The 144,179-nt window shown below is 40.0% G+C and overlaps 2 protein-coding genes across 4 annotated transcripts; both read left to right on the forward strand.

Moving 5' to 3' along the window:
- The first annotated feature begins 5,388 nt into the window (after positions 1–5,388).
- Positions 5,389–21,203, forward strand: FUNDC1 (FUN14 domain containing 1). 3 transcript variants are annotated; one of them, XM_042810604.1, is made up of 5 exons: positions 5,389–5,469; positions 7,372–7,528; positions 9,294–9,438; positions 17,556–17,684; positions 19,347–21,203. In XM_042810604.1, exons 1-5 carry the CDS (start codon positions 5,439–5,441, stop codon positions 19,422–19,424), a joined length of 540 nt encoding a protein of 179 aa, XP_042666538.1. In that variant the 5' UTR covers positions 5,389–5,438; the 3' UTR covers positions 19,425–21,203. The 3 variants fall into 3 exon arrangements, with proteins under 3 accessions (XP_042666538.1, XP_042666540.1, XP_042666539.1); XM_042810606.1 differs by having other exon boundaries at positions 9,363–9,438; XM_042810605.1 differs by lacking the exon at positions 5,389–5,469 and adding an exon at positions 5,734–5,842.
- A 23,917-nt stretch (positions 21,204–45,120) lies between these two features.
- Positions 45,121–104,585, forward strand: EFHC2 (EF-hand domain containing 2). Its single transcript, XM_042810760.1, has 15 exons — positions 45,121–45,162; positions 53,358–53,546; positions 56,951–57,101; positions 65,191–65,414; positions 67,207–67,458; positions 69,153–69,263; positions 69,586–69,724; positions 78,542–78,707; positions 79,704–79,846; positions 84,224–84,420; positions 88,276–88,409; positions 93,269–93,466; positions 94,037–94,129; positions 102,344–102,449; positions 104,490–104,585. Exons 1-15 carry the CDS (start codon positions 45,121–45,123, stop codon positions 104,583–104,585), a joined length of 2,241 nt encoding a protein of 746 aa, XP_042666694.1.
- Positions 104,586–144,179: the final 39,594 nt, after the last annotated feature.

Below are 144,179 nucleotides of genomic sequence, written 5' to 3' on the forward strand. Positions count from 1 at the left end.
GAAGCCTCAAATTAGCTCAGGACTCCAATCTTTGTGAAGCATTTTGACTGTGTAAGATTAACCCCTCTTGAGTCATAGCAGACATCTATTTCTGCAGCTTGCTCCCACCACTTCAGTATTAGCTACCTGCCAGAGATACCCTAAGGCAGTAATGAGTGCAGTTTCACCAGATGCATGCTCCACTGCATAACCTAGCTCCCCTCTAGCCACATGCATATCAGATAAATAGTCCAAATACTTGGATGGGATTTACATAGTAGCAATGAAGTCATGGTCTCTGTGTTAAGAATGTAAGCCTGATAGCAGAGATGAGATCAAAAGCTTAATGGATAATCAGCTTGCCTTGTTAACAGTGTTGTAAGTAAAACAAAAGTGGAAAGATCAATCTTCTCCCTTAACTTTCTATTTTTTCTTCCTTCCTTTTCTGGGTTAGGGTTATGGGAATGCATCTTGCTGCTGACCTACTTGCCACTTAGCATTGACTTTGTTTAATAACTAAATCACAGGTGCTGTGCACCCAGCACACGTTGCTTTGGAGATGCCTTTGGTTTTTACCTGTTTAAAAACTTCTCACTGCACATTCTTTATGAGGTTTTATCTTTTCATACGTTTCTGTTTATCCTTCACCAAGACACAATTTAAGCTACTACTACTTAATCTGCATGACAGCCATCACCTCTCCACCCTTTTCTCATTCCCTTCAACATGGTTTGTGGTGGGAACCCTAATTTCATTAAGATAACAAATTAAAATGAAAGAAAATGTTATAGAATTAGAGAATACAAAATGGAAATGTAGAATTTATATGATGATCCTAATACTGAAAAAAAAAATCATAAGTAAATAACATTTTTCAAAGTTAAGAAAACTGACAAAGGAAGGTTGAAGACACTCAACACACGAAAAAACATCATAAGTCTCGCATGAGACGGCACTAGACAGAAGGATAGGTATTTCTTACTGTAATACCTACAGAGAAGAGGATTGCCATTTTAACATCTTCCTAGAGCATCACAGATTGGATTATGGCACTGCTCTGCCAAGTCATCAAGAGCTGGGATAACTCCTCATGGAAGCATTTACTTCTGCTCCAAAAACCACCTGGTTGCAGAAGAGTCATCATCCCCTCCTCCAGTGCCTGGAGCCACTGAAGTGTCTGAAGGTTAGGGGCTCTCCACTGTCTTTTACTCCTTGAGTTGGTTGTTGTGTTGTGGGGTTTTTTATTATTTGCAAGCTCAGTATCTCATGTATGTTCTCTCACAAGCTGTGACAGTGAAGTTACCTGTTACAGGTGCTTGGTCAAACGATGAATACACAGGTTGAACTTGCAGCCAGGAAGTATAGAGCAATGAAGGATTTTTTTTTTCTTTTGATCCTCCTTATGCTCCGAGGAAACGCTTTGCTTCTGAAGAGACTTTAAAGGTGAACTCAAAATGTGGCCAGAGTTTAAACTGCTTAACTTTCTTTGAAAAATTGTTCCCTGCAGTTAGCTTGAAGAATGCACCTATGAGCATTTAATTTGACTGGATTTCAGGGGGAAAGGGGATTATACAGCTTCTGAGCATGAATAATATGTGATCTCAGGAAGGTCTAAGATGATTACAGAAACATCGCATGGGTGCTGGCCAGAAGCCCTCCAAAGCACACTGAATTGCTGGAACCATGAGATTTGCCTGTCTTTGCACAGATTGTGACGTTTGCAGGAGGCAAGAGTAACCCTGATGGCATTGTCCATACTGGCATCAAGCTGATCCCACAGGCAGTGCCAGCAGACTCTGTGCCGCCATATGGCAGGCTCAGCAGCCACCCTACATCGTCTCACTGTCTGAGGACTTGGCAGAACCAAGCACCCTGCTCATTGCTGCAGGAGGCCTCTAGCACCTTCCACAGTTGACACCTTCCCACCACAGCTGTCAATTTCCTGTGATGGGAATTGGGTGCATCCTGTCCCCAGAAAAGAGGTACCAGAATACCCAACCTGCTGAAAAGTCTTATTCTGGCTGCTTTCCCAAATCCTTCCTTTCGTCTTGTTACCTGGCCATGACACAGCAAGAATAGGCAAAAGGATGTGAAGCTGCCTGGTGTGCTTGTGTGGTACATGCAAGTGGGATACAAAACAAATGCAAGGAAGGTCATGCAAAAAGTGCTGCAAAGGCTTGTGAAACAGGCAGCATGAATGCACCTGGTATGATGTGTGGGTATCCTAAAGTACAGTAGTAAGGGGCATGGCCAAGAGAAGCATGCAGATGTGGCTGTTGTTACGAAGAAGCAGGGTGAGCATCATGGTCAGAGGGACCTCGTGATGGTGGCATTAGGTTTGATGTTGTAGTTGGGCAGCTAACTTAAAATCATAGAAACATTAATTCTGGAAACAACCTGGAAGATCTAGCCCAATAATCAACCCACCAGCACCACATCCACTAACCATGTCCCTCAGTGCCACATCTCCTCATTTTCTGAACAGTTCTGGGTGCAGTGACTCCACCACCTCCCAGGGCAGGCAGCATGAGATGAATACACAGATAACAGATACATAACAAGATGACACCTAAGCTTCACACCAAATTCAGCTGTTTGTCAAGGTACACTGATGTGTTTAATAAGACAAACTCAACAAGCGGACAGTGCTTCTAGACTAGTTTCAGTCTCCAAGCTCATGCAAACAAAAGTTGCATGCGGAATACAATGCAGTTGCTAATACTAATCTTTAAAAAAGTATTGATCATATAACTCTCTTAACTCTGATGGGAAAATAGCAAAATCGTACAAACATAAGGAAAGTTATTTGAGAACTGCTCCTGCATGTTTATTTAAAAAGTGTGAAAACAAATATTAAGAATTTGAACAACAGAAATTAGAAAAAAAGCCAGCATGCTCATGCAATCCCAGATTAATCTTCTGCTTTCCTCCTTTGCCAGAAAGGCATCTGACATTCTTTGTAATTCTTGCACAGGCTTAAGATTGTCTGTCAGGCACTGGACAAGAAATGTCAAAGCATGGGATGAGACACAAAAGGTTTAAAGCTGGTTATGACAACCATACTGAAAATTTCTTCTACAGCCCTGTTTACATAAGGAACAAGGGAAACAGAAGGTTGCAGGAGCTACATAGGGCGCACTGAGGTAGAAGAGTAAATACTCGTAAAAATCTTATGGGATCTCCCTGAAAGCCAGACATACAAACTGCTGTAGGGTTTGCAACTGCATCAACACTTGTGAAAGTGAAAACAGCCAATAAGTCTGTGTTAGTCCAAGTGCCTTCTCTGTTCTCGTTCAGATCATCTGCAATGGGAATCAGCATCATGAATGCATAGACTCAGGGATGAACTCAGAACAAGAGTGAGGAAGACTCAAAATATCTAGGTAAAGAAAACATTTCTGCCATGTCCAGTCTTGGCTTCATGAAAGGAGAAAAAAGGCAGCGTTTTTTTACTTTTGTTAGCATGCAGCTTTTCATTGCTAATTATAAGAACTGCACAACAGCACAACATACTCCAAACTCTTCTTTCAACAGCCTGCTAATGTTAGAAAAAAAAAAAAAAGAAAAAAAAGATTTTAATTCATTTAGGAATAAAAGCCAAAAAGCTTTTCATTATTGATCAGGAATTCAATCAAATAACATCATCAACAACAAAAAAAAGTGTGTGCTTAAACCTGAACAGTACAAAGATGTTAGTTGTCTGTCAAAACAAATTGTCAGACATGTTTGTGTTCTACACAGAAATAGATTTATTGAAAATCTTAAGTGGAATGTTTGTTTCCACCATCTACCAAATAATATTCAGTGGGGCTTTGTTCTGAGTACTGAGCAGCTGCATCAGAAACTTTTTAATTCAGGGAAAAGTGACAGTTCCTTTTCTACTTCTGTGTATTCGCTCTTACGAATTCCAGGAAAATTGTATAATCCCCAGCTCTCTCTGGCACACCATTACCTGGTCATCACAATGGCAAACATTTGTAATAAAAATCAGTTAATATGCAAGCCACTATTTTATATGCTATCTTCAGTCCCAGTGATGGTTTAAGAAGTACCTTCATGTAGAATTTGTTTTTCTATTCTTTTTGTGTCTGTTAAGGCTGGTATAATCAAGAAGTTAATTAGAATCTCAAGTGTTTCGTTCACATGTTAAGAGATTTGTCTCCATTAAAAAAAAAAAAACAAACTTTACAACAAGGGAAAATGTAGGGTTTTTTAATTATAATTGGCAGTTATACAGTTTTGAAGAAAATGTGTATTGGAAGCACAAGAACCCAAATCAGAGCCTATAACCATCTTTAAATAGGAAGTTTCCAATGTTATTATTTATAACACTTGAACTCCTTTACTTTCTAGATGTTTATATTACCACAAAGTTCCTGAAACCATACTTACCAGGCCATCTACTTCTATATTATTAGTATAAAGATTGTACAGAACTGCACAGAATAAAAAAATAATAAAAAGCAATAAAATAACATTGTGTGGCTTCTCACTCAGCAAACATCATTAGCACCCAACTTTGCACTGAAGGAAGGAGTAAATTGAGGTTCAAATGATTCTCAATTTCACTTCTTTCTCAGCCCACATTTACTTAATCTTTGTTATTTAAGGAGATGGCATTTTGTGTTCTTTTTGCAGTTGTTAATTTTTATGGGATGTCTAATACCTATGACAATAAGATGTGTATTTTAGGAAGTCTGTGTTGCGTACAGAAAGCCAGAGCTGCTTCTTGTGCCAGCTGCAAAGACTATTGCCACTGCTTCACAATGAGAACTCTTCTGAGATTTCTTTCTGCCCAGGGAGGTGGTGCAATCACTGTTCCTGGCAGTGTTCAAGAGGCACCTGGATGAGGAGCCACGAGACATGGTGTAGTGCTTGTGGTAGCAATGGTGATGGGAGGGCGGCTGGACTAGAAGTAGGTCGTTTCCAACCTTGTGATTCTATGATTCTATGACTACTTACCATAGAATCATAAAATCATTAAGGTTGAAAAGACCACCACAGAGGCCTTGCCCAAGCAGCAGACCTGGTACAAAGAGGGACTGCTATGGGGGGTGGAACCATTTTGACCACACAATGCCAAAGGGACCTGCCAAGGGACGCAGGCCTCCAGCTGCAATGTGCCATCGGAAGGCTCCTGTACTAGGCCCCCTCACTTTAACTCCTGACTGGAGAGGAAGGATACGGGCAGCTGAGAACCCCACGCCGAGAGACCCCTAGGCCCAAATGGCCGCCCTCCTGGCAGAACTACATCCCCCACAATCCCTCGGGCCGCGGAGACCCTCGCTGCCTGTGACGTCATCTCACGCCCCGCTGCCCGCTCGGGTGCCAAGGACGGCGGGCGCATGCGCGCTACCACCGCGCGGCCGCATAGGGGACGGCCGCCAGCAGCGCAGAGCGGCCGCGGGGGGTGGAGCGGCGCGGCTTCGGGCCCAGCTCCGCCGTCAACAGCAGCCAACATGGCGGCGCGGAGGCCGCGCAGTGCCCCAGGTCAGTCCGCTCCCGGGGACCCGGCCACTCGCGGGGAAGGGGCGGAGGCCCGGCAGCCGGCCTTGCGCTGGGGGCCGAGAGCGGCCTTTGCCCCTCTGTGCCGGGAGCCGGCGAGGATCGCTGGTGCTTCGGCCCGCACACGTTCCTCCCGTCCCCGGGTTATCGCCGGCCCTGTGGGCGGGGCGAAGGGCGGCCCGAAAGCGGGATGTCGGGGGGAATTCCTCGATGCGCGGCCGTGGGGTCCGCGCGGGATAGTCTCGGCGCGCTGTGGGAACGGGAGCGGCGTCCTCGGCATCCCCGTCACCTGCTGTGTTCGTGCGCCGGTGCTGAGGCGCGTGGGTTTGAACTGCTAACAGTTGTATGGCTGCGAAGGGTGAGCTTAATGTCACGTACAGAGAAGGTCGTGTATCAGCGGGGCATCATCAGGCAGCGCTGTTGGCCATAGAACGCGTTATTCGTGTGAGCTGTGGCTTAATGCTGCCCCTACGTTATTAATATCGTGTTACCTGCTCGTGAACCATCAGCACTTGAAAGCTGGAAAGAACCTTCCGTAGCAACTTTTAACATTATGGCTCCAATTATTTGTGTTTCAGTAACTGGGAGCAGGGAGGGAAAGAATTCATACCTGCGTGTGTATTGCCTGCGTTCTTAGCACTTCAGTCACAATTAGTAGCATTAAAAATAGACTGCCAGCATCCTGACAGAATGCTTACATCCCCAGTTATTAAGATTCCAGGTAGTAATGTGGCTTCTCTTACTGATGTCTCAGCATTGTTGCCGAGCTGAGTTTCACCTTAGGTATTCATAACTGAACCAGATTTTAATTCCTGTATATATCCATAGAGAACTATGATACGTTTTTAAAACGTTCCTTTAAGAAAGTAGACCATCTATTCCCTTTGATGTTTGAATGGAAGTGGTGTTTACGATGTTTAATTTGAAGTTGTAGGAGGCCTAGTTTGGAAACGTTGACAGAATTATACAGAAATTGCAGAACTTAATTGAATTCCTAGCTTCATTTATTTCATCTGTTACAGAACAGGAACTCAAGTGCCTGTTCTTGGCTAATTAGTCAAGCTGCTGTGAATTCCCACAAGGTTGGGAATTCTCGGTCTTTCAGAACTTTGGACTATGGAAAAGAAAAGCCTGTGCTTTCTCTTATGTTAGATGTGTTGCAAATGGCATAAGATTATCACTGCAATTGTACTGTGTCATATAAAAGCCGTACACGTGAAAGCCATTAGCTCCAAAATGAAGTAAGAAAGAATAACAGGGTAGGCTTGTTGAGATGGTTTCTCAAAGTGTTTCTTTTGATCTTCTACTCAGGACCTCATCAGCTTTGGTTGTTGCCTTTGTCTGATAGCCCTTGATGACTTTATTTTTTTTTTTTTTTTTTTAAAAAAAAAAACCTTTAATTTATTCTGTTGTTACTTGGAGTCCACAGTCAGCTTTTGGTACCTGCAGCATCCTGCAGCAAGGTGTTCTGCAGGTCAGCCAGACCTGGAGGAGGAGCAGGGAGGACTTCCTCTTTTTTTTTTTTTTTTTTTTTTGTGTTTTAATTCAACCAGCTGCCTGCTAGCTTCATGTGGTGCCTTAGTTCCTCCACTTGAACAGAGGGATTCCTGTTCTTCTGTGCCAGGCATGGATTTTAGGGATTATACCTTTGCTGTCGTCTTGTATTGAAGCTTAATGACATAAAATCTTAAAGTAATTTGCTCTGTTAGCCTCTGGACCTTATATGGCATTTAAAGCTATTCTGTTAGCTTTAAATGCCATATATGGTTCTGCTAATGTTTGCTTCTTTGTTGGTGGGTTGGTTTGGTTTGGTTTTTTTGATAGAACATTAGTGCACTGTGTAATTAAGAAAATAACTTATTTCCTTTCTTCTTCATTCTTTTTTAGAACACGAAAGCGATGATGATTCCTATGAAGTGTTGGATCTAACAGAATATGCAAGGCGTCACCATTGGTGGAATCGTTTGTTTGGCCGGAATTCAGGACCAATTGTAGAAAAATACTCTGTAGCTACGCAGATTGTGATGGGTGGAGTGACTGGCTGGTGAGGGAACGTTACTTTCATAACTGCACTGGGCCTCTTAACTGTATTTTGAAGAGCTATTTCCAAGGCTGTTTGAAGCATATACATGTATTTTGTCTTAACAGACTTCCCTTTATCACTCTCTCCTCATTCTAAGGTCATTCTGTAGTAAAACACACCAGTTACTTAAGGGAACTCATACCAGCTATTGCAAAAAGGATTTGAAGAAATAGCAGAACTCTAGAAGTTTTTAGGAGTAAATGGAAATCTACTGCATGCAATTTTTACTTCTGTGGAAAAGCAGATTTACTTACTAGTGTAGATTTAGAGGCTTAGTTGTGATACTATGGCTAAGGTGTATTTTATTGGTGACAGAAATGAAGACAGGAATGTGTGTCGGAACATATCTTTGTGGGCCTCATTTTAAAGCGATGTCTTTGTTGCCCTAAATTTAACTGGAGCCATTTTGAACAGCTTAATGGTGTCTCTTCTCTTAACATGAGAGCAGCTACTACAACATAGCTATGCTAAAATAATTTATGGTGACAGGCAGACAGTGTATATGAGAATAGAAATTGCAGAATGGGGCCACAGTCTTTAAGTCAAGGTATGTGTTATTAGTGAAAGGTACTTGACTAGTTTTTGTTTTCTGCAGTAGTGTTCAGTAGCACGCAACGTTATGGTTGCACAGAAAGCGAGCTTTGGAAAGTGAAATAGGTTAAAAATGAAATGATTATGTATATGTTTAGTACTGCATAGGGAATGTAGGCTGAGCTTTGAATCTAGTGTTTGATTTACCTCTAAAATAACTTCTGCAGATGTATATACACAAACTCTGAAATTTCTAGGAAATTTCTAGTTAATGGGGTCTGGCATCCATAAAAATGGCTAATTGAAAGATGTGGAAACTGTATTTCAGTATCTGTGTATGTGTATATACGTATGTGTGTGTTTTGTATGCAAATAGTCATATACAGAGTTAAAATATATATATATATTATAATAATAATCCAGTGTGTGAGATTAGGAGGAGCAGAACATACCCCAGAGGATGTGCCTGCTGAGGTCATGGACTGTCAGCCTTGGAAATATCCTACACCTCATGGAGTAGGATGTGGGACCCCAAGCAACCACATTCTGCTTGGAGCTTGAGTTTCGCTTTGGCTTTGCAGTTGGCCCAGTTTGGGAACTAGAGGGGATAACCTCCATAGGCACCTTTCTCCCAAAACTGTTCTCTTATACTGGTATCTCTGCTGGTCCCCATTTAATGGGGGCACATTTAGAATGAATTTCTGAATTGCTAGTTGCCTTGATCCATTAAAAATAGACCATTAAAAATGCCATCTCTCAAGAGAGCACCCTTCCCTGTCTCATCCTCCTGTTTTTCCACCAGCTTTTAGCTCTTGTTGTAGGTTTGTAACTTCTTTTTAGCTGGGATGTAAGCTATAGATTGTGTAGCTGAATAAACAATAGTAAAATATATTAACCTAACACTTGGGAATAGTTATAATGGCACATTTATATTACTATATTGTGCTTTATTAAAGTGTTGTATTCAGTAGCAGCGTGCAGCTTTTATGTATACACGAAGCCTGGAGATCTCAAGCTTAGCTTAAAGGGGCCACTGGGCAGCCATAAACTAGCAACCATTGCTCATGTTGTTTTGCCTTGGGCATTAGTCATTAAACATTGCTTGTATTAAATATTCTGATCTGAAGTTTTATAAATGTGAAATGATACGCTTGCTTTGTTAAACGAAAAACGTAATGGTAATTGTCGCCGTCAGGAATTTTGGACTGCAGCATTGTTCAGCAGACAACTTCATTGGACTGGCTTTTTGTTTTGTTCTCCTAAGGTGTGCGGGATTTTTGTTCCAGAAAGTCGGAAAGCTTGCAGCAACTGCAGTAGGTGGTGGCTTTCTTCTGCTTCAAGTATGTAGAATTTCATGCTTTATAAGTTGGCAAACATTATTTACTTAATCAGTAGGAAAAAAACTCAGCTGCTGGGTAAAATTTAATTAGGAAGGCTTCTTATCTACTTCATCTTTTTCGTGTTACCAATCCACAACTTGATTTCAGATGGGAAACTGTGTGCAAAAGAAACAAAGAAAAAAAAAGTGCTAAACCAGAATTTATTCCATCCTGTACCATAATTTGTGTTAAGCCAGAAGAAACCTCTGTAGAGAAATTGATGCTGTATGTGATTCAACATTTTCAGATTAGAGGTATTTCCTTTAAACCTATGCTTAGAGAGATAGGGTATGTAAGCTGTATTTATTTAAAATAGATCTTTAAATTCTATCAGTGCTTTGAGAAAACTGGGCTGCATTGGCAGTCACTTGGAAGATGTACTCTGGTCCAGTTATAAAGCCGTGCTTTTCCTTTTTCTCCCTAAGATTTCTTCACTAGCTTTTTCACTAAACCTCTGAAAGTCTGATAGCTTCATTGCATTCCTCTGTTCAACTAAATTTCAAGTCTAAAAATCTTATGGTGTCATCTAGTGTAACCATTTACATTTTTCATCAGATACTGTATTAGGGGAGGATTGCCCTAATATGTATTGCCCAAAAACCTTCAAATAAATGAAAAGGCTTTAAGTGAAGGAGAATTTCACATGTCCTTCTGTGAGATGCCTAGTAGTAACTTTTAACTTTACTAGCATTTTTCACATCTTTGTGGGCTTGTCTTTTTTCTTTAAATGAGGAAATAGACTGGTGCCTGCTTGGGTTCATTCAAATAATACACTATTTTTATATTTTTTATTTTTTAGACAGAGCATTAAAAATAGTTTCTTTTTATTCTTGCCAACACAGCCCTGGAATGTTACTGAAAAAGCCATCCCACTTTTATTTGCTGCCTTGGTGGCAATGGCTGTTAGATCTGGCTGTTATATCCAGCTGTTGATCGGGACAGTCTGTGTAGGACTTGTCATTCCTACTGTGTAATGCAACAAGATGTCATGGTTGCATGAGTTCCTTCTTTCATGACCATCCTTTTTTTTTCTTCTTCTTTTTTTTTTTTCCTTGTTAAACATAAACACTGCATCCCATTCCATATGAGTATGTATGCTTTTCAAACTGTTTGGTTTAGCTTGTTTTCAGTAAGTACAGAACATACGTAGTTTTCAATTACTCAGTTACTTTCAGTTATCTTCAATTTACTTGACTTTGAATTATTCAAAGCAAGCATCAACAACAATGTAAGGAGTCAAAGAGAAACACTTCTGATATGAAGCTTCATGGTATTATTTGTTCTCTTTCATCATGGTGCATGACTGACCTGTTTAAATATCCTGGAAAGCCTTGGTTATTGGGCTTGTACCTAAACACAGGGAATGAATTTAACAAGTGTATTGAATCAGAAGGGGTTTAGGAGCACACAGGTGTACATCTATTGGCAAAACATGCAATGGCAGCAAATGAACCAATCTGAAAACCCCTCAGTTGTTCAGCCCACAACGTGTAGTTCTGCGTCATGAGAGAATATTTAAATTTTATATAATTTATATATAGTCAGTGAATCTTGAAAGCACTCATTGTTCTTTTCCACCAAGTTAAATATCAGAATCTCTCTTCCCATACAGCGTGCTGTTGGTCTTAACTCGTTAAATATCAGTATTTATCTAAATATGACTGTAGAGTCTGCTGAACAGAGAGGCCTGGAAGCCAGGAGCAGTAGGCAGAACATTGCCTGCAGGTCCCTGCGTTAGTGCTTCTTGCTACAGGAAGCTGGGAAGTTAAAACCTGTAGATAGAATAGAAATTGCTTGAAACTTATTACTTATGCAGTGTTCTGCTTGTTGAACTGCGAAGCTTAGGGAGCTGTCTGTACACTAAATTGGTTTGCCATTTGTTTGAGTGTCTGATTTCATAGTTGATCTCATTTACGGTGTATCTGAAAAGGAATATTAGCCAAGGGGAAAAAATAAGCTGCATATTTTGAATCTAGTCTATATCTTTAATTAAGGAAGATCAGATTTTCTTGGAAGGATTCAAAATAAATGCCTTGCTTTTTCATTTCAGTTCAAAGCATTTTGCATTTTGAAAGCTGAGTCATAAATTCCATGGTATAATTACATTTCTGTAGTCTTTAATTTTTTCATTTAAAGATCACACATTGTGATGTTAATTTCGTTTTGAATGTATGTTCAGCACTTCCCCTGACTGGGCAGAGGAACACTTCAGCACGTGACTAGAAACTTCCTTTTTATCTCTGCACTTTTCTGAAGCTGCAGATTTCAGTTAAGCTTCTGATTGCAATATTGACATTGTAATTACCTGCTCAAACAAGAACTACAGAAGGCAACATTCTTGGGTAAAGCCCATTCACTAAAATGTCTCAGTCCTGAAATTTAAAAAGGGTGGTTCTTTTTTTTCCAGCACGTGATGTTATCTGAACAAATCTAGTATGAAACTAAAAGCAGTGAAAGTGTCAGTTTATACAAGAAGCAAAAAGGCTTCTCAGTTTTTTGTATATGATCCATACGTTTTTTTCAGTCTTAATTAAGATTTAAAATTAGTTTGTGGAGAATAAAAATGAGATTAAGGAATTTGCCTTTGTTTTTGTAATTAAGACCTGTTATCACATCTTTTTGCTGATTCTTTTAACAGCTTAATTTGATCATTTAACTATTTATTTTTTAAGAGATGTGATTCTTCATGTATGCTGGTTATGAATCAATGTCTGTGCACTGTACTAAGGAAAACATAATTTCTCAACTCAAATACTAACCTAAGGGATTTGCCTTCTCCAACTTTTGGTTATGTAGTGTACAGTTCAGTGAGATCCTACAGAGCAGAGAAGTATGAACTCCATGTCGTTCTGCTCTAATAAATTACTTAAAACTATAATTCTTAACAAGTGCCTGATCTATGTTTTTAAATTCCTGCATCCTTAGTAATGCTTTTTGCTCTGCACTCAACACATTAACTGCCACCTCTTCCATTTTGCGTTGACTGACTTAATCATAAAATGATGTATTTGTCTGTGTTTTCAGTGATATATTTTGTGTCATTCCATTAATATGATAAATTGACTTCAAATATTTGTTAAATAATTTTTTAACTTAGGAAAAATAAGAAACAGAATAATAACACAACAAAACAAACCATAAGCTACCCTTGGCTATACTTTGTGCAGAGAGAAGTTGATGCCACGCTCTGATGATGCTGTGGGGCTGCAGTGAAGCGAGGAGAGGGCAGTGTGCTTTTGAATTGGAGACTTGATAACAGAGCTGCATTCAGTTTTGCATTTGTTGTGCCAGTTGGATGGTGGCTGAAAATGCAGCATCTGGAATATCATTTCTCAGTCCCTCCTTATCTTTGTGTATCAAAGCTAGAGGTTCATCAGGTCTATTCTGGAAACTTGTCAAGAGCAGTGAGGGTTGCTTGCCTGTATAAATACAGCAAGAAGCTGAGAACATGCAGCTTGCAGGGAGCTTCTGGGCTTGGCTAGGCTTCTTTAGTATGAGGAAAATTGTGCTTTTGAGGAAATCAAATCTTCCCATCCTGCTGTCCCATCTTACTATACACATTTTTTTGCTCTTGCACATCATTTTCTCATTACTCTTAATGATGGTTCATGGTAACAGATTACTTGCATACCTATCCAGTATCATCCCCAAAATGAGATCTTCCCTTTAGATTCTCTGCTCCCTTCAATTAGTCTAGAGATACGGGTAGTTTTAATAATCTTGCACTGATGTATTTTTAATCATCTTTTTAGAAAATACTTTTTTTTTTTTCCAGTAGTTTCTGGAAGATCTTTTAAAAAAATAATCTATTAGTATGAGTTACATATGCATGTACATACGTTCTTAGTCACATAGGTATGTATGTGTGAAGATGATGATAATAGAACATTAATACTTTATCTCCATTATCTTAGGGACTGGCTTTGAAAATAGTAGAGAACTGTAAGAATTTGTATTTATATGCGTATTGTAGGAACCTTGCCTGTAAGATAGTATCTTCTTCTATGATGAATTAGGATTTAAAAATAAAAGTCAATTTCACCAACATTTGGCTTTACTGAGGTTGTTTCTGTGGTTATATACAAATTATTATATACAAATACAGGGATTTATATACAAATTTAGGGATTAGTAGGACTGCAGCCAAAGTAGATGTGACGCAGGCTCTGACTATCACTGCAATGAAGTACAGAGCTTTTTCCTCACATCTATACATTTTGTATTCAAAACACATATTTATACATTTTATATTTAAAGCATTATCTTCTATTACTTATTTCATAGAATCGTGGAAGAGCTTGGGTTAGAAGAGACCTCAAGGATCATCAAGATCCAACCCCCTTGCCATGGGCAAGGTTGACAGCTGCTAGGTCAAGCACTAGATTGTTGTCCAGGGCTCCACCCACCTTGGCTTTAAACACGTCCAGGGATGGGGCATCCATGGTCTGTCTGGCCAGCCTGTGCCAGCACCTCACCACTCTCTCAGTAAAGAACTTCCCCTTGACATCTAATCTAAATCTCCCTTCTTTTAGTTTAAAACCATCTCCCCTTGCCCTATTACTGTCTGCCAGTTTAAAAAGTTGATTTCCCTCATATTTATAAATTCCCTTTAGTTGGAAGGCCATGATTTCCCTGCAGCCTTCTCTTCAAGCTTAACAAGTTCAGTTCCTTCAGCCTGTCTTAATGGGAGAGGTGCTCCAGCCTTTGGATCATCTTAGTGGCCCTCCTCTGCACCCACTGCAACAGCTCCACATCTTTTCTGTTTTGGGAGCCCCAGACCTAGACACAGTACTCTAGATGGGGCCTCACAAATGCAGAGTAGAGGGGCAACCACTTCCCTCATCCTGCTGGCCACTCCTCTTACGATGGAACCCAGGATACCATTGGTTTTACAGACTGTAAGCACAGACTTGCTCATTTAAAGTTTTTCATCAGCAGGGATCCCTAAGTCCTTCTCCACAGGGCTACTCTCAAGCAGTTCTTCTCCCAGTCTGTGTGCATAACTGGGATTACCTCAACCCAAGTGCAAGACCTTGTACTTTGTTTTGTTGAACCCCGTTAGGTTCACGTGGGTCCACATTTCAAGTTTGTCAAGGTTCGTCAGAGCAGCACCTCTTCCTTCTTCTGTGCCTACCGTGCCACTCAGCTTGGTGTCATCAGCAAACTTTACTGAGGGTGCATTCAGTGCTATGATGTATGTCATAGATGAAGATGTTAAAGAGTACCAATCCCAAGATGAACCCCTGGGGGGGACGCCAATTTGTTACCAGCCTCCACCAAGACATTGAGCTATTGGCTACATAGATACATACAAAGATTCAAAAGCAGAACTTCAAATCTCTGCTCCTGAGTTCAGGGAGAAATAAATATATATATAATATGACTATTGTTGTGTAAACTGGAGTTCTGACAAAAATGTTAGCTCTAATTATTAACTAAAGTAAGCTTAATTAAAAACTTCTGCCTTATGCCTGTACTCTGGATAGCTGAGCTAATTAGACTAGACCTGATGATAGGTTGTTTCCTTTAAGGCCTTGTGTTTATATTCTGCTTCTAATGTATTTGCTTGCATTTCTTGCATGGTGTTGAACTTTATGTAAGTCCATGCTTAGTTTTTTAATTTATGAGTTAGAAGAGCCATTTCAACAATCAGGCCTCCTTCAAATTCTTATGGTAAAAAAAACTAGCCTCCACCTCAGCATTTTCTTGTTGTTGTTATTTGTTTTTTTTCCTTAGTTTGTCTTCCAGTCACTGAATGTGCAACACAGTGCGGTTTAAAACCTCTTTTGTGTCTTCATGCTAAATAGGTAGTCCTTAATTAGCAACACAACACCTGCACCTGTATGCATAAATTGGTTTTCCATTAGACAGGCAAGGCTAATGGATTTTTTATATTCTAAGATATCCCAAGCTTAATATATTGTATACTTAAATACTTGTCCTACATGATTTCATTCTATGTGAATTGTATCATTTGGATAGAATATTTTTACGTAAATTACATGAATTTGATAAACATGGCCTTGGAAAGTGTCTGAGAAATCTCGCTCTCTGTGAACTGGTTTCTGTGTAAGTCATTTATCTTTAAAGGTAGTGGTCTATGTTTATTGGTCTCAGCAGTTAAAATCGTGGAATCATAGAATCATCAGGGTTGAAAAAGACCTCCAATATCATTCAGTCCATCTGTCCACCTGCCACCAGTATTTTGCCATTAAACCATGTGCCTCAGTACAACATCTAAACATTTTGTGGACACCTCCAGAGGTGGGGAATCCACACCTCCCTGGACAGCCTGTGCATTGCCGCACTGCTCTTTCTGCTCTTTCTGTCTCTTTCCTCTGGCACAACTTGAGGCTATTCCCTCTTATCACTGTTTTACATGGGAGAAGAGCCAGCCCCCATCTCATCACAATCTGTGTTCAGGTGATTGTAGAGAGCAATAAGTTCTCCCCTGAGCCTCCTCTCATCTGAACAATCCCAGTTCCTTCAGCTGCTCCCTGTCAGACTTGTGCTCCAGATCCCTCACAGCTTTATTGCCCTTCTCTGGACTCACTCAAGGGCCTCAATGTCTTTCTTGTACTGTGGGGTTCAAAACTGAGCACAGCACTCAAGGTATGGCCTCACCTGACCTGTGTACAGAGGGATGATCACTTCCCTGCTCCTTTTGGCAACACTTTTTCTGGTACAAGCCAGGATGCTGGTGGCCTTTCTGGGCACACTGCTGGCTCGTGTTTAGCTGTCAGCCAATACTCCCAGGTCCATTTCTTTCAAACAGTCTTCCAGCCACTCTGCCCCAAGCCTGTAGCACTGCCTGTTATTGTGGCCAAAGCGCAGGATGTGGCACTGGGTCTTGTTGAACCTCATCCCATTGGCTTCAGCCCTGCAATTCAGTCAGATCCCTCTGTAGGGCCTTCCTTCCCCCAGGCAGGTTGACGCTTCCTCCCAGCTTGGTGCCATCTGCAAACTTACTGAGTGTGCACTCAATCCCCTTGTCCAAGTAATCAGTAAAGGTACTGAACAGGACAGGCCCCAGTGCTGGCCCCCAGGGAACACCACTCATGACCGGTCACCAGCTGGGTTTAGCTCCATTCAGCACCACTCAGCCCAGCCATCCAGCCATTCTTTACCCAGCAAAGTCCTTTTTACCCAGCAAGTTCTTTACCCAGCAAAGAGTGCATCTGTCCAAGCCACAGGTGGCCTGCTCCTCCATGAGAATGCTCTGAGAGTAATCCTTAGTTTTGATTTTCCTCTTTTTCCAGCTGATGAGGTTTTTTTAAAAATTATTTTAACTGTACCTAGAATATGCAGTAATTGCCTGGTTTTTAGGCTATGCTGTTATAAGCATTTAAATATGTATTTTCTGAATTGTTTTGAGAAAACTTGAGAGGACTGACAGCTGAGTAGCAGAACATTTTCCCTTTTTCAGGACTAAATCTGAATAAGAGAAAGTTTGGGATGATGATTGAATGCACTATGGAACCTCACAGCTAACTCATGTCACAGCATTTGCAGTTTTTGTGTTTCATTTTTTCTGCTTACAGTCTCTGTTTGGTAGAATTTTATTTTCAAATACTTATTTGTTAGACAGTTTAAATGATGTAAGATAATAGTTCTCATTATTTCCAAGTGTGATTCTTACTAGCCACAAATATGCTGTCACAAGTTAGAATTCCACAATTTTGAGAGAAGCTAAAATGGAACTTGCTTTTAAAATAATTTTTGTCCTATAAATTTACTTTACTTTCCTATTCTTGCAATTAAAGTTTCATGGAGAGCTGAAGGAAAAAAAAATGAAGGTTTTTATAAGCAAACAATAGAAAATTGGTAAAATTAACTGTCTGTTGAACTTTGCAATTACTTGCTCATTTTCAGTTGCTCTTACGGCAAGAAGATGTTAGTGTTTGGAGTGCCTGTTGTAATTTGAGGAATGTCTTTTCCTTTATCTATAATTCAAAAAAAAAAAAAAAGCAGAAAACAATATTTAAACAATACAAGCAAATTTTGTAAGCACAAAGCTAGCATATTCTGATTCAGAAAATGTGAATTAGAACAGTACTAACTACAGTTTATTTTCCTAGATCGCTAGTCATAGTGGATATGTACAAGTTGACTGGAAGAGAGTTGAGAAAGATGTAAACAAGGCAAAAAAACAGTTAAAAAAGCGTGCAAATAAGGCAGCACCTGAAATCAATACTCTAATTGAAGAGGTAAGTCTGTGGTGATGCACTTTCTTGCCAGCCAGTTTTGTTTTTTTTTTTATCTTCCCCTGCATGTCGTGCTCAGTAGAAAATAGTTCCTTGGTTTTGCACCACGTAGTTCTGATTATCATGGGAAGGCACCAGGGTGTACACCTTATTAAAAGTTTTTGGTGTGTGCTTTCTTATTTAGTTAGGTATTTTGTTCACTTTTACATTATTATCACACAATGATGTGTAGAATAAATTAGCTTAGTATTAACTATTAACTTAGGTGTGATGTAGGGGCTCCTGTTGGCTTTGCCAGTTAGTCTCTGCACGTTCTTGGCTCAAGATACTGTGGAAAGTTGAGGGTGTATGGTTAAAACACGGTAGCTTCAAATACCAAAAAATAATTTAAAAAAAAAAAAAAAAAGGGTTTAGGCTTAATCCACTGATCACAAATTCTTTGTTTAGACAAAACTGACCTCTCTTCCTGGTGACAAACAATAAGTATTTTGCAATGAGTTGTATTTTTTTTCTCAATCTCATTTTCATGTGTGAAGAGTGTCTGTCTTCAAAATCTGTTACATGCTATGTTGAAAAGAGGTGAATTCTTTCTGATCAGTGTCACTGAGGCCATTTTCTCTTGTCCTTCAAAGAGCCTTTATATCTTTCTGTCTTTCACACACACACACACACACACAAAAAAAAATTTGGCATGTTCTAGTACTTTTTCAAATGCCATATAGGTGCTGCAAGTTTTTTTCTCTGCAGCTGTGATTCCTGACCTGGAATGTGCTGCAGACAGCCATGAAACAAGCAGCCACGTTGAGCAATGTAATTAAGGAGCTTTTATGTCTCATATTTAATCTGATGGCATTACAGTTAGGTTGCTAAAAATTATCATCCATTTTAATGTGGGTTTGGAGTGGAAATTCAAGAGAGGTGATTTTCTGGCTTTTTCTGTACCCCAGATAGCTTAGCCTGTTTCCATTTCACAGCAGAAATGGGCAGGACATGGTGGCTTGTTTCCCTTTTTCAAATTACATCACTTTTTTTTTTTTTTTCTAATTGTGTACTAGCTGCTAATTTGAAGTGTTCAAAGTGAAGGGTTTATGAAATGGCATCTGTTCGATATATGCTGTATTCAGTGATTACTTCATGAAATCTTGTAAAAAACATGTGGTTTTTGTAGGATTAATTGCTAAGAAATTAGCTCACATGGAGTGAAGTATATTGTTTTCCAGTGCCTCTGTCTTCCAAAAGAACATTAATTTTATACTAACTTTTTTTGTATGTGTGTGATTTAAATTGAAATGATGATAGTACTCATATATGTTTGGGTTTTTTTGCCAGGTTTGTAAAACAACTCCCTGGTTTTAATAAGAAGAGTGGCATTGACATGGAATTACTATTCCATGAATAGTATTGCTTAGAGAATAGAGAATTGCTTAGTAGTTAAACTCTCCAAATGCTACCTGTATTGTAAACGTATTGTTAAACTCAGTCTGGAGTCAGTTTTCACTCCATTGTTGCCAGAAGTTGCCACCTAACTGTATGTGTTTTCAAACCTGTTAGTAACCACCCTCTCAGTTTCACTATGCTTGTTCCAGGCAGTTGTGATGAAAGTATTAAATGCTACAGTCAGACACAATGGGCTCAGTTCTTGACACATGCTGTTTTTCTTCTCAGTCAACAGAATTTATCAAACAGAACATCGTGGTCTCCAGTGGATTTGTTGGAGGCTTTTTGTTGGGCCTTGCATCGTAAGGATCTGAACCATCTCTTCGTGATGGCATTCGCATCTAAGAACAGTTGTGGTGACACGCTGTCAGAAAGCAGTGTGGATCACTGGGCCCTCCAGAGCAAGATGAGAGGACTAGGTAGACAACTTGGAAGCTTTTACATTTTAGGCTTCTGCCTCTTGAAGCTTGGCAAAACTAGGATTTGCTGAAAAACTGCAGCGTGCTCATTAAAAGCATTTTGGGGCAAAACTGGTTCATCGTCATCATGACTTTTTATCTATGACCTTTCAAGATCTAGCATTTTTAAAATGTTATTCTTGGAATATAGGTATGTAACCATATTGTAAGAAAGAAAGCTCCATTTCTATGTTTGCAAGTAAATACTGTTTATTTTCAAAGTATTTTTCTTCATGCTGTAGTAGATAGTATCAATGACTGCATAATGTATATGATACTGTAGTTCCAGCCTGATGGCTGGCTGTGTTCTTCAAAGTCACTGCAATAATCTTTAAATCTGTAATACTCTTTTTATGGAGTATTAAATAACAAAGAATCATGAGCTCATTAAAGGTGAAAATTAACTTTGACTCTGGCCGTTGTATGCATAGAGAATGTCTCATTTCATAGCCTGTGGGCATCTGGTACGAATATTTGCAAGTTACCTGCGATTCCTGTTCTAAGTGCATGTCTACGTTGTTTTTCCCAGATGTGCAGACATGGATAAACTCATCGATAAAATTGTGGTGCAAATTGTTGCAAATGCAGACTCCGCAATGATCTGATGCTTAATTGTTTCATACTCAGTAAACTGTGGAGGTCATTTCAGACATGAGTAGATGGTGAAATGAAGTGCTGAAGCTTCTGGTATGAGCACTTTGCAGGGTTAGTACTTCTCAGGGCTTGGTATCACGTCATCATGATGTACCTTGAATAAACCCAAGGCTTCTCCTGCAGTCCGTTTTAGCTGGAAGTGAAATTGGAGATGATGCTGACTTTCATATTCACCTCTATTGCCACTATGTTCTGCCCAACATAGACTTTTTTTAAAATCTGACTTCCAGTTCCCAGAGTGTCAGCTATGGAGAAGCTAGGGTACAGATTGGGTTCAGTCAGCCTATTGGAAGAGTGCCTATTTCTTCTGAAGTCTGGCAAAGCAAATGGAACTGCTGGATGTGGTTGTTCTCCATCTTTGACAGATCAAAGCGGGAGGCAGACTCTAAAGGAGATTGGAAGCATAGCTGTAGAAAGGCTGGAAAATTAATTCTGAAGCAGGGTTTTAAAGTGGTTTAGGTAATTTGTTGCAAGATTATCTTCAAGAAGTTGGGAATCCAAACACGTACTTTGTACATGTTTCTGCATTTCAGGCTTGTGAACCTTTTACCCAAGGCCCTGTTTTTTTCTGCTTAAATATTCTACCAACAAGTTAATGTGAAACTGAGCCTGCCTCGTGCAGGTTGTGCTGGGTTCTCAGTTAAATGTTTGAACTGTGGTAGTGATGCATTAGCCATCTGATGGCTGAATGTGAACTTCTGGCATGTAAGACATGTGACGAACATCCATCCAGTGGACTGTACAAGAAAGGCCTTGGCTGTTGTAAGCTAACATATATTTAGATTAGGGCAACTGTGGACTTCAGAGGTCTGTACTGTAGGTTAACTTCACATCTATGCATCTGGCCAGGGTAAGTTCTGAAGCACGTCATGCATGCCTGCCGTGCTTAAGGATTTAGTTAAGCTAAAACCTCTTGAAGACTTTGTGGATATTAAAACACAAAGAAAACAAACAAACAAACCCCACAAGAAAAGGAAAAAAAAAAAAGAAAAGAAACACTAGCGAACACAACCACAAATAATGTTAACATCTGAAGGTTTTTAGTTTTCAGAAGGCAAATTTCTACAGCAATGTACAAATTGTTGCAGTTTATTGGAAGGGAGAAGCCCAGAGAAGGCCAGCTCATCTGGGATTAACGAATGACGAAAATAGCACGGTGTGAAAGTGTCTTTTCCTTAGTATTCAATCCAAGCAATGTTGGGAAGGTGATCACTGTATTGTTTTCTGCTGATGCAGTTAATGGATTTTGGCATCTCAAGAGTTACCTGCAGCCAAGTGGTGCACATCACACAGACTGGCTGGGGGGAGCCTGGATGTTTTGGAGGGATCTGAGACTGAAGTGACTACCCCAATACATAGACCTATAGACGAGCATTTAAAAAGCATTCTATGACACAGAAGGATTTCAAGGGAACGTATTGTAGAGTCCTTTCTGAAAAGGCTGCTGTGACCAAGGAATGTGCTTCATAGTTAAAAGCAGAATTTAAAATAACTTTCATAGCAGTCTGTAAGCCCAATTTCTGCTGAGGAATGTTTTGCTATCCTATTGCTGTTATCTGAGGTTCTCAGTGAATAAAAAACTACATGATTGAACTAGATTTGTATATTTTTTTCTTATTTTTTTCAAAGCCTTTGGAATAAGAAGCATTATACTGTGGTAGATGTGAAATTGGCTGAAAGACAAAATAATGGAGAAATGGTGTAATTGCACATTGGAGGCTGGTGGTTTGTATAAGAATTGGCCTTACGTAATGCATTAATGGCTTGAGGAAAATAATGGCTGCTGGCACTGCAGTATTTGCAAAGTTCTTTGCTGTTCCTCGGGTCTGGATTGGTGATGAGGAGTACCACAAATGCCAGTAGAGCAGGTGATGGAGTAGCAATAAACATGAAGAAATAAAACATAAAAGAAGTGTCTATTGTGTGTCAGCTCAGACTAAGGACTTGTGTGTCCCTGTATACAGCTGAATTCTCTGTAATTTTACAGCCAAAAAAAAAAGGTGATGGCCCCTCAAAAATGGAGTGGAACATAACAGCAGTTTGATGTTCTGGTGGTACAGTCCTCCTTGGAATGATTTCAGAGTTGCTGTTATCCTCTCTGACAAAGCCTCATGGAGGTGAAGAAGATTCAGAAGAGAGTGAAACAAAGACTGAAGAAAAAATATTTTATAAGACCATTTTAGGGGAAAAAGAGATCATTCATTTTAAGAAGCAGACAATCAGGAAGGATTGTTTTAAGAAAAACGTAGATTAGTGAAGGGGTAGACCAGCGTTTTTGTGCTTCTGGTTGTGCAGGTGGAAAACTATAGGAAAACTCAGGGGAATAAACGTGAACCCACCAGAGAGAGATGTGTTCACAAAGGAATGGAAAATGTTTCCACTGTGTGCTGCTGAAACAAAGAAGCAGGCTCCATTCAAAGAAAGATGGAGCAATGTTCACGTACATCACAGGAGTGCTCGGTTACATTTAAAGAGGAAAAAGCAAAATCTTGTTTCTCTGGCCATAGCTAATACTGCTTGATGAAGTTCAAGATAAAATCATTCTAGTGGTTTTTCTGCCTTCGCTTTTGCAGTTTGTATATCTTTTTGCCTCAAGCAGTTGTTATCAGTCACTTCAGAATTGAACATGCAGCTAAATGATTCACCAAGGCATGCCACGTATCCCTCTGCGATGCAGTGAACATCTGTTGAAAGTTTACTGAATAATGAGTTTTGGAAGAGCTTGATTATAAATCATCTATTCATTTTGCATTATCTTAATGACATGATCTAATTTTAAAAATTATTTTAGTTAAAGCAACATCAGGTTTTAATTTAAAGTAATATGACTGCTTGGTCAAAATCATTGCGATTTTATTACTGAACTTTAAGTGGACAGAATTTGGCTAAGGCTTTGAAGGCTGTTTTTGTTTTATCAGCCAGACTGAGACAGCTGCGTTCTATGTTCATTTGTCGTAAGGTCTTAAAAAGGGGGATGTGTACAGAATAAGCTGAAGAAGTCAATTCTGTAATTTAAAATTGGTGCCTGTGCATGCTTCATAACATACATAGCATGTAGTCTGTGAAAAAGCACCAGCTGAGGAATAAACCCTGCAACTGACACAGCCCCTGGACTGCCAGCTGACAGCTCTGGGTTAGAGCTCAAGGAAAGTTCCTCCTTCCTGAGAAACTTCTCCCACTCCCTTGAGCAGTACCCAGCCCACCAAGCCAGGTTCTCTGGCACAAAGACCTGGTCTCCTCTGTTGGTGCATTCAGGGGAGGTTAGGGTTGACTATTAGGAACTGTTTGTTCTCAGAAAGATCAGTGAGGCAGTGGCACAGGGTGCCTGGGGAGGTGGTGAAGTCACCATCCCTGGAGGTGTTCAAGAATCGTGTGGATGTGGCACTGAGGGACGTGGGCAGTGGGAATGGTGGGAATGGGCTGGTGGTTGGACTGTGTGATCTTAGAGATCTTTTCCAACCTTAATGATCCTGTGATTCTGTCCTGTGGATGTTCCTCAGCTTTTGTACAAGTGTGGGAAGACACCGGGTTCTCATCTCAAAGTTTGCTTTAAATTGTTGCTAAGTAGTTAAATATGCTGCTTGTGGAAATGCTCCAGGAGGAAGGAAGGAAGGAAGGAAGGAAGGAAGGAAGGAAGGAAGGAAGGAAGGAAGGAAGGAAGGAAGGAAGGAAGGAAGGAAGGAAGGAAGGAAGGAAGGAAGGAAGGAAGGGAGGAAGGAAGGAAGGATCAGCCTTAAGCTATAAAGGAAAACCTTTCTGCATGTTTTCTCTGCATAGTATAAAAATTCTTCATAAACTATGTCAGTATCCACAAAGGAAATTAATGATTATTGAGCCATACAATTCCTGTTCAACATAAACACTTTGGACTTTCATCACCACAAGAGGTTATCTACATATGCTTGCCCACGTGCACTCATGGCACACAGAGAATTAAGAACTGATATATCTGGTATGACTTTTAGTGGAATGGCTTACTTCCTTGAAGTAAAATGCAGTCTGTTTTCTCATGTATTTGACGATCAACAAACTCACACTGCAGCCCAATCCACATTTTTATTTTCAGACTTCAAACCCTCTCCAATGAACCAATCAAAATGCCATGATAGCTAGATGTTAGTCAAACAGGAATAAAAGCCAGAATGCACCTGAAAAAACTATTAATGTACGAAAGACCCACAGAGACATGAAAGGAATGTATGAAAGCCAAGTGTTAGGATTGTTTGAGAAACAACTTGGGAAAAAAAAAAAAAGAGAACTGAATCTTAGCAGGAATAAGTCCATATTCTTAATGTTCCTTAAGAATTTATGATTGTTAAGATTGAAAAACACTGAGAGAATTTATTTCTAAAACATTGCTTATTTCCTCTATGTAATACCATGTATGCTTGAAAAATGGGCCCTAGTGAGATTCAGCATGGCCAAGTGCAGTATTGTGCTTGGGTCAGCGCAGTTGCAGATAATGTGTACAGACTGAGAGCAGAACTCACTCAGCAGCCCTGTCAGGAAGGACCTGAGGGTCCTGGTGGATTAAAAGCTCAATGTGAGCCAGCAGTGTGCACTTGCAGGCCTGAAGGGCAACTGTATGCTGGGCTGCACCAAAAGAGGGGCAGCCAGCAAAGCGTGACAGGGGATTGTTCCCCTCTGCTCTGCCCTTGTGAGGCCCCATCTGGAATATTGGGGCCCTTATCACGGGAAGGACCTGGAACTGTTGGGGTGGATCAGAGGAGGATGCAAAGATCCTCAGAAGTCTTAAGCACCTTGAAGAGTAAAAGATGGTTCACAGAAAGAAAGGGTAAAAGAGAGTTTACAGAAGCAAATGTGCAGAGGTTGCTGAAAGAATGGGGATTGCAGACACTGGGACTGAGACAATGAGGGGGGTAGAGAAATAAAGAGTTTGAGAACAGCCTGAGGACATCGGGCAGGGAGGTGATAAGATGTCCTCCGGGCAGATTAACTGGGTCGGGGGCTGCCCTTCCCACAGGGTGGGAAGTTTACAGCGAAGAAGACTACAAGCCTTTGTGAGGAAAACGATGGTTCTTCATCCCACGACCACCAGGAGGAGACCCCTACAGCTCACTACCACCGCACGCATCTGCATACTAATGGGTTCTCGGAAATCTGATGAATATGTATGTATGAACTCCTGGAAAAAATCGATTATGTATTAGTTCGGCCTGTATCTGCAGCACTCTTTGTCCTCACAGTGTGCAAGTTAGGTGGAACTATCCCTCTTGCACCGGGGCGTATGCGCATCGCTAATAAAACATACCTGCTCTATATCCTTACAGGCTATAGGGTTTGATTTCCGCGTGTCAACCTCTCCTGTGAAGAAGGGCCAAGGGAACTGGACTTGTTCAGCCTGGAGAAGAGAAGGCTGTGGGGAGACCTCACTGTGGTTTTCCAGTACTTCAGGTGAATTTATTAACAGGAGGGGGGATGACTTTTTGCATGGGTAGATAGTGACAGGACAAGCGGAAATGGCTTTAAACTAAAAGAGATGTGGTTTAGGTTAGGTGTTAGGCAGAAATTCTTCCCCAGAGGGCGGTGAGGTGCTGGCACAGCTGCCCAGGGAAGCTGTGGTTCCCCATCCCTGGAGGTGCTCAAGGCCAGGTTGGATGGGGCCCTGGGCGGCCTGAGCTGGTGGGGGGCAGCCCTGCCCATGGCTGGGGTTGGGGCAGCATTAGATTTGAGGTCCCTTCTAACCCAAACCATTCTGCGATTCCATGATTCTGATTCTATGATTCTATGATACTTGTTTTCTAAACTTTAAAGCTTCTTGTGCCAGATAGATAAAATACATGCTGACTCCTGTAGGAGCTTTGTTTTGAGACTGCTTGTGCAAGTAAAGCCATGCAAATGTTTGACTGCCTGTTTAGGTTATATATGAATGAAATCAAAGGTAGAACAAACACTGGGATTGATAACACCATACCAAGATAGAGCTGGCAGTGGTAAGAGGCAGGTCATCAGGCACTGCTGCAGCATAAATGCTATTCCATGTCTTCAGTGTACCTCTCAATAGAACTGTGAATGATACTGAATTAGGAGAGATATTTGGCACTTAGAATGCCAAATGTAGAGCTGTAAAGCTTAAATTCAAAGGCAGACTTGAGAAATCTGAATGTTGCACCAAGCGAAATCTTGGAGTTCCAGGAGAAGCAGTTACGGATAGTAATGAACTTTCTAGTCTGTACTTAGCATTGGTAACACCACACCTGGAAATAGTGTCCATTTTTTGACTCTCCAGTTCAAGGACGTGAAGAAATAGGTGGCCTATAGAAAAACATCTATGCTGGTCAGGTGTCTAAACGAAAGGACGAGAATCCAGGTTATTTAGCCTGGAGAAGGCCATGGGCACTCCAAAGCTGCCTATAACCACTTGAAGGGAAGTAGCAAGGATGATGCAGCCATGAAGCCAATCCTCAAAGACAAGAAGCCACACATGGTGGCTTGGGAGGCTCACAGCAGATATTAGAAAAAATGCTTTCAAGAGAATGTCGGTGCAGCACTGGACCGGTCACCCAGGGAGAGTGTGAGCTCTCTGTCTTCAGGGATTTGCAGGAGATGGCTGAGCAAAGCTACACATGACCTGGCCTAGTGGTGGTGAATATCTTGGTGCAATCAGAAGGCTCTGGTAGTCCCATCAGTGGGACTTGGCTTAGGATTTAAATGTGGAACAACCAGAAAAGTGCATCACATTTTTTTTCTTTCTGTTAATAGGCACTCCTGCAGTAATATGAAAATAGTTAACTGAAGCAAGGTATCACAGAGCCTGATGTGATAAAACACACTGATTAAAAATAAAGAATGGAATATGTAATGAACACTGACCTAACAAATAAAAAAAAGGAAAATTAAAAAAAAAAAGGAGGGGGGAAATAATGAATGGTGCAAAGCAATGAGGGAGCACTGAGAGCCAGGAATGGGAAGCTGGTGACAGATGAGGCTGATAAGGCAGACGACCTAAAGGAATTCTTTGCCCCAGTAATCACAGAGGCAGCAGAAGGTAATGTCCCAGGAACTGGGATTTGTTTTCCTCAGGGAAGGAAGTAAAATGTCAAAAGGTTTTACTCTTGCATTGGAGTGGATAATAAGGCAATTAGTACTCTTAAAAGTCGTCAGAGCACCCAGACTGCAATGATAAATCACATCCTGGGATGGGAGCAGGAGGCTGTCAGAAAGCTTTTATGGAGCGGTTATGGTCACCTACCACGGGTGGGATTACTGAGGGCACATGAGTGCTCTGTGAAAGTTTGCACTGAAAACTAAGGAGGAGCGCTGGAGTACGGCATCTATAGGTTTGTGAGCTCAGCTTCTCTTCTGCAGGAGAAACCAAACACTGGTGAGTCCTGAATGCGCATCTGTAAGTGTCTACATGAACGTATTATTAAAAATACATTATACTAACACACATGCCACAGGAGAAGTGTAGCTAATATATATGGTTTGGAGTATGGTGCACAAAAGATTTATGTAAATAATCTCTGTTAATAGGATTTATCAGTGTGAATCCTTTCTTGTCCATACGAGAAGAGTTCATGGCAATGTTATGCTTATGGTTTACCTTTTCAAAGAGTTTCAGATGTCTCTCCAGTTTCAAATGCTTTTTTTCCCTATGTTAATGTATTATACAGAAGGTAACTGTTAATCTTTCACAGAGCTCTGTAAATATGTGAACTATGCACAGTTTATCATCTGCAGGTTTAATAAGAAGAGACAAGAAGACAAATTCTCAGGATGTTATATCTCCACACAAGTTCCTGGTCTGATCTCTGCACCTTTGTATTATTTGATTTATTTTAGGCAGGAATGTAACTCCTTAATGAAATAGTTTGACTGATACCAATCCCCATGTGGTTACAGTTGACATTAACACAAAGAAATATTATGGCAGCATGTGGTATTTCTCTTCTCATACGGAAAAAATACTCCAGGATATGCTGAAGTAATGTTCCCTGCAGTCAAGTCTGCACCATTTGTTAGGAAGATCAATGTAATTTAAACCACTATGGCATTAAGTAATTTAAGATCAACCTGTAGAGCAGCTGCATTTTTCCAAAGCTTCATGTGGCATGGGTTTCCACAGTGCCCAGCACCAGCTCTATCTGGGCAGGCTGAGCAAAACAAGCAAGGCAAGAGCTGTGGGAGCAAGGCATGATGTTAGTGTAAGCCACACCACTGGGAAAACAAGGGAAGAGTTTGGAGACACAAGAGTATCCTTTGTGCCCTCCACATCTACAGCATCCACCATGACCAGCACACTTACGTAGCATCTGCCATGAGGGGTTCCTGCTTTCGGTCTTGAGTAAGCCCAAACCCTGCACTGCATTTAGTCCCTGGGACTAAGTGTTGCACAGGAATGTGTCCAGGCAGGTCTAGAATGTCTCCAGGGAAGGCTGCAGCACATCTCTGAGCAGCCTGTTCCAGTGCTCTGTCAGCCTCCACTGGACTCTCCCTATAAATTTCCGCTCTCTTGAACTGAGGAGCCCAGATCTGGACAGCGTACTCCAGATGTGGCCTCACCAGGCTTCACCTCTCTTGGCTTGCTGGCCACACTGTTTTTAATATACTCCTCAGGTCACAGAGCTGATGGACGTTACCCTCAGGTCCTGTGGGTCTGGTTCATTGGCTGAACAGGCAGAGCTGAAGCGGCAGTATTGGTGAGAAGATACTCCACAGAGACTTGTCAAACTGACATACTTGGATTGTGTTGATCATCTACACTGCCTTTCCTAATCTCCAGCTCTGTAAGAAGAGGGAAGTCTGTTGTGTTAATATCCAGATTACCTAATATAGCTTCCCTTGGCTCAGCAACCAGTCGCATAGGCCACCGCAAGTTCACTGAGGAATCAGAGGCACCAGTCAGTTCTCCAAACATTTTTGTTGGAACAGAATTGTAAATGTTTGTCTCGCTAGAAGGATTTACAGATTGCACGTGGCACCAATAAATGGAATATCAGTTTGATGTCTGACAGGTCACTTCTCGGAAGGCTAAAACCTGTGTTTGCAGAGGGACAGTGATGGTTATCAAAGGATCTTGCTTGTCTCTCTCTTTTATGAAAACTACTCGTTTTTTGGCCAAGTGGAATAAAAGCAAAATTATTTGGAAGAGTTATTTTTGAGTTCAAAAACAAGTTCACAGAAAAGCTGTCTGCTAGACTTCCAGTACGTACGAGGTTGTAATAAAGAGGATTATGATCAACCACTCATCATGTCCACCAAAGGAAGGACAAGAAGAAATCAGCTTAAACCGAAGTAAAGAAGATTTAGGCTAGGCAATAGAGAAAACATCTTAATTAATGATAGGAGCCGTACAACACTCGGAGACATAACATAAGGAAGTTGTTTCCTACTTTTCAAGGAGATTAGGCAACCATCTAGCAGTGATGGTTTTGAAATGCTCAGCTCTGTCTCAATGCAAGAGGCAGTAAAGGCTGGGAAGACATATCATAAATCTGAGATGTGCTAATCTAACACAGGTTTTGTAGGTAGCCTATTGCTGCTGAAGGATTCACTGAAGAGTAGCAAAGTACTTCAAGGATTTTGCCCTATTAAGCCTCCTAAGTTTACACCTGTTAGACCTCTTTTGTAAAATTGCCTTCCTTGTATGTATGCAATTATTTGTAGAGGATATTGTAGATCTGGGTGTCATCTAATCTCTGGTGGGGCAACAGAGGAAGCAGATTCAGGTGCCTAAACAGGAGGCCCCCGCCCTTGGGATATCTCAGGCTATCTAAACTATCTGTACAATGTCTTCTATATGGGTGGTTCAGATACTGTAGAGTTTTTTACTTGGGCTTAGGCACCTCTCTTTGTACAACTGAATCACAGCCCTGGGAAATCCAGCTTGCCTCTACAGCTGGGATTCTCACCCTCACCTCTGCACAGCTCCTGTTGAAAGCATTCTACAAACACCCAAACTGTCTTCTTCCCCAAAGCAAAGCTTCTGAGCTGGATCTGATTTTTAAAAAGTGGGTTGGGTTATTTTTCCAAATATCATTATAGTTACTCAAACCTCCCGTAAAAAAATCAGCAGCAAAATAGCACAAACATTGCACCCCAAGGAGTCCCTCAGCTGGGAGAGAAATCATGGCCAGAACCAATGCACTTCAAATGAAACGATGCCACTCCCCCTTCCCAGAACCTTGAATTGATTCGATCTGCTCTGAAGGGCAGAGCTTTCTGTGCCCAGCTTATGTTGGCAGCTTGGCCCTATAGAAATCTTCTTGCTTTAAATTACCAGTGCCACCACAGCAATCCTCACCGTGAAAATGCAGAAAACATAGAAAAACATGGTTAGTGATAGCATAGGACAGAATGCAACGTGCTTTTGTAACGGACAGAAACATGCTTTGTATGATCTGTCACTTGATACACAGGCTGAAAAATTGTCATTGAAGTTATATAAAAATCACCTCCCTTCACCTTCATGCTCTTACTTAGGAGAGAATCATGACAACAGTTACAAAATGTGATCCTATAGCTGTAACATTTAAGCAGAGGGACACCACGATCTGCTAGTTACTGAATTTGTTTAGAATGACTTTTTTAACTGCCTAATTTCGATTTGACGGGCCCCTTTGAGAACTAAGCAGGTCATGTAGCTAAAGTAAATGAGAGCTCATCTTCTTTACAAACTGGTTGTGAGTCATGTTCATCCTCAAAGGGAATAGTGTCATGAAGTAATTGAGTCTCAGTGGTTTAATTTTCGATTGACAAGTAAATAGGTCTGGTTCTTAAAAAATTATGCAATAGAAAAAACTCCCAGTAATACTCTGATGACAGTCTTCCCAGGTACTTTTTTTTTTTTTCCAGATCAGCATAAATTGTAAATGCAGTTGACATTGCATCATTTTGTTTCAATAGCTGTTATTGCAGTTCATTGTACTAATTTGATTATACTGAATTTTGGCTCTTATTTACAGTTAAATTAATTCAACTTATTTAGTACAGCTGCATGTTTAACACTTAATAAAGCTGCTAATCATTTCAGTGAATCTAATTTTGTCCTAAAAGCAAAATAAGAATAGAATAGAACAGCTTCAATTGGAAGGGGCCTACAAAGATCATTAAGTCCAAAATCCGTGAAATCTGTTAAACTGCTGGACCCAAAAAAAGGCAGGAGGGGCATCATTTCAAAGTCAGTCTTTCCTAGTTGTTTACACATGTACAAGAGAATTTAGGACATTAACCAGGGAAGAAGAAAGTGGGAGTTCTTACTTTCATGATTGTAAAAATTACAGAGAAATCCTCTTCTCTTTTAGCTATTTTTGAGGTTGTGCTTGAGTGAAGGAACCCTGATGGGGGAAGAGCGGAGGTAAAAGGGAACTGTGGTTAGGATCACCACAGGTGGAGATGTCAGCCCATCACCCAAGCTGGACGATGCCCAAGATGCTTCTTCCTCAGTTGCTTACTTGCTTCTCAAGAGGAGACTAACCAGCACAGGGGAAAGGCATTAGATGGCAGTATCCTGAAAACGGAATTTTATTAGAAGCCTGGTAAGAAGGGAACTTAAGAAAGAAGGATAAGTACAGAGAGAAGAGATCTTGTTGAGGTGTTCAACTCTGGAGGCATATAGTCTGCCCACCATAGTTGAGAGAAGACCAATTGACAGAGGTGGGCATGTCAGTACCTGGAATTCTTAGGACTCTACACAAATAAACCCCTTGCTAGCAAACGTGAGGTTCTACCCTTTCATATGCCCAGCTGGCTGTTGCTTAATTTCTACAGATCTTCCAAGGCCTTCTCCAAACTGATCTATCCTGTTACTTCAACACTTGCTGTTGGCAATGGATCTCTCACAAGATATGAAAGGGGGAAAACTTGCAACAGGTTAAATCTGAGCTTTACCATTTCAACGCTGCAATTCCCCTTATTAGAGAAACACATAAATCTGGATCCTGTGTGTTATATGCCATGTTATGGTGCACATTTTGTAGGAGGTTATTGCCTGAAGTTGTACTGCCCAGTATATACTGCAATCACTTTTGCAAAAACAGCAAAGTCAGTTAGCAAAGCAAAATGCTTTCGATTAGGGACATTATTAATTTACTTCAGAGTGACAATGGAAGTCTTGATGCCACTTAGTATTACATAACATTCAACTCAAACTGACTATGTTTTCATACTTCGTTTTCCTTGAACAGAAGATGATTGAAAAAAAATCCTTTAATAAGAAAACACACAAAATAGTTGGGGAAGGCAGATTTGAAGGTGACACAAAGTTATTTAGATTAAGCAGAGACAACAAGTAGTTAATAATTCCTAAGCATTCTCTCCAGCCCAGTGCATGGACAGATTGTAAAGCTGTTGCTCACAAATGCAAAATCACATCCAGCGGATGAAGCTCTCTGTACAGTGCTTGGTTCAGAGCAGCCACCAACAAAGTTAAGACAAGAAGCCAGGACAAGTTCATCCAAGGGATGGAACACCTCCCCTATGAGGACAGGCTGAGAAAGTTGGGGCTGTTCAGCCTGGAAAAGAGAAGGCTGTGGGGTGACCTGAGAGTGGCTTGTTGGTACCTACAGGGGGCTGTAAGAAGGAAGGGGAAAGACTCTTTTCCAAGGTCTGTTCTGATAGGACAAGGAGAAATGGTTTTGAGATGAAAGAAGAAAGGAGAAGATGTCCTTGAAAAATAAGATCAGAGAAGAAGAACTAGTTAAACAGACTTGTCTTGCAGGTATATGGCAGAAGATGCTAGCTTAGCACCTGTGTGTAAATCTTGTTTGCTGAACAGAACAAAGAGTGATAGACTTTACAGGTTACAAAACAGCAAACTGAATCCGGATTACAAAGTATGTACAAACAAAGGAAATGAAGGAGTGTATTTACTGGGGATGAGTGCAGCAAACTGAGAAGTATGTGAACCCTGAGTACCTTAAACAATGGGGAAAGTAGGAAGGGCTTACCTAGCATAGGGGTACAGGGATAAAAGAGGGGTTCTGTCCCTCGATACTTTGAGAGATCCTCCAGGGATATGCCCCTAGTTGACTCTCCCTTTATTTGAATAAAGAAAGCCTTTGTCTCTTTTTGGAATAAAGATAACTGGGCAAGCCTATCAGAGCAGAAAATTTCCCAACAGTTTCAAATAAAAAGAGGGGAGATTTAGATTGGATATAAGGAAAAGGGTTTTTACAATAGAGGGGGTGAGGCACTGACACAGGTTGCCCAGAGAGGTGGTGGATGCCCAATCCCTGGAGACACCCAAGGTCAGGTTGGACAGGGCTCTGAGCACCTAATGTAGCTGTAGGTGTCCTTGTTTATGGCTGGAAGGTTGAACTAAATGGCCTTTAAGGATCCCTTACAACTCAAACGATTCTATGATTCTATGATAACAATGGAACACTCACCCAGAAACTCAGTGTACAGCAACAGTCCAACCACAACCAAGATACAGAGGTACGTAAGATATGTATCCAAAATTATGATATTACAGTGCTACTATAATGTCGTGGTGATTCACCCATGATATTGCAATTGTTTCTGGTCAGTGTAACATTGTAAAGATCTATTCAGAAGAGCTAATTTTGTTTAAGGAGCTTACCGTCTCTAGAATACCTCCACAGAAAAAAGTGAGCTTGTGGCTCTTTAGAAGGCATTTCAGGCATCCAATTGACAGCTCCACATCTCAACCATCTGTCAAATAATCTATTTTTCTCCATAAATCAGTGGACAATATTAGTCCTATCTCTGTAAAGATGCATAGAAGAATAAAGCACACTGAATGAAAATTGTTAGGGAAGCTGGTAAAAAAACAAAACAAAACAAAACAAAAAAAGACAACAAAACAAATTAAGTTTGAGGAAGCTGTTTGATTTACATAAGGAACAATCAAAAGTATAGGTGTTAAGGGAGTCAAGAGCAGGTAAGCCTAGCACTTCTGACATTGACTTAGTATGCTGGCAAAGCCCATCAATGGCACTGAAAGCCAGAGGTTGAGAGAGGAAGGCTGCTCCACCCAGCGTGGGGGTGAAGCTTCATTGCCTCGGGATCCTTGCAGATAAGCATCATAGCACTCTGGGTGAAAACCAGTGCTGAAAGAGGTTATTCAAATGCATTCACAACATCCCTCCAAGCTGAGAGTGGGTCAGGTATATCTAAGCCATACCTAGCATAAATCTGTCTAACCTGTTGCTACAAGCTCTGGAATATGAGAGGTGTGTAACACACTTCTTCATTGTCCTCATTACTGGAGCGTTTTTCTAAGGTAACAGGATTACCTCTTGAATTGTCTCATCCACCACGGCTGTAAACATAAGGAATCACAGGTCCAGAGAGGGAACCTTGGGATTTCTTACATGCAGCACTTTTCCCCTGTTTGGTGCTCTCCTTCAGGCACTGCCACAAGCACCCGGTGCACAGAGAGATGCTATCACACCCCTGGGAAGGTTTGACTTCCTGTTATCTGCAAGGCTTTTAGATCTTTTCTTGACATTCAGCTTAGAAGGTGAGGATGCTCAAAGCCACACAACAAATGACCCCCACCAGCCAACAAGTGCTCCTTTCATCCTCCTCTCCTTGCTGTGCACCTTCTTTTTAAAATGTGCCACAGCTGCTCTCAGCTGCAGAGTGCACCCACCATTCACTTCTGTTTCTCCTGGCTCCCTTCAGTTCTGGTGTTCCCAGCTTGTTACAGCTCTTACAGACCATGCAATCTTATGTCTAGGCAGGTTTGTGGTAGAGGGAGCCAGAAGAGATCTCACGTTTTGCCACAAGTGCATTTAGGTTGAGTCTTCCCAGCACCCATAACTAATTCCCTGTCTCCACAGTTCCCTGCCCCTACTTTTAATGGAAGCACTGTATTTGTGTTCTTCTAGTCTTCTTCACAAAAGGTATTGGACACTCTGAGCTTCTCAGCATCATATGCCCATTTTTCTACCCATGCAGAAATTCTCTCCTTACTTTCCTTTATTGTTAATTGTGTTAAAATTACTTACTAGCATAAGCAAAGATTAGGCAAAATATTTTGTTTTGTGCCTCAGACTTTCTGATTTAGTCCCTGTATGCTCAGGCTGAGGTTTTTTTTGACATTCATTTTTAGATATTTGACCTAATTTCTGTGTTCTGTGCACTCCCTCCTTGCACTCGAGATCACTGAAGAGCTTGTGATTTCACAGAAATTTCTTACTGCATTTTCTACCCTTTCTATACACTTTTTTAATGTAGATTTTGTAATTCTGCTCCTAGAGACTTTTTTATTTTTCATTTTTAAAGGAATCATCAACTCTTTCTGTATCTCTTTTTCTCCCATAGGTTTGATTCCCAGTGAATTCACCTGCAAATATACTCTGAGTTCATTGAAGTCTGCTGCCTTCAAGTCCTCTGCCTCCAGCTGTGTGCTTTCCTTCCTTCACTCACTGAGGCATAGGAATCCTTAAGTCTTTCATGGACTCTGTCCTCCCCTCTACACTCCCCTCTCTTGTTTGGAGCCAGCTCTGGAAATGCTGCATGACAAAATGCCAGTGTCACATGCACAGAGCAGGCTGTGCCTTGGTTTTTCATTTTCTTCAAAACTGTTGGAGTAGTTAAAGACCCCAAAACCAGCAAGCCATATTGTTTAAATCATTCTGCTAGTTGCTCACAAAAGAGCATCATCTGTCTGAGTTTCTTTCTTCGGGGAGAGGAGATGAGTGTAATGGATGTGATTTTTACTGTATTATTTCCTGCTGCTATTTAGGGATTGGCATTCTGTAAGAACGCATGTATCTGTTTTTCCCTCGTCAGTTCATATTTCTCCAGTTCACTGCTTCCCATTTCTTTTTCCTGTGCAGAGCATCGTAATAGGAGGGAGAGTAGTGCTTGGGAGGCATTCCACCTTCGCTGCTGTGAGATGTGAGAATCCCCAAGAGAATGAACCTCTTCACATGCACCATGAAGGGAGCTCCCTTCACCCTTCCAAAAACATCAAACTACATATACCAGGCAGTAAGATTTTGCCTAACCAAGCAGCCGTAATCTGACTACCAAGGCTACTTTATTCCCTGTGTCTCTAACAGGCAGCTCTTCTTCTTCATGCAGACAGTTTAAAATGTGGTACCAAGACCATGCTGGATCACAGAGTTTAGTCTGATGATTTGATTTGGTCATCTTCATTATGAATTCGAGAATCTGAAACGGAAACAACATAGCTACATTAAATACCAATAAAATGGCGTGCAAATACAAAGATGAACTCATTCTAACTTGACTTTTCATTGCTTGATCCTGTCCTCTTCATCGACATAAAAACTGTTCAGCTGCAAAGGGCCCTTGAGCATAACATGACATTTACAGCATCTATGAATATTTCTTGTTTATTTCTCATAAATTTCCTTTGGTAATAACTTAGTCACTCGGCAACACTACAGGATACACATATATTACATGATTATCTCATATTTTATACAACACATGTTAAAGTAATTAATTTTCCCAGGCAAATGTCAGACCATTTAGTTCATCGTTACAAGCCAAATATTTGTGCAACGGTTTGTTACAAATATATGCATAACCACAGAACACTTCGGCTCCATAGAATTTAATAACTGTAATTTAAAGGGACACTGTCAGAGGTGTTAAAGTCTCAACTTCTACATTAGTCTTTGTTCCAAGTGCAATTCCCTTTAGGATCCAACTTCAACCCATTTATTTTCTAGAAACCATCCTTGTTACGATACTTAGCTCGCAAAAATAACTGTGGTCTTCCTTTGGTGTGGGACACACCAGCAATCAGATAATTTCATTCCTGAAGATGACCAAAGGCTTTCATCTTTCATTTGAACATTCATTATTCTTTTCATTGTCAAGATCTCTTCATGGTAGAACCAGAGAAAATATACTGCATTTCTTTTTCATGAAAGGAATTGAGTTTAATCAGAATTTGTACACATCGTAACTTCAAATTAAGAAAGGACTCTCTGCTAGCATAGGTTACATCCAAACAAGCAGAGGAAGTCCCAGGACAGATGTCTCCCTGGGACAGCACCTTTAATTTCAAGACACGGAAAAGAAATTAGCCATGTGGCATCAGGGTTGGTCGCCTTGGAAAATAAAACAAAAAGTACGTTAAAGGCTCAAAACCACTTCTAACAGATAGTGAAATCTTCTTCTCCGTTCCCTAAATCAGGTCTTCCCCACACTCAAAGCACAGTGATAAAAAAAAGTCCTTCAGTGCACGTTCAGAGAAAGGAACAGCAGCAATGGAACTGCACAGAAATTGTGCTCAGGGGTCAAAAGACTGAAGCACATGGCTCCATTCAAGCTAACAGACCAATAAATCCTGCTCCCTGCAGACCACTTATTCTTCAGCACGTTCAATCAACAAGTTTGGAAAGGGGAGCCTGACACATTTCTCACTTATTTTGGTCTTCGATGAGAAAAGCAGCAGCGAAGAAAAGAAGCAGAACCAAAAGCAGTACAAGTGGAAATGAGAAGCGGTAGGACGTGCAAAACTAAGAAAACAGAGAGACAGTAGAAAGGCATGCAGAGAAGATAGAACAAAGATAGAGCAGAGATATGAGTGAATAGAGCTGTATGTCACCTTGGTGAGATTTCTTTTAGATTACTGTGAATAGTCAACTTTATTCAAGACAGACACACTCAGGCTGGAAGTGGAAGAGAGAGAAGCATACCAGGTTGTGCAGGAGAAAGATGAACTGTCATGCGAATGGAGTGCCAAAAAGTCTGGTTTGCTAAACTTAGCAAAAAGCTGAAAGGAAATGTGATTGCTGTCTATAATTACATAAGGAGCAGGCATTGAATGGGGAAAAAAAAAGAGGCTGTATTTAAAGGACAGTGTTCATGGAACTAACTAACTTCTTAAGTCTTAATCAGCAAAGGAATTAAGTAAGGCTAAGGTAAAGCTCAATTCCTAACTTACTTCTAATTGAAAAATTTCAATCAGTTTTGAGAAGCTGGTATTGACCAAGACATTTGATCCATACAGAAGACCTCACTATCATTAAGACAGAGCTTGATTAGTTTAAGCAGCAATTTCTGGTATGGTTCCTGCAACCGCCAATGCACTGGGCGCTGTGTCTGAGAGGATCACTGCTGCCCCTGGTCTGTTGTTAACCTGACAGAATTCACTAGCTTTGAGACTGCTGCTTGGAAACCCAAAATGTACTTCTGGCTTTGATATTCCAGGGCCTTCATTTTTCTATGGACAATGTGCTATCATATTTGAAGCAGAATGGATGAGTTCTCAAAGCAGCTTTGATCTCTACTAGATCCTCAAAGCAGCCTGCTAGAATAACTTGAAAGCCTTTTATTTAAAATAAGTTGCATTTCTTCTGCTCTTTTTAATTGGAATGGATGCTGAATGTAGGACAAATTGTATTGTAAGCTTGACTGCAGAAAGCAAGCATGCTTCTGAAACAACCCAGATCAATAGCAGTTTTTCTGTAGTTGACTGTAATCTATTTATTGCAACAGAAAATTTTAAAATGATGGGGTTTTTTTTGTTTGTTTGTTTGTTTGATTTTATCCATCAGCTGAAAAGATTGAGCTGGAAAATGGAGAATGGGAGGAGATGAAGGAATTGGTCAGGCATGCAGCCTCAGCTGATGGCATATCCACAAGGCAACCTGCAAGACTTGGATATGTGCTGACCTGATTTTCCTAAGCAGAAGGAAGCAGACTGGCAAATCTTGCTGAGCAGAGCTAGTACTGCAGCTTGAGAGTGCCTTGCAGTGCCTCAGTCTGAGACCTTTTGCAATAGACACTGATATGCAAGCTGGTGATACCTCTGGTACAATGATGAAAGACTGGATATTAGGAAGAACTTACTCTTATAGGGAGCAGTGATGCAGTGGCACAGGCTGCCCAGGAAGGTGGTGGAGTCACTGTCCCTGGAGGTATTCAAGGACTGTGTGGATGTGGCACTGAGGGACGTGGTTTAGTGAGCATGGTGGGAATGGGCTGGTGAATGGAATAGATGGTCTTAGTGGTCTTTTCCAATCTTAATGATTCTATGATTCTGTGAGAGATATGCATTGGAACTCCTACTGAGACAAACCCCTCATTTTTGTCAGCAAAAAAAGGAAAGCTAGGAAATGGTCATAATGTGAACATCTCCAGTCTCATTCACATCACAAACTGGTCAGAAATTAAAGGAAGGAGAACCAAGGAACATCAGGAGAGAAACAGCTGCTTTTCTTCTTTATCGTGGCCTTGAGTGTGGCCCTCAGTTCTCAGTGCCTGATCCTGTCATCAGATTTCTGGGTGCTGCATTTCCTGGACTCTCGCAGGGCTCTCTGGGGATGGCTGCCTCTTCAGGCTGCTTGTGTTAGAGCCACAGGTCCCCTCTGGCATTTTGGATTTCCAGGTGATTTGTCCTCACTGAGATATCTGTTACCTAGAGGGAAGAAAGCATGCTTGGCTTTTTGTGCAGGTGACACTGTGACAAAGGGTCATGTTGCTGCCAAGTGCCACTCTCCTACATCCCCTGCCAGTCTAGCAGGCCTCTGACACAGTGCTGGGCTTTCTTACCCGTCCTGGCAGTGTCTGCATGCTGCACTAAAAGTGTGTCTGCAGTATAATTGCAAAAATCTGCATTGAACTGCTGAATGTAATTAGAGGCTTTTCTGCCAGATTCATTTTACTAGCATGGCTGCATCTCAAATCGCCCCACGCAATGAGGGTGTAGAGAAATAGAAGAGGTGAAATCTATGACAAATCTCACTGAATGTATGCAGCAGGGGCAGCTGCAACATGTAATTCCAAGGCTCAGAGTTATTTCCGAGTCTCTCTCATCCACTTTTGGCTTCAGAAGTGCGGGGGACTTAAGAAATTCTCCCTGGCTCCAGCAACAAGGAAGTCAGGCAGATAGGAGACAACACAGGGCAGCTCACACCTTAGGTAAAAGAGCTGGATATCAGATGACTAAGAACTTCAAAATGCCATTGACAGGCATGGCCAAGAGAAACATGCCAACTAAACTTATTCTGTGAGACAGCAAACTATTTCCATCAAGTTTTCAGAGGAGAAAGTATTTGTGAGATGGTGTGATGGGGTGGGGAGCGGAGGGGAGGAAGAACTGCCCTTAGCAGGGAGGCTACAGTGGACAGGTATACCAAGGGTACAGTTCCCACCCTTCTCTGCCCTACACTTTTCTTCCCCTCACACATCTGAACAAAGTGAATTGTGTAAATGGGCCTTACTACAAAATGCACAACTGGAGCAATTAGGCATGGATAGCTCATTCCAGATAACGAGAGCTTTCAGTGAGACCACTGGATGAAGTCTTTTGTATTCTTCTATTCCCTGTGGCATGGCTAGGAGAAAGAGGTTATGGGCCATGAGCTGTGGAAATTCTTGCTTAATACATTGCCTTTGTTGGGCTGTAGGCAGCTGCAGCAGTAATGTACCAAGTGACCCTATGGTGCATGGCCAGCACAGTCCTGTGGCCATAGAAATGACAGATTTTTCCTATGTGGGTTGCCTGGAGCACTCCACAGCTGCAGCCAAAAGTTACGGTCAGAGCAATTTTTCCTGACCAATGTGGAGCTATTTTCAAGTGCTACAAGTTCACTGACTGGAGAAAGCAAAATGAATGAGGTCATGAACGATGTAAAGAAATGATCCTTTCGTAAGGATCCGCTATCGACTGTGATGGTGCTGTGTTTCAGTTGTGTACCAGGATGGTACCAATTGGCCCATGCTGCACTACAGTTGCACAGCCAATTCAGAATTGCCTTTTTTTTTCCCTCAGTTATCTACATGCAGGTAAGACTGTTGTTCTCTGCGTATGTGTACTTAAATCTTCTATTCCTTTATGTGATTTCTGTGGTGTCTGTAACAGTATTTGATATTATTTTAAGGCAGCTCTAAGGAAGTCAGTACATAGAAGCAATGATTTTTCAATTTTAATTTTTGTTGACTAATTGTATGTGATAATTCTTAGTGCACTTGTATGATGATGTACTTTAAAACAGGCAGTCTGGGAGCATATCTAATTTTGGACATCCCAGTCTTAACATGGCCTATGAAACCACTCCCAGAAGGAGGACGAAGTAGTGTGTATGACTGAAACACAGACATATCTTTGCAGTGAAGTTACATCAAGTTATGCCAATTTAAGTCATACATTCCCGGTGAATTCTGAACTGACACAAGTTCAGTAAAAGCAAGGCATCCCTCTCACACCCTTGAATGATGTCTGTTTGCTTCTTCTTGTGAGCACAGACAGAAGACAGAACAAACCAGGAGTCAGATTCTGAAATATTATCTGATCCTAGGCTGGAAAACAAAGTGCTGAACACAGCTCCATTCAATACATGACTGGAACAGAGGTTCCAGTTCTCTAAAAGCTTTGCAAAAGAGACAGAGAGAGGGATGAAATGCATGGGTTGGGTGCAGTCTTCTACCCAGAAGGACCCTGGAGTCAATGCTATTTTGTCAGATTTAAATCAATATAAAAAAATGAGGCCTTTTCTGGAAAATTTTGGTTTGTTCATATTACAATATGTTTACTAATTTCAGAGTTACTGGTAAAACTCTGTCCCAATAAAATCAGAATCTCTGTCTTTTTATCACCAGTATAGATCCCATGTTTTCCCCAGCTTTTGCTTCCATCCTGCTTTCTTTCTCCCTTGAACAGTACAACTAATGCTGTCTTATGTGCATACACCACTATTATCCTTAGAGTACAGTCAGAACATAGTTAATTTACTACTGCCTGCTGCTTGCCTTTGTTGTCATTAACAATCTTTGTTTAATAAAAAGCATTTTTTAAAAATGGTTTTCCTGTAGTACTTTTATTTTTCCCAGAAAAGGCGTTAAAATTAATTTGTTTTCACTCAGTCTATATTCCTGAGTGAATACAGCAAGGAGCAAAAAAAAAGATAAACATGTGAGAGAACCCCCAAAGAGAAGGTAATGTAGGAAAAAACAACTCTGATTTAGGTTCAATACACTCCTTTTTTTTTTTTTTTTTTTCAGATTTGAAAGCAAAAAGACTGACAGATTGAAGACTGGCAGAAAACATCACACTGCAATTGTGCTTTCAGTGTACTGGGAAGATGCTTGCTTCCTTTCCCCACTGCTCCCTGCAGCTTCTTTATGGGATGAGGCTGAAGGTAATCCTGTGCAGGCAGATCTGACCTAAAGGTCAGAAAGGCTTCACTGGATTTTCTGTTGAAAATGGATTGTACTCTTTGCTGATGCCATACATTTCACTAACCCTCCTCATGTGCCGCTGTTTCCCGTGCACATTTTTCACATATAGTCTCTGTGCTACCTGGACTTGAAGAGATACATTACTGATACTGAAAGTACAGCACCATTACATATCAATTGCCCCATTTTGTATTGGGCCACAAGAACTGAAGAAGAAAATTAAATTTTCCAGAGGAAAAAAAATGATTTGAAAGAGACTCTAATTCTTCACTGGTTACCATTCCAGAAGAGAAATTGTGCCACTAGTTGCACCGGACTTACGGGAATTTGATACAAAGCAGCAGCAGCTATCCTGGTTCAATCATTTCAGAAGGACATATTGACACATAAGTGTTCTAAAATGCCTTGGATGCCCTTTCTGTAGATCCTCTCTAATGAAAGCTGTGAAAACTGAAAGGTATGCTTTATGAGTACACCAGCTGTCTCCTGCACAGTGTTTGTCAGAGACATAAAGGCTTATTACAGGGAGAGTAGGGGATCACATGCACACACAAAGAACAACAGGCAGTGCTGTAGAGCTGAAATTCAGCAAAGTTTTGCACGGCTGGCAATAACGCAATAACCCTTTCAGATTTGCAGAACTTCCTCCTCCTTCTTAGCCTTTTCAAACTTCTGGAAACAATTAAAAATGTAGCATTTTCCACAATTATTGTGAGTTTTTGAAATGAGAACATTTTGATGAAATGATGCTGAGGGATGTGGTTTAATTGGCATGGTGGTGATGGGTTGGAGGTTGGACTAGATGATCTTAGTGTTCTTTTCCAATTAATGATTCTATGGTTCTATAATTCCATGATAATAACAGTTCTGACAGTGAATGCCACAGAAGTGTTCTATGGGAGCTGTACGGGGAGTGCTTCCTTGTCTCATTTAGACTAGATCCATTGCCATTCAATGAGATTTCTGTTTTAGGGAGGAGAGATGATGTGTGATGGGAATTTCGTGGTCTGATGCATCGCAGAGTATGAAATATGGCAGGGGAGATCCGCTCTATCTATGAGAATTAAGACATGAGGCCATTCAACTGCAGCTCCATCAAGACAGTGGAACAGCATAACAGAATTTAAATATTTGGGTTCCAGATATTTTACTCATAACCTTTTTTTTTTTTTTTTTTTTTTTTTTTTCCATTGTAAGAAAAGTCCTAATAAAAGCAATGCACTGATGAAGATCACAGAATCACAGAATCGTAAGGGTTGGAAGGGACCTCCAGAGATCATGGAGTCCAACCCCCCCGCCAAAGCAGGTTCCCTACAGCAGGTCGCACAGGTAGGCATCCAGGCAGGTCTTGAACATCTCCAGAGAAGGAGACTCCACCACCTCCCTGGGCAGCCTGTTCCAGTGCTCCGTCACCTCACTGTAAAGAAGTTCTTGTGCACATTTGTGCAGAACTTCCTATGCTGCAGTTTCCGGCCGTTTCCCTTTGTCCTGTCTCCACTCACCACTGAAAAGAGTCTGGCCTCGCCACTCTGCCCCCCACACCTCAGATATGTATAGACCTGGATCAGGTCTCCTCTCAGTCTTCTTTTCTCAAGGCTGAACAGACCCAGTTCACTCAGCCTTTCTTCATAGGAGAGATGCTCCAGGCCCTTCACCATCTTTGTGGCCCTCCGCTGGACTCTTTCCAAGAGATCCCTGTCTTTTTTGTACTGGGGAGCCCAGAACTGGACGCAGTACTCCAGATGAGGCCTCACCAGGGCAGAGTAGAGGGGGAGGATCACCTCCCTCGACCTGCTGGCCATGCTCTCTTTAATGCACCCCAGGATGCCATTGGCCTTTTTGGCCACAAGGGCACACTGCTGGCTCATGGCCAACCTGTCGTCCACCAGGACGCCCAGGTCCCTCTCCGCAGAGCTCCCCTCCAGCAGCTCATCCCTCAACCTGTTCTGGTGCATGCAATTATTTCTCCCCAGATGCAAGACTCTACACTTGCTTTTGTTAAACCTCATCTGGTTTCCTACTGCCCAGCTCCCCAGCCTGTCCAGGTTAAGATCCCTATGTAAAATGGAGGAACGCAATGTAGCATGGCTGCTGCTCCCTGGAATGGGCCGTGGAAGCGATCTGGAGGGCATCTTCCCTCATTAACAAGGAAAATGTGAGTTCCATCACACAGAAGGCACAACCCTTCCTCCCAGAGCCACCCGTGAGAAACTCACTCTATCTATCTTCTGTTTGAAATTTAAATCTGAGGCTAATGCCGCCCACCATATGAAACGAATGTGATTAAAACGACGGCTCCTTTTATTTTCAATTAAAATACATGGGAAGCGTTACCTTCCCGCACCACATGCAAACGCGGGCGCATAATGCGGCGCTGGGAAACCGGAACGTGCAAACCCACTGACCCAGTTCCACCCTCACGGTGGATTGAAATGCAAAAAAAAAACAACCAAACCAAACCAACCAACCAACCAAACAAACAAAAAAAGAAAACTTTTCCCCTCGCTTCTTCCTCGCATGCCATCCAGGGCAACAAAGTAAAACGCGCAGTATAAAAAAGTGGCAAAATGAAAAGCGTTAGAAGGTAATTCCTCGGGGCTTTCTACCCCGCCTAGGGGGCGCCGCGTTCGGCTGCGCTCGGCTCCGCTCGGCCTCACTCGGTTCCACTCGGCTCTACTCGGCTCTTTTCGGCCCCTCTGTTCTTCGCCCTGCCCCCTCTTCGACGTCACTCGCCGGTCTCCAGGCAACGGCCCTGGAGCGCCACGAGCCGGGCTGGCGTTGGCGGTCCGGTCATGGCTCTGCCGCTGCTGCCCGGCTTCTCCGTCGGCCGGAACGTGAGTGGTACAGACGGGACGTCCCTTCCTTTCCCTCTAGCCTCGTTGCCCGAGGGCCAGAGGGAAGAAAAGATGAGCTTAAGGCTGTCGGCAGGGCTGGCAGCAGGGGGCGTGGAGAGGGCGTTGCGGAGCTGAGCGCATCACTGCCTGCAGGGATAATTTGCTGAGTACTGTGCCGTGAAGTGATGTGGAAGGGGAGGAAGGATTTGGGAATGGCACTGGAGGTGTTGCCTTTAAGAAGCAGACAGAGCAGTACGGGCTTTCTTAATAAGTGTGAAATATCTGGAGGGGAATCTGGTTTTCACGCTGTGAGCTGAAGGAGAGGGGACAGACTCTTTAGCAGGCACTGTGGTGATGGAACAAGGGAGACGGTTTCAAACTCAAAGAGGGTGGAATTAGGTTGGATATAAAGAAAAAGTATTTTATAGCGAGGGTAGTGATACACTGGAACAGGTTGCCCAGAGATGTGGTGGATGCCCCATCTCTGCAGACTTTCACAAGGCTGAATCACCTGGGCAACCTGACGTAGCTGTGGTGTCCCTGTTCACTGCGGGGGAGTAGGGCCAGGTGGCCTTTAAAGGTCCCTTCCAACTCTAAGTATTCTATGAAATGACCAGCAAAGCCCTGGTTTCTGCAGCCCAACTGCTGGGTGCTTGGCTGGCTTCTGAGCCTAGTTCCTCCTGTGAGGGGTAGTGCCGAAGGTATAGGGAGGAAGAGTTTCCAAATGGTTTGTTAAGATGCATGCACTAATGCCAACGATACCATGAGCCTCAATGCCTCTTAAGATGAGATTGCTCCATGCTGTTAGCATATCTGGGAGCCCACTCTATGAGCAATAAATCAGCCTGCATGAAGTGGAAAATCTCTAAAGAGGAAGGACAGGTAGAAGCAAGTGTAGCTACCTAGGTAGTCATATAAGGAGAATGAAACTGCGTAGAAATATGTGGGCTCCCCAGCCTCATTGGTGTGTGAGCATTGTGGGGTACCTGCCAACACGTCACCTCTTGCAGGACCTCTTACAAGCAGCAAGGATATTCCATGTGACTTCTTCCCCATGGTCAGCAGGCTGGTACCGTTATTTTAGAAGGGAAAGGAGAAAAGGGTTGGTGGTGAACACTGTTTTCTGAATTCAAATTTGTATTGTAAAGAATTGGTTATGTATGTACCACTTCAGATAGCTGCTAAGTGGGCACATCAGAAGCAGTGTAATTGGTGTGTACCATTCTTATCTGCTAGGTGGAGATAGAATAACAAATTGCTATGCAGGAACTAATTGTTCTGTAGTTTTCATTTTAAATCAGTTGATGGAGATTATTGTTTTTGGGGTTGTGATAGAGCTGTCTTCAGAGCCCTACTGCAGCTGGCTTTGGAGAAGCTTTGTAACAGAGATAAGACTCAGTGTTTGACTACACATGGTTGAGGAGAGTTAACATACAGAAAACAGTGAACACGTCATACTGAGTGCATACAGTGCATGTATGTGCAATGAGAACTACAGATGAGAAAACAAGTTAAAATCACCACAAGACGGTGTTGTGATGCCATAGTTACACTGTTGTGAAAACTCCTAATTGCACTTTTTGTACAGTCCTTAGTTTAGTGGGAGTAATAATGATAACTGGCCCTACTTGAAAAGCATTTGATCTCTTCATAGCTGTTGGCTATTCAATTTAATTTCATTTTGTACACTTCCGCAAGTGAGAGGCCAAGAAGAACACATTTAAAAGAGGAAAAAAATTAAAAATGACTGCCATAGATACATTGATAAGGAAACATTTTCTTGCTGGTACTGTGACCACTGCCATCAGTGTTTCTTATCACACAGAAACAGTAGTAGCAAAGCATTTCCTGAAGAGGGATGAGCAGGGGATAGGGAACTGCTGCTGCTGTCAGTCCTTGGTTTATAATTATGGGTATTAATTCCACTCTTGTTCTTGTCACTGTTCAAGTTACTGCTGCAATCCTCTGTTCTCTGCCTTCAATACTACCTGCTGCATATAGAGGCTCTCAAAAGGTGGAAGAGGTATACGTATCCATTTGGATGTTTTTAATGAGAAGGGTGAGCTCCCACAGAAAACCAGGGCTTTAAGGTGGTTACAACACCAATAACTCCAGGGCAGCAAGGAGTGCCGCTGGCAAAGGGGAATTAAGAAATCCTTACACAGCGCTTGCATCTTTGTGTCTAAGGGTCACTGGCTCTTGCAGTACAGCTCCTCTACGATTATTATTACTCTCTAACAGCTCTACCAGGAGTGCTTGCTTCCTATCCAGCCTGCGAGCAGAAAAGCTTCATCTCAAGCTGCGTGCATCTTCCCTTTGCTGCTGAAGGCCAAAGACTGCAAGGCCTGGTGCTGCAAAAAGGCAGCAGCCCCTGTGTGATGTCTATGTTATTGTTCTTCCCCTTAACTGTAACTGACTGGTACCTCTTTCCAATTCATGCCCCAGAGCAATGCTGCCGCTGTGGTTCTGTTTAACTGAGACAAAACCTAACTGCTCGGGCATTGCAGCAAATTAGAGTAGAGGGTAATACACCAAGGTGATAGACACTTTCAAAATAGCTGGAGTTGTTCCTATGGTAACATAACATAGCATTTCCTCAGCTCTGAGAGAAGAGCCGGGCTGAAGGTGCCATGCATGTGAGGACTGGTTTCCCCTGCCCTGACAGCACTGGGGAATGGCCTTACCCTGCCTGGCGGGGCATGGAGATCCCCTGTGGTGCACCACCCTGTTGAGTTAAGGAACATGGTCATTTATTTTTGTAAATACATACTAGCTTTGTTCCTGTCACCAAAGCCAACATAAAATAACCAAAGAAAGACCAAACACTGCTGTATCTTCCACCTGCAAATTCTGGCTGGTATGAAAATTGTGCAGTAGAGAGGTTTTCAGCTTTGCCAATACAAGTTATGTATGTGCCAACACAAAAAAAAAAATCACATGCCTCAATACCCACGTTTCATGCTGCTCATGGCAGAAACACTACGTGTAAGAGGTTTGCTCTGTTACTCCAAGAGTGTGAGTGTGGACTGTGGCAGGAATGTTTCTGGTGACAGTACAGTCATGCTGTGACTTCCTCTGCTAGTGTTACTGATCCACCTCCTGCTGTGAAAGGCACCTTCTGATAGCAGGCTGCTGTTCTTGCCTTGTATCAGCAGCTGATGGAAAGGACTATTCCTGTGGGTTGGATTAAGTGAGTTCTCTCTGACCAGTGCTTTTCTGTGCCTGAGGTTTGGAATCCTCCTCAGAGAGGGAATTCTTTTCAATTCCAATCTCTTGGAGACTCAGACAATGATTTTATAAATCTTGGGGGATAAAAGTGCATACTTGAGAGTATCCATTTCTGCTGCAAACTCTATTGGCATAGAACAAATACCCTCTTTTCCTTGTTTATTGCAGTAGCTTGGAATTGCCCTCACTTGTGCTACCATTGCTGTCCCTGGATTTTTCCTGGTTTAACTATTTGCTGCTGCTCTGTAATCATTGCTGTCAAAATGGGACATTCGTTTTCCTTGTCAGAGTGCTTTCCAAGCTCTTTATGCTGTGCCTTCCCCTGCTCCAGGCTCCGGCCTTCATTCCTGAGCCCCTTCCACTGTTTGCTGCCTCACTCCCCAGGTCTGTCTGCTCACAGCCCTGGCCCAAATCTTTCTTAGCTTTCCATCAGGGCTGCATTTTTGATTGCTTCCTTTATACTAGACTGTTGTCTCCTCTCAGGTTGTCCCAGCTCTGGCAGTAAGAGCAAGCTTGTCATTCTGCTCCAGGCAGAAAGATGGTGCATCACCTTCTGGGACATGTTAGAGGGACACCACTGCAGCTGGGAACAAAGTCTTAGGGCAATCCTCCTTTTACAATACCACTCATCCCTAACCATACTGAAATCTCTGAAGGTGAATGGAGACAATACCTGTGGCTGAAATGTGGCTTTTCAATAGGAAATGGTTTTAAACTGAGACAGGGGAGGTTTAGGTTAGATATTAGGAGGAAGTTTTTCACTCAGGGGGTGGTGACGCACTGGAACAGGTTGCCCAAGGAGGCTGTGGATGCCCCATCCCTGGAGGCATTCAAGGCCAGGCTGGATGTTGCTCTGGGCAGCCTGGTCTGGTGGTTGGCGGCCCTGCACATAACAGGGGGGTTGAAACTGGATGATCATTCTGGTCCTTTTCAACCCAGGCCATTCTATGAAATGAGTGCTTGCTTTGTGAGAGACGCTATTTGTGTTGTGAGAACTGGTGCTACTTGTCTCACTTCTGTTCACTGGCGTGACGTGTTTCAAGAGGGCAGGATTCTGCATGGATTTCAGTGGCATAGCATGCAGCATTTACTTGTATTTCTGTTCTCTAGCTGAAACAACTAGGACACCATATCAGCAGTCCAAAGTAGTTCAGAAATGTCACTGTTCATCCCAATACAGGATTTGAGCTAAGACTCCACAGTGCAGCTGCAATTAAAAATGAACATGGGGAAGAGTAACACAGTGCTGCCAGTGGCTTTTGCCCTAACTCCCCGTGGCATTTGCTTCACAAGATGTGGCCCCTGGGACAGTGGCTGTGGTGACAAATTTCTACCTGTGTTTGGTTCAGCTGAAAAGTGCAGCTTCCTGCTGTGACTGTACCAGAGTATTAAAGAGCAAGATGCTGAGAGCACAGGGCAGTGCACCCCAGTGGCTGAGTCCACAAAACTTCAGAGAATCCCAACCTTCACGTTCGTCATTGTTGAATGTATCCCCAATATTTATTTCAGGCTCACCGCACAGAAAATGGCCAGCTTTGTTCAGCTGATCTACAGCCAGCATTAGCGCAGCTGACACAGTAAAGCTCTTTCCCTGCACTGTCACAGATTTCTTTTAGAAGTCGCTTAATGCTGCTGTGGATGTAATGTGATGTTCTGTCACTATTTTCGGCTGGATGCTGTCTGGGTTCGTTAGCTGAAGTTTCTCAAATGTCATTTTTCTCTTTTGCAATCTTCCATTGTAATTACTCTTTTGCTTAAAAAGAAAAGCCTTTTGCTTAAAACCTGCTCGTGTTTCTAGAGGAGACTTCGGTGATCTTCACAGAGGAGCTTATAAGTAGTACTGTGATTATTGATCTAAAATGATCTTTCTGTAAAAAGCTACAGGAACTCCACAAAAGATTCTTAATAGAATTGCAGCTGTTGGGCCACTTATTTTTCAAATCACACCTTGAACTCTGTTGTGATTTCAGTCCTAAGAAAATTTCCACCAGGAGCAAACATGGATTTCTTTGACAAACAATTTCTCATACTGTAACTGACCAAAGCCCAGTAAAGGAAGGACAGAAAATGCTTTTTGAAGAAGCTTTGAGGACATTAAGGGACTTTCCTTTGCTCAGGATAGCTGCCTTACTGTGCTTTAACAACTTTGCTTTTCTCCCTTACTCATGCTTTGGTAATAGGCAGAGAAGAAGTACTTGCTGTGCCAAAATGGATCTGCTGGTGTATGGAGCTTTTAGTGTAAATGAGATGTTTTTGCCCACAAATTTCCTTTTTAAATCTCAGCTTGACTCTAGCTATTCCATATTAGACCTAATAAATGCTGAAATCTCCCTCCTGTTCTGTCTTCTCCCCAGCTTTCTATCAGCTTATCAGGGAACAAAAGTAATAATAAAAAAGGGAACAGAACAAGAAAGGGCAGCTTGCTAGTTTCCAAAAAAGAGGGAGAAAACCATCCTTACTGGAAATCTGCTGGGGAGGAGTGGCAGACCCAGCCAGTTCTCCTTGGCCATCGTCCTCACCTGCAGAAACAGTGCTGTGGGCCTCAGGGAAGGGTGGGATGACCAAGGGAAGGTCTTCTCTTAATGCCTATACGTCAGTGCTTGTGCTGTGCACAGAAGCATGACTTTTAATATCACAGCTCAAAAATAAATACATTAAAAAAAAGGTGCTGATGTTAAATATTTTGTTTTGGGCATCTTTCCTGCAAATATGCAGCTCTTCTTTTAATCTTGTTAAATTCTTGGCTTGAGCGATGTTGCATGGCAGGGAGGCCCATAGGCCAACTTTGTTACACAATAAATATTTCCTTGTATCGATTTTGTCTTTTATTTCTTAAATAATTCAAGAACCCTTGTTCTTGAATAACTTTTTGTCCTCCTCATGTGTCCTTTATCTTATGCTACATGCCATTTGCCCTTTCTACTCACCTTTATTCAAAACTCTGCTTGCATTTTAGGTACTTCCTCTGGGGTATCCATACTCTCATTAATTCCTGCTATCAGTATGGGAGTCCCGTCTCACCTTGCAGCATCTGCTTTGAAGGGTGCTGCTTAGTCCAGCCTTTGTTAACCTAAGCAGGGTACGGCCATTGATTTTTATGGCATTAAAAATAATCAGTTATAAAAATAATAAGTAATGTGGGTTTTTTGCATACCACTGCCCTTGCATTATAAGCAAAATCTAAACTAAGGTAGGGATTGAGCTGTTCGTTGAGCTGAGGGGGAGCTCTCCTTCCTGTGTCATTGAGCTTAGAGCACCGTTGAGATTTTCACCTTCGGTGTGCACTAGTTTGTGTATATGAGCAGTGAATGTTATGAGCCAAAGGTTAGCTGCCTTTCAGATTCCTCACTCAATTTCATATTGGCAGAATAAAATAACTAGTCAGCTCCTTTCAGATTTTGCTGCTCCACTGCTTTCACTCTTCCCAGAATATTGAATGTGTATTGTATTATTCTGGACCACTCAAACGTTGCCATGATGAACAACATTTCTCTTGGCCAATTTTTATTCATGATGGTAATGCATTGTTGTCTACACCTTTTTGGGGAGCACTGGTTTAAATGTGTGGGCTCTAATTACTGTTGCTCAGCCTTCAAGGAATCATTAAGGTCGGAAAAGACCACTAAGAGCACCAGTCCAACCAGCAGCCCATCCCACCATGCCCACTGCCCACGTCCCTCAGTGCCACATCCACACGGCTCTTGAACACCTCCAGGGACGGTGACTCCACCACCTTCCTGGGCAGCCTGTGCCACTGCCTCACCGCTCTTTCTGAGAAAAAATTATTCCTAATATCCAACCCCAACCTTCCAAATGCAGTGGGAGAGCCAATTCTGTCCCTCTGCTACATTACTGACATATCTGCTCCAGTGGAGCTTGGAGAATTATGCTGTCCAGCCTTTTCATTGCCTGGGTCCTTCCTGTTCTCTTCCCTAGCATCAGTTTCTCCCCTTTCAGACTCAGCTTTCCTCACGGTCCCTCAGCCCCAGGCTGAGGGTTGGGGGCACAACTCAGCTGTTCCAAAGCATTTCAAGGATTTGAAGGAACGAGGAAAGGAGCAGAGTAAGAGGAGCTAACAGGTCAATACTGCCGCTAATGGGAGGAAGGGTTTGTGGTGCTGTCTCCTGTGTTTGCTCTTCCTGTTTGTCTGATCTGTGTGGGGTAGCTGCCTCTGTGTGAGGGAGCAGGCCAGTAGAGCAGGAGCATTCCCACAGGCAGGACTGGTGCTCATTGGAGACTTCTTTGCATCACTTCAAGGCAGACTCCAGGACTAGTCAAGAAATGTGAGCAGGCAGGATGGCTTTCTTTGCAGTTGGTTGTTTCTAAGGACTTGATCTGTAACTGCCTGAAAAACAATAATAATGTTAAAAAAAAAAAAATAAATTGCTACAAAGGTTGTCTTTTGAAATAAGCCTGGATACAATAAATTTTCTGTCTTTTGATTCAGCTCCAGATTCCCAAAATTGAAGTGTATTCAGGATTATGTATGTATTTTGCACTCCGCAATTCAAATGTGAAGAAGGTCTTCAACATAGGTTATGACAGCAGACTGTTTTCTGGGTGCTCCTGAAGTGTTTCTATTTGACCTGTGGGGTTCTATAGAGGAAGCTTTCCCCCCCCCCCCACTTTTTGCATTGTTCTCATGGGTGACTTGCTTCCTTATTCCATAGTCCTTATTGCGGGGAAGAAGAAGAGGGGGACAACAGCTGGTATCATCCTATTTTTCAGCCTGGCTATGTTACCAGAATGCCTTTCCATTTTGATCTGTAAGACAGGAAATTGACTACTGAAATAATGTCACTTCACAGGCAGCACTCAAGTTGTTACAGGTTCTCAGATAGTATTAAAGGTACTTACAGAAAAACTTCTATGTGATTTATCACCCTTGCATAGCTAGGTAACTCTTATGAATTTAAAACCACACATTAAAATGTCGTTTTCTCTCTTTGCTTCCAAATTTTTGACAGTTAGGGAAAGAAAAGTTCCACAGATCGCAGCACTGGGGCTACTGCAATAATGTTGCTATGCTGGTTGCAGAAGATAAACCTGGAATAGGAGGTGAACCATTACCTGGACAGAAGCTGAAACCTAAATCCAGCGTGTTTCCTGCAGAGCTTGGATGTGGTGCTCCTGCCTGGATAGCGTTTGACAAGCAGGTATGTGGAAATCAGTATCTGTATGTTTTTTTAGGAACAGATACAATATGACAGATGTGAAATTCAGTCAAATACTTCAGAAGATTAGTTTTTGTGTGGAGAAATGTTCCTAGACAAACAAAAAAGGTGGCAACTTCTGTTTTTCCATAATACTGATATGTTGTATAATTAATGTAGACATATGTTTTACAGCAATATACACAAATACTTCTGCATTGGGATACATCTCCTATGGGACATCATAAAAATAAGGGGGTAGTTAGTATATATATCTATTTAAAATAGTGATAGCAAATAATTGATTTGCAACAATGTACTACTTCTTTTCCATTTCATTGTTTTTCAAATGATCAAACAAGGAAATGTGTAGTTACAGGAATGTAAGAAAGGCCTATGTCCAGGAGAAAATCTGCATGACCACTAACCACAGTGCAGTTCTGTAGGATTAGAATTCCCTTATCTGGTCTTGTTTGTTTGCTCAAAGTCCTGTTGACTTTGTTCACAGGTAGGGAAATAGATTGTGTCTGTTGTAAATACTGTAATTCAGAATTAATATATATATATATACTTATTTATTTTGTAGGAGTGTAATGACACCTTTAAAGCTAGAGAGTTATCAAATAACTGTTATCTAGATGATATGAATTTTCAAGCATGCTGTCATTACTTTCCTTTTTAAAATTTACATTAAATGCTACTTGGTGATGGTTTATTTCTAAAGCAATAAGCCTATAATCAGAGAAGGAAAATGATCCAGAAAAAGAAATCGTTCAGCAAATTGCAGAAATGTTGCATGAAAAAATTATTAGGATATTAAACACTGAAAAGAATGACATAATTTTTGTTTTAAAGTAAAAGTCACATAGATAATTTCAGTATAATTGCCTATTTGTCTCCTTGGCAGACCAGAACTAATGCAAGAAAATGTAAAGCTTGAATAGATAGATACACATTGCCTCTGAAGTCCCTAGTACAAGTCCCTAGTACTGCTCACTTGCTTTTCACCAATGTGCTCAAATGTGAATTGGTGTAATGTGCTTAAGTGTTAAGTCCTTGGCCAGTCCTGCACATGTTCTATCTGCACCCCTTTTTTGATATGAAAGAGTGCTTTTGTTTCTTGGGGACATACCTGTTAGCAGGATTTGGGTCCAAGTTTATGAAATAAATGAGTTAAGTAGAAAGCAAGGGGACCTGCTGGTGAAATGAGCTAGCTGGCTACTCTCTTTGTCTCATCAGTGTATTCCTACACAGGGCAATCAATGCAGGATGGGAGTTTACGGGTTTGGAATTAGACTCTGGAAGGCTCATGTCTCTTTTTTTTTAAATTATAGACAGTTAAAGAGTACTACCCAACTAATTTAACCTCCCCAGGTAAGAGCCTGAAATGGCATTATGCCTGCCAGTGCTGCAGTTTGTGATGCAGCCAAGTGGACTCCATGAAAAATGAAGAAGTGTTAATGTTTTTAAATGTACTCTGCTTTCTTACCCATTTTTCTTTCCAACTTTCAGCAATACCAGTTTGTTGGAGGAAGGATGGGCGTAATACTTCATATTAAGTGGGTTAAGAAATAGTTTTTGTAACTTCATATGCCTAATAGGAAGCAGGTGTAAACTTAATTTCTTCTGTGATTAAATAGATACACAAGGCTTCCTGGGCTTGAAAAGATGTTTATAATTTGACTTCCACAGGTGCTAGGGAAACCACATGCCAACTTTGCAATATGCCACAGAGTTTGTTCAATATTTGTTACTTTCAATTTTCTTGCCCAACTTCTAATTTCTAAAAAAAAGGGCTACTGTACACAGCAGTGTACTACAGATGACGCTTAAGTTAGGAAATGTTGAATTTTGACTATTTCTAAAAGTAAGTTTACTTTAAAATGTAAAATAAGTCATCATCTTCTTTAATTTTTCTTCTCCACCCTTTCTGAATTATGTTTCAATCTGCAAAACTGCAGTTGGCTGCTGAGCGTGTGCCGGTTGTACATTAGCATGCTCATAAAGAAGTTGCAGAAGAGTTTCCACAAAGCCATCTGGTGATGTAGACCAGGACATGCTTAATGAAAGGGATAATTACAGTCTATTTAATACTCAATTCTGTTTGAAAATCTATGCAAATAGACCCTTTCACCTGGCTGGTGTCTCGTGAGAAGGCTGTTGTCAGAAATGTCCGCTGACAGAATTAAAAACAGTTAATAATCAAATAGCACAGCTGAACAATATGCTTGTCAGAAATACTTACTTTAGTGAGACTAGGGAGAAGAGTACATGCATCCTGGAGTTGTATGGCTTATCACCAGTTGGGCAAGGGGTGAAGTTCAACTCTGTGTTGGCTGAGCCCTCAGGATTCTCAGATACATGGGTTTCAAACATTTTTAAGCCCAGGTCTGCCAGATGCTCACTGGAATGGAGCAATTAAGGTCCTGTTTTTCCACTGTGTCGTTTTGTCTAATGAACCAAGAATGAAGATTGTTGAATTTATTAATCATTACAAAAATGAATTATGAATTAGCACTGATATGACCCACATATTTGGTTGGAGGTGCTGGTGGTGGAAGCCTAGTTTTTAGTAAAAAACAGACTCTTGCACACTCTTACCACAGCTAGCATCCTGGTACATACTGCACTACAAAATAGATGTTTATTGAACATTCCCTTGAACATGGTCTTGGTGATTAAAGAACATGAATGATACCAAGAAGTATAAAAATCGTTTGCAAAGTTTGATCTGAGATCTCCTGACATTAACACCATTGGAGTAAACCACTGAATACTTCACCTGTGAAGGCTTTTTTCTTGCGTTATTTCTCTCCCAAGAAACCACAGAGAGGCCAGTAGGTGTGCTCTCTGAGATTTCCTTTCTTGCTGAATTGCAGAATAAGGTAAGTTTTGAAATGACAGTATTGCACGGCTCTAAGTGACTCCTGAAAAACTATAACTTTTCTCATAGTCTTCCATACCACTCATTAGAGAGCTTGCAAGACCTGCTTGAAAAGGACTCTCCTTTTTACTTACCTCAATGGTAAAGCCATTACTGTCATTATTTTCCAGGAACTCATTGAATAGAAGTCTAAAAGTTTCTTAGGTAGCTCATTGTGCCATCAAAAATGCTTTGTTTGGAACAATTTTCAAGCAGCCTGCTGATAGTTTTATACTTGATTTATTTCTTTACTCTGGAGTTCCATCTCTGCTTAAATGTTGTGATAATAAAAATGCCAACCAAAGAATATTAAATTTATGTGATTTAATGTGGATTTCCATTCTTGCATTTCTGAGAAGTAAATCCGTCTCCTGAAATCCATACATTTAATTAGCTTATAATGTGCAGAAGTCTATTTTATTGATGCATTATGCAAAAGCATTGAAGACTTTGCTGCTTTATATGTATTTATTGTTTTTAATAGGTATTGTCTTTTGATGCCTATTTTGAGGAAGAAGTGCCAGATAAAAATCAAGAACTATATAGAATAAGACACTGCAAAATATACTTCTACCTTGAAGATGATACAATTCAAGTGGTTGAACCCCAAATGAAAAATAGCGGCATAATTCAAGGTATGTATTTTTAATAGCGTTTTATTTTTTGCTGAAAGTGTAAATACTTCCAGTGAAGTCTTGGTCCATTTTAAGGAATACATGACATGGATTCTTAATATTTAAATGGACAGTGAGTGAATAGCTGTAATCATCTTATTATGGATCACAATACAAACTTTTCTATTGCCTTACTTTTTGAAGATGTATGTTTAGTAGGGCAGAATCCATTCATACACACACACATACATTTTTTCTTTAATGTGATCCTTGGTCTTTTTTTGGTTTTGTATCACTTCTGGAAAAGCAATTTGCATTCTGGATTTTCATTCCTGGTCCCGGTTCCTTCCTATGTTAATAAATTCTCTTGCTGAAGCTTTCTTATAGTTTATTAGAAGCTGCAGATATCTTTGCATTTACTGAAGGAGAGCACCTTTTGTGCCTCTGGCTGTTGGTTATGATTAAAATACCCTTGGCTGAGTAGATTTTCCGTGACACTTCTAAGCTGCCTTTCCTCAGAGTCATATCACTACACTTGGGCCAGCCTGAGGACTTGTGGAGAAAGGTTTAGTAAGCTGATTTACTGGAGTATTAATGAACTTGGTTTACATTAAGAAAATGTGATCTGGCAGTCAACATCCTGTTGCAGAAAGGGAGTACAGCTGCTGCTTCTTGATATTTATAGGTCACTGCCGAAATTAAAAAAAAGAAATTGCAAGAGATGTAGTCCAGATAAGCAGAATGTCTTGGGATGAGTATTTTGGGATGACTGCACCTCCCAGTCCCAGAAGATAGTTTATACATTCTGGTGGATCTTTGCACAGCAATTTAGAATTTTTTTTAAAAATTAACTCTTTAATTGTGATATTCTTTTCCAAGATGATCAGATGCTATCAATGTATTTGTCTACAGAATAGGATAACATTTAAAAGTATTAAGCATTACATTTCTGTTGTATCTGGGATAAAGTTGCCTGGGAATTTTATCTTAGAGTAGTACTTTGAACCCTGCTTTCCCTGTATTGAAAAGTTCTTGCCAGAAATTTTGCTGGCTGTTCAGCAGTAACTGATTCTGAATTCAGAGGAACCTCATCCTACTCCTACTAGGGCAATTGATTTTTCATGACCTAAAGAAAAGCATATGGGATCTTTTCACCTGGGAATTTATAAGACACCCTCACTACAGCTATCTCTGTGAGGCTGGAAACATTCTCAGGTGAAAGATTTCCTTGACTTGTGTGTCATGGCAGTGGGAGCAAATGTTTCTAGATTACGTGGCTTGGAACAAATGACTATCAACAAAGGAAATACAGTTAAACTAAGAAGCAGAGGTGATGTCCCTGAGAGGGAAGCTAGAAACCAGGTTCATTAAAGCAGAAAGTGTAGCAGAAATGCTAGGTCATGGCCTAAAACAGTGATTGAACACCTGTTGGGAAAGCAGGGCCAACCCAAAGGAGCTCAGGTGCAATGCGCTTGAGTGACTGGAACGTGTGGAGCCAGGATCCACCCCTTCCCAGACCACATTCAAGGGCTGGCGGTGGAGGCAAGGGTATCTCACTTGAGATCCTTGCCAACTTGAGGCCTTCAAAGGTAAGCAGATGTTTGTTTGTTGTTTCTGTGTCCATGGCTGCTGCACTGGGGCTTGTTCTCATTTGCTGCAACCTAGACTCGTGCCACTCTGCTGTTACTGGTGTACTTTCTGTCATATTATAGCACTACATCATTATAGAAAGTAAATTCAAGGCTGATTGCTTTGTATCTAGCTGTAAGAATGAGTCTTTTAGGTTGCTACTGCAGTATGAGGTATGTAGTCTACTTCCTCAGGCCCGATGTTCCTGGTAGTCTAGTGATGATCCTGAACTGACAGAAAGACTACAGTTTCCTCCTATTTCCTTGGTTGGATCTTGTGTTAATGGTTGTTGAAGTTATCTTTGGTACAAGATCTAAAATTTACTGCATAGTATTCAAAAGGAAGAGGGATTTTCTCAGTCTTCTATGCAAGGATGTCTTGAAGGCCTCTACAGTTTTGTAAGAGCACTTCTCAATATGAGATAAATGAGTATGTAGAAACACTAATGAGGTGGATTAAAAAGAAGTGTTCCAGTAGCTTAAAAGAGAGCTTTGTTTATTTGTTGCTTGTACCTGAGCTGGTAGAGAATCTCAGTTTATTGGTTGTGTCAAGGAAGGGAGAAGTGCAGTAGATTGAAAGATTCCCAAACCAGTTGGTGTATGTTTAGGCTTCGCAGCTAATGAGATGACTTTGGGCCTATACTTTGTCATAACTATTTACATAAAGATTCTTCTTAAGCTACAGATTAATCTTATGTGGGGGAGGGGGAGAAGATGGAAATGCTTGTCAGAGAATTCTTGCTCCTATGCACTTAGGCACTGGCTTTATGCTCTATAAATGAATAAAAGCTATGAAACTTACCTTAGGGACAATAAGTTTGTTCTTGAATACATGTAAAAGCGGTCTTAAACTGCTTATTTTTGTAAGAATATGTATATAAAATGCATAAACCATAAAGTGCTTGTATGTGTATATACATTTATAATCTGCTTAAACCATTACTTTTGCTCAGTTTTGAAATAAAAATCAACCCGTTGCTTCTTTTATATTGTTCATATTCCCTGTTCTGATTGAAAAGAAGACTGAAAGGAACAGAAGCATAACTGCATTGTGAAGCTGTTAGGCTGAAGCACAAAGAATGAAGTTCTTGCCCGTGAGTTGTAAAAAGTTGTAACAGGAAGAGAAGCTGAACTGAGCTGAAGTTCAGGGTCTTAACCATAACGCTGTCCTCTGTACCTACGCTAAAATCGAATATTTCAGTTAATTAGAATGCCTGAGTTCTGTAGGGGAGAGTTCAACTGTAGGAGAACTTGACTTGTTGAAATAAGGGCAAATTGTACTGAACAAAAGAGCGCAGATGTGGGGATGTGGATGATGGAAAAACGTGTGGGGAATTTAAAGAATGGCATAGGCTTAGTCTGTGTGGACAGTTATAGAGTTGCAATTCAGGGAAGAGGTTGCATAAAGGAGGAAAAGAAGTAAGCTTTGGTGGAAAAGATGCTGAATAGATGAACTTTTAATTTATCTTTAGAATGAAGAAGGTAGTGGAGATCCTGATTTGCATGCATACCCAGGTGGAAGAGATGTAACAGAGACAGCTATTCTTAGGAGTCCTCTTGAAGAGTAGTTGTTGCAGTGATGGTATAGATCAAAGGTTGATGGTTGGATAGATCGAAGGTAGATCTTTGCTTGTCTGGTTAGTGCTTTGAGGCCACTAGATTACCAGTGCTTGTGCCATGCCCCACAAATGAGAGCTTGATGGTCTGAATGGGTCTCTCTGGGCATGGGGGGGTTAAGGAAGTGTTCCTTCTGTGCTCCCCCTTCTGTGGTTAGTATTTGTTGCTTTGCGGGGGAAAAGATTTGGAGAGGCTTATAGACTGCAGGATGACTTTTGTGAAGGAACACTTGGTAAGTAATTTAGAATTCCTAGATTTAATTATGATTTTGCAAAATTAAGACAAATTGGCTTTAAAAAAGCCAGAGAATGTGCTTCTACCAGTGATCAAAATCTCAGAGTGATAAAGTAAGTAATCTGTGGGAAATGCTTTCTAGTGACTTTAAAAAGTGCTTTGTGGAATTGGCTTCTATACTTGGACATGAATTTGGACAGTTAAGGTTACTACTGAGAGGCTGAAATCTAACGTACATCTAATTTTGGAAACTGCCTTGCTACAGATTGGAAAAATATTTTGAAAATTCTTAGGAACACTGGAGGAAATCTATAGAAAGAATCTACAAAACTGCAAAACACAAAAGGATGCAGGGGCCAACCTGAACTTGAGAAACCAGAATCAAAGCAAAAAATACCAGGGCAATCACAATGCACAAGAACTAATCAAAGATAAGGAATGAAGGAAAGAACAGTCAATTTTACCTCATAACAAACTGCGATGTTCTTCCAGAGCCTGGAAGCTAATTATTCTCCTTATATAAAAGTACGCTCTCTCTTTAGAGAACCAGTTTAGATGGGACGATACTAGCATTTTGTAGTTCTAATTTTCAGTTTAAAGGACTGTGGCTGGCTGATACTGCCTTATCAAAAGGTTATTTATGTCCCCTGGGGTTAAATGTAGCTTCCAGAGCAATCCCGGCCTTGAGAGCTAGAGCACAATAGAGAGGCTGGCTGATTTTCCCCAAGGTCAGCCAGCTGAAGAAGAAAGTAAAGCTGCCTGCTGGCGAGGTTCCCAAGGCTGACTGGCTGAAGAGGAAAGTGCAGTTGGGAAAGTGAAGTTGTAGGCAGCTCCTTCAGTATAACTGATTATCTAAAAGTTTAAGAACCCCTTGGAGCCCTTGAAATAATCACAATCTTGCTTTTTAATGGTGACCAAAGCAGGACCTGGCTATCTTCAGAGATGGGTGACTAAGTAAATGTAAGAAACTCCCTTGTTTCTTGGGAGGAACTCTTTGTGTTGCAGGGATAGTTGTCTTCTTTCTGTGTAAACAGTCAGAGTGTGCAAAATCCAAGTGTTACCCATTCCACTCCTCTCTAGTACGCTCCTGAGTAGTGCAGAGGGAGTAAGCTGTGCTGAGGAAATTCTTGATACCACTTTTGTCTTTCTGCAGAGCAATGTGGCAGCAGAGACCAAATTGTGTGTTGCCCAACTGCACATGCTGCCTTGTAAGCAAAAATCTTTCACTGCTATTAAGGTCTCCTTAAGCTGCTGCGGTAGCTGCCAAATACTCAGAAACCCAGAGAGAAGAAAAAATCTGCTACAGATTGTGATGTTGGAACTTGATGGCACCATTATTGGCTGAGAAAAGCAGCACACCAACTTCCTTTACAAGAACACAGTATAGAAGAGCTATAGGCTGACCAGATGCAAATATTTAGGATCCTGATTTGTACTGCAGTTGGATAGCGTACTCAAACTGATAGAAGATATCCATCCTTGGCAATGAGACTGTTGCATGTGCACAGATTCTTCTACAATGATATCTAACGTGTTTCTAGAAGTAAAAATAGAATTATTTTCCAAAAGAAAGGTCCTAGCATTTTTAAAATTATCCTAACATGAGCTCATCACATTTTATTAGATTTCAACTTCAACAATATAAAATATTTTCTCCACATGTGTAGATCAGGCACAGTGATATCTAATAAAAATGGAGGTTTGCTAGACTTGATATTATCTATACGAGACATTTTCCATTAGGAAAGAAGTTCTTTTCCCTTCAGAACAAAACGGGTATATGTACTGTACTTAGAAAAGAGATATGGAAAAAATAGCTGCATGTTTACTTACTGGTTCTGAGGTGAATATAACTTCAGAAAACATGTCAGAAGATTGTAAACAATTATATTTTAAATAAAATCATAATAAACTTTTGCATTAATGTGGGGGGGTCTGTTCTGGTAAGCACATTATCTCTTTATTTTGTTGGAGCAACTCAACGATTAAGCAAAATTATGTAAAGTTTTTGAATCATGTGTTTTTGTTAATGGCAGTACTATGGGGTCTTGCATCATGTTAAAATGTGTTAATTATCATATTTTCTAATTAACATTTCTGTGACGATACCTCTTAAATATATGTATGTTTAAGCTGATAGAACTTAAAATTTATTTCATAGTCAAAGGTCAGTAGCCAAAGTGTCAGATTTTGGTACGTGTGAAACGTTAGGATGCTGAAAAGCTCTAAAATAATTTATTTAATGTGAATATAAAGTAGAGTTGCTTTGTTGCTTTATTCCCCTGAAAATTTATGGGAGTTGAACTAATTATGAGTTATATTGTAAGAGTTTACTCATTATAGGAGTTAGAATTTAACAAACAACTCTGATAATGTAGTTGTGGAAGGTATTTCATACAGATTAGTCCCTAGTGAAATAAAACTGAACAGTGAAGAATTTCCATGGAGTAATTCAGAACTAAGGCCAGTAAAACACTAAACATAAATAAACAGCAATATATTTCTCCCACCTTCTCTGCCTCTCTTCATCTTTCCTCCACTCCCTCCTACCCCCAGACCAAAAAAAACAATGCTGAAAAACCTTCAGAAGGAACTTAAAGGGAAATACTACCAGATGCACAGCTGAAGGGCCCTGGAAAAAGTTCTGTAATGAGAGATAATGAGATATTTTTTAGATAATTGTCTACTCTTGTTGTAGTAAGTTAGTACTTGAACTATCTTTAGCTTTGGAATTTTTGTGTGTTAACTGTTGTTGTTTTCAAGTTGCACCTTTTATTATTGTAGTTATGAAATTGTTGGGAAGGTATGATGGCAAGGAATTGTTGTAGTCATATGGGCTGGTGGTTTCTACCTGGTGTTAGGCAGTGGGTATCTGCAGGGTTACAGGGATATCCAAGTTGGTAAGCACAACAAAGATGGTGAGACTGAGGACTGGACCATCTTTGTATTCTCTACGTATTATCTTCACACAGAGACACCTTTGTATTGATGTGGCAAAACTTTCACTGCTATTGTTTTTGTTCTCTTGTAATGTTGAAAACAAGAGCTTGGACCCAGCTCTGCCAATCTGAAGTTCTTTGGGAACTCAAACTTTACTCATGATAAATCATAGTTTGTCATACGTGCAGCTGCATAACTTTCCTTTAATGTACGTCTTTCTTATTTAACCTGCTGAGGCTGTTGTTTATAGGGTATTTTTGAAATACTTGTGGTATTTCAGACTCCCAGAATGGTTGAAGCTGGAAGGAATCTCTTAAGATAATCTGGTCCAAGTCGTCTGCTCAAAGCAAAGTCACCTAGAGCAGGGTGTCTATGGCCATAGCCAGCAGGGTTTTCAGCATCTCCAAGAGGTTCTACAACCTCTCTGGGAAATCTCTTGCAGTATGTTTGCCTAGCATCACAGTAAAAGTGTTTCCTTGTGTTTGGATGGAATATGGAATTTCTTATTTATTTATTATTATTATTTTATTTGCACCCATTGCCTCTTCTCTTGTCCCTGGGCACCACCTGGCTTTGTCTTCTTTATTCCTCCCCATCGTGTATTTATAGGCATTGCAGAGGTCCCCCTTAAGCTTTTACTGTTCCAGGGTAAGCAGTTTCAGCTCTATCAGCCTTTTCTCATGTGCAGTCTCTTCTCTGTCATCATTGAGTAACTTTTGAAGCATTACCCAATTCATCAATATGAGTTTTCAGCTGATAAACACATAAACACATAGCAGATTACTCCTCCTTTAATGCAGTGAATATGAACAAATGCAATGCTCCAAAAATAATAGTACCTACTTTCACAAAAGTACTCTAAAGAAGGAAGCTTGTCTACTAGCTTTAGTAAAGTTCAGATCTTTTTTTTCCCTTTTCTCTCTTCCTCCCCTCCCCCTTTTTTTTTTTTTTTTTTTGCCCACTTTTTACTTCTTTGCTTGGTTGACAGCCCTCCCTGTGGCAGAGGGTTTGGAACTTGATCATCCCTTCCAAACCAAGCCATTCTGTAAATTTTAAGGAAGCTCAGTTGGATGCCCTTGCTTCCAAACTTGATAGGTCAGGTGTTTTCCCTTAGTAGGGCATTTTTTTTTTTTTCTTCTATGACCTTGATCGTATACGACTACTGTCACCCCACAGGATGTAAAGACAATTTTTATCTTTCCTGCACATTCCTACCCTGTGATTTTGCACAGCACTGTGTTTTTTTTGTTTGTTTGTTTGTTTTTTTTAGAAGAAAAATTCTTCTAAAAAATATTAAGTACAGGAGACTACTTTTCACTGGAAGTGAAAGATGTCTCTTCTTTTAATGAAAGGTTGTGCTGTTCTTATTGGATAAACTACTGACCAGTTACCTGTGAGGAGCAAATGGGAATTCATTTCTATTTACAAAGGTGCTAACTTTCTGCATTAGCCTAAGTTTTGTGCTTGAACTTGAAGTGCTAGAAGGTGATCATTGTGTAGAGGTGTTCTTATTAAAATAAGATCCTCTTATCTGATAGTTCCTTTGCTGAGTGAAGGATAATTCCCCCCCCTCCCCCCCCATATAGTTTCATCTGCTTTGGTTGTATCAGTATTGGAAATTAGCGTATCTATGAAATGATCCCCAGAGAAAAGGATGTTCGCTCTTTGAATTTATTTTAATTCTTTTACAGGAACTATTGTTCGACGTCATCGGATTCCACTTCCATCTCCTAATGAAGATCAGTTCTATACTATAGATAATTTCAATATCAACACTGAAGTAATCTTTTATGCTCGAAGATACAAGATTATAGACTGTGACCAGTTCACAAAAAATTTCTTGAGGAAGATGGGATTTAAATTAAATCCTCCAGGAAATTGTCCAGATGACCCATATACCAAAGAGCGGCAAAAGGTCAGATGAGGCAGTAAAAGTGAATACGTGATTTTAATCGAAGTGCAATTTCTATTAGTAATATGTATGATGTAAAATATTTTTCTGAGCAAATAATGTGCCTATTTCAACATAATGAATCACAAGAGAGAACTTGCTTTTTAAAATTTGACTATATGGCTCATTGTACTAACGTAGTTTTCTCCTGATGTGTTCACATACCTTTTGAAAAAGAAATGTGATAAAATCTTTGCCTTTTGTGTGTGTGGGCGTTATCTTGATAAAACTGGTGTAAAACTTACCTCTCATGGCAAAAAAAAAAAAAGAAAAAAGCACTCAAATATGTTGAATGAGAATTCTCCTTAAGTTGTGTGCGAAGTAGATAAACAATGTTAAATTTACCATCTACATAACATATTTTCAGCCTTACATACATGAATCAGGTTTATTAGAATCAATGCTGCTGTCTGGTTTTTCATATGGCCTCAAACTTTAACCAGCAGTATTGATTAGGAATAGCACTGTCATGGATTTTCATGTCGTACTTGATGTCTAGTACAGATAAACGACTTTTCTCTGTAAACATTGGTTGGTGGATTGGTGAAAATAAATGCTACGTATTACAGAAAAAGCATCACAGAATTGTTCTTCGACCTGGAATAACAATATTTATTTTCACAATGTCTGTTGAAAATAAAAACTGCAGTAGTACGTTTTCTGTGCATGTAATTGTCATTTCTGTAAGTGCATCAGACTCTGTGATCTCTTTTGAACAAACTCCTCAGGAGTGCTCATTACATAATTAGAAGATGTAGGGTGGGAATGGTACTCTCTAGCCACTTGAAACCAGGGAGGTATAAGCACAGTTATCTCTGAACTAAAGGGATAAATTAGGATGCTAAATTAACTTAAATGAGCAGATGTTTGCTCCTTTTTTGCCTTCATTTGTCAGTGTCAGCTGCTGAAAGTACAAACAGTATTAAATTAAAAAAAAAAAAGCTATTATGTTCTACTTCAATCTTTCTTGAGTTGACTGAATGACAGCACTTTAAAAGTGTTTAAAGGAAGATGTAGTTGGAATTGCAGTTCAAGCACATCTTTGGCTTCCTGCAGACTCACTTTATTGGTGTCTTCAGATGTCATCTTTTTTTTTTTGAATGTGTAAAGCAAACTCTTCTGCCACATAGAATCCACAACTCTGCAGCTTTATCACTTGTGAGCTTTCATTTGAAAGCTCTTTGTTGTTGTTTGTTTGTTTCTTTGTTTTTCCCCAGAGAGTGTGTGGCATCCTCCAAAACTTTCAGGTTTTTAGCTCCTAAGTGTTATGTGGATTCCTCTTTGCAGGACTTGGGGTCTTTTCTCTGGGCATGGTAGTGGGAGTGTTGTTTCCATTAGGAGATAATGACAGTGTCTTTCTGAGATGGCACGGATTTTCTCTTCTGACTTGTTAGGACTGTTGGCCCACAATAGATAGCATGCTGTGGTAAATCCACCCCAGTGCTCTGAAGGCAACAAATACTCTGTGCAATAAATAATTTATTGCTTTCTTCATCTCAAGGACCTTTCTGTAAGTGAAACAAAGGTCAAAAGCAATTTGAAATTGCTCTTGGTGGTTGTTTTTTTTTTTCCTGAAGACACTTCTTCCTTAATAATTTTCTTTTGTAAATAGCGTTTCATTTATTTAAATTGTGTGGTGTTATTCAAAAGTCTAAGAAGCATATTCTAATGTTAGGTGGTACCGTGAAGTTTGGTATTCTGTCTTAGAAGCAAGTCATTAAAAAGATGCTTTTCTTTATTTTTCCTTCACTTGCAGATCCTAGATAGCATGAACCCATTGCGCCCTTATGAGCGCATTGACACTTTGAAACAATTTCTGGAGCATGATAGGCATGTTTTACGCTTTTATTGTGTGTGGGATGATCCAGAATCCCTGTTTCATGACCCACGGGAGCTCGTTCTGCACTATTATTTGTCTGATGATACTATTGATATAAAAGAAGTTATACCGGTAAACTCGGGCCGGGATGTAGTTCCACTTTTTCTCAGAAGAGATAAGCTTCCAAAGGTAAGAAATGGAAAATTCATTCTATTTGAAATTCTTTTGCTAATAAAGAATATTATATGCATTGTTTTGCGGCCTGCTCCAGGGAATCTGCTTTGGGGGTGTGGGCTGGATAACCTCGGGGTCTCTTCTAACGTCTATGACTTTGATGCTGTGGAAATCTTGCCTAGCAATTGTAATGACATTTGGAACATATTATCAGAGCCTAAATCAGAGTTATTAGGCATTTAGATTTTTTGAATACTGATTCATACAACTTCAAGAGATTGGAAAATTAAGTTTTGGCTTGTCACTCCTAAGTTTAAAGGAGAGAGAATTTAGGTAGAGAGATATCCCGTGGTTTTCTTTCTCGCAGATTATTGTATTAACATAAATTCATATATAAATCCATGCTGTAAAGGAAATTCAGATAAACTAACACTGAGGTGAATTCACCTTTGATTTGTATGGATTATACTTGGAGCCTTTGAAAAATCCAGTTCTGGTACTCTGTAAATTCTATCTCTGTAGCATATCTATAGTGAATTCTTAAGTTTGAATTCACAGATTTGAGATCTTATAAAAAGCTAGTTAAAATCAATCAGAATCCATGAAAAAATGTAGGCATTAATCAGGTGTTTATTAGAGGAAATCAATCTCAGATAAATCTTCAAGGATTTGAGTAATGTCCTGCATAACCTATTATGATGATAAAGTTAACAATCTGGCTACACCTCTGTGTCACTTCAGGCAGATCTTGGTGGTAGAACAAAATCAACCTACAGATGAAGTAAAACACTGAGGTGTTTCTTCCCTCCTGTCCTAATACTTTTAATTTATCTGTTGCACTATAGTTTTACAAGAGATTTTTGTAGTAAAATCCTAACAGCAAAATACTTGCTGTTCTCACCTAGAGCATCCTGCATTCTGAGCTGCTAATTTAGCAATGACTCTATGCTGGCAGACCCCTTCTACTAGTGAAGTGTGTGTCAATGTTAAAGGCTGGCCTCTTTCTCTAATTTAAGTGACAATGTGGAGAAGAATAGCAGCCAAAAGTTGGAATATCAGGGAAGTGACTATGACAAAATAATGTACTTCAGTTACCCTACATTGGCATTTTGCTGATTTGCATATTAAGTTTGATATTATTGGGATATTAATTGCATTAATTACTATTATGACTTTGAAACTTACAATAATTCTCTCCTCTTCATTGCTGAGAAATAAAACTAGATTACCTTTAAAGGTCCCTTCAACTCAAATGATTCTATGATTTTATGGTGTAAACAAAAATAATATTTCTCTCAATAGAATCATACGACTTGAATCCCATCTTTCTGTGCAGTGCTCAACTTAGTAGGACCAGCCCTGAGTGGTTCTTTTGCATGCTTTTTTTTTTATTATTACTGCTCAAAATAATAGCCTTTAGAGCAGATGCTGACAAGGATATGCTGCTAATCTTTCTTTCCCAGTGCTTCCAAGAAAAAGAAGGCTTCACTCTTGGATGCACAGTAAGATTCTGAATGCATCTTCTGATGTAGACATTGGGTTTTCAGTTCAGTGGCATAAAATTACCTTAGAACTTACTGAAAATTCTCCCAAGACAACACTGTTATAACAGGCTGAAAAATAAATAAATATGCTTTTACTTCTAAGGTAAGAATTGTCTTTCTTCTTTGTTAAGTGTATTTCTTAACACCCTGTCTCTTTTCTTGCAGTATGCTCCAACTGGTTTGTATCAGCCAGGCACAATCACCAGTCACACTGTTCTCAATGTATTTGGAAATTTAGTAGGAAATAGAGGCCGTTACATTCTGGACAATCGTAAGGTCAGATATTACTGAATGCCCTCAGCTGTTGAATATCCTAATAGCAGTTTTTGAAATTTCTCTGATTATATGCTACAGTGAGAGAAGTTCTTTGTAAAATTGTGTTGTAGTTGGAGAATAGCTCATATCAAAAATACTGAAATTTATTATGAAATTTATGTTTGTGAAAGTGAGGTAGCATAGCATGGGCTGAAAACTACTTGCAGATGAAATATGAAGATTGTATTTTAAGTCATGCATACTTAATGACCTACTTTGTAAGAAAGATTGTATGACACTAAGATTCATAGAGCTACTGTATAAATGTTCCCTATTTTATTAGACAGGAGCAGTGCATCAGGAATTTTACAGAGACAGCGACCTGAAAATAGGGGCAGTAATTAATGTTTGGGGAAGGCGGATAATGCTGTGTGATTGTGATGAATTCACTAAAGATTATTACAGAACAAAATATGGAATTGGTAAGTAGTGATAATTATCATTTCCTTACCAGCGTTTTTACACCTCTGAGTTTGACAGAGCTGTCTTCAAATTTTATTACTGACAAAACATGTTCATTAAAGCCTTTTGCAATAACAATCAATTGCTGTTAGCAGGGAATCAGTAACTTTACAGGTGACCCTGAAGGTCATTTTTGTGTGTTACTCCACTGAAAAGCAGCACATAATGTCCACGATCAGTTTCTAACTGCCTTCATTTTTAAACTAGAATGACAAAATAGTCATATGGGTAGACTGTCATTTCTAGTTCTCCCTCCTGTTCCGATAGCCATGTTTGCAGTCAGAAGGTAATAAAGGGCATGCAGTATGTAGAGTAGGCTCAATTATTCCTCTTTACACTATGTTTCACTCTGTATGATGTTAGAATCCTCATTTAATAAGGTTTTCTGACACAACAGTAGTCTATCACGTTACTGTTTTTACAGTGTAGTTTTGTGTATTGTGAATCGTTAGAGTATTTATCCTGTGAGATTTCATTACTGAATTCTGGAAACATTTATCAACTATGCTCATTATGGAAAAGCATTTTGGACATATATAACAAGAGAGTGTTTCATTTATCTGCCTGAATTCTCTCAGTCTGACTTGCTAGTGTTCTATTATAGCCATCATCCTGCAAAAATAACTTAGTTGATTTCTGGCAGTTTATTCATTCAATAAATACATCTGAGTGTCTTGACTGTTCAGATTTGATTGAAAGAATCCTAGTATGGCCTTTCTTACATGGAGAAAAAAAATAGTTGGGCAGATTATTTTTTTTTATCTTGACTTGTAATCAGAATGCAGTGTTTAGATCAAAACCTGTTTGCTGCATTGAGGGAATTAAATAATTCCCTCTGCCACTATGCTGCTAAATTTCTTAGTTGGCAAAACATGCCTCATTAGAGCTTTTAAAATAATAGTTTGGAGTATCTGTGCCAAAACAAATCTTTTCTTATACTGACCAGTGTGTAAGGAAGCCATATTCAATAACCACACTATTATTTATAATAACAGTGAGTCTAGCTCCAGAGATGGAAAACGGGGTATTTCCCTCATAATTTTTTCAGCCAAGATTGCTGCCTCTGTTTGGCAGCAGTGTCCTCTCTGTCTGAGCAGGATATCTTGGAACAGTGAATGAGGGTTTCTTATTTGCAGATGAGAGATAAATAAAATGCAGCTGTCCATTCTGAGGCAACCAAGCAGTGCTACCAAGTGTTATGTAAGGGCAAAGTCTCCTATAATGCTGGCTCAGTAATTACTGGTTATGTTTCTGGATGTTATTTACTCTAGAAGTTAAATAAAGTTAGACGTTGAAGAAGTGAAAAATTGCAGAAAATTGAGACTGTAGGTAATGTGGTCCATTCCCTTTGTTCTGAGTGTGTATACATGGGACTGTCAATGCCTGATGCTTGTTTAGCCTTTCTCTAACATCCTTTGGAAGAAATTTACCTGCCTCTTAAGGTATCTTGTCGTAAATGCATAGTTAGAAATATTGTTTAATGGCTTCTCTGAAACTGGTTTGTGTAAACTGACAATAACTTTTTTGCTTTACCTTTGTTTTCAATCCTTGATGATGTTAGCATGGGGACAAGCAAACCTGCTACCTTGGACTTCTGGAGGGCAGACTTTGGAACTGTTCAGCATGCTGGTAGGGAGAGTCCCTTGGGATTCAGTCCTAAGGGGTAAAGGGGTCCAGGAAGGCTGACTGCCTCTCATGAAGTCTGAAAGGCACAGGAGCAGGCTGTTCCCCTGTGCCTCTAGGTAAGTCAGTGGGGAAGAAGACCGATGTGGATGAACAGGGAGCTTTTCCTGAGGCTCCAGGGGAAAAAGGGAGTCTTCCTCCTGTGGAAGAAAGGATGAGCAACTCAAGGAGAGTACGAAGAAGTTATGATGTGCAGGGAGAAAGTTGGAAAGGCAAAAGCCCAGCTTGAATTCAACTTGGCCATTGGGGTAAAAGAGAACAAAAACTTTTTACAAATATAGTAACAGTAAGAGGAGGGCTAAGGAGAATCTCCATCCTTTACTGGATGCAGTGCAGAGCGTGACCACTGAGGAGAAAGGGAAAGGCTGAGTTTCCCAATGCCTTGTTTATGTCTGTCTTTAAAAGTCAGACCAGTTATCCTCAAGGTACTCTACCTCCTGACCTGGAAGTCTTGGATGGGGAGCAGAAGAAACCTCCACAATTCAGGTGGAAATAGTTAGAGACCTATTGCTCCACCTGGACTGCCACAAACCCATGCTGCAGAATAGGATCCACCCACGAGTACTGGGGCAACTGGCAAAGGTGATAGCCAAGCTGCTTTCCACCATCTATCAGTGTTCCTGCTCAACTGGACAGATCCCAGAGGGTTGGAGGCTTGCCGATGTGGCTCCCTTCTATGAAAAGGATCATAAGGAGGATCCAGGGAACTACAGGCCTGTCAGCCCAATGCCAGGAGCAGATCATCTTGAGGGAGATCCCACTGCATGTGCAGGACGACCAAGGGATCAGGCCCAACCAGCAGATGTTTCATGAAAAGCAGGTCCTGCTTGACCAACCTGATCTCCTTCTATGATCAAGTGACCCACCTGGTTGATGAGGGAAAGACTGTTGACATAGTCTACCTTGACTTCAGCAAGTCTTTGACACTGTCAACCACAGTATTCTCCTGAATTAGTTGTCAGCCTGTGGCTTGGATATATACACTCTTTGCTGGGTAAAGAGCTGGTTGGATGACTGAGGCCAGAGAGGGGTGGTGAATGGAGTTAAATCCAGCTGGCCACCAATCACAAGCGGTGTTCCCTGGGGATTGGTATTGGGACCTGTCCTGGTCAGAGGTGACCTTATTGCTCTCTACAGGTACCTGAAAGGTGGTTGTGGTTAGACGGGGGTCAGCCTCTTCTCCCGTGTAACTTGAGATAGGATGGGAGGGAATGGCTTCAAGTTGCGTCAAGGGAGATTCAGTTTGGATGTTAGGAAATACTTCTCCAAGAGAGCAGTCAGACACTGGAACAGGCTGTTTGGGGTCTTGGAACCCTGGAGGTGTTCAAGAAATGTTAAGATGTTGTACAGAGGAACGCAGTTTAGTGGGAAATATTAGGTGGATGGTTGGATTGGATGTTCGTAGAGGTATTTTCCAACCTTGGTGATTCTGTGATTATGAGGTTAGAAAAAGTGTATGTATGATTTATTTATTTTTTAGCTATAAAGGGCTAAGATTAGACTCAGGGTAGTTTATTGGCTTAGAAACAGTTATGTTTTGAGGGAGAAAGGTCTCATCTTTTACTCTTCATGTGTTATCGATTTTGTTTTTGTGAACATACAAGGTAATCTCAAAGGACGGTGTCTCACAAAATGCCCAGCATTCTGCCCCAATCCATTTAACCACTGAAATGTGTTTAATTATAGTTTGAACCCAGGGAGACCATTTAGCTGAATGATAGTAAGCAAGTGGAGAAATGAGTTCTTTCTTCAAGGCACAGTTCTCAGCACCTCACGGCATCAATCCAGCTGTTTGTTATTGTGTTTTTACATTACTCCCCTTGTATTTATACTCTTCTGCTAACGCCATGAAAGAGGCTGACGTTTATTTTTGAATGTGCAGTTCCAGCATCAGTTGTTTTCCAATGGAATTTGCCCTTCAGGTGAATTAAGGGTAGTTTAGATTTGCTTAGAAGCGTGTGATTATGATATTTGATGTATTTCCAATGTTGCTTCTGTCTGTTTTGCTCTTCATACCATTCGTGAAAAGTGAAGGAGAGCTTTTCCATGGGTAAACAATAGCTGATGCTCTTCAGTAGGAAGCTGATAACATCACTGCCATGTAACAATGCTGTGAATTCAAGAAAAAAACCTCAGTGTGATATTATCTGTCACTGTTTGCTAGTGAAGCTGCAGAGAAGGACAAAAATGTTCTGCACCATGTATTACTGCAACATTTAGGGGGCTGAAATGTGAAAGATACTGATGTGCAGTGGTAGGAAGATGATACTTGTTCTTCTAATTAAATACGGTATCTCAGCACAGAGTTGAGTATAAAGGGTGGATTTCGGTATAAATTGTCCTTTCTTAAATAACAGATTGTTCCTGAAGGAACAAAACCAGTAAAATCTGGTTTCCTCCTGATTTTTATTCGATGTTTCAGCACCTCCCAAGCCTGCTACGCCTTTTGCAGCACCTCGTGATCCCTCTCGTGTCCCGGCTCTCCTCGCCCTCCCACCCCCTCATTTCTCAGGCTCCCTCTCTGACCTGCTGCCTGGGCAGAGCAGTGTGCAGTGTGGTTGGCTGGCCAGTACATGCGTGCTTTTGGCCAGGCAGCTGCTGTTGGATAACAGCTGACTTCTTGCTTCTCCCTCGGTGGGGGCATTAAAGCCTGCTGCCAATTTTTACTGAACTCATTGGAGATCAAAATCTCTCTGACTTTTAACCTCCCCATTAAATGTGGTTGAAGCTGAGCAGCAGGATCAAAATATGCACAGAGAGGACTACATGCATTTGCAGATGCCTTTTTTTTTTTTTTTTTCCTCAGGTAGCTGGAGTGATCATGAAGTAGGACTTTCTGAAAGCAGATTTTATTGGAATCAAAACTGTGCTGAGTTTTAGCTGCACAGCTGATGTTGGGAAGACTGGATTTGCTTTAATTGCTGCACATAAAAGTTAGGAAGATGATGGTATTGCTTTCTTATTGTGCCTTTTACCTAAGTTGTGAAACACTCTCACAAAAGCCAAATCTCAGCTATATGTAAGGTAGAACTCATATAGAAAGAACATCATGTTAGCAACGTTCTCCTTTCCAGGTTAACTCCAACTCTTCTATTGTCCTAAGCTATTGGGATTTCTCTCTCTTATTCTGGGCTGTTATAGTCAAAGGTGCATGCCATGTTCCTCCAAAGGTAGAATTTCTTGCCTGCCTGCTAATTACTGGTATTCAACATTCTTATTGCTCTAATCCAGAGTTTAAATCACTTGGCTTTTCTTTGAAATATCTTTTTCTCTCTAATGTGCGAGTTTTCCTACAGTTCATCAGCTGAGTGCTGAAGGTATACTTAGAATGTATATCATGGTCTCACTGTATCTTTTGAAACTGAAAGTGTGCAAATTCTCATTCAAGCAAGCTTAATGCTGCCTTTGGCAACAAATCTTATTTGAGGAATTTATTTTCTCTGACTCAGAAGGCTCTGTCATCTTCAAATTGTTTGTATGCTAAAGAAGTGGCTGGATTTGTTTTTAGTTCTTGCTGTTCCCAGTGCTTGTTCCAATCTCTCTTAAGTTTTGATGTAATGAGAAAACTTTCCTAGTACATTGCGAATGTTTGATGTGGCAGGTGAAATAAACACCACAGCGGCAGGCCATCTCCTGCTGGGCATCAACTGATGTACTACAAAGAGGCAAGACTGTCCATGAAGAAAATACTTCTACTACTTTTTCTGGATCTAGGAATTTGTAGCCCACGACTTTCAGCTTGCTCACTACCTACTGTAAATTCACATTGAGTAGAAGAGAAAAACATTGATTCCTTTTCTAGAATGAGCATAAATATTTTTCTTTAGAAACAGTGGTAACTTTGAAAGGGGTGTGTTCTATGTGTGAGTGCAAATTGTCTGTCTGTTGCTACCCTAACGGTGCATGGTAGAGCAAAGATGAAAACAATTTGGAACCTAGGCATAGCTGTTAGTTCAGCGCACTTGGCTGCTCAAAAGTTGAAGACAAGTTTTTAGCTAGTTTGCAAATTGGCGATCCTCTATGCGAAACTCTTTACGATTTTCCTTGTTCAGAGGAGAGAATCTGAATGCATAATCCTTTAAAATCATGCAAACATAGGTGGCAGAAAGTTGGTTGTTTGCGTTGTTTTCTTTAGTGAATCTGGATGAAGGAAAGGCATTTTACGTTGGGGAGCAGCTGAGAAACAAAGCACCAAATTTGTCTTTGGACTTAAACCCCAAGCTTGAGTTGTGAAATCATAGAATGGCCTGAGTTGAAAAGGATCACAGTGATCACCTAGTTTCAATCCCTCTGCTATGTGCAAGGTCGCCAACCACCAGACCAGGCTGCCCAGAGCCTGAGGTATTTAATATACTCTCTGCAACTAATGCTAATTCCTCTTAAATGTATTTTCCTTTCAGTTTATAAATCTGATGTTCACCAATATGTGCTAAAATAACATGCAAATGAAAATGCTTTATCATTTCTTGATGGATACCTTATGCAGTGTTAATGCACATATAATGTGACCTGCATGTAAATGCATTAGTTTGTATTTTGAGTTTACAATTTCAACTGTATGTCCTGGCTTTCCAAACTGTTTTGGCAGGAGGGATGTTAGGTAAAGCTGTGCAGTGAGGAAGGCTTTTTTCTGCTAAAATGCATTGTTAAAAACATCTTTCCTTTGATGAGGAAAATAGTACCAAAGCTGAGCACAGTGCATAACAAAAAATACTGTTAAGATTTCTAAGTAATATTATGACCCTTAGTTGGAAGAACCTAGCTAACAGGCTGTGCAGGAGAGCAAGTTGTACCACCTGCAGCAACTGTGTGATGAGACGTAAGACGTGATAAAGGATCAGCTCCACTTCAACACACGGCTGAAAGCCATTTGCCTTTTATTTGCATCGTAACGTATTAAAATTACCGTAGTGCCTTGCAGAAGTAGTTTCAGCAGCGGCTGCTGCCTTAATGCCTTACGATCAGAGAAGGAATGACATTGCGAGGCTCTCTCTGTCCCATCTGCCTCACACGCACTAGGTGGCACTGTTGGAGTGCAGGAACGATCTTAATTGAGGATTCGGGCTTTTGTACCCGTTCCCAAAGCAGAAGAAAAACCTGTATTAGGAAAGCGACAGTTCTTTCTCTGTTGGCAACTAAAGGGGTAGACACGTAGTAACTCAACATGCACCAGCTCAGAATACAGAATCAATACCTCTGGGTATGGAGGTTTTCTTTTTGTGTCAATATGTGTCAATTTACCTACATAGTGTTTGTTGCAATGGAAGCTGCATATATTATACTATATAACATGGCACATTGAAAATGTCTTGAGAAGCAATTCTATCCGAAGTAATACTTGTATTTCTGAACTATGGAAAGGGCACACACAGTTTTTATGGGGAAAAAAAAAAATGTTGGGGTGGTTTTGCAACTCTCTTTTTGAGAGAAGAGAAAGGTACTGGTGCTTTCAGTTAGATCATATTCTTGTAAGAGATAAAGGCCAGAAGAAATAGTGTTGTATTTTCAAGGTAAAGAAGAACTTTGGCATCTGAATTCTCTCCGTATTTTTCAACTCCGTGCTGTTGTTAGGCATGTTAGACTTTAAGAGGGTAAGTTGCTTTGATCTTCTGATATACTGCTGTTTAAAACATTTTAATAACAAACCACTTCAGAAAATGTTCCAGGTGACACCAGTTTTATTGTTGCCCTCTACTTGTGCCGAAAACTAAGCTACAAGTCTAGATGATTCATCTCTCTTCAGTTCTGGGTAGAGAAGTTAAGTTTTGGAGAGACAAACTTTATTTTGTTTGGTGAAGTCTTACACACTGGTCACTTACATAACTCTTCACTTCCTGTAAATTAGCTGTGGATTGTGATCCATCTTCCTGCCTAGTCTGCCTCATGTGCTTGTCCTACACTTGGTAGCCTGACCAGCTCTAGATTCCCAGGGACATTTCTGTGGCCATCCAAGGTGTGGAGGTGGCACAACTCCACTTGGGCTGTGCTGAGCTGGCTGGGCTGCAGCAAGCTCTTCAGCTTTCCCATTTCGCTCATGCTGAGAGAGGAAGGGCCCTTTGAGTTGCTTTGGGCAGCAAGCTGGGCATGAGGCCACAGCTGTGGTGGCCAATGACAGACTGGGTGGCATGAAAACAGCCACCTGAACATCAATGGGAATGACTGTCCTCCCTCTGCTCAGCATGCTTTGGGCTGCATCAAGGTGCTGTGTTCTCATTTGGGTTGGCCAGTATGCGAAATACAAGGTTTGGCCAAGGTCAGCATGGAGAATAAGCCAGGGGATCAGGATTGCTCAGCCAAGGGAACAGGTGTCTGTCTGTGCCCAGCAGCCACTTGCACCTACCCACTGCTGAGACCAAGCAGCCTGATATACAAGTATGTGGCAGAAAGACAGTGGGGATAAATGGAAACCAGAGTGGTCAGAGTGAATACTGGGAAAAACTTTCCCTCCTGAGGTCAGTGGGGCCCAAGGCAGGTTGCACAGGCTCCATCCTGATGTGTTTCATGTCCCAGCTGGACACAGCCCTGAGAGTGGGGAAAAGGAGAAAAATCTTCCAAAGCTCTGGATGAAGTTGAGATACAGACTAAAGCTATTGGTTTCAGTGTACCAAAATGGGCATAAACTTTTAAAATTCTTCTCAGGTATGATATATAAAAATGTGAAAATTTGATTCCTTCTTTATTTATTTTCTCCTTGGGATAAACATGGGTATGCAAGTATTAATTATTGATGTGGTCTCAAGGGATAAAACTGAAATTTTAACTTACAATTTTACATTTATTTTTCTATTCCACTTCAAAACTATATTTGTCATTTCTTTTGCTTGTGTATCTTAGTGATTTTTGTAAAAAGCTTTGGGATCACAGACAAAATTCTGCCATCCTTGATGAAACAATAATTTCACTATTAGCTTCAATGGTGTCTTTTTTTTTACTCTTCTATTATAGGAGGGATCCTATTTCACTTTGATTACTGCTCTGTTACAGAAATAGGCAAATTAGTATTCATAATGAAATTTTAGATCCTTAGTAGAGTAGCTTCATCAGAAAAAAAAAAACCAAAACAAAACAAATAAACATTGCTGTCTTTATTATAGAGGATTTCACCCCAGTTCCGTATAAAGCTCCGTCACCTCCAAAAGCAGAAAAACCTATTCCACCGTATACTGGATTTGGTTCTGAAGAGGATTCCCTGTGCTCCTGCATGAGTTTGATTCCCAAGCCTCCCCAAAAAGATTTCAAGAAATTCATGGAAAAAGACAGGTATTTTGGTGAAAAATAATTACAACCTTTTTTTGTTATTATTTCTCCTGTAAAGGCAATGAACGTTAAATGGGAATGTAATTTTTTGGCAAAATATGCAGTTTGTCCAACTTTTAGGGGAATGGTTTATTGACATGGAACTCAATTTTCTCTGAACTCAGCAAAATTTCTGCCCCTCCCATACTTCTCCCTCATTCCCTTCTGCTGTGTTCAGTGTCAGTGTGATGGAAGTCATAGACCAGGAACTAGTCAGGAATTCTGAATGCTTCAGCAGTCCAACACTGATTTATTTTTATGTTTGACTTTTGAACATTTTCTTTTTTGCCTGCTGATTTTCACACAGCTTGCTACTGCAATATTAAAGCATAAATCCTTTACTTACCATTATGAAATACCTTGTCAGACAATGGTTGGTGAGACCTTAGTGAAAAGCAAGGTGGCATGCTAGAGAACCAGTAACTACCTGTAAAATCTACAGAGAAGAAGAAAACTATTAGAAAAGACTTGGTAGTGCATTTAATGGTACTGTAAATCATGTAAAACAATGACTTAACAAATATCAAACTAGAAAGGTTATTTGGTAGGCCTGATTTCATGGAAATGATATTAGTGTGTCTTACCATTCAGAATTTGATTTGAAAATACATTAAATACATTTTCTGTCTATAAATGCTCTGGAAAGAAAGTTTCATTTGCATCTGGAAAGAAAGCAAGCAATTCATTTGCAACTAAATTTGAATACAAATTCATTTCATAGCTTTGGCAGAGAAGTAATTTTCCCTGAAAATAATTCTTTTCTATCTGACTGAGTCTGGTTGGTTGAATTAATTTAAGCTGAAAATAATTTTTTGGAGAAGTAGGGAACTTCATGGCCTTTCCCTTCTTGATCCAGGAAAAACACAATTAATGTATTTTATGAAACATTGGAGAACGCATCACTAAGTGAATAAGACTTTTCTCTCACTCTGTTTTTTACATCTTCTTTAACTTTTTTAGATGTGGTCTTGAAAGTAACACGCTGCGCTTTCTTGCGAAACTTGCTACTGAAAATCCTATTGATAAGGATCGGAAATTCGTTATTTGTTACTTCCTGAGTGATGATACTATTTCTGTTTTTGAACATACACAGCGGAAGACAGGTAAGATGTAGCAATGTTTTGCAATCAGTCCCAGTCACTCTGCTCATTTGATTTCAGTTTACAGTGGACGTTGTGGCCAGACTCAGCGCTTGCAGAAGCGGGGATGTGGCATTTTAAGTGCAATGGGAATTACATCAGCAGATCTATTGCGTTATGTTACCTAGCTGTATGTCATAATAATTTATAATTTTCGTCATTCAGAATAGTGCTGTTCATTCTATGGCAGCACTTCACAATATCTTCTGGGGATTGGGGAAGTTTAATGCATTTGAACTTTTATTACATTTTAATTTGAAAATTTGGCCTTTAAGCATATGCTTTTCTTGTAGATAACATACAGGAATTGAACTGTAATTGCTGGCAAAAAGGGGCAGGAAAATTAAGACACTGAGAATGAAAGAGTAAATTCTTCATTTTGCAAGGAGTTAATGGTGTTGTTATATCTACATAATATCCTTTATATCAAAACAGCTCGTGAAGGCAGAGGAACCTGTGACAACTTTACATTATTAGTAATACATTATTATTAATCATGTCATGTTGAACATCCAAAGAGTGAAGGTTTTCCTGCACATGTGTGCATGTGTATATGTGCATGTGGCACAGTACTGGGAAGGACTGCAGGAGGTCATTCTGTAACTCAAAAGGGCAGAGGAGCTTTGGGTATGTGGACTCCTGCTGGAGAGAGTAGTGTTTTTGAGGGAAGGCTACAGAACATCTGTAGCAGTGGCATTGTATTTGTTAACATCCTGGAGTACCCTGGCACCTCTCAAGATGTGTGGTTAAAGGACTTACTTTAAGAAACCTGCTGTCAGCCTCTAATGAAAACCATTGGGAGAAAAAAAGTCAGAAGATCACATTGTCTCAAAGAAGAGAGTAAAGTAGTTACAGAAGTTTTTCTTAGTTATCTTGTGAGGCTCTTGTAGAACCCTAGCTCTTTTGATACTGTTTGAATGTCCTATACAGCCTTTTTGACACAAAGAGCCTTAATACAGCATCCCAGGTATGCTCTGCAGTAATGACCGTCTCACTTAGTACTGACCTACTTGGTACTGTGAGTGGTAAAGCTACCTGTCTACAGTAAAGGCTTTCTCAGGGAGGTCTGCTCATTCTTGCAACCTTGCTTGTAAGCCTTCAGAGAAAATTATTTCTTATATTAATTCATAACAGAATTGTGATGAACATCACATCCATGAAAAATGAAGATGTGAATATCTAAATCATTCTTTATTCCTAGAGAATTCTTTCTGTGGCAATGGTGCTAAGTTATTTAGAGTGCCTTTCATCTGAGTAGGGCGTTCCACATGACTTAGGGAAGATGTGAGCCTTCTCATTGCAAAGAACTTCTGATGGCATCTGTGCCTACATCAAACTGTATTATGAACGTGTAAATATAGAGACTCCATCCTCCACTTGAATGCAAGCATTTTTTTTTTCCTCAGGAATATTTTGAAAATATAGAGAGCACCTGCCTTCAATGATCTTTCTCAGGTGTCCCTGCATAAATGCAGCATAAAGCTCTTTATGGCAGCAGTGTCCTGTCAGTATTACTTTACTAGTTTTCTGCCATCCAGTGGCTTGTAATGTATGCAACTTCTTTTATACAGTTGAGTATACATATATATGTGGATTTGTTATGTAATACTGCTGTGAAGCTTGAGCAGCTCAGTTCTGTACTGGAGAATGACACGTTTGATTGGCTTGCTTATGTCTGGAGACACAAAGGATGATAAGTTTATAGCTGCATCATTAAAGAAGTCTGGGAAACAGATTGAATCTTTGATCCCAATCATCTGAATTGCCTGGTTCTCCTTTGAACTATTCCAATTAGATGTGGCCTCAGAGAGCTCAGGGCCCCTTCTGGAGGATGCTTAACTCCACACTCCTTCAGATATGGTAGGTTTACAGCCATTAAATATTGGTAGTCAAATGGAGTGTGAAACAATAAATGAACAAGTTTGCATACCGACAGAAACAAATGCTTTAAGGTACCCAAAGAAGACAAGTATCAGTATCAATCAAATAGCTTTTTTAAAGAGACAGTAGAAAGATGAAGTGGGAGGATGTGGCCAAGGTCTGACCACTGGAGAGTTTGGTGAGAACAAGATAAGAAGATTAAGGTGACAGCAGAAGTTGGAAAGAAGGCTGAGACTGCAGAATTTTCTTTGTTCCCGCTTTCTTCCTTTATTCTTTCTACCTTTCTCTTCTCTCCCTCTGTCTCTCCCTCTGTCCCTCCCTGATTTTAGTCATATCTGAAGGAAAAGAGACCGGGTTTCCTTGAGGTTAAGAATGAGAAGGCTTTGCAGAGGTCAGTTATGAGATGCAAGGAAAAAGGGTAAGGCATGCAAATAAGGAGTGAGATGAACATTCTTGTGTGAGGAGGAAAAGTGTTGTTGAAGTGAATGGGGTGTGAGTAGAGTAGGGCTGAGCAAATCTTAGAGAGAGGAGTTAAAATGGTAAATGGTTCCCAGAATAACAGCTTGACCATATCCCCTGTGCGTAGGTTCAAAGGGCATATTTTCCTGTTTTGTTTGCCTGGATTAGTATAAATTGGCAAACAAATATGTTTCAAACCTCAATCCTAAGACTGAAGTATTGAAGTTACTCCTCTAAGTTCAGTGATCTGAAGGTTGCAGAGAAGTACTTTATGCTATTTAGTAAAACTGTGAAACTGTACTTGAAATACCCAGGGCTGGACATCTTGAAGCACTTTTTTGAGGTGGGGGTCAAAACATAAAAACTTTGGCTCCCCGTGCAGGAGATCACAACCCCTTTTTTGCTCTAGACCAAGCTAGCAGCTGTGCAAACACGTACAAAGCCTGATCTGATCTTAATGGAAGAGGATCTTTGGTTGTGGTGTTTGTTTTGTGCTCTGAACCTGATTCTTGTAGATTTCCATCACATTTTCTCATCAAGTTTCAGTGTAAAATTTCTAGCCTAATTAAGTGTTTTTAGTTGTTGTTTTTCACACCATTTGAAATGTACTAACACACAACATTTAAAAACAAGTTATCCAACAGAGGTATTAAGGTAAGTGTCCAATCTAGATGCACAATTAGGTAGAAATACAAAGGCAAGAGTAAAATTTCATTCTTACAGTGATCAGTTTTGTTTGAATATTATCAATGGTTGCCAGGATTATATAACATAACATTTCATATTTGTTTTAATAGCTAAATGAAAAGGAACGTGTTAAGATTAGAGTTACATTAGTAATTTTAATTTTTTGTTTGTTTGTTTTTAATTTAAACTAGACCTGACCATTACCTTAGTGCATTTTTTGTCTTTTGCTTTAATGGTATGAGTAAAGCAATTAAGTAAGACATCTGATCTGAACTCTGGTTTAGTAAGTAGTTTGGATTTCACATTCATTTATAATTTTGACTATAAATGGCATTTTATTACACTGTTCATCAGCCTTTTGTTGAACTTGCATCACTACCTAATATATAAAGCATCATTAAATGTTACTGAAGTATGCTTTTTGGCTTTTGGCTTAGAAGCTGAGATATAAACAGGAAGCAAACCTGAGCCACTCCAGGATTGTTGTAGGGCACAAATCCTGATGAAAGTAAATGTGACAGACTGTTTTCTAGAAAGACTGGTAAATGTGATGTAATCTTGTAGTGCACTAGAGAGTGTTAATAGAAAGACAAATATTCTTTTTAATACCTTACATACCCTTGGGCAATATGGGCAGCGCTCAGTGGCGAGAGTAAAATCATTATAATGTGAAAAGAAATAATGTGACATTTCCAGTTCAGAAAGGAGTTAAGTTGCATTGGCAGAACAGTATGTGAAAGATTGTCACTTCATTTCTGCTTTTTTTTCATACTCAAAACTGCCTTAAAAACAAGTTAGAAGTGCAGTGGAACAAACTTTGTGATCTCAGTAGGACTGCTTTATCCCAAGTTGCAGATTTTTCTTTTTTCTGCTTTTTTTTCTTTTCCACTTTAACAATTCAAGGATAATTGCCTGCATCTTGCATTTTGCATCTTACATTTCTCACGGTCAGTCCCAAGGCTGGCAACAGGGTTATGGGAACCATCTGAAGAGGCAAATTTCTCTCACAATTTAGGAAAAAGAAAAAAGTGAAGGTGTTTGGCAGGCATTCAGATGGGACATATCACAGAATATGAACAGTGTAACTGTTGCTGTGGACACCAGCAGAGATCTTTCCTTTAGAAATGAGAGGGAGGAGGGAGAGCATAATTTGAGACAAGAAACCTGGGGATGAAAACTAATATTTAAATACGAACTGTCTGACTTTGAGAGGTTTTTTAGCTCCTTTTTGTGTTTTTGGTTTTTGTTATCATGTTTATTTTTTTTCCTCCAAATCAAAGTCACAATTAATTATTTACAATTTTATTTCCATAGGGATACTTGGTGGGAAGTTCTTGGAAAGAAGTCGCATTAAAAAGCCTGGGCAGGAGCTCTTTAAGAGTGAACCATCTGAATACTTCAAGGCTCAGGATCTGTTTATTGGAGCCAGAGTTTGTTTCCATGGCCACAACTTTCTTTTGGTGGATGCTGATGAATACACTATCAACTATATGGAGAAGCATGCAAATGAGGTGAAGCAGGCTCTTGTTATTCTCTGTTGGCTGTATCTTATCTATATTGTGTTTTTCAGAATAAGTTATGCCTAATTTCTTCACCTAAAGTTCAGAGCCCAGTGCTTTGCTTCTACCATTGAATTTAGGAGATGCTAGAGAGGGACAGCATGTAAACCTGGATACTATCTACTGTCCATTCCCCTTCCACATTTTCACCACCTATGCTTACACTTTAAAACCACCCTTAATACAGTATCTCTGTATATTTATTCTAGATACTGTTTATCAACCTCTTGCCTTTGAGTTTGCTCCAATTCCTTTTGAACCTACAGATATTATTTGCTTCCACAGCTTTGTGTGGCAGTAAGTTAAAAGATTCATTGTCTTTTGTCATTGTCTTTTTGCAAATAAATACCTGTTAGAAGGAATAAGCATCTTACTTGTTACAAACTAACCCACTACTACATTCAATGCAAGTCCTAGTGATTTGGGGTTTGGTGAAGATTTCCTTCCCCTTATGTAGCGCCTCATGTTGTTGTAAATCTAAGACTTTCTTTCTACTAAACCTAATTCTGTCAGAATAAGAGTCTCATCCAAAGAAAGGTTCCATTGCTTTTAGTGTGCCCTTGCCAGGCAACTGTGAGATGTAGAGAGTGGAACTGTATACAGCACTCGATGCAGCCATATCTAGTGTAGAATCTGACTGGTGAGGCTATTTTATTGCCTGATTGGCAATAAAATATGTGTTCATACATATTTATTTCACAAAATACATTGCTTTTTAAAATTATAAATTTGTATCGCAGAAAGGATTTGGGGCTTACAGTTTGTACTGAGTGTCACTACCTTTTGATGTTACCTTCTGAGGGGACAGCAGTAATAAGTAGAGAATTGGAGTGCTTCTGTTTATGTGTACTTTATGCTACCAGTCATCACAGAGATGACTGGTAAAGAAAAACCAAGAACACATTCAATATATATATATATACAAGAAAAATGGATTGTCCTCTAGCAATTGTCTCTGAGGTCAAAAACAGAAAGGATACAGAGGTGGAAAACGAGAAGAAAGAAGAGTCACAGTGAGTTCTGTGGAGTTTTATTTTCACCTGATTGAAAAAAAAAAAATAATGATGAACTTTGCTAAAATACTTGGGGGAAAAAAAAAGACAACTGTGATTTACTTGGGAATTCTTACTGGGAGCAGTTCTAAACCAGATAATCTTAACAGTGCATGAGCTCAGAAGTCGAGACATTTCTGCATCCCCAGCCCCTTTTTAGGCTTGTTTTTTAATCACTATGTAATCTTGAGTATTGCCCTTTGGACAATGTACTGTGAGGCCTTGGGGTTGTGTCTATGCTTCATGAGTGATGGTGGGGTCACAGTGTCAACAGTGCCTACTGCAAGCTTCCAGAACTGCCCATTGCTTAATCTTGTTGAGAGCATGACTGGGGAGAATATCCAGGAGTGCTTATCAAGCTACGAGACACCGTTCTCTGCCTTTTGGTCCAGACTTTTTCAGAACAGGGGTGGGAGAGGGCTCTCTGTGCAGAGTTCAGTTGTTCCCTGTCTGCCGGCTCACCACAGTTGAGTGAACCTGCAAGGCTCTCAAGATATCAGTAGCCCTAGCATAGTCTTAAGGACTGAGAGTTTCATCCTTGATATCCTTCTGCTGTTGAGGTAGAGATAGATGCAATCTGACCCTGTGCTGCCTTTGGGCCACGTGTGCTGTTCTTGATTGAAAATGGCAGAACGGTGTGGTTTCTTTGCAATGCAGAATTAGCACCACCTGCCTTCCCTAGAGCAATGAGGAATGTCTGCAAATGCTTGTTGATATAAAATGTTATGACTGCTAAATGCTTTAAGCAATAAAATACAAAGCTATATACATTGTGTTTTCTTACTGCTGGACTGTTTGTTCTCTTAGTAGAATAAAAATCAAAGCTGTTCTCCAAAATGCATCATGCATCATTAGGTTGTAAATGTTCTTTGGAACTGCTGTTTGCATTGATTATCTTGAAACAAATAAATGCAATCTTAGTTTTCCAGACTGAATGATTTTACATCATCAAAATAAAATCTACTGAATGGGAAGAAACAGTACTAAAAGTACTACTTTTTAAAATGTTCTTTGCAAGGTGAAGATTTCTTACTGGTAGGAAAAAAGATAGGTTTATTCTCCAATGATAGATGTTTTATTCACCTCCTTTGGCAAGAGGTCCAGAAGTAAGGATACACTTAGCTCAGTTGATGAAGGAACTATATATTCAAACCACAAGACTTTGAACAGTTGTTAGAGAGGAGACAGAAGATGATTAGAAGTAAGGGAAACATTTTTAAGATTAATATTTGTCAATTGTTTCTAAAATTAGAAAACCTTTTTCCTTCTTTATAGAGAGAGGTTTCTTTTCAGCACAACACTTTGGAATCTTTTCTGAAAACTAGTGAAAACAAATCTGGGTGAAATGTTTGCCTTTTGAAAAATGCCATTGATTTTCTGTTTCAAAATTTGTTGTATTTAAAGGAGAGGGTGAAAAAAAATCAATGAATCTTTTCATTGTGATGATAGCCAGTAATGAAAGTAACTTGAAGGATCTAATTTTCAAAACATTTTAATACAAGTAGTTTGTTTTCCAGTTTGAGAAAGAAAGATGCGTTTAGAGTAATCTTACTTCCAAATGAAATATTTGTGTATTGCTCAATCATTGACTGGTACTATCCAGATTCAAAGAGGATTCTTTCAAGCAAGGCATTGCTGTTTCATCTTAGAAATTTATTCATCAACTCTGAATGGTCTCAATTGTCTTAACTTCGTAGCCTTCTGTATTAACTTCATAGTCTTCTGTAGTACAGACATGAAGGTTGATTTTGCTTCCATTGAATTCAACATAATAAGCTCTGACATGGGCATTAGCAAGAAATGAAACAAAACAATGCTGTGACATCAGAAGGTCAGCAATTGCATGAGAAGTTGGGAAAGTGGGTAAAGAGTACCAGGCTGCTCACATACCAGCTGTTTATACATAGGTGTTTGCAATATATAGTTTAGGAAGAAGTTGTAAGAACAACTGCTTTCTCTGTGTAGATATGGCATTTTTTTAAGCAGACAGGAAGCTTTACCCATCTTTAAATACTCCACTGATTGATTCAATTGACTCTGCCCCAGATTAATGACCAAACACATAGGCATCAATGGTAAAAATGAGCATAGCAAATAAATCTTTGGTAGAGTTCTAACACAGCAGTCGGAATATAGGGTAGAATCCTAAATGCACCAGTGCTGTTCATCTGAATTCAGTTTTATTTTAATCACTTATTTAGGAAGAAATAAGCATTCTTGTTACATGATAAGAAAATTGTTTCCTAACCAATTTCCAGTCTGGTAATTCTGAGTTTGTAAAGCATAGTCAGTCTGATATGAATGAGAATATCTGTTGAAACAGTACATTGTAGCCAATGACTTAGCTTAGCTTTGGATTGGTGAAGTTCATTAATAGAAAACTAAGTGAAATGCACCAGCAGAAAATGAGGACGAAGATATTAGAGCTGCACTTTGAATATTTCTGCTTCTGTTTTAACAACTCAGTGCTTGAAGCAAAAGTCGATGTCCTTTCATGTATCTGGAATAAGCTTTCTGATAGTTCATGAGCAGATGATTGTTATTATTTTTGTTTTATATTCTCAAGAGTTTTTTTTTTTTTTTTTTTTTTTTCCAGTAGCAACTTTCCCTCCAAACCTTGCAGATTTACACATTTGAAACGAAGCAATGAAGAAACTAGCAGCTCAGAATTGTTCTGCATCTTCACAATTCTTGCTGGTACATGAGTTGCATAGTGCCTTTCTCTCTAATGTATGTCTTGCTTTCCTTTGTTAAGTTCGCTGTGGCTGATGCTGGTTTCATCTTCAAGAAACTGAAAGATATAGCCGAACCTCGTTCCCGAGAAATCAGACAGGTGTTTGCAGCTGCTGACCCTCAGCATACCAAGGTGATAGAGTATGACCCTTTCAGGTGAGACAATGGGTTTTCATTTTTAATATTTAATGAAGGCACATTCCCCCCAAATATATAGAGCATTAATATTTCTTCATGCTTTCTGCACATATTAGCTGACAAATGGTGTATGTTTCTTCACGTTTACTTCAAGAATTTGTGCGGAAAAAAGATAGTGAGTCCATGCCTTGGAAAAAGAGAAATGAGATAGCTTCAAGTAAGCTGAAAAACTCTACTAAATTCTGCCTGCTTTTCATGGATCTGGCTACTATGAAGAAGTGCGATAAAGCAGTAATTATTAAAAAATAAAATATTTACTGAGAGATAAATCTAAGCTGAGATAGTCAAACAAATGAATTAATAGTTCACAAATTCAGTAATTTATGCCTTCTGAAAATGGTGTTATTAACGTTTTAAATTACTGATGAAGAGGGTTGTCTACACAGAACCGAAGTGTACTAAAGTTACTGGATCAGTGAAAAGCATCTTTCAAAAACTGGAAAGCAGTTGTGAGAGCAATACTTAACACTTGCATAGTAATTTCAGCAATATCAGAGCGAGTGGAAATTTGGACTCTGGTAATGATCAGGATGTGGCAATGAACAAGGATATATAGTTACTTTGAAGGGGAAATAATGTTCAAATGCAAGCTGATTTCAGTTCATCCCACGTAACACTTGAGCTCATGAACTGTGTTGCATACTGGTAAAGTTAGCGGTGTGGAACAAAGGAGATCTTACCTAGAAGCATTTTGGTTTTCACAGTGATGATATACATTTAGGAATGATCATAATAAAATCATAAAATGTGAGCATACTGCATGTGCATCACTATAGAAATGGTAACTGAGGCTGAAAATTCCTTGTGAAATAAGCCAGAAGACATTCAGAGATGTAGAAGTTTCTTCTAGTGAAGTGAAAGCAGTGACAAATGATAACTGGTATTTGGAAATCCAAAACTGAGTGATTAAAAGCAGGATTCAAACTAAGGAAATCCAGAGCTATAGGTAGTTTTTTTGTCAAAACATTTCTAGACTCCAAGATATTTTACTCAACAGAGGCAAGATTTTAAACTGCTAACTGAATTTAGAAGGAAAATGTTATTACTAGAGTAAGAAAGAGATAAAATTGAAAATTAATGTGCATCTGGATAAACTTTATGGCACATGAAAAAGATTTTAATTTATATGGTTAATAACTTTTAAGTAAAAAATAGTTGTAATTCAAATTATGAAATAATTTGCAAATAATTATTTGCATATGTGCTATGAACAGGTCAAGCTTTCAGAACATTTTCATGACAAGATTGGTGGAGCACAGATTTAGAAGGGATGATTTTGCCTTTAAACAGCAGGGAATTATTTTTATTTTATCAAGCAGATAAGTGAATATAATTACAGCCCAGCTGTTTGATTTAAGTTGGTGCTATTCTGTGACATGGAGCAGATTACAAATTACATTGTACTGAGGCACTTGGTTTCAGCAGTAGAAGTGCAAAATCCTTCACCATGAGCAAGAGAAAAAGTGGGAATCCGTATAATGATCCTTTAGCCTCACTGCTCATACAGGGGAGTCTGAGCACCTGCTAATGGTCTGCATCCCTCCTGCTAAGGTGCTAAGGTCCCAGACAGATGGCAATCACACTGCCAGAGGAAGGATTTACCTCTAAAGAGCATTTGACTTATATGCCTTATAGTAACGAATAGTGTATATATGGATATAAATAGACTACTACGTAGTAGTTTTTACTTTAAATCTGTTTTGGGAAAGAAACCTTTTTTAATGACAAAGGCAAGAGAGAGCTTTTTTTGCATCTATGACAAGTGATAGATATTTTTCTGTGAAAAGAATATGTATTTCTCTTTCAATTTTCTGTTTTCTTGTTTGCATCACTGGTTATTTTAAATCTATCATGGCATTTCAGGACAAAAACTAACCACAAATGATTATTTTTAATACAAGCAATTACTTGAATGACAGCTTCAGCCAGCATAATAATCCCCTTATCTTAAATACAGCTAAAGCATTTTGTTGTTCAGATTTCTACCTGCATGAATTTATGCAAGCTCCATTTAAACCTACACATTTAAAACTGCGATTATACAATTTACTTTATTCTCAGTACGCAAACCTATGGCACTCAAGGAGATAAATACATGTCACATACTGAAGCTATTGCCTAAGCTGATGTTTGAAATATAAAAAACTCTGTTAGAGAGGAAAAGAAAATAACTAAAACTTGGAAGCCTGTGTACCACACGGTCCTAACCAGAATGCTTTTTCTCAGAAGCTACTGGCAAGACAGTTCATTGTCAGCAACAGAGACCCATGTGTGGGTTTAACAAAGATGTCTATCTTTAATTCAGCTTGAGAAACAGCCCTCTTAAGCAATTAATTATTTCTTCTTTCTCTACCAAATTTAGATTGCAATCTGTCCTGCTCTTCTAGAACAAAAAGAAGTGATAGAAGAGACAATGAAGCTGTGGGAACAATTATTGCAGCTTCTTTCTTTTTGAGAGGAAGAATTTAGATGTAATTCTGTATGTGAATATTGGATCTCACACATTAGTAATCACAAGAAAATTCCTTAATTCCCAGATGAGACAATAATTGAATCTGAGGTTCTGATGACATGATTGTCACTGACTTCCTTGAGAAAATATAAGAATTCTAAAAGCTGAACACTGGAAAAATCCAGTCTGCAGATTCTTATTCACATGGGTAAAACCGCATTCAGCTTTGATAGCCCAGACATTTAGAGTGCCAGTCTTACTAGGCAGTTTTGTCCTCTATTTCATGTTCTCACTAATATACTTGAGTATACGTAGAAAATTGTAGTAACTATATATGTAATGTAGATAATGATATTCAGTGTGAGTAATAACAATAGTAACAAGATAATATAGGTAGCTGGAACAAGTTTTGGTCACTGAGTTTGCATAAACTCAATAAGGTTTGGATTGTTTTGTCCTTTCCTTGTATTTATCACCTTGCATTGCAAATAAAAGAAGTTTCTGATTACAGTATGAAGAAGCAGCAATTGACATAGATGCTATATGGTGATTAGCATCCTTTTTTGAACAGCTGTGCATATTCTATGAAGAGGTGTCATCATTTGAACAGGACTGCAACAGCCTGAAAAATTACATTTATTAACAAAATTTTGTAGTTTTGAAGAGTACTGAATTTCTGTGCTTTCAGTTCAGATACAGATGTTAAGAGAATCATTATCAGAATCAGCAAGGAATTTAACTGTTCCTCAGCCAGTAGTTTGAATCTGATGTCAGATTTTTCTCCATCTCTAGTAATTTCTTCCATTTCAATGACTGGTATGTAATCACAATGATTCAATACCCACAGGAGTGCCACAAGATACAGTTTTAATTGCGTCAACCATTATGATAAAGTTTAGTCCCAGTGCAGTTTTTGCAGAAACACCATAAATAGGTAATTAATGTTGACTGAAATACATAAGTCTTTCTTGATGCTTGCTGTTAAGAAAATCCGACTGAATGTGAGTTCACTGGAGACAGACGTGGAATTGTAATGCCAACGTACAGGTACACAAATCAAGGTTTGTAGGACAGGAAGCCTTGTAACTACAGAGGTAACCTACAGTCCAGTTTTCTCTGGAAAATGAGAAGTCCCCTGGATTTTCTTGCTACTGGTGTTTTTCTTCCTACTGGTGTTTTTCTTCCTTCACGCTGAATCAACATCCAGCATATATGGAAAAACTCTGAAGGCAGCACAGTCCCAGCTGCAAGGCTTTCATCATCATCAAAAGCAGTCCTTCTCCACCCCTCCCCCAGTAATATAAACTAGAAGGCTTTATGGATAAATCTATACGTATAAAAATATATACCAATGTATACCAACTTCTATGTATAACTAAACTAACTTAATCCCAGATTTTGTGTCCATTTGTGATAAGTGCTTAGTTTGTAGTCCATAAACTATTAGTATATAGTTTATATAAGTGATAAGCCCATAAGTGCTTTCAGGAGCTTACCCCCAAATCACTCCCATGCTATTATCAGCAACAGGAATGAACTAGTCATTCAGTGCCAGCACTGACCTATCAGATGGATCTCAGGAACACTCATTCCTTGGATTGGGCTGATTCTTCTAAGCAGCACAAGCATCCTTGTGAAAGGACACTTCAAGCTGACCCTGTGGGCTCTGGCAGTGTCTGATCATCAGCTGGTCTCGCTACTGCCTCTTGTGTTCCTTTCTTACCAGGAGATTGTGATTACAAATTGGCTGTAATTTTCTGCCCTTTCTCTGTGGCCAGTTTCAGTTCCCCCAGCTTTCCCATGAATACTACCCAATGGGACCAGCTTTCATAGTGCATTGTGGAAAGTGACTTAACACTTGATTAATGTTCTGTTCTTTGTTGGTGTCTTCTGACTCACTTTTCTTCTGCTGTTATTAATTCTTTTATGCAACTCTCATTGTACATGCTTACAGACAATTTACAAATAATTGATCATATACCGCAGTATGCAGAATACAATTAGAAACAAAATAGTTCCTTGTATAATTTACTACATTTTTGAACAAATGTAGTGACAAAGATAATCTCTGCTAATGTTCTGTGCTAGTACAGCATTGTCAGGTAAGGCTTCCATCAGGTTTATAAAGTGTTTTTTTGTGTTTGGCCAACAACAAAGGAAGCATAGACATCTTCCAAAAGTTAAATGTCAAGTACTTCCCATTAAACTTTCTTGAACAAGCCTGGATTTCAAATTTAAATATTTTAAATAAATACAGCCTTTTATAACGAGTGCCCTATAATAGATGTTTCCATGGGAATTTAGTGATTATTAACTTCTTAACTACTCTACTTAAACTAATGTAGGCTGCTGTTTTTGTGAACAGAAATTTGATAGTCAGTATCACGGATGGAGCGTTTTCAGAGCATGAGATTATGACTCTTGGACGCCATTACAGAGAGAAAGAAGAATATGAAATGGACCACTACTTCCTCCTTGCAAAGGCTCAAGAACAGCTAAAGAAAAATACTTTTGAGAATTTTGAACAACTATCTGTAGTACTTGCGTACAATGACCATGAAAAGTAAGTTTCCTCTAATATCCTTGGCTGTTATTTGGAAAACTCTGCTTGGAAGCCTACCTACTTTCTGTTTGTTGCTAAGCAAATGATAGGTTGCAGTTGCAGAATACTTTTTCTAAAGTAAAGCCTTTTTCGACACTTGACAGCAAACAAGGAAAGGATAGCCTTTTTTGTTTGCTTTTTATTTTGTTCATTGACTTTTTGCTCTAGCTGCTATGCTGAGTATTAAGTGACCTAATAAGATGCCTGTTCACAAGCAAAGCAGTATATTAAATCAAAGAGGAAAATAGGGATTTAACAACAGCAACAACAACGATGTGGGATCACTTGCCCTTTTTGTTCTGTGATATCACAGATAAAGAATAACAGAGAATCGCTGAGAACCTCAGGGAAGGAATACAAGCTACCACATGCACTTCAAGTTTATCAGCTGTGTAACAGTGAAATTTCATAAACTGCATTTTTATTGTCCTACAATTCCTACACATTTCTCTGTTCACATTGACATTAACTTGAAATAAATCTAGCAAATACCTAGTGCACAACTCTCACTGTCTATTTCTGTTTGTGTAGATGTGGAGTGTTACCCTATGAGACCTGCAGGACTGTTTGCAAGTCCTTCAAGTTGCCATTGTCCGATGATCTTCTACAAACTATACTGACCATGTAAGTTAAAAGCAGATAGTACGATCTCCATGGGTACGAATCAATCTCAAATATCTACTTAATACTTTCTTATGAGATTGTCATTTCAGTAATCTTAATCATTACATTATGCTGATTTTTTTTCCCCCCCTATATATGTGTAGACTTTCCTATTTGCAGAATGATTATAATCAACTACTATGTAACCATCTAAAAAACATCTTTGTTTTTATCTGGCATGGTAGATCACCTGGATTCTGCCAGAATTCTGTGAAATTAGTATTGTGGTAGTCAACTACTGGTGCTTACTATTATCAGTATGACTTTATTTTGCATTTGTGCCTCTTTCATATATGTAAGGTAAAAACAATCTCATGTAAACACATTATGTGAGTTTCAAGAAAAATACCAAGATGAATACAATGTCCTTGATTCATTGACACATTGAATCAATGAAAATCATTCAAGCAGTCTTCAAGCAGTAGTAAATAAAAGTGCTTTGTTTCTCTTTTTAATCTCATCTGAAAAATTCATTTTAGTGTAATTGTTAAAAAGGAGTATTGCTGCATTTGGCTATTTTTCCATAGCACGTTTAATTATTTTGAAACGAATTGAGTAGGCTGTATTCATGGGAATAGAAATGAAAAGAACTAATATTCAGTGCAGTTGTTTAAAGGCTAGAGTTGAGAGTAACTCATGGTGTTCTGAATACTTGTGTCATGGTGAGTTTGGTTTCCATTGATTTTTGCAGCTTTACTGGAAACAGGTAAAATACATGCTCACTGGTCTTTTCTTTCCCTCAAGGGAAACCACTGACTATTTCGTCTGTGCCTTCCAAGTATGTAAAATGCAGAAGCAGGTCTTGTGACATTTAGATGTTTTCAGGTAGATGTGCTTCTTGATTTGAGGATTAATTTCAAACCTAACATCTAGACTTATGAAATAATGAGTACACTCTTGTCAAGCAGAAAGGTGGAATCCATTTCATTATATTTACTTACTGCAACCAAGGTTTCTCACTTCAGTCAATACCAACAAGTTTTCTTTAAGAAGCCTAAGAGATTATTTTCTTCAAAGCCCTTTTCCCCCTAGACCAAAAACTTCCAGAATATTCCCTTCATCTTCGGCAGTTGATTGGCTGTTCATCACTTCTGACAATTGAATTACAACCGTTAGACATCAGAAACATGCTTGAATTTTAGCACTAATCTAAAACTCAATTTTAGAATTCCCATTAAGCTTTCCAACACAAAAAGTGTTGGAGGACACTACTAAAGTTCTGCTAAAGAACAAGTTCTCATAGATTCACTTTATAAAGGCTGCAGTTGAATAGATACAGAGACAAGGGACTGGAGATTTTCCTTTATGTACTAATTCAACACTGATGAAAAACAGACAGGCCTACTAAGCTCTAGAGACATGTTTATTGTTTGTGAATTTGTACTAGGAAAAGCTTTTGTGAGATGAATCTCTTCTCTTAAAGAGTCTTAATGTAGGCAGATAAGAAGAAAAAGCCCAGTACATTACAATAAAAATAAGAGATAAGCTTAAAAGACAAGGAGGAAGCCTGGATTTCTCCCAAATCTAGACAGGTATTCATGACAGCAGAACTGGGTCTCAGCCTCTGTAGGTTCTTTCTGTAGGGGATATAGGAGAGGGAGTAATTTCAGCCTGTGTTAGAGCTGGATTTCTAAACTACCACCCATTTTCCCGTGAAATGGGCCATGGCCAGCTAGTACGCCAGATTTCTGTATAAGAAAGTTACATAGTGTGAAGCTGGGCCTCAGAAAACTGTAGAGGTAGTATTCCATATGACAGTGTGATGAATAATGCTGATTCTAAATTACAATAGTAGCAATTCTGAAAAATGCTAATTTTTGTGGTAACTACACTGCCAATAAGAAAGAGTGTTGCATTCTTAATATTGTGTGCAGTTGACACTGCCTGATAAGTGTACTGTTTCTGTATTGTTTCAAGAGAGTGTAGAGTCAGGGAAAGATGTTGTGAACTGTATTTCATAGAATTTAATTTCCAGTAACCTAGAAGCTGAAAAGTAGAGTCAGCTGAATAAGATTTAGAGTTTTCTTTTTGTCTTGCTTCTTCTAGTTCTCTTTGTGACTGAAGAATCATGAAACAGATAGGTTTACTGTTAACGCAGACTAGTCTGGCTCCTGGGAAGTACACAATTCAATAGGGGCAAAGTTTGTAAACAATATTCTCTCTTTGTTTTTGGATTTTTTTTTTGCTGTTGTTGTTGTTTATTTTTGATGAGGATGTATGCAATTTTTTTTCACAGATGCTTCTGAAGCAAGTAGCAGTAGTGTTCCTAATGTGTATATCTGAATTTATGAAAGAAGAAAATGGTACAATAAGACTTGTTAGACTGATTCCCACAAAATCAGTATAGCTTAATGCACTAGCTGGACCCTGTTCAGCTATAAAATGAACCTAGACAATGTGATCAGATAATCATTGAAGACTGAAGCTATATGTTTATTCAGCTTTTCTCTGAGATTGGGTGGCAAAGACTTTCTGTTGGACTTAATGGTTTCATTTTTTTTTTCATTTTAAAAGGTAATACCCTTAAAATATTTATTATTTACATCTGTAAATCACACCACAATGATCTATCACTTATTAAAATCAAGGGATGGAACTAGAAATTGTCATCTAATTTTATGATCACCTCCAGATGACCCAAAACTTCATATACTGTACCTGAAGAACATTCAGTTTCCACAAAGTGCAGAGAGAATTAGCATGAAGACTATGAAGATTCAAAAGACCCTTTTAAATTGTCTGTCTGAAGTAAATTTATATTTGCGATTGTTGTGGGATGGTGAAATAGTAGGATTTGGGTACCCAAAGTTTCTGTAATTCACAAAATCACAGAGTTTCAGAGATTGGAAAGGACATAGAAGGAGACTCCACAGCCTCTCTCAACAAACCTCTAGTTTATTAAAAATGTATTTCCTTTCTCCACCAGCCTTGTTTCATGTAGGTCTTCAATTATACGACTATATAAATTATTTAATCACAATTCATTAAGCAATGCAGATGCTACACTCTTGTTTCTGCCAGTAAACTGCTTGTTTATTATAAACACTTCTTTAGGTTTGTGCAAGCATAATTAATGTATAATCAATGAATATTAAGATGTTATAATTATAAAATAAACAAGAGAATTAGGCAAAACAGATTATGATAACAAAAAGAGAATAGATAGAAAGCTTACCCCTATCCTGGGCTCTCTTGCAAAACTCCAGCAGAATGGATCTCCAGAAGAGATCCTTTCACACTGGCAGCCAGCTCTTCAATAGGTCTAGGAGAGGTGCAGCCAGGCTCCACCCCTTCCTGCAGCACAGGTGAATTGCCTTCAGCTGTGCTCCTCTGGCTGACTCAGTGCTCACCTCAGGTGATCAATCAGAGGTTCAGGCCGTGACTCAGCAGTTCCCATACAATTAACAATTAACAGTTATCATTTGTTTAATGAATAAATGTTGTTGTAGTGCTGAAGAAATGAATCTAGATGTTTTTTCTTTAATATTTTAATTTGCTGCAATGTTCAATGTAAGCTAACAGGGACTGGGAATGATGCAGTCCTTCCCCAGAAGGTTTTTATATATATATATATATATATATATATATATATATAAAAATAGGTGTCAGATAACAGAAGAAAAAGATGGTGGGAAAAAGAAACGGATGACGTTTACTTGTCAATGATCTTGTTTAGCTAAGCGTATGTCCCTATTTTTAAAATATCTTTTAGTTTTGCTTAAAATTGGCTGCATAGTTCTTTTCTGCACAGTGCTAGACTGAGTCTATTGAACTCTGGAGGAACATTTGTGGATTTTAAGCTGTGGAAGCACAAGCAGTGGGACAGAAGTGAATTTTTTTTTTTTTTAAATAGGTAAATTAATCTTTAGTGCCTCAGGTAGCAGTGCTACTTGATGCAACTTACAATGAGCCTCCTAGTTGATCACCTGGTTCTCATGCCACTAAAAGACCAAGCCTCTTCTGTCTGCCTGGTATTTCCCTGGTTTGTACAGTATCTTTTTCTTTAACATAATCACCTACCTCTAATAGTTTGTTTACACTTGACCTGCTTCACTTAGAAAGCTAACCAACTGTCTTTTCTTGCTGTGAGATGTGTCCTGGTGGCAGCACCATGATTGGAAATGGTCATGAAATCATTCTCCTGCACTCTGTTTCTGCTTGTTACCTTTAATGCCCAAAACTCACTTGGCTGTTTATTATGAAAAGACTCCAGCATGAATATATGGATCTCTTAAGAGAAATTATTTCTGTTATTTGTTATCATGAAGAACTGACGGTTCAATTTATTGTAGTTCAAGAGGAGAATAAATGTATATCCAAGATAGCAGCCTTTCTTAGCTAACACTGATCAGCTGCATCTGTGCTTACTACCTTAAAACTTTTTGTATAAGCTATTTTTGAAAATTTAGGTGTATATTGTGTTACACAGGGATCGTCAAGTAGCTGAAGAATCCCAGCTTTTTTTTTTTTAAAGCTTAAAACAACATAATGCCTCTTTTCTGCTAGTATCAGATAAAACTACTTAATAAATGCTATTAAAAATAAAAGCATACGAAATCTTTACATGTACATTAGCATTTATTATGAATTTTTGGTTTCAGCTTTCTTGATGGGAAAGAAAATATATTCATTAATAGCCTTTACTCACGAAAGCAGCCTCAGAAATAACCATCATGTAATTTCACTGGATTTTTAACATAGCTGGAGTTTTTCATTAGAAATATACTTTTATAAGCAGAAATATGTGATTATTTCTGTGATGTGAAAGAGAGTAGCTAGCAACAGGACAAGAGGGAATGGCCTCATGTTGTGCTAGGGGAGGCTCAGGTTGCATATTTGAAAAAACTTCTCCAGAGAAGTAATGAGGCATTGAAACAGGCTGCCCAGGGAGATGATGAAGGTGTTCAAGTACCATGTTGATATCGCCCTGAGAGACATAGTTTAGTGGTCATAAATGGATTGTTGGACTAGATGATCTTAGAGGTCTTTTCCAACCTTAATGATTCTGTGATTCTGTTCTACGATTGTGTTGTAGGAGAAAAAAAAACTCTGCAGACATTGTTGGGGTTGGGGAAATGACTTACACAATCTAAAATCACATGGATTGTTTAAGTCATAGGGCAAAACCAGAGAGAAACAGATTTGAGAGATCTTTGTTGTATCTTCTTGATAAGACAAATCTAATTTCCTCACTGAAAAGCACTGTCAGTTTCAGTCATATTAATTCCGGCTCTGAAATGTATGGCATCTCTGTCCTAATAATGCAGAACTTGATAACATCTCTTCATTCCATCTGGATGTTCTGTACTGAATTACAAGTATGTGCATTTAGTAGATTGGTGCAATAAGTCACAGTAGTAAAAAGATGTAAAAAGTAGATTATTTCCTCTGGATTAGTCTAGAGTGATATTTGAAGCTGCTTTCTGCAGCTTTTAAAACATGGGACTTAGTAGTCCCATTTCCCATGCCCACCTTAAAACTATAGTTGACTTCATGTGAGTGGTGTTGCTCAGCTTGCTCATGCTGTCAGTTCAAAGGAGTTTTCTCCTTTGTAATGCTTGTTGAAAGCAGAACCAATGTTTTTCCTTAATTTCATTGCATCAACATAAAATAGATGCTGAAGAAACGACACCCCGTCTTTTAAACTTCACTTAAAATTCCTACTTATGCAGCTCTGCATCTTGATAGTAACCTTATATTCTGAATTTTCAGAAATAGAAAAAGCTTAATAGATACATGCTAGTATATATGATAGTAAAAAAAAAAAAAAAAAAAAAATTAATGGTTGTTCTGAGATTCAAAATCTGTTTGCCACAGTTTTATTTCCAAGAGCTTTTTTGTCTTGTTACTCCCAATACAAAACTCTTTTGTTTCCCCAGTTACCACCTGCAAAAAACCCAACCTAAACCAAACCAAAGCTATAAGGGGAGGGTTTCTCCTGGCAATGTTTCAGACTCATCTTTAATGTCAGTAACAGTAGCATTCTTCTCTGTCTTTGCTTTTATCTTCAGTGTAACGCACTGTACTTAACATTTTAGTTTATCACTAGAATCTCTGTTCATGACTTCCAGTATATTTTATATTATCTGCTGACTGTTAAATGAAAGGCATGGGGGGAGGAGAGGAAGAGGATGAGTTGCAGTTTATTTTTGTCACTAGATTTATTTCTCTTCCAGTATTGTTTTCCCAGCTTATGCTGTAAAATCATCCTTCAAGTACCTTCATTCTTTATTTTTACGAGGGCCCTTTCAGTGATTTGGAGAACTGAAGGGTTTTGAGGCCCATGTTTTGTGCAATGCTATTTCTTTAAGAACAAAATAAAATGGTTGTCTAAAGAAATTGTTTCCGGGAGACGACAGTGTGTCATCTTGCTCCTACACATACAATAATATTTGTCTCACCATGTTACATGGTAGAATTGTTTAACCTGATGTTTCCACCAAAAATAGCTTATTGAGTCTATCTAGTCATATATATTTCTCTGTGGACACTAGCAAAGCACAGATGCTTTCAGGATGTGCTTAATCTGCCTAAGCCAGATCCCTTTTACACTGAAGTAGTGCTAGGTAAGACAGATGCCATTCACATCCTAATGTAGTATGTATAGTAAGTATAGTAGAGCAGTTAACTTCATTTCTGTACAATCCCTGTGGGCATTCGAGGCTAGACTGGATGTGGCTCTGGGCAGCCTGGTCTGGTGGTTGGTGACCCTCCACATAGCAGTGGGTTAAAAACTCAGTGATCATTTTGGTCCTTTTCAACCCAGTCCGTTCTATGATTCTATGATTTCAAAAGCAATCTGCGTTTGTAGCATCAATTCTGCAATGAACTTCAGCCTGCAGTACCTTTCAAACATTTGACTGAACCCACTGAAACAATTGGATTTCTCTATGCATTAAGCACCTAAGTGTTTTGCCAAATTGAGTATTTTTTTTTTCTTTTTTTTTTTTTTTCTGAAGCCACTTTGTACAAATCAATGGCATGGCTTACAGATCTGCTCCTAGCGAGTTTATGTTAACGTGCAGTAGTAACTGTAGAACTTAACTGGTAAGGTTTATATCTCCATGTAACAGATGCTAAATATTACAAATATTTACTTCATGGAAATAAATTATTACCAAATGAAATGAGTTGAAATTTTAAAATCTGGTTATTAAATGGTAGGCTAGAGAGCTGCATGTTTGTTAACTGGAAACTGATTCCAAGGTTTATGCAAAAAGCATTTTTAAGGCATTGCTTGTTTTCAGGAAGTGACTGAGAAACTGTATAAAGCAGGTCACTTGTGTTATAGTACAACTCTCTTGTGTTAAAGAATCACAGAATGTTTTAGGCTGCAAGTGATCTTCAAGATCATCTAGTTCCAACCCACTGCTATAGGCAGGAACACCTCCTGTTAGACCAGGTTGCTCAGAGCCCCATCCAGCCTGGGCTTGAGTGCTTCCAGGGAGTTGCCTCAGTGGGCAACCTGTTCCATTGTCTGACCACCCTCATAGTAAATTTCTTCCTAATATCTAGTATAAGTCTGCCCTCTTCCAGTTTAAAGCTAGGGTCTCACAGGAGCAGAGCAGAGAGGCAGAATCACCTCTCTCAGCCTGCTGGTCACACTTCTCTTGATGCAACCCAGGCTACAGTTGGCCTTCTGGGCTGCAAGCACACAATGCCAACTCATCTTGAGTTTTTATCAACAGACCCCCCCCAAATCCTTCTCTTCAGGGCTGCTTTCAAACCATTCTCCACCCAGCCTGTATTTTCCAATATCCACTCTATTTGGACACGTTTTCCAATGTATATTTCTAGCTGTTTCTTTTCTCTACAAAAAAATTGTACACTGACTTTCCCAAATCTATTTATCACCAATTGTGAGATCCCAGTGTTGGAAGAAGTTGGGCAATGGTTAAAAAGTAAAACAAAATTACTTGGAATCTAATGAACCTTAAAAAATTGTATGAGAGATATTGATGTGCACTAAGTAAATGGAATGTAATGTGTGATATAGAAGTTATGCAGGATTTTTCTGTTCTCTCACCAGTGTTTGGTTGTAAAGGACTGAAAAGCAATTATCCAGCAAATACTGCATTAGTATGATGTAGATAACATTAGTATGATGTAGATAATATTATATACTTGTTAAAATTTTCATTTAATCATAAGGCATCTTATGGATATCCTACTTAGGTTTGAAGATGACCATAAGCAAGTGGAATATAAAAAGTTTGTGGATGCAGTGAACTGGAGAGAGAATCAAATCCCTGCTTTCCAGACAATAAAGCTTCCTCCTCAGGTAAAACCATTATATTTGAGCAAAAGAAAAGTTAAAACTCAGCACATGAGACACTTGTGTAATTTGGGCAAGTGTAATGTGAGTACCTCATCCAACAAAGACTACAACAATTTTCAATTTTTCATATTTGGGCCTGTTTTCATTTTTGTGTCTTCATGTAATATATTTTTCTTTCCAGGCTTAGAATTAACCAAATTCAGTTCAAATTAATTCTGTTAGAATTAACCAAAAAGAGTTACAAAGGGAAGACAAAGCCTGTAACACAGTCTTGCTTACAGCGTGCCACATCTCTGTGATGTTTTTCTGGAAGAAAAAAAAAAAAGAGTGGGGAAACAAGTGTAGTTGTCCTTGAACAATAGGTGTGAATACCACTCCACCCACAAGTATTGTTGCAACATGTCAAATGCTCTGTTTGTCTTCTGGGATAGCCAGGAAATTCTTTAAACTCCACTGTCACCACAGAAAATAGCTATATATATATTTTTTTATAACTCTGTGGAAACTTGTATGTAACAGCACATCACTGGTAGGCATAGGCAGAATCAGTATTGAAGAATCAACTTTGTATATCTCTACCAGCCTGCTACTTAGGGTAAATAAATATGTGGCATCAACAAACTGCAGAAATTAATCTGATCTTGCCATCTTGTGCTGAATGGAACATTTTAAAATAGATGGTACATAAGGCAATTATACTGATTTTTTTTTTTTTTTTTTTTTATCTTGTAACAGATAAATATGAAGCCCTTCTGCCAAAATGTAGTTTTTCTATTCTGGCCTAGCCCATGTGTTGCTACACTTGTACAGAATGTGTTTGATTTTATTCAGACCACTTAGTAACACAGCATTCCCTTACATTTCAGTTCAACAGTGACATATTTTAAATCAACGTTCCTCACGTACTATGCTATTAACTTGGCTTCTCTCTCTTCCTTGGCTTACAAGCTCTTCTTTCTATAGCATCCCAAACTCTACATTGTCTAACCAGGGCCCTGCAATGCTGCTTTACTCTGCCTTCCGTAGTGGTCTATTTTTCATTTTCTGATTGGGAAGTATTTTTCTTTCTTGTAGAGAAAAAAAGTACTTCCATGTGTTTTCTATAGCAATCCTGTGCCTATGGAGTAGGTTGTATTCCGTGGGTATATTTTTTTTCTCAGAATAATTATGTTTTTAAGCTATTTTGATATTTAAAATAGTGCTCGCTTTCAGGAGAGTCTGCCAGGGTAAGGGGACTCAAGGGCCTTGGTACTGTGCTAATGAAAGAAAGTCAGAGCCTGTGCCAGGAGGATTTTTGCCTTGGAGGTGGTGCTAAGCTTCATAAAAAAATCGAGACTAAAATAAGCAGACACATAGATACACTTTCTGTTTAATGTGTTTGACTGTTTTTTCCTCACAGCTGTATGGCTTATCTAGCCATTGAGCAAGACTTGCTTTCCGGCAGGTGAGGGAAAGAGAGGGCTCCTATGGGGTGAAGCCAGTGTGCAAGCAGTGGTGGTACTATGTATATTTTAATGAGGAGGTAATAAAGCAGATCAGGAAAAGATCAGTGAAAGAAAGGATTTGAGTCTTGTTAAATTTTTCAGCTTTGGAATCCGTTAGACACTCTTTTCATTACTTACTTTGGATTAACATTGATATCTTCAGATTATAATGTCTGTATTTCACAGATAGATTTTAGCAGCAGTGTTGTGGTTTTTTTCTTCATTTTTCTTTGGTGTGGTTTTTAGTATTGAATCGTAGATGACTTGTAAGGTTTTCAAATATAAGTGTCTTAATGAAGAACAGATAGCATTACTTAATTTGAAATATCTGCAGAAGGCTGAATGACAGAAAACACACATTTAATAAAATATTCTGCAAGATTGTTAAAGATGTTCATGTAATAATGTTTTAAGAGGATGTGCTATGTAAAGGTCCACATGTTCACAGAATATTTGTATGAAGAAGTGAAGCAGCACATGCAATCTTAGTTGGCCAGCTTTTAGTTATTGCTGTTTCCAACATTATATTCTAAGATACTCTCTGTGTTACTAATTTCAGAATGAAGATAACTGGAACAGACAGCCACCATTCCTTCCCGTGAAAAGAATCAAATACTTGCCTCTCCTGGATGACCTGTTTGGCAAAGAAGAATGATCCAAACTGTGAAAGTCACTGTTTTTGGATCAGTGTTTCTGCTCCAACACTTACTTAGATATTGAAGACCTGTCAGGTTAAACAAAAACAAGACAGATACAGGTTTTATTACATTTCTTACTTAAGCATATGTATGTACTTTGTGGTTTTTTAACTCCTAAATCAACAGTACTCTTTAATGCTTATGTGAGCACAATTAAAACAATAATCAGATGGTCAGATGGAGAATATACAAGCAGCAGCAATTGCTTGAGTCAAATACAGCAAAATCAGACTGACCTTACTTTGTTCTGCTAACAGAGGAGGTTGTTGGATGACCTCTTGTAATATTAAGTCAGATAGAATTGGCTCAGTAAGATAATTCTCTTCACAATTCGTCTGTTGCTTTTTATCTTCTGTTTTTTTGCTATACCCATATAGTAATACTTAAGTGCTAAGTTTGTTATTTTACAGAGGAAGTAGTTGCAAGATTTTAGAACAATGTCAGTTTGCTCTGGTATGGGTGATAATTATAACCTTGTAACATAGAAGCAAATTTCTTGCAGGCCATGTACAAAAGCTATCAACTCTTGGTTTTTGTTTTAGATGCAACTCAGATTGGTAAGTGCTCAGTTTTACTCAGGTGAGGCATGAATGAAGAAAAGGTATTCTGGTTCCATCTTAGTGAACTTCTTTCTTATTGTGGCACTGAACTTGTCCTTTGAAAATTGATACCTTTCTCTTTGTTCAAAATGGTGGTAACTAAGTGGAGCTCCTGTTAGCCTTTTTGTATTTTTAAGCTTGTGTCAGCTCAAAGCCACGGTTAGATCTCAATTTAATGTATGAGTTTGTGAGAAAAGGAATTACTTCTATTTAAAGGATGCAAGAGCTGTGGTGAAGGGAGGAGCTGACTCATCCACAGTGACTCTATGGTGAAGGGATTTGGTGTGAGTCTGCTGCTGAGAAGCTCACACAGTCAGTAAACTGAGAACCCTGTGCATTCTGTAATCCAAAATTGCAATTTGATGAGAAAGCTTGATGCAAAAGGATGAGAATTAAGCATTTTAAAATTCCCAGACTGAGAGAAAAACAGTAGTTCAAAGAATAATTTGAGTTTTTTTAAACTTATTGAAGTACTCAAAATTGTAGACAAGACTATGTACTACGTTGTATTCCAAAAGAAGAAAATAGTTTCTTACATGACAAGAAAATTATCTCATTGTGGGGATTGTGTCAGGAGCCAAAACAGTAACAGATTGCACTTGGAACCGTTTGATAAAAGCTGAAGCTTTTTAATCATGGCAGCAAAGCTGGATTTGGCACTTTAAATGAATACAGTTGCCCTCATAACTTTTTAATGTGCCCAGTCTTCATCAGGATATCTTTCAGTTGTTGAGATCTTGTACAGATGACAGTTTTGAAGGAAGAGAGTTTCCGAAGATTGAATTTGAACATTTAAAACTTCCCAAGTAGCTTTTAGAGACAGGAAATTTCCTTCATATGAAAAGGAAAAAGGTTAAAAAACAAACAAACAAAAGCATAACAAATGTCATACCATTTTGTGTACAATCCCATTTGTAGATCTGATCAATCATGGTCTGGTCTGGTCATGGTCGAGAATGGTGACTGCAAACTGGATCCTGTGCAGAGAAGAACTAGAAAAGTGGCCAAGAGAACAGAAATAAAGAAGACAGAAGAAGTGTGGCTTATTTAGGGAAACAAAATGGAGGCTCAAGGAGAATGTGGTTGCCATTAGAGAATTTGCTATGGGTATGTAATACAAGTAAGGAAAATGATCATTCAGTTCAGAACATTCAGAAAAAGTAGGTATGGTTAGCCATAAATTTAAACTGGACAGTAAAAGATGGTTTCCAACCTTCTAAAACAAAAAGGGTCCATAACAGGCTTCCAAGAGCAAAGAACCCCGTTAATTTTACCATTAAAGATGGATCATCTGATAAGTGTAATTTTAGGATATATTGCCTGTGATACTGAGGACTATTTCTGGTATTGAATGATTCCCCCTCTGCAGAGCCCATGGAATGTGGATTTTTTTTCTTTTAAAAGTAATATGGAATTATCTGATTTCTGATGTTTCAGTATTTCCTATTGATACTCTGCATATTTTGTTCACACCATTCTGAGTTTTGCTTCCCACTTCTTTTTCTCCTTTTTTCCATGTATTACTCATAACTCCACTGAGCACAAAAGGATCTCCCAGGAGCAGAGCAGACAGGGACTGAAAAATATTTTCAGTGCTTGTCACTGCGCTCACAGTGTGTCATATGCTGTGGTCTGATGTGTTGTAAACACATTTCAAAAGGTTTTATTTTTCACAAGCAGCAGCGCTTCCAGAAGGAAAAGCTCCAGCCAATGAGCAGTCCAAGAATACTCTTTGTACACTGTGACTTGCAACGTATGCTGCCCAGGATATTTCAACCTCTGCTCTAATCCTGCCACCAGCTTCTCTCTTTTCACATTGCTGATGGGGGACCTGAATGAAGACAATACCACAAGATAATGTTTCAAGATGGCAGGAGGCCACAGCTTTAAAGCATGCATTGCATAAAGAGAAAGCAGCCCTCACAGTTGCCATTAATCTCAGCTCTCTATCTCTGTAGGGGAGCCAAAGATATCTTCTTTCCACAAGTATCTGAGCCTTCCATGGCAGGAGCGAAGAGATTCACATTACGGTACTGCCTCCCCTTCTCCCTGCTGGGGTCTGCTGTGCGTTCAGTGTTAATTTTCATTTCCTGAACTTGGCATTTGAGAATAGAAGGCTTAAAGTTTTCTGCAATAGCTGCTGCAGCAAGAACAGCAGTGAGGATCTATCCTTGCGTGCAGATGGTGCACCGCTTAGCTTGCAACTTTGCGTCCATTTTTGCCTGTGTCCAGTTAAGTACTTGCTCTGCTCACCTGCAGGCAGGCTCCCACAGACGTGGTAGGCTCAAGCAGTCACAGACGATTGAACTTATTGCTGAGAAAAATAATATTTTTCCAGGTAATATTTTCCTGTGTCCTGCCTTTGCTGTATTTTCCTAGGTAGAGCCATTTGTGCCAATGTCAGACAGATCAAGTCTTTTTCATTTACATAAATGAGAAGATGTTGAAAGCTTCCTTCTGCATTTGTTCCTCGTGTTGATGGGAATTAATCCTACTTCGCAGCAGGAAAGCTCTTCACAGAAAAAAAAACCTAGGCTGTTGAATCCCAAGTCCACTCTCTGTGCCTTAGCACAGGATACAGTTTTGTTGCTCATTTTCCGTGGGCAAACTGCAGGGATCCTAATTCCACAAAAACAAAAGAAAATAAATAACAGAAGTTTTCAGTCACATGGCAGCAGTCAGAGAACAGCAATCCTTATACAGCTAATAATAATTTTTTGCCTCTTGCTTGCTGGACCCTTCTGCATGTCCCCATGGTTTGAAACCAGCAATTAACAATTAGAAAAAATGACCTGTGTTTCAACATCTTATACTCAGATGAAGGTTATTCAGTGATGTGGAGAGATGCATTAGTTCTTTAAGCAATAATGTCCTGTACCCTCCACAGTAGTGTATCCATTGCATACACCTTTCTTCCTCTTGAGGTGGCTTAGCTCTTCTCTTCTCTTCTGGCTCAGGCGCAAGTACAGAAAGCCCAAGGGCAATGAGAAAGAAAAAGCAATAACGTGTTTAGAAGGAAGTTACAATTACCAGGAGGAAGAAGATACTACACGCTGAGCTCAGTCTGATTTTAAAAATCCTTTTTAGGTTTTGGAGGTCAGAATTTTAAAGGAATTTTAGAGAGAACTATCTTGGAAAAAAAAAAAAAAAATCAAACACTTCCTTAAATTGCGATTTTCTCTGAATTAATTTCTTAATGTTGTTTGTATCAGTTGGTTACTAAGGCCCAGGTGGAAGCTGAACTCTTTCCAGGCAATGACCAGACAACCCAGAAAGGGCTGTGGGGGCACATCCCTGTCCCTACCAGTTTCCAATGTAAACTTTAAATCCAGTGAGGGAGTATAATCAAGAAGAGGAAGTTAATACAGGCACAGTTTATTAAAGATATAGATTTTTATATAAACTCTTTCTCTGCACATTTGAGTATTTCTGAATCATCTGGAAGTTTTTCCTGGCATGTATTGTGCATAAATAAGCTAGCTGTCCTGGTCTGCCCTTCTGACAGGCCATCTATCCTCTTTGCTCTCTTCCTCCAACAGGCTAGTTTCATATTAAGACCTACAGTCAAAGAGAAGTGAAGGAGCTGATTCAACTTATCTGATGCTGATCCTAGACAGGCAGCATGAGAGGATGATCTGTAACTGAACAATTAATTGCACAGCTTAATAGTGCTTGAGAGAGCTCCCACTTTCAAAAAAATCAGTTGGAAGAAGGTCATTGTCCTGAAAGCCAAAAGGAAGACCTTTTGCAGAGTGGCTACAGTGGATGGGATGCAGCCTTCTCTGTATTAGTGTGATGCTTACTCTCTTTCTCTTCTGATGTCTCCAGTGCCAATGTGCCCTAGCTCTCTTGATTCCTTACTTGCCAGTGGAAGGGTAGGAGGCACTGACTTGCCCACAGGGATGTCCATTGGAAGCATTTTATCTAAACAGCCCCTTCTTCCTACACTGACAGCTAGGTGCAAATGGCTGCGTTGCTGTTAGGTGAGATTAATTCCTTTCTTGGGTACATCAACACAATTAGAGGAATGCTGTCACCAGGCATGGTGACGCTACGTGGCCGCAGTGCAGTGACAGTAGTATGTGTGGGAGGGCTGAGGATGGTCCAGGTTGAGCTGGACAGGTCATGAACCCATATCCTTAATATGCATGTGATCCATCCCTTGGGCTGTTCTGCATTTCACCTGATCTCGCTGCCCACAGCTTGGTTCAGGCTTGGGATGGTGGGTTTTGGTCAAATTCCAGCTAGGCAAACATAAAAACTTGGGTGGATGTAAATGGAACCTGGATTTCTCCTATTAGAGCTCTCTGAGAATCTGCTTTAGCAAAGCATGTAAGTGTATGTGTAAGTCTGTCCCTTTTGTATAAAGATATTGAAGTGTGTGCAGAAGGCTTGCTAAAATCAGTCAAATGAAGCACTGGTGGGAATGCTTACTGACAAAGACAGTTTCCTCATTTGAGTCAGTTAGGAATTAAATCACTGTAATAAAAAAATCCCCACCAGATGAGAAGGTAGCAGTGAAAGGAGGCAATATAGAATTGTCTGGACATGTTTATGCAGGCTATATATTGTCTGTTGTTATTGTAGTTCTTTTGCAATATAAGCTAGCAATTAGCAATTAAATTCCCATTATGGGATCATGTTGGTGATTGAGATAAACTGTAAATACGTAACTGTTTTAAACCTTTCTTTTAACTAACCTAAATGCTACAGTACTTATATAATTTAGAGATAATATCCCCATTAGTAGAGTTTATGACTCAATAAACAGCTCCCACAAGTTAATAAAAATCAAAACTGTAAACACCAAGACTATTAATGCAATAGAATTTCTGTGCCTCCCTCTTCTCTTGGTGGTCTAGATAGAGCAAAGGGAAATGCTATCTCAGAAAAAAAACATTTATTCTGGCTGTATAAATATAACTGAATTGTCTTAAAACCCATCTGGAAATTTCCTATCCTCCCCATGTCCCAGGTGGTCTGGCAAGAGCGATGCATTCTGCTTTTGTCCGCAGGCAAGAGAAAGAGCTCCCATTGGAAATAATTTACATGAAAGGATTGTGCATAAAAGCACTGGTGGTAGCCTCACCCCGTCTCTCCCTTTTGGAGATATCTTCTGTGGAGTTAGCTTTCACTGTACTTTTATATTAGCATTATTATTTTGTTTTTAAAGGAAAAGCAGCGTTAAAGTGCCTGGACTCACCATTTTTGAACTTCTCTTCTGGCATTATTTACCCCCATTTTGACAGCTAAATGAATTCTGGGAGAGGACGCCTTTGTGCCTGGAGGTTAGTGCAAGCAGAGCTATTGTAGCTCAAGGCTCTTTCCTTCTTCAGCTGAGGAAAATTATTAATTAAGCCATTTGCAAAAAAAAAACATTTTTTTTTGTCTAAAAGAGCTTTATTTTGCAGCGTGGTAGGGTGCCGTTCTGTTTGGCAAACAGTTACACAATGAACCACATTTATCTGTTCCCTAATTTTCCTGCTGAAGGACATTTCTTCCTGTGTTATTGAAATCATATTGTCTGAATGCATCATAATAAAGCTTTTGCCCTCGAGTATGTTCTAGTGGACATGAAATGCCAGAGGTATGCAGTATACCAACCGGTCTTGCATTCAATAATGCATCACTGGGAGACATTATTGCTCTCTTCAAATACCTGAAAAGTGATTACAGTGAGAGTCTCATTCACTCACTTTCTTCTCACTAGTGACAGGTGACAGGATGAGGGGAAATGGCCTCAAGTTGCGCCAGGGGAGATTTAGGTTGGATATGAGGAAGAACTTATTTATAGAAATGGTTGTTAAGCATTGGAATAGGCTCCCCGAGGAGGTGGTTGAGTCATCATCCCTGGATGTGCTTAAAAATCCTTTGGATGTGGTGCTCAGGGACATGATTTAGTGGAGGGTTGGTAGAGTTAGGATAGTATGGTCAGGTTGTGGTTGGACTTGATGAACTCGAAGGTCTTTTCCAACCTGAGCAGTTCTATGATTCTATCATGAGGATGAAATACGTTTTCAACTTGTTTCACTGTTGCATTATTTCTTCTGTTTTGCCACTTGTATGGGAGCCTATTTCGAGAGGAAACAACTCAGGCGGCTGTTGAGATTCATGCCTTTCCTCTCTTGGTGGTTGGCTCCATAACCCTCATGCCTACAAAGGGCTTGGCCTTTGGGATCCCAGGAAATCTCTTTTCTTTGCTTTTCTGCAAAACTATGATCAGTATGAGCAATGGTCTCCTGTGGGCTTCAGGCTGTTAGCGTTTCACAAGCCTTCCTACTTCACCGTGTAGTTTGGAGTTTCAATATCAGCAGTGTTGCAGAGGGATGCACTCCTCAAGAACATGCTTGTGCATTCGTTCTGTGCTCACATGTAATGCTTAGCAGAGTTCCATGGCCTCTCTGTAGTTTTGGGGATGCCCCTTTTGGATCCTAATGACAACCACATTCTGAAGACAACTCAACACCTGAAGGAAATGTAAAGCTTGACATCCTAATGAAGCAAAACTCCTTTTAAGAGGCAAATGACCACAAAGCACCTGAACCAGCATTGCTGTGGTTGCCACTCGCTTCTGTGGGAGCAGGGTTTAGTTATACTTTAAGGGAAAGGAAATTGTTTTTCTGCTTTTCTACCGTTGTATACAAAATTCTCAGTTCTCCATGTGCCACAACTGCAGCAGCTGAGCCTTTTAACTGGATCAGCTCCTGCCAGGAGGAGCGGTGCCCTGGCTCTCAGCAAGGGAAGAGGCTGAAGGAAAGCCCCATGCAGTCTGGAAGAAATGATCTTGATTGTGGTGCCTGTTCCATCTTGGAGTAGAGGAGGTTTTGCATTTGATGCAAATGGCATCCCCTCAGCCCTGCTCTGCAAAGCCCTGCCTGAACTTTTATTATTGGTGGCACCTGGAGAGCTATCGAAGGAATGAGTATTAGCACCCAGCCAGTGGAGCAAGAGCTGCACTGCCAATGTGTGACTGCTGAGGGATGCTTCCCTCCTCTGCATTCTTTTCATAAAAATATCCCTTTTGGCATTCGAGGTATCTCTGCCTCAGTGTGCCAAAGGCCTCTCGTATTGCAAGAGGTGAACTGTAAATCTGAGTGTGAGATGCATCTTTGAGGGAAATTGTTACTGCCCTTCTGGCAGATAACAATGCAGGCTTCAGGAAAAATTGTTGGTTTTGTGCAGTAGACTGGAATACACTGATTAAAACAATGGTGGTAAATGGGTTTATTAAGTTAGTAATGGGACTGTCACTTCTTCTCCATCCTGTTAACATCACTCACTGTAACTGCTTACTGTAGTACGTAAAGGAGAAAAGTCTGTCTTGGAGTCCTGCCAAGAGCAAATGTGGGCTGCACTGGGGCACAGTGCTTCTGAGAGTGGGGCTGTTTTAGGAAGGATAAGAACAACTAGGAAAGACTCACTACATTGAGATCATTACATTTACTTCAGCAAGTAAACTTGCATTTACCAACTGAGAGCTCACAGCTTCTGTTTCAAGGCAGCCTGTGCATGTCAGATGGCTGAAGGAAACTCACTGAACAGCAAATGCTAAAATTGTACCAGCTCTGTACTGAGAAGGACCAGAAAGATGGGGACAAATGGATGGTCAGCACTGATTTTCTTTTAACAATCATGAAATTAAACTTATTTGGATTTTATTTTGGGGGCTATCTCTTGACATTGGTTCTCTCTCAGTTAGGACTAGCCATTGCTGTTCCTTACCCAGAGTGACATCAGTGGTCATCCGTACAAGGTGAAGGCTCATGTTGTTAGCAAGGTGCTAGTTGTGCTTCTGCCAGGCAGCACTTGTCATTCAACTGTAAAGATTACAGTGTGTGTTTTTAACTTTTGATTCGAAGTCTGTTGCTGTAAGTTGGACTGACAGTAAAACTTGCTTGTAGTTGCTACAGAAACATCTTCAAGTTCGTTTCTTTGTCATTCAAGTCACAGCACAGCTGTAATTGTTCTCTTAAAGTGGGATGTGTGAACCATGAAGGGGTGCCAGTCACTGATGTAAGAGCTGGCACTGATCAAACACTCTGGCTTGAATCTTACCAATGGTTTTAAAGTAGCAGAGAGGTTTCTGCAGGTGCTGCTGCTGCAAAATTGAAGCAGCATCAATACGGATTGAAATGATGTTCAAAGAAACCTCTTTGCTTAAACTTCTAGCAATGATTCAATGCACTTTTCTGCTGGCAGTGATACCCCTTCTTTGTTTGTTTGTTTTTAATTAGTAGTACATTGATGGTCTCTGTAATGAAACAAAATGATAGAAGTATTGATCCAATACTCAAAACTGATTTAAAAAAACAAAAAAACCAAAAAACCTCCTCTAAAAAGGAAATGAAATGACAAACGTTTGGGTGTTTTTCAGCTGTGAGAGTCATTGAAATCATCCCTTGTTAGCATGCCAAACAGGCAAGAAGAGATGTTGTAAACATTAACCTGTGTGGAAGAAGAGGCATCTTAGAATAGATGTGTCTCTCGTGTATTTGTATGCCTAAATGCTCCCCTGAAGAAGTAATCAGGCATAAAATCACTCACCTCTCTTTGGGGTCTGAGCTAAGAACAAACTTTCTAGTGGATAATTCTAATAATTATTGTGAGGAGAAGCAAAGCAGATATTTTGGAAAGACAGTTGCTATTTCGTCATTGTCCCTATGTAGTGCTTGTATTTTAGCAAGGTTTTGAGAGAAGCTTTGTGGTCTTGTTGCAGAAACACAACAGGAGACCATTCATAACCCTCAGATACTGCCCTTGAAATAGATTGGATAAAAATTGGGAAGGGATTCCAAGAAGTGAAGTGGAGTGAAACATCTGAAACTAGTACAGCAGAGTCAAAGCAAAATCCTGCCTTTCCAAAACTCCAAATAGCACCTTCTCCAATGGGCTTTATCTTTTCCTTTTCTCCTTATAATTTTTGGGTCTGCAGCACATGTAACTTCTTTGGAGAGTGGGCTGTCTTTGCCCAGAAGTTGTGAGCTTGGACAATGATGGTGTCCTCTGCAGGGTTTGCCTTTGTGGGAGCTCAGTGTGTTGCCAGTGCCCTGCCTTGGATCATACGGAGACGACGAAGGTCCTGCTTGGGGATCATACAGAGAGCTTAGGGCTGTGCATGAGAGTGACCACCTCTGAGCTGTAGGATGTCTCAGGCATGCTTCATCACTTCTCCTGCTTGTGTCCTTGGTCTCCTCCAGAGGCAGAGCTTGCCCAAGTGTGGTGAGGCTTTTCTTGGAGTGAGGTGGGATGCTAGGTCTCAAGACGGAAGAAGAATGATCCCACACTGGCTCCCTTGATGGCCCCCCACCCCTGACAGAAAGTTGGGTTAGGTTGTTTTTGTTCCTGCTTCTTTTTGCCTTGCCAAAGAAATCATTGTGACTAACTCCTCATCATATGTGTTTGACAGTGTTTCTGGGATCAGGTCCTTCTCATGAAAACAAAAATAATCCCTGTTGTCTCCCCTCCCAGCTATCCCTTAACATACGTAAGTGTTCAAGAAAGCCAGGAATGTATTTTAATTCAGATCGTTATTAATAAGTTCAGGAGCTATGAGTTTTCCCCTTTCACTCAAAATGAATTATGTTTTGGAGAGAAATATATCCATCTTACAAAGTTTTACTCCAGTGGGACACCTCTTAATTAAATTAACCAGTGAAAAGGAAATACTTGTAATAAGGGTGCAAGATAAATATTTGTGCCGTGCACATTCTAATTTATCACAGCCTTTAAAGAGTCCATAAGGTTTGTTTTCCTTCACTGAAATGTGACGCATTCAGATATCAGTCTCATTTATAAAGTAGTGTGTGCCACGAGGGATACCCCCCTGTGTGCTAAGGGTGTTGGCCTGCAAATGATATACTGCGGCTCAGAGGTCTGCAAGGTGAAGATGAGTAGCCCTGAAATGAAAACCCTAAATTTAACATTACCCAGAGGCAAATGCAGCCCTGATCTGACTCGAGGGTGGAGGCACAGCTGCACAGTCCTGATGTATTGCCACATGGCAGTGATGCTGCTAATTTTGAGGGAGGGAGGTGAAAGCACCCACCCTCCATCCATCAATCTGCATTGATTTACTTAGGTGGTACCATGATGATGCACAGAGAAACCATGAGTGGGCAAAATATTTAAGTGCAAACCTATTTATAAAGCACCTGATATGTTGCATTGATTTCACAGACAGTTCTTTTTATGCTTGCCATTATGTTCATGATTAAATATGTGATGGGTTACTTTCATTGCTATAGGTAACTTCTATCCCTCTTTGGTTCTACTTTAGCTTGGAACTAAAATACAGTTCCCATACACATACCTTGGTTCATGCATTTACCTTCTCTAATGCATGTAATGCTATGCACATACACACAGATGTAGAAGATAGGTAAACCAAATATTAAATGACATGGCTTTATGCAATACATTTAATGAAATTTAAAAGGGGTTGGTATGTACGTTTCTGCCTCACAAAACTGGAGGTAATCATTCTGAAGGAATAAAAGCTAAAATAAAACCAAAGAAGTACAATTATTCCAAGAAATAGTCTGCAGAGATAAAGATGTAGCATTAGAACTGAAATTAATAAGGCAAAGTCATACCAATGCGTTTCTCATTGTAGAAAAGCTTTAATTAATTGTGAACTCAGATTGCAGCATTTCACATGCCAAACTATATGATGATTTCTGGATCTTTTGCTGATGCACTGTATTATGTTTGACTCACAGGAGACTATAGAAACAAAATTTTGAACAAAAAAAAAAAAAAAGAGTTCATGGGGAAAGATTCTGCCAATGCATTTTGCCATGTAAAAACTGAATCAAAGCTTTATTAAAGGAACCAGAGCAACTTGGAAAATCACATTCAAAATGTTTTAGTTGTGGGCATACTTTGGACTTTTTGAATTAGTTAATGCTTTTAACATGATAACCAGCATGGGTAGCTGAACTTGTCTTTAGGAGATATTTTTTGTCCTTCTAATTAGTAGTTAAACCTCATATATGAACATTTTATTACTGACATATGAACTATAGGTAGAAATAATTCAAGAATGAATCCAAGAACTACAAACTAATGTGCTGGTCTTCCATACCAGGCAAAGTACTGAGCATTATCTCACAAACTGGAATTAACAGGTATGGATCGATCCCATAAGTATAAGATAATAGGAGAGAAATGTTGCTTCTGTAGGGGAGTCTTGCTTTGCGAATCTTTTGGCAGCCTTTGCAGAAGTCATTAAGTGCATGACTAACAAAGGCGTCACCCATTAAGTGGATCCAGCTTTCCAAAAATGGTACTTCACTCACTGGAAGGACAGGATGTGTGGAGAAAAAGGCCCAATTCCTTTTGCTGAGCTCCTCTAGTCTAGAAAATTGTAAAAATGTAATTAGCATAATCCAGTGCATTCATCAAAGATCTGGAAGAGGGGATAAAGAGTGGGTTAGCTGAATGATGATCCGCAGATGATACATAATTATTCAACAGAGCTGGTATCAAACAGTTGCAGGAGCATCCTGTGCAACTGAGTGGTTGGGAGAAAAAACATTAGGAAAAATTCAGCACCAGTAAGACTGAAAGTAATGAAACAAAGACAAAGTAGCAAATCTATCAGTTCTTACCAACAACTGGCTCTTGGCAAACTACTGTGTTTTAGGAAGAGATTTGGAATAACAGTAGAAAATTCTCTTAAAATGCCGTCCCTGGTACTCAGTAACGGAGAAAAAAAAAGAAAAAAAAAAAAGGCAGATCATAGATTCATAGAATGGTTTAGGTTGGAAGAGACCCTTCAAGACCATCTGATTCAATTCCCCCACAGTGAACAGGAATACTTACAGCTACATTGGGTTGCTCAGAGCCCCATCCAGCCTGACCTTGAGTGTCTCCGAGGATGGGGCATCCACCTCTCTGGGCAAATACTACTGGGAACGGAAGTCATAGTAAATCATAAACCAATGATCTGCCATGCTTCCCCCTTCCTAATATTGATCCAGGAGAGCCAGAGGTACAGGGATTAGAAAAGAATGATGAGAGCTATGACCAGGCTTGTGCAAGAGGGGTGATGAAACTGAGCATGTAAAAAGGCACAAACGCTATCGGTGGTCTGGGATCAAGGAAAACCTATTCAGTGTTCCCCACAGTACAAAAAATAAAAGCCTGCCAGGAACATTACCAGTTTTAAACCAAGCCCAAGGAAGTATTTCACACATAGCATAGCTGCCTTGCGAAGGTCCTTGCCACCAGGAGCTGTGAAGGCCTGAAGGATAGAGAGGCACAAAAGGGGATTAGATGAATTCAGAGAGGATAGGGCCATTGGTGGCTGTTAAACACTGTGGTCCAGCTGCAGCTCCAGCTCAGGAAGTCCTTGAACCACAGAGCTTGGGGTTTTTGGCACAGTGGAAGAGGCCTCTTGGCACTGGTCCTTCTCTGAGCATCTGCTACCGGCCGCTGTCAGAGGCAGGATATAGGGTTGGATGGACCTCTGGGCTGACCTAGGAGAGCTGTTCTCGTGTTCCTCTGTCTCACTGAGAGCTACAGATGTGCTGTGCTGACATCTAAATAAAATAAAATAAAATAATCTAACTTTAAATAAACTGAATGTTCTCCTTGAACTGAAAAAAAAGAAAACAACAGCAAAAAAAAAAGAAAAAAAAAAAGAAAAAAAAAAAAAAGATAGTGTTTATACTGGGAAACGTGCATTTTTTTCCTCCTGGATAATTCCTAAACAGCTGTAGGGCTTTTGCTCAGACTCCCCCCAGCTCCAGAGTTCACTTTTAGGTTGAGACAAATGTTATCAGTGCCAAAGAAGACATTTGAAAAAGGCAGTAAATGAGAGAAAGCACAGTTAAGATGCAAACTCTGTTTTGCTGCAGTCTTAGCCAGTAATCTCATGATTTACAGTAATTTTGCTAGCATTTGCTTATCTTTAAGAAGAGAATAGTTCTTGTTTAGCAGAAGCTGTGTTCCACCAGGATAATAAGCAAAAGTCTTAGTGAGTAATCACGATTTCCCAGTGTTGTGTCCCAAAGATTTTAGGCAAAAAAAAAAAATCTAAAATAAGGCCCTTGATATTGAGGCTGCGAGATTTGCAAGAGCACATTAGACTTGGCCATGCTTAGTATCTCCTTGCATGGGTCCTCTGCATGCCATAGCACCCAGGGAAACCTGGAATTAATCTTGGTGATGGCAGAGGGAAAATTTGCCTTCAGCAAAGATGCGATTGCCCAACACCTCCCATTAGAAGCTCTTGCTTATGCTTTCTCATAACATTGGAATACTTCAGCTGTTTGGCCTAGAATTGTGCTTATAGGATATCTCCCTCTAGCTTACAAATTTGGGAAAACATCAATGCAAATGGAAACGTGAACATAAGAAGGCAGTGGATATAGAAATGGGGACTTCAACTCACTTAACAGCTAACTCTGTTGAAGGTTGCTAAGTCCTTTTGGAGGTGTGGCAGAGCTTTGAAACATTGCAAAGGAAGGGAAAGTCCAGGAAGTGCTTTTTATTGATGTCAGCACAGCCGTTAATATATACAGCGCTCTTAAGTCCAATTTTTACATGCTCAGAGATTAGCAGAGGCTGCTAAAGTGCCAGCAGTACTGGACATGCTATTCTGTGGTGTAGGTACAGCCCTAGACAAAGTGTTACTTTGTTTTGGAGAGCATAGAAGAATCACACAGTCTAGCATTTTCTTCCCTTTGCTTGAGAGGTAATAGCCTCAAGTTGTGTCAGGGAAGGTTCATATTGGATATTAGGAACTATTTCTTCTCAGAAAGAGCGGTGAGGCAGTGGCACAGGCTGCCCAGGGAGGTGGTGGAGTCACCATCTGTGGAGGTGTTAAAAACTGTGTGGATGTGGCACTGAGGGATGTGGCAATGGGCATGGTGTGATGGGCTGTGGTTGGACTAGATGATCTCACTGGTCTTTTCCACTCTTAAAGATTCTATCATTCCAATATTCTATGAGGAACTGTTTTCAGAATAACACCAGCAGCAGGACTCTAGGCACTGCCAACTTAGGAAATGCTGGAACAGAGGGCATAGCCTTGGCAGGTCTGGACTTCAAGGATAAGACATCCCAGAGGCCTCCTGTCCTCCAGGAGGGTCAGTCTGGTGCTCCAGCGGTGGCCTCAGGTACAAGATTGTGTCTTAGCAGCAGTGGTTCATGAGCTCTGACAAGGGAGTGAGAAATGACTAAGAGTGGTAAGTACCAAAAAGCTGCTGACACACATTCAAGTCTCTGGGAAAGAACATAGGAAATTTGAGTTTCCTGTTCTGCCAGAGGCTCATTTGATGAAACTACTGTAATATACATGTGCAGAAGGTTTGAATGAAGGGTCATTATACGTTCAATTAACTCTATTGCAAGAGCATTAAAGCAAAACAACAGGAGAAACCCTTCAATCCATGAGATGATTTGTAGGATGCCTCAGAAAAATAGATCTTCACGTTAACAGGAGGCCTATCATTCTTGTGGGTTCATTGGAAGAGACTCAAGGCTGTTGCACTCTGTGCATGTGCAGTGCAAAATAGCTTTGCATTTGCTTGATAATTTTCAATATATTATACAACCTTGAAGAAAGAAAAGCAAGTTTCACATCTGTGATTTATGGCTTGATATTTACTTGCCATATCCGGGTGTGAGACCTAGTCCAAGAAACAAAGAGACTGTGAGCCCAGAACAAAAGCTACGCGCTTAAGGACTAAATATATTTTTCTTGGAGCTCTGTGACCACTAGCTCTGCCTGGAAAGCTGACCGCCTGCTCACCCTTTGAGGGTTTCCAGGCTCGTGTACTTTTTCACATTAGAGTCTCTCTCCAGCTCTCTTTCTCTCTTTCAACACTCTTCACACTTGGCTCAGAGCAAACGCCCCCATCTCCAGCACTCTTGCGGAGGAGATTCCTGCACCTCTAGGCTGTGCCGAGAAAACCCCTCTTTAATAAATTAACACGGTGCAATGGGATGCAGGAGCATCTGGCGCTCCCAGTTCTGATTTATTTCTGCAGCAACACACAAAACATTGGGTGATAAATTATTCAAAATCAATGGCCCCCTGGAGAATGGGGCCATGATGAATAGCGAGCAATTGGCATCCCACATGACAGTGTGTCTCAGAGGGCTACCTAGGGAGATGGTGAGGAGAAAGAAAAGGCCTAAGCCTTTGAAGGATACAGCTGTTCGGAATGTCTTCCTTTCAATGGGAAAGTGTGTTGGTTCTTAACGCCTTATTTCAGCAGTGGGAAATGGGATTAGTGGTCAACTGGGCAATAAACAGCAACCACTAACCTTACATTCAACTGTAGCCCAATCTGACATGGGATGGCAGTGAGGCAGAATATCAGTTTCCCTTAAATGATATATTTTTTAAGGACACCAAGGGCTCCCCTCAAATGTATAGATGATATCAGGACTATCTTTTCCAATTTCCAAGGCGGGGAAGTTCTCTGTTGGTGCCTCACCTGTAAAGAGGCTACAATGCTTGGGTGGTATGGAAATAGGAAATATGTTGGAGACAGCGTTCAAGGGTATTGGAATAAAGGCAGCATAGCATATACACTTCTCAGTTCCCTTGATTGTGTAGGACTTTCACTGTACATGGAGAAATACACTGGGAAATACCTTTCTATAGTGATCCTAGAGCTTGTGGCTATGGGGGAAGATCTCCAAGCGCTGGGATGTGGTGATCAGGGTGAGGGCAGGGGCTGCTCTTAGAGCAGCTGGTAGAAAAATTTCTGCCTGCAGATTGAATCATCGCTGCAGCCTTTTCAGACCTTATGGTACTTACGGTGAACTTCACTTCCTCTGAAGTAACACATGCCTTCATTCTCCATTCGTGAGCGGTACAGTTACAATGAGATGAAAACTTGGAGCTGGAATGAGAGCAAGGGAGGACGGTGCTCAGGCCCTGCCTGCTTCATGCGTGTGGGACCTCCATGCAAGAGGGCTGGCCTGCCAATGCAGATACCTATGAACAGACACCTGGAACATCGTTGTGTAAATGCCTTGAAAATCTTGAACTGATGCTGCAGCTTGCTGCGCATTTTGAATGATATGATTATCTGCTTGTATTGCATCTGGCAGCCAGTGCCTATCTCACAGTCTTACTTGGAAGCACAGCCATTTACATAGATTTTATTCATCATTTATTCATGAGCAGCAACTTCACTTTGGCTCCAGATCCTCATTTCAGTTGCCGCAGAAGCCAACAAAAGTTGCATCTTCCTGACTGCTCCTGTTTCAAGCAGCTGTGCTTTCAGGCACAAGTTTGAGGGAGATGTTCATGTGGGTATTTAGCTCAGTGGGAAAAAAAATCAGCTTTACGTTTTCACGTTTGTTTTCTCTTGCTTGCATCTGCCTCCATCTTCTCGCATAACGGGTATTTGTATTTATTTGTTATAATTCAGGAACAGGGGAATTCCTCACTGGTTATGGTTATTTCTGTTTTGCTTTTGGCTGAACTGCATGTTTTGGAAGTCCCTACAAATTGCTGGGAAGATAATTCCCATAAACCGCTGCAAGTTAGTCTAAACAGAGAGGCAGAAACACCAGTGTAACATGTAATTGCTTGCTGGAAACCTTCACAACCTTAATGTGGGTTTTTGTTGCAACTGACAATTGCTCAATGGGCCATTTCAGCTGTTTGTTTTAAAACAGCACAGACAGTTGCAAAACTGCAGGTGTGGAGTGGGCCTGGTGCCCAAAAGGATGGGGTGGTCACGTAGGCCTGCCTAGTGCTGGCACCATGCTGATGTGGGAGCCAATGGGCATGGCATGGAGCTGAGAGCACACGGGTTCTGCTCCTGCTCTGGGACAGGAAAGAGACCAAGGTCTAAGGCATGGGTGTCCAACTTTTGGCTTGCCGGGTCCACACTGAATGAAGGGAAAATGCCTTGGAATACGTATGAAGTATATAACGTAGTTAATGTGTATAAGTAACTTTAGGGCTGCATATAAAATATATGATGCAGTTATTATGTTTAAGTAAAAAACCTTATTTTAAAATATTTTTTATTGAACAAAAGGAAAGAGATGAAACAATTGATTCAGTGACAATAGATGCAATTCTCAGTGAGCTCTCAAGGTATTTGTCAGAGATCTTTGATGAAATTTCACCCTTCCTGTACTTCATCCTTGAAAATATTTCTTCACAAATGTGTGTACTGCCAAAAAGCAGTGCCACAAGGAAAGCATGACTATGAAGTGAGTATTCCTCTCTGATAAGAGAGGGCTCATGAAAGTCTAGTAAGGAAACATGATAGAAGGTTTATTTGAGTTGAATGTCTGATTGCAACTTGATACATTTCATTTGAAAGTTCGCAGGTAATATACAAAGGTCACTCCAAAAGTAATGCCTTCCATTTGTTTCCATGGAAACTATGTTGGACACAGAAAACACAAAAATCGCAGAAATCATAGAAATTACAGAAATGACAGAAACACCAAGGTTGGAAAAGACCTAAAAGATCACCCAGTCCAACCATCCACCTATCACCAATAGTTATCCCTAAACCATGTCCCTCAACACAAAATCCAAATGCTGCTTGAACACCTCCAGGGTCAGTGACTCCACCACCTCCCTGGGCAGCCCATTCCACTGCCTGACCACTCTTTCAGAAAAGCAGTATTTCCAAATGTCCAGCCTAAATCTCCCCCGGCGCAGCTTGAAGCCATTCCCTCTGGTCCTATCACCGGTTACAGGAGAGAAGAGGCCGACCCCCAGCTCACTACAACTCCCTTCAGGTAGTTATGGAGAGCAATGAGGTCTCCCCTGAGCTTCTTCTTCTCCAGTCAGAACAATCCCAGCTCCTTCAGCTGCTCCTCATATGGCCTGTGCTCCAGACCACTCACCAGCTTTGTTGCCCTTCTTTGAACTCACTCCAGGACCTCAGTGTCTTTCTAGCAGTGAGGGGCCCCAAACCAAGCACAGTACTTGGAAGCGTGGCCTCACCAGAGCTGAGTACAGGAGACAATCACTTCCCTGTTCCTGCTGGCAACACCATTCCTGATGCAAGCCAGGATGCCTCTGGCCTTCTTGGCCACCTGGGCACACTGCTGGCTCACGTTCAGCCAAGCATCAATCAATACACCCAGGTCCATTTTCTCGACACAGTCTTTCAGCCACTCAGCCCCAAGCCTGTAGCGTTGCCTGGGGTTGTTGTGACCAAAGTGCAGGACCTGGCATTTGGTCTTTTTGAAATTCATCCACTCAGCCCAGCTCTCCAGCCTGTCCAGATCCCTCTGTAGGGCCTCGCTACCCCCAGGCAGATCCACACTTCCAGCCAACTTGGTGTCATTTGCAAACTTACTTAGGGTGCATTCAATGCCCTCATCCAGGTCATCAATAAAGATTGAAGAGGACAGGCCCCAGCACCGACCCCTGGAGAACAACACTCGTGACCGGTCACCAGCTGCATCTAGCTCCATTCACTACCACTCTCTGGTCCCGGACTTCCAGCCAGTTCCAGCCAAGAGTGTACCTGTCCAATATGCTACTTCATGGAACAAATTCTCATCTACAAAGCACTATTTTTCAATGCAGTCATTACCATTAGCTACGCATTTTCACTTGTGATGAACATGACCCTACACACTCTGCTTATAAACATCTGCACCAGTAGAGATGCCCCATTGTTGCTATCACCACTGCTGAAATACACCATGCATCACCTCACTGTGCTCATATCCACTGCTTGCTCCCTATCAACATTCAGCAAGCATCGATGAATGTCAGTGGATGCCATTTGGAGGAATTCAGTGACGCCTTTTTTTCATACACACTTCCATGTCAGACGCCACTGTGTCAGAGTGCCCCTCTGCTGCCATCTGTCACATGGCAACAACATGTAATAGGATATTGGTGGGAAAGTTCAACCTCTACTGCCATACCACCAACATCTGCCTCTGATGTCGTGGGCCAACATAATGAAACAAGAGGCATTATTTCAGAATCACAGTTGTATTTATGTCTGAAAATGCAGTCATAAATATACCAAAAAATTGATGATTTTTTTTTTTGCAATCTTGAAACTTATTCTCAAATTCCTGTATCAAAATGGAAAGCACACCTTTATGTAGTTTTCACTGTTCACAGGACTATGTTTAGCCAATGTATCAAAACACATGAAATTATTTGCCATAACTAAAGCTTGCTGTAATTCAGATTTCATTTTGAATGCTGTTATGGTTTGAAACATAACACAGATCAGTTGATTTTCTTCTTGAAAATACATGCTTAACTCAAGTTTACTGGTCAAATCCACCAAAAATGCTAAATTTGTGAACCATTTTTTATCTCCAAGTTCTGGCACAAATTTTCCTTTTGATTCAATAAATGACTTGATTTCATTTCAGAAATCATAAAATCTTTCTAGCATTTTACCCCAACTTAGCCACCTCACTTAAGAAAAATAACTGATGACCTCATGATCAGCATCCATACTTTTAAGAAAATTCCAGAACTGGTGATGATTCAATCCTTTGGACTTCATGAAATTTGCAGCTTTGATAACATTTTACACAACTTTATTAATTTTTAAAGCTTTCATGTGTAAATTTTCTTCATGTATGATTCAGTGACATTTCATCAAATGTGAATTGTGGCTGCACTTAAATCATCTATTAATTTTAGAAGTCATTTTTTTTTGTTTTTAACCAAACATCACTGAGCACCATCAGTAGCTACAACAGATACGTTGACAAAGGCTAAAGAAAATTGCTTTAATGTAATTTTTACTGCTTCATACAAATCAAAAGATTTTGTTGTCTTCTAATGGCACCAAAGAAACAATCCCCTCATATTTGTTACCAATACTGCATAAACTTCGATATTAGCAGTTCTATACTCAAAATTTCTTTCAATACATTTTTTGGTTCCTTCAGTTCACCTGGTTACAGCCTGATTTGAGAAAAAAATCATGTGAACAGGCTTATTGCCATCATTTCCACCCCTATGTTATATCTGTGACTCCAGACAAAATATTGAGTTATTTAATCTCTTGCCTGGCAGGGTCAGTTGAACGTATCAAAACCATCTTGACTTACATCTGCTTTGCAGATCATTGCTGGCATACTTTAAAAATTGTTATATGTCTATGATGACGCCTTCCTCCCCTCCCCTAGTGCTCCAGTAACGTCAGGATTTATTGAATCTGAAGGTCCAGTTGTGACCTTGGCTCTCACTCGCTAAATCCCAGTCTCTGGGGTCCATAAATCTTCATGTGCTGCTCAATTTATAGAAGTGAACATCTGCTTATCATACAATATTTAAGTTGCAGGTGCATTCTACTACTAAAATAAACACACAAGTTCACAGTTGCCTATGCTATAGGACGTTAGATGTTGAGGAGATTGCGATTGTTTCATCTGTTGGGAGCACCCCTTGTACTGAGCTGCTGAGTGGCTCTCAGAGCTCCGTGTTACCGAGAAATGAAGACTACACTGGGCTTACCCAAAAATTGCAACCTGATCATCTTACCAGAGTGGTGTATGGCTGACATGTAGGCAAATTATATAAGGAAAAATTCTTATCTTCATGCCTCTGCTGTGTCTGGTTGAGAAAGTCCCATGCAAAGGTTGTTAGCTTTCTGAACAGCCTGGAAATGGCAGACAGAATCATGACTGTTTCTTTACTCACACTATAAAAATTATGGTGCACAAGAGATCTTCATCTCAGAGCATGCATGGAAAGGGAGAGACCCATGAACATCTTATTATGATGAGAAAGGATTAAGTGCCTTCTTCTTTCTTCCACAAAATGGAAACATTACTAACCACAGATCACGAGAAAAAGAAAATAAAGAGACAAACTTCTGTGTGAAGCAAGGAGGAAGATAGAGATGACCAAACAAATATAATCAGAGCCTGTGATGTGTTAGCTGGGAAAAAGAAGGGCAGCACTAAGAGAAGATGACTTAGTGTAATCCAGAGGAGACAATCAGAACAAAGAATTTTGAGAGTATCTCTAGAGGCAGCCTGGGGACACAGTTTCATAACAAAAGAAGGAGGAGAGAACACAGATGACTAAAATTACTGAAAACCTCCATAGTTTAGAAGGAAAAAGTCAAGCTTTAAATGCTAATATTATAAGCCAGTGTTTGTCTCACACTGAATCTCCTGGGTCCAACAGATCATGCCACGAAGGTCCTAACTTCTTGTAGGGAGCTCCTTACCCTCTGGGAAGGAAATGTAGACACTCGGCCAATAGGAAGAGGTGGTGTGCCTAGAATATGAATCTCACCTCCTGGGATGCCCACCCTGCTGCCTTGTGGAGACGAAGGAGGCTGATAAAGCCATCCAAGACAATGGGGTTACTTCATCCTGACTCCTCTGCTCTCCCTGGAGCTTGGAGCCAGTCAATGCACGCAATAAGTACCATTCAAGACAGTGTCTATAGATTAAGTTCCCAGCTGTAGGAGCATGCACAGAGGTTGCAGAGGCATTCCTGGCTGTCCTCCATCTCTACAGCTGGCAGGGTTTGATTTGACTCAGGGATTGACTCTGCCTCACCCAGGAGATTCCTTGTAAAGGTCTTTGATTCAGTACCAACTGAAGTGTCAGCTGCAAACAGGTATCAGAAGTGGCTTTGAATATGATCCACTTTAATATGCACTTACACTCCTTTTGGGGATAAAAGCCTCTCTGCAAGAAGCCCAGTTCCCCCGCTGGAGCATAGGACTTGGATCTTGCAGCAAGTGGCATATGACACCACTGAAGCTCCTTTGCACAGCACTGCACTAAACAAATGAATTCATTGGGTGGAAGGGTAGAACATGGCGAGAAGATCTGCACCAGTGCAAATTGTATTCCACTTCCCTTTTCGTCCGGAACTTCCATGCAGTAGACAGAGCTCTGCAGCTAAGACACACCCATATCAACATGTTGCACACATTTTGGAGATTGCCCTGCCCTGCTTAGTTTAGTAAGCCTATGACAGAGGGCACCTAGATAGTATAACAAAGCATTTGGAGAAAAAATGATTGTGAAATATTATAGCTCTACTCCCATCAAAACATCTAGTAATATATTTCAAGAAGACCTTCCGTACTTGTTTTCTTCTCCCTCCAGGCTAGGCAAAGCCCAGCCATGATTTAGCATGAGACATTAATATCTTCACTTATTTTAACCATAAAAGAAGAAAATTGGGAATTTGTTTAGACTGCCAGGAATCTGGAATTTGTTGATGAATGGACATTTGGCTGAACATAGTGAATTCCCAGCTAATTGAAAGCAGATAACAAAAGTAATGCATTTACCTTGAAAAACATGATTTTCCTAATAAATAATTGAAAGAGTAATCCTCTGACAGATGAAATAAGAAAAACATACTAAATAAATTCAGTATTAATTCCTGTCCTATGTATTAGTGTACTTAACAGTCATACCTCATGGGGAGATTAAAACCTATAATTTTTTTTTTTTTTTTTTTTTCCCCAATATGGTCTCTGAGATTGCTTTGGTCTGGAAAGTAAAGGGGCCATTCTGTTCAAGGGATTATGGTTTCAGTCATCATCAGCCCATGTTTCTATCTCCAGATATCCCAGCTATGGGAAAGAAGGCAAAAGGCAGGGAAAAAAAAACAATCTTTGGAATACATAGGTGGTAGTTAAAGTGATGACAAAGAATTGATCCAGAGTCTTCTTAGGTGTTCACCCTTCTCATCTCCTTCCTCCTCATGAAGGTGGGCCAATGGACCTGTTTCACAGTGAAGTGGTGTGTTGCTGTGGCTAGGTATTACACATCAGTCAAGGGGCAATAATTTTCAGCTAAAGACTGGTAACATAAAAAAACATTGGCCTAGAACACTTGCAGATGATCTGAGCACACCCTGCCTTATAAGTAAAATTAGCAATGGATCCAAACAAAAGCATATGAGTCCAACTATCCTGATTTGTGTACGGACATGAATTGGAAAGTGTTCCGGATCTAGAAGCAGGTTCCTCCCCTCTTTGGACATCAGAACAAAATTAAGCTGTATATGTGAACTCCAACAAAATGTAGAGTTTTCAAAATGCAAAGGTAGGTTTTTTTCATGACTTTAACTTGGCGGTAATAATATGTTGTTGGATTGTGATTTGAGTGGAACAGAATGTTCACAAAGAGACATGAAATGTGACAATGTTTAATCTGAACTGAAACTGAAAAACTTGGCCATATTAATTGGAAATGCTATGAATTTAGGTTAAGTTTGTAATTGCTTTTGAATGAGTTTGCAGTGAGTTGTGGTTTTTGGCAAAAGCCATGGAAAGATTGGTAGTTTCACACATTTTTGATGGGAAAAGGGAGTAAACCATGGTGATTTTGCTTAAATTTTGGTTTAAAACTTTGTAAGTGGTCAAACTGATGGCTGCAAGGCCATGTGAACTAAAGGAACAGATTCCACAAATAGAAACTTTCCCACTGAGCATACCAAAGGTGCAGACAGAAGTACAGAAGATCAGCTTATCAGCTGATAAACAGTAAGAGATGTACTCAGCCTCTCTGTAAAATCAGTTTGTAGGAAATTCTACAATGCAACAAGAGGAACAGAAGAGTATGAAGAAAAGGGATAAACAATTTTGAACCTCTAGTTTCCTTAATACTAAATCACAGAATCACAGAATCACCCGGGTTGGAAGGGACCTCAAGTGTACAGCTATTTGAAGATCTACAAACTTCCTATACTATCACGACACAGTTAAAAGACCAACAGAAAAGCTTTAGAGTGACTAAAAATGGTGACTGGACCAGCCAAGCTGTCTTTTTTTTTTTTTTTTTTTTTTTTTAAATTTGTATTTGTAAGAACATGTAGCTAGTAAAAACAAACAGTAACTTGGGGAATGTTTGAACAGTCTACTATGTAGAGTTTTTCCCAGGTGTCTCAATGATAAGATGGTCTTCTGGACGGAAGACTCCCTCAAAGCATGATATCACTGTCCATCAATTTTCTCAGATTTTTAAGGTTAGGATATACCTGAGAATCTTCTTGACAGATCTTCACAGTAAAACTGCAAATGAGACTACCTGGAGTTTCTTCCTGAGTAAAATTTCCTTCTTTCAGTGTTTTACAGATCTTTCCTCCCTCTTTTCCTCCCTTCCTTATTTCCTTTCTGTTTAGTCACTGAAAGGTGTGAGGAGCTGAGAGTTGACTGACTTTCTATCAGGATCTGGAAATCTCTTTGAAATCACTGATCTCCTTACTTGTTATATCTCGCCTCCTTCGTTGTCCCTTATTCATGTTGTCTTACAGTTACAGAACAAACTGGGCTGGTCTCTCAGATTAGCTGTTAGATCTTCACCATTCACCAGACCCATCCACAGCGAATGGTTGTTAAAGACAGAAGTGCCAAGAACACTAGTCATGAGATTGACAGATTCCCCAAAGTCATTCTTATTTGAGGACATTTCTGTTGGTAAAATAGACTACTTCAGTTCTGAATAACTGACTTTTTAAAAATGGATTTGAGGTGACTCAAATTCACAAACTTTAGATCAGTAGTATTCTTTACATCAGCATTATTACCTTAACCAACTAAACTTGTACATGCTCCAACACTGTTCAATTATTTGGACGGGGTCTATTTAAATGAGCTCAATTTCAGTTTAGTTTTGTTGTTTCCCAATAATTCTTAACAGTGTCCTCAAATAATAGCTGTCATTTTGTTCCTATTAATTTCAGGCTGACAGGCTATATTTATTCATGTCATCCTAGTTACTCTCTGCTGGCACAACAGTATCTTCACATCTCTACCATGGCTGGCGTTCCCGGACTTATTCAAAATCAGCAGCAGGGGTCCAATGAACAATTTTGCCTGTTGGACACAAGTTATCCAGGAAATTCCAATTTAAATATTCTAACTTTAGAAACTCTAGTTATAGAATCATAGAGTATTTTGAATTGGAAGGAACTTTAAAAGGTCGAATATTCCAACCCCCCTGCAATGAGCAGGGACACCTACAGTAAGATCAGGTTGCTCAGAGCCCTGTCCAGCCTGACATTGTATGTATCCAGGGATGGGGTATCCATCACCTCTCTGGGTGCAACATGTGCCAGTACCTTACCATGCTTACTATAAAAAACTTCTTTCTTATATCCAGCCTAAATATCCTGTCTTTTAGTTTGAAACCATTTCCCCTTGTCCTACCACAGCAAATCCTGCTAAAGTGTCTGTCCCCTTCTTTCTTACAGGCCCCCCTTAGACGTTCAAGGGTTGCTTTCAGGTCTCCCAGAGCCTTCTCTTCTCCAGGCTGAACAACCCCAGATCTCTCAACCTGATTTTACAGGGGAGGTGTTCCATCCCTGGGATCATTTTTGTGGCCCTCCTCTGGACGTGTTCCAATAAGTTCACATCTCTCCTGTACTGAGGACTCCCCATCTGGACACAGTACTCCAGGTGAGGTCTCACCAATGCAGAGCAGAGGGGCAGCATCACCTCCCTCACCCTGCTGGCCACACTTCTTTGGATGCAGCGCAGCATCTGATTGGCTTTCTGTGCTGTAAGGGTATACTGTGGGCTCATGTCCAGCTTTCCATCCACCTTTATCCCCAAGTTCTTTTTGTTGGGGCTGTGCCCTATCCTTTCATCCTCCAGCTTGTATTGATAGAGGGAGTTGCCTTGACACAGGGGCAAGACCCTGCACTTGGATATATTGAACCCAATGAGGTTCATCTGGGCCTACTGCTGGAGCCTGTCTAAGTGTCTCTGGATGATATCTTGTCACTTGGATGTGGCAGCTGCACCACTGAGCTTGGCATCATCTGAAAAACTTGCTGAGAGTGCCCTCGATCCTGCTGTCAATGTCATTGATGAAGATGTTAGAGAGTACTGGTCCTAGTACTGACCCCTGGGGGCCACCACTTGCCACCAATCTCCATTTGGGACTTTGAGCCATTGACCACCACTCTCTGGTGGTCCACAATCTCACAACCATTTTCTCATCCATCAAAAAGTCTACTTATTAAATCTGTATATTTCCAGTTTGGAGAGAAAAATATCATGGGGGACTATGTCAAAGGCCTTATGAAAGTCCAGATAGATGACATTGGTGACTCTTCACTGACACAGTTACACCATCATAAAAAGTGACAAAGTGGGTCAGGCAGGACCTGTCCTTGGTGAAGCCATGCTGGTTATCTCATACTGTTTCTTCAGTGTGCCTTTGTACGTCTTCCAGGAGGGTCTGCTCCATGATCTTTCCCAGAGGTGACATACAATGATTATATAAGAAAGGGTTGTTTTTCTTTCCTAAGATGCCATGCATCATCTGGATTTTTCCTAGATATAAGTGCAAAATATTTACTTGAATTTTCTACTTCTTTGGGATTATTATTGGCAGTCTTATTGTGTTCATTTACTATCTATGTGGTATTTTTATGATGATCTCATACTTTTAAAACTCCTGCTGACTATAGATTTCTACTTCCTTACCATACAACTACAATTTCCAGCCTGCAATTATTTCTCATTAACAGCAATTTCCTTTTTTTCAAGTAATGACTTATCTGGATGAAAGTGCTTAGTATGGGATCACTTTTTACATTAGAGGATTGACCCCAGAGAGAATAAGTAGCCATCACTGTCCTAAAGTCTGACCAAAACCAGAACTTCTTTGACATAAACTGTCACTTGGTGGTGAAAAACATCCCTCAGAGGCCAGAATTCATTAATTCTGCTTATCATCGATCTTTTGTCATAAGAAATTGTCAGTCATTTGCATTTGCATGTTTGAATTCTTCCTTCTGATATTTTCAGCTTTCTGAAGCCAGACTTTTCAAAACATCCAGTCCTGGCTGAGGATGCATGATGATGATCCCAACAAACATTATCCAGCTGTGATGGCTGATATCTACACAGCTACTGCTTTGCACTGTCTAACCAGCTGGTAACTTGTAGATAAAAATATCTAGTAGATATTGCATTACACACCAGATGTTATGCACTGCATATTACACATTGCATTCATTGAATCTATGCAGTGTTTTCCGTGTGTCTAGATAATCCATAAATGTGTTGGTAGATGCACTGGGAGGTAAATGCACTGTGCGTGCTGCACAGCACCCACGAAATGCAATTTTTTGTGCCTAGACCTCATAATCCAGTGAATTAAATTCAGTCTTCCTGCTGCCTTTAGTGTTGATACTGATTGTGCTAATCTCAGACATCATTCCTGAGGATGCTAATTCATAACAATATGAGAACATTCACTCCTGAGTTAGTAATAACTTTGAAGCAGGACAAAACAATTTTCACAACCAATGCAAGTCCTTAGTGTTTTTGCTCAGTTGATCCTCCTGAAATACAGAGTAATGATTGATTTAAACATTCCAGCCATGGGAGTCTTCCTAGCAGATTTCAGTGGCAACGATCAAGAAAGGTTTGTTTCTAAAGAAAAAATTGTTCCCAATTCAATATACAAGAAATTACAGAATTTCTTCTCTTGGTACATAAGCACACTTTTCCTGAACTTTCTGATTTTATACTAAAGATGTCAGACCTTCTCTTGCTTGTCACCCCTTTGCTCCAGCATGTCAGGAGGGTTGGAGAGCAGAGCCAGCTGAACCACAGTCTAATGATAGCTGCTCTTGGTGTTGCAAATGGCCAGTTGTAATTTTGCTTATGAAATAAAATTTCTAGCTGTTTCTCATGCAGCACAGGAGACAGCCTGTCTCAGTGCAGATTGAGTTATTGTAATGAAGCAATCCTCCTTTTCCTACTAATCTACCCATACTCTGATGAGTTTGTGCCAAAAGTGATAAAGACAATAGTAATGAAGCTAAGACATTGACAGACTCCTTCCAAAAAGTCCCCTCAGGTCTTTATTAGAGGCATGGAAGGAGAGTCTAGGTTGGGCAAATGTTCTGTGATTTTTAGGATAAGGATAAAGCAGTGAAACTTGAGCTCATTCTTCTTTTGAATGCCTAATTGATTCATTACGTTTATTAGGATAGTCTGGCTGGTTTTCATATTGATTTAATGAAAATGTGTCACTTCTTCAGCCTTCCATCTTTATTTTCTTGTTGATAGCTGGTTTTGGTTGAAAAAGCACAGAAAGAACAAGTTAATTAGAAACAAAATGATCATCTAATAACAGAGACTGATTCAGACTTTTGTATGTGTTTATTGGGTAATTGTGAGGCTGAGGCCATCCACCTTAAAAATAATTCTCCAAAGAAAAAACTTTGGGTCTTGTGGCTTGCTCAAGTTGAGGACTACCTGAAGCAAGTGGTAACCAAAAGCTCTCATAAACCCAGGGCAGTATTAGTCTCACCTGTCTTAAACTAGCTAGGATGCAAGCCTGCAAAATTGATATGTATGCAGACTACTTTTATCAGTGGAGAACAGCAGGTTTTTCTCAGGCCTGTGTCTTAACTTCCTAAATTAGGTATTTAGATAATCCAGACTGTCTGTGCCTTGCTAACATCATCTTTGTTTTCTTGACTATAGAGTTGAGATGACCAGCTTGGATTGGGACATCTCACAAAGGATGGAAGAAATTAATCCCAGCCTGAGTTTTTCACTCCTATACCAGGAGAACAGAAAAGGCTGTACCCATTTGATTCATGCATGATGTACTAACATTATCCCATTGGTTGACAGGATACCACTCTATTATTATTTTTTTTATAGTATTTGAATTCTCGTTTGGGGTAACAGTTTTCACAAAATACCTGTATCCTTTAGTCACTATTAGCTTAATGAAGAGCTTGTATAAGCAAGAGGATACTGATAAGCAGATCAACAGAAGGCGAGGAAGACACAAGAGACTCCAAAAAGGGACTTGGGCATTGTTTAATGAAACCTAAGTCTTCCATTGGAGAAATGCCTGCATGTAGAAAATGCTAGGTGGACAACAGTGCCACAGCACTGCAAATCCAATTATTGCAGTCTGTCTTCACCTGTAACTGTGAAACCAGAGCTTGGGATGACAAATGGGTCCGGGTGATACTTTTCCCACAGTCTCTTATTAGTGCCAGTTTATTTTGCCAGAAGACTGACAGTGAATGTTGGAAGAATCTGGTGGGTAGCTGGTTAAATAAAAGACTACTTAAACACCATTGAGCTGCTTTGATCCTCTACAACCTTCATCTTTTATAAACTGCACTTACTCATTCTCTTCAGCGTCAAACTCAGTGGGCAGCACATTTTCACTCAACAAGACAGCCCCAGGAATGAAGTTCTACCCATTCTGTGTGAAACTGGCAGAATGCAGATCCTTAATTTTTCTCTGAATGTGCAGTAATATGATCCATGTATTTAGATTTCTCATTTGAGAGAGAACAATACAATTCTTGCAACGCTTCCCTTACAACTGTTCTGCCAGACTGGAATGTTCTTTGGCCATTTGGGAAGACACTATATTTGAAAATCCATTTATTACTGTGATTTTGACTTTGGCATTTTCGTTAGAGACCTGGTTGCAAATCTGAACTATTATCCCAGCTCAGTTTACCTTCTTGTAAGCTTTGCTGATATGTGAAGTGTTGGATGGGTACTGAGCAAAGCATATTGTCCTATTAAAACACATTTAAAGAGTCTTGTAAACCCTGGAGATTAACCCTAATGTTTATGGAGAGTTATAGATGCTAATTCTTGCATACTTGTCATTCCAGAGCATGGCCTGGTAGCAAACATTCTTTCTACTCCACAGCATTTACGTCAATGGGATTTGTCCATGATCTGATTCCTTAGGACAGAGAAATGAAATGGTGGGAAAGTGAGGAACCAGCATTTACCATCCTGGACTATCTTAGTTGGTCATAAAGTCCTGTAGATATAGCAGGGGACCTCAAACTCAGAAATGGAAGAACTTTCCCCTGAGGACAGTTTTGGTTAAAATCTTATTGATGAGAGGTTGTCTTACTTAGGTGGAAGAAGAATTTTCTCTTTCAGTTTTTTGTTAATGCCTCTGTGATAGGGAACCCTAATCTGTGTATGTTCTCTTTGTTCTGCAAATGCAATGAATAGCAGCAGCCTCCCCACAGACCTTCATCTTTCTTGCAAACTGTTATGTTGATGCTCAGCACCCATTAGTTTCTTCTTGTCTGGGGTTAGTTGATTTTTGAATATCCAAAGACTTCCGTCTGGTTGTAAAATAGTGAAGAAAAACATAATAAATTCATCTGTTTGCTGTATATGAATGCATCTGTAGGAAAATACGTGTTCATACAAATATGTATATATATTGGTTCTGTGCATTTGTGTATGGGTTTGCATATGTGTATGTGTGCACACACAGTTTGGTGCATGTCTATTTGGGCAAAGTAAATCTGAGCAAATTCAATCTGCTCAAGCTGACATCTAACAACACCACTTTATTTCTTGATATCTCAGACAAATAACTTTATAGATCTCCGTAAAGCCAATCCTGCCAACTTCTTAGTGAAATGGCAAGGCACGTTTTGTATGGTATCACGTCTTTAGGATGAAATGAATATATTGATTATGACACTCTGTCAAGAATGTGAAATTTATGCATAGGTGGGCTATTTTGGGAGTCACTTAGGAAGTCATCATAGAGAAGATAATGAGAATGGAAAGGTAGTGAAGCTCTTATCAAGAGTTTTGGAAACAGCAGCTGGCCAGAAATGTTTTGAAGGATACCTGCAAGGATCTCCTTTCCTGGTGCTGACTTCAACAAAACAGGTCTTTATGCTCCAGCTCCCACACACCCCTATACCAGTTTGACAAAACACAATATAACCAATCAATAAATGGGGTTTATTATCCTCTTCATTTGAAACAGTCTACCGGCCCCAAATTTTGACTGACCACTGTGATCAAGAAATTGAGGTAAGTGGAAATTAGTCACCTTCAGACTAATCAACTCAAAACCAAATTTTTTTGATAGAAAAAGATTCTTGGAACTTTACATTAAGTGAAAAAGAGCTCCACATAGGTGGGAAAACAAGAAGCAATAACAACTAAAATTAAAGGAATGCAGATTACACATTTCTTTTTAATTAGACTGATACTTAACAACGCTGAGCTAGGAATTTGTCAGCAAAAATCAATCTGACTAATTTCACCTCCTTTTTTTTTTAAATGTGTTTTCAAGAGAGCTCATTATTTTGAATACATTCATTAATCAACAATACTTTCTGGATAACATTTGAAAAACACTTATTCTGTTGGCCTGGAGTGGGTCATAGTAAATAACAGAAATTTATGATGCTTTATTTGCTTCCGTAGCCATTTAGCATGCTTCTGCTATTTGAACCTAAGGAATTGCAACCTAAAGAAAGAGATTTCTGGTAACTATATCTATTATTCAGTTGTGTCTATAATGTGGCATAGAGGAAGGTACTCTCACTTGAGTAAGAATATCTAATGCAAAACATATACATCCCTGCTGGCTTTTGGAGCATGTTGGGACTCCTTGTTTCTAGTAGCAGTTTAATTTCGGCAAGCTCTTTCACTTAGTTTCCTTGTTACTGTCATTGTCTCTAAAAAGATACAGTCAAAGGAGCTGCGTGAAATAAACCCTGCTTCCAAGATAACTTGTCTACATGCCTCAAACATTTGATTGTGCTAGAAACTAAAAACTGAAAAGAAGCACTTGTATAGAGCCACAGGTGTCCAGCTCCAAGCAGTGCTGAACACAGACATTTTACACAACGCATCTTTCAGCTATTGTTTTTCTTCTGACTTTTATTTCAGTCAGAAATACTAACACTAGCTTACGATTATCTGGTGCTTCTGAAGGCAAGATTTGCCGTGCACTGTAGATTAAAAAATAAGAAACTAAAGATGTGAATAACATGCCATCAGTGGTTCACTTTTTACTATTTAAAACGACGTTGAAAACACATTTCCCACCGGAGTGACTCTTGGGGCACTCCTGGGAAAACTGTCTCCTGGCTGTGGTACTAACCTTCAGGCACACCCTCATGTGGGAGACTCGTGTAACTCCTTTGAGGAAACACAAAGGTGCATGGTGTTTCAGACCCATGATATTCGCAATGAAGCCTTTGAGCAACCATACAAAACCCAGAACTCCTTGACACAAGGATTTTTTGTTATCTTTTGTAATAATTGCATCCTTCTGTGAACAGTTGTGTGAGCACTGCACAGAACTGATACAGACAATGGTCAAATTTTGCCTCTTGCCTTTCCAAAACATCTTTAAGCTGATTATTTCTCACTGCTCGCTGTTTCATACTGGAGGGATTCTCATTAAAACGAACGAACAAACAAACCAACAAACAAAAAACTTGAACTAATATATGAACAGATACTGTGTTTTGTTGATCCACATGCAGATTATAGTGAAAATGAAGTCATAGCACCAGCAAAGAGCTAAAGATATTTCTGCCTTTGGATGACTAAGAAATTTGAGTTTGTTATCTCACACAGCTAAATTAAAGGGAGCCAAAATTTTGTGCTGGAAAAATGCAGAGTTGGATGAAGGCAATTCCTCTATAGAGGGAGAAGAGGAAAAGCTCCCTTTCTGAATCATTTAGTAATTTCTTGCCTGACATAGAGTGGCTGATATTTTTAAATAACAAATTCATTTGTTTCATTTGCTGGTGGGAGCTGGTTGTAAGAACTCGCTACACTGCGGGGGCCAAAGCATTGTAGGCTTTTCCCATGGCCTCTGAGCACCAGGGCAAGGCAGATCTTGGTTCTTGGGACTCTCAAAACAGTGGAGATTCGTTTGGGCTGAGTACGCTGTAGTCTCTCAAAACCATGAAAATATTATATAATTGATAAAGAGTTCAATGACAAAAGGCTGACAATTTTTGCTCATATTCTGGGAGCAATAGTGACTCCCTGGGAGAGGTCTCACCATTGTTTTTCCCTCAGTGCAGTCACTGCAAACAGTTGCTTCAGGATTTCCAAGTCACAATAAAATACACCTTGACTGGATCTGGTTTATGTTTTTCTCAGTGAAGAAAAGGAAGAATGCTGCTGATTGAATACAGAAAGAAGATAAAGTGGGAGGAAAGCATCAGGGCTGAGCAGCCTGCAAGCTAAAGCAATAAACAACAATTGAGTTTGGCCTGGTGGAATTGATTGCCTGATAGTGAAGTTACTGAAAAACATGTGGTTTGAGCAACTCCACTGGCAGTGCAAGTGTTTTGCCATAAAACCATGGGACACACTGGCTTCCCTCTAGCTGTTGGCTCTTCACATTGATGGGTGACAAGGAGCCCGAGAGGAGGCCTTCAGGGAAACAAGGAACACAGGGATGAAAACTGTAGCCACTCCCAGCTGCATGGGCACAGTGGGCACGTATTGCTGTGGTGGCTGCATTCTGAAGAATGGGCAGAGGTTATGGTTTGCAGTGTCTACCACAAGGACAGCTGCTGGTCACTCATTGTTTGAGAGTAAATCTGTGGCTTATTGACTGGTTTAAAAAAAAAAAATAATAATAATGATTAAAACAAAAAAAATAAAAATTAAAAATTCTAATAAAGACTCTTGTTCTCATACTTGAGCTTGTGCCAGTTTTGTATGGCTAAGTGTAGTAGAGGGAGGCCACTAGAAGGTTCATTTCACTGTGACCTTCACACCAGTTCCAGCCTGTGTGGGCTTTGCTGCCTTGGTGCTGCACGGAGATGCTTGGGTCAACTTGTCTGGTCCCACCTCCAGTGGTGTTTTCCTGTTTGGATGAGCACAGCACAAGAAAGAGGGTGCAGATCATGGGAAAAGAGTGAGAGTTTCCCAGGAGGAGCCTATTACTCAGACTTTCCCCTCTGATGGTGTCAGGTGCCTCTTTTAAGAACCCTAACTCACACTGCTTGGAGTTTAATTTTAGGCTCATGCTTCCCACATATGGCTTTTGTACTGTGGGAAGCCTTCAGACATATCACACTTAATCTGTTTATCCTTACTCATTTTCTTGCCATGCTCAATATTTGTTTTTAATCAAGAACAACTTTCCTGTCTTGCGCCTTTGTCCGTCTGTGGGGTAACGCACAGCTCTGCTCCAAGGAGTCACTCTGTGCTGGTTATGTCAGGTCAGAGTCACGTCTGCAGATCTGAGTGCCCACACAGTGCTTTCTTCTGCCATTCCTGAGCAGCCAGCACAATTCTGAGGCAGTCTAATGATTTTTATCTTATTGTGCCTCATGACAAATAAGTTCCCTATATTCGGCAGCTGTGTAGCACTTTGGGGGTACTCAGAGGACTTTTCCTAGGAGAGGATTTAGTTTGAGTGATGCTGCCAATCTGCTCATCAAAAAACCACAGCAAATAAAGATTGGTTCCTCAGAAGACAGAATGAGCTTTGCAGCTGAGTGCTCTACAATCAGGATTAAACTCACCCAATTTAAACACAATTTAGGGGAATATTTCACCCAACACAAGTTCTGTCAATTTCAGTAGTAGCTGAAAAGTATTCTTGGATCTGAAATACAGTAAACTCAGAGCCACAAGCATGTTTTGCTGGAGTGGTTGTGCTCTCATGCAGCAGTTGACATTGCCAGGGCAGGAGTACCTGGAAGACACATGCAGAAGATTTAGTTCTGTAAACCTCAGAGTCAAACCAGAGGAAGAATTGGATTAAAACAAAATACACTCTTGTTTCCCTTACAACCACTTGAAGCTGTGATGGAGAGAAATTCATACATTTGTATGAATGCCTACAGCATGAGTTGTATATTAGCACAAATAACTTATACCAGAGTGTCTCTGTGAAAAAAATAAGGGAAAAAGGTGTATTTATTTGTATATATGTGTGTATATACGTATGCACATGTATATGTATATATCATATTAAAATGTGATGACTGAAAAAAACATATACATAGGTTGTGCTGAAAGTAATGCCTCCTGTTTATTTCCATGGAAATTGCAACAATTAAAAGAGCATAATAATACTACTTGATAGAGCAAATTCTCAGCTACAAAACATTATTTTTCAACTGCTCATCACCATTAGCTATGCATTTTCACCAGCAATGAACCTGAGCCTGCATGCCATGTTCATAACAATCTGCACCAGCAGAAGTGACCCACTGTTGCTATCACCACTGCTGAAATGCACTACCCACAGCCTCACTGTGCTCACATCCACTGCCTGGTCTCCATCAACATTCAGTATCAATGAATGTCAATGAGTGCCATTTTTTCTGCATGGAGGAATTCGGTGACAAACATCTGTCACAAGGAAACAAAATGTAATCTAATGTTGGTGGAAAGGTTCAGCCTCTACTGCCATACCACCAAAATATGCCTCTGAAATCAGTCATCATCATAGAATATGTGGCATTACTTTTGGAGCAACCTGTGTGTATGTGTGTGCATGTTTGTGCATAAAAATCACACTTTCATCTATTGTTTTTCATGAATTGGCTATTTCATGTTACGTGTGGTATGTTAGGAAATATCTCACACACATACCAGATAATTTCCTTGTCAGGATCACTGTTGAGGAAATATCCCTATGTTTTTCAGCACTTCTTTTTATTATTTGGTGAAAGAGCAGAGTGAATGAACCCATGCTCCCAGCAGAGCTGCCTGGGTGGGATGGATGTCACAAACAGCCTCCTCTTGGATGCTGCCATGCACCAGAACTTTAAAACTGTTTATCTTTTACTTTCCGAGAGGTACTTTCTCTTACTGCACACAAGATATCCTGCATAAAGAGCATGGCCTGGATAGGTCAAGGCTTATGTGAGGTATAACCGTACCTAATTTCTTTTTTTCTCCTGCTCACACAAACTATCCTCTGAGGCTCTTCTTTTAATGTCATTTGTGCTTTGGTTTATACAGCACACTTTCCCCATGAGGCCATATTTTACAGCGCCCTACCCTAGTGATGGATTACTTATTCTCCGGTCCTTGCAGTACCAGATCAAATGTGGGTAACCAAGAGGGGTGGCAACACAGAGCTGTGGTGGGACAGTGGTAGTGCTGAAGAGGAAAAATGTTACTTACGTCTTATTTTTCTGAAAGCTGCTATTCTGTGACAGCTGGGGAAGAGATGACTGCACAAAACTCAGAGACTAACCAAAGGACAAGTGGGAAGGGAGGAGACCGTTTCCCTATTGTTAAAGAGCTGTCCCTGTATTAGAGTGTCTCCCATTAAGGAAACTGTTTTGCTTTTGGCTTCCACGGATACTCCTGTAACTCAACAACTACTTACAGCTGTAAAAAAGTAACCACTGAAGACTCAGAATCACAGAATCACAGAATCGCAGAATCGTAGGGGTTGGAAGGGACCTCCAGAGATCATGGAGTCCAACCCCCCTGCCAAAGCAGGTTCCCTACAGCAGGTCGCACAGGTAGGCATCCAGGCAGGTCTTGAACATCTCCAGAGAAGGAGACTCCACCACCTCCCTGGGCAGCCTGTTCCAGTGCTCCGTCACCTCACTGTAAAGAAGTTCCTTTGCACATTTGTGCAGAACTTCCTATGCTGCAGTTTCCGGCCGTTTTCCCTTGTCCTGTCTCCACTCACCACTGAAAAGAGTCCGTCCTCGCCACTCTGCCCCCCACACCTTGGATACTTATAGACCTGGATCAGGTCCCCTCTCAGTCTTCTTTTCTCAAGGCTGAACAGACCCAGTTCACTCAGCCTTTCCTCGTAGGAGAGATGCTCCAGGCCCTTCACCATCTTTGTGGCCCTCCGCTGGACTCTTTCCAAGAGATCCCTGTCTTTTTTGTACTGGGGAGCCCAGAACTGGACGCAGTACTCCAGATGAGGCCTTACCAGGGCAGAGTAGAGGGGGAGGATCAGCTCCCTCGACCTGCTGGCCACGCTCTTTTTAATGCACCCCAGGATGCCATTGGCCCTCTTGGCCACAAGGGCACACTGCTGGCTCATGGCCAACCTGTCGTCCACCAGGACACCCAGGACCCTCCCCGCAGAGCTCCCTCCAGCAGCTCATCCCCTGACCTGTACTGGTGCATGCAATTATTCCTCCCCAGATGCAAGACTCTACACTTGCTTTTGTTAAACCTCATCTGTTTTTTTTCTGCCCAGGATGACTCCAATCATCTGACTCACCAAAGGTGAGTGTGAGAAATGATACATGAAAAATCCATGACATCAGTATCACTTCCAGAGTTAACTTCTTCTGGTGTGTTTCAGATAGAGGCAAAAATGGCAGCTTTGAACTTTGATCTTCTTACATGTCATTAGATAAAGAGACAAGAATCCTAGGTTAAAATAAAGCATCCTTCTAACATACTCTTTAAGTTCATCTTTAGAAGAAACAAAACAAAGCCAGGAAGTTTTTCAGTCATAAATCAAAAACCTTCTCACGTCACATTAAGTCTTCGTGCCAGAGTTTATTTTACACATAAATACACACATATGCTCTGCCTGAACACCCGCAATTGCTGGAAAACAGATTCTGAAGAATTAAAACAGGGTGTAGGACCTGTCAGTAGAGCTTGGCTAATAAAAACTGCTTTTTCAGTTCATTGGCAGTGCTGAAAGAACCGCAATGCAGTTTGTTTCAGGTTGCCCCAAAAAGAGAATATTCAGTGTTTTGGATGAAGAGTGAAAAAAAAATCATTCGTAGATGAAAAAAAGGGCTCATTTTGCCTGGAAACCAATGTTTCAAATACTTCAGTGAATGCTGGAACACTGCTTTCAGTCATAAAACCATTTCATTTCATTTTAAAAATATCAACATTACAATATTTTTTCACTTTGTCAGAGGTTTTATGGATTTATTTTTCCCTAATTGGACCGATTAGACAATGTTGAAAATCTATCTATACTTATTTTTGTCAATATCTGTCAGCATTTTCTGGGAAAGTAAATTCCATCTTTCTGTCAAGCCAGAAACCACAATTTTCTACCTGCTTCTAATTTGTGTCACGGGTGTGATTCACCAATGACATGCAACTGTTATGAAATTACCAAGAATTCTCAGTCTTGCGGCAGAGTTCTAGTTTTTTATCCTTTTAAGGTAATCTTGTATTGAATTAAGAAAGAAGACACTGGGCTGTGCTATCTCCTTGGGGGATACCAGGCACAGAAAGGTTTTCCTCCAAAATATCAACTTAATCTCCACCAAAGATACATGAACTGTGGAACCTACTACAACTTCATGGCATCAATAAGCTTGTAAAGCCCAAGTGAACAAGTTCTTGGACGTCGTAATCAGCTCATGCTTTTAATGGCTGGAATTTTTCTATCTCTGAATGGATTCTTATCTAAAATACATTATGCAGTTCAGGAGAAAGCTATTGAAAATGCATAATACATGCTATTTTTTATTGAAACATTTTAGTTGTGGCACATATTCCAAGTTATTTGCTCTATGAGGATCTCTGCTAAAATCTAATTTGACCCTAGTAACATTTCCTTTTTATTTCATTTTTAATTTGCAGTGTATATAACTGATAAAAATGCAGAAGTTTCCTGTCTGTGACAGTGTGGCATTTGAGAGCCAGGGGGAATGGAAGTTTCATATACTGGGTAATGAATATATCCTTCAGCTTCATATTTCTTTCTGACATATAAATACACTTCACAGGGTGAGTCCCAGTTGAAGACTGGGCCCTTGAGTGTTTCCTCTGCATGAGATGCTGTGAAGCGCAATAGTTGTAATGTAATAACAAAGCAAAATCACTAAGCCTGGAGCAACCACAGTGTTTCATAACCCAGGCTATGAAGACTGTGATGATGCCAGTGCTGTCAAAGCTGGAGGTTGCATCTCAAACAATGGAGATAAGGTCTTTGTGAGAGTCAGCAATTATGCTAAATAGAATAACTGAGATACTTGTGTGTTTGTTCTTTTTGACAAGGTCTTTTGTATGACTAGGAAGCCCACAGTGCTTTTTGTTTCTCAGTAATGTCCCACAGGAACAGCACACTGGACTCTGTGGAGGAGGATTTTTGGAGGGTTACTCAAAGCGCTTTTTTGGCTGGAGGTTTTGCACAGCCCCAGGAGACAAGCACAGAGGAGGGCATGGAAAAGCAACAGACATTAAAAGCACTATCACATGTTCCTTTTCCATTCTCAGAAACCCTGGTAGCGTGCACTGCCCTGCAAGGAAGCAGTCACGAGGATGGGGGCAGAGGAAAGAC

The sequence above is a fragment of the Centrocercus urophasianus genome, unplaced genomic scaffold (assembly GCF_019232065.1).
Source record: "Centrocercus urophasianus isolate 14NV4802_14NV808 unplaced genomic scaffold, USGS_Curo_1.0 seq_12, whole genome shotgun sequence".
Taxonomy (NCBI): Eukaryota; Metazoa; Chordata; class Aves; order Galliformes; family Phasianidae; genus Centrocercus; species Centrocercus urophasianus.

What these genes read in the sequence shown, in the direction of transcription:
- FUNDC1 (XM_042810604.1), top strand. Translation starts at nt 5,439, where the DNA reads ATGGCGGCGCGGAGGCCGCGCAGTGCCCCAG. An exon ending in GAGGCCGCGCAGTGCCCCAG is followed by an intron (nt 5,470 to 7,371) that starts GTCAGTCCGCTC and finishes ATTCTTTTTTAG; the next exon opens with AACACGAAAGCGATGATGAT. An exon ending in GTGGCTTTCTTCTGCTTCAA is followed by an intron (nt 9,439 to 17,555) that starts GTATGTAGAATT and finishes TTATTTTCCTAG; the next exon opens with ATCGCTAGTCATAGTGGATA.
- EFHC2 (XM_042810760.1), top strand. Translation starts at nt 45,121, where the DNA reads ATGGCTCTGCCGCTGCTGCCCGGCTTCTCCGTCGGCCGGAAC. An exon ending in GCTTCTCCGTCGGCCGGAAC is followed by an intron (nt 45,163 to 53,357) that starts GTGAGTGGTACA and finishes AATTTTTGACAG; the next exon opens with TTAGGGAAAGAAAAGTTCCA. An exon ending in ACATACACAGCGGAAGACAG is followed by an intron (nt 79,847 to 84,223) that starts GTAAGATGTAGC and finishes TTATTTCCATAG; the next exon opens with GGATACTTGGTGGGAAGTTC.